The sequence below is a fragment of the Haemaphysalis longicornis genome, unplaced genomic scaffold (assembly GCF_048455015.1).
Source record: "Haemaphysalis longicornis isolate Haplotype H1 unplaced genomic scaffold, Haemaphysalis longicornis Haplotype H1 scaffold_1, whole genome shotgun sequence".
Lineage (NCBI taxonomy): Eukaryota > Metazoa > Arthropoda > Arachnida > Ixodida > Ixodidae > Haemaphysalis > Haemaphysalis longicornis.
Window position 1 is genome coordinate 200,426,113 of NW_027526203.1, and position 144,179 is coordinate 200,570,291.

Below are 144,179 nucleotides of genomic sequence, written 5' to 3' on the forward strand. Positions count from 1 at the left end.
GCGATACTGTTTTTTTTTTTTTAAATTACCGTACCAGCTATTTCTTACGTATATATTCGAAACAAATCCGCATTCGTTGTACACGCTGCAAAACGAAACCAACCTCTCACTGTGCCAGTACCAGGTCTAAACAAGGCGACAAAAGAATTCACTTCCGCCTGACGTATTCGGAGGTGACAGTGGTGACGTGGTGATATGCTGCTGCCGTCGCCGAGAGCGGTGAAGCGCGCACTCCGCAACCCCGGATAGCTCTTGTTGGCGTTCGAGCACTCTATCAGGACGCATCTGTTCTTTGAAGTGCCCTAAACGTACTATTTGCTTACAGACACCACAATAACAAGTTGTTTAGGGCGCCGAAAGGCAAAAGGAAGCGAAAGAGAACCAAGATACTGCATGAGCCGCTACCAGCTGCGCAGTGGCCATCCCGTAAGCGTCGCGTAGAAGTGGTGGCAGGCGGCGCAACGATCGCAAAGCTCGAGGCGTATAGAGGATCAGTATTGTTTCACTGCTATGGCTAATCATCAACAGATTTTGAGGTCCTTCTGGCTTTCGGCATTGACATGCCTAATTATCTACCGCTTGACAAGTGGTGGTGACAGCTTCACAAAATGTTATGTCACGGCCTCTTCTGGCATACCTTCCTCATGCCTTCAACTTCGAGAAGTGTGCAAATAAACTCGCCACTTCCCTTCCCCCGATTTGCCTTCCTCCTGCCCTGCAAGGCATCTGGATTAGCCTCTGTGGCTAGTATTTGTGTTTTAATCATACACATGGAAGGGTGTGGTGCATTGCGGTGTCAACCGGCCAACATGTGCACAAACGCTTTCGAAGCACCTGTTTTTTCCCACGTTTCATAGAAAGGATACAAAGTCAGTTGAAGCATTACTTCATTGGCAAACTTCTTTATGTCATCAACAATTTCAAAATGCTGCGTACATTCTGAGCCTTAAAATTCCACACAAGCTCCCCATATCCAGGCCTTCCTGGATCACCCATCTAAATAGTCAAGTAATTCTAAAAAAAGACCTCTTCTACAACACATCCAGAAACTGTGTGTAACCCCTTCAATTACAACACATACAACAAATAACACAAACAATCATTGGTGATTAGGTATTCAATTATTTATCTATTAGTGATTTGGCAAACCACCATTCACTCCACTCAACCACACTTTAAAAGTAAACCTGAGATTTATCCTGTATTGCAATACAAAATGGCTATTAGCTAAGCCAGGTTGTTCTTTACATTGGCTTAACTCTCTCAATACTTTGTTTTTGTTTTAAGAACCAGCACATATTTCTAGGAAAATTCTTTTTTCCACCTGTAAATAGCTACAAAACAGCTGCAAATAGCCTGCAAATTACAAAACTAGGAATAGCTTTGTGGTTTTCATCCACCTTCATCACAATTCTTAATGACTAGATTGTCCAAACTTTCAACATACCAAAAGCACAGGAATATCACGGATATCTATTTATCATGTGCTCTGCCCTCAGACCCTCATACATGATTACACACCTTCTGTATGCTATGCATTATTTGAGTACAATACCATGCTTAGTGCTACATGTTAGGTCAGACCGTTTGTTATACGCACTGCAACAGGTATTTTTGTAATCATCACCCCAATCAGTGCCATAATATTAAGAATGGCCATCTGAGTCCACTGCACTGCCCTTAAGTTTAATTAAAGATAGTTATAAAAAACACTACAGTACACATAATATGCACATTTTGTAAATGATATACCAGTGCACCGACCACTAGTTAGGAGCGATTTTCATGAATTCACAGCATTATAGATATTATTGTAACTATTAAAATCATCATAAAATTATTGTACCACTGGAACATAGTTCAGATTCTCACTATTCTCTGAGAAGAAGCATACGAAGGAAAATTGCACAAGCTGCATGTGCAGTCTGCCCTACACAACAGTTGCTTATCAGTTCGGTAGGCTGGAGTCATTGCTGCATAACTGTGTTGAGGAAGACGTCTTGCGTATCGCGCTGGAAAGCAGTGGTTGCAGCTTTGGAGGTCATTGGCTGTGTGACTAAGGTTTTTTTTTGCACTGGCTGTGCTCTATGTACGTAGAAACAGGGCACCGTCCTTTTTGCAGGTGTTAGTGAAAAGTGCGCCAGCGTTCCTTCTACAGGAGGTTGGTGACAGTATATCCTATTGGCAAACACTCGCATGACCCCAGCCGAGCTTCGTGTGGCACAGAAAATGTCAGGCATGCCGAGCACAAAGTCCTCAATCGTGTTGTAGCCGAAAGCTTGATAATCAATGCTGCTCCCAAATCTGCGGGTGTAGACTTTGTCCAGCTGAAGCACGTCAATGCCACTCATGTAGTGGTCAGCCATTAGCTGGCGTAGGTTGTCTTTAGTCTCTTTAAGTATGCAGGGTGGCTGCGAATTTGGTGGTTGCTGTAGTACTGCAGGTGTCCGTGGCACGGGCTGTGGCCGGCTGACACTGCGGACTGGCTTGGAGATAGTTGGCGGGTTACTCAAAAGTGGTTTAGATTTTGTCTGGCCACTGCCAAAGTTCTGAACATGCTGGACTTTCTTGAGGCTGTTGGCACGCTTTAAGGTAGTTGGTGGGTGGTTAACTAATGGTTTGGACGTTTTCTGGCCGTTGACAAGGTTCTGGACATGCTGGACTTTGTTGAGGCCGTTGGCGTGCTTGATCCTAGTTGGTGGGCGGCTTACCAGTGGTTTGGGAGCTTTCTGGCCGTTGACAAGATTCTGGATATGCTGGACTTTGTTGAGGCCGTTGACGTGCTTGATCCTAGTTGGTGGGCGACTTACCAGTGGTTTGGGAGCTTTCTGGCCGTTGACAAGATTCTGGATATGCTGGACTTTGTTGAGGCCGTTGACGTGCTTGATCCTAGTTGGTGGGCGACTTACCAGTGGTTTGGGAGCTTTCTGGCCGTTGACAAGATTCTGGATATGCTGGACATCCTTCGTTACGGTTGGCCTGACATAGAACTCGTTTGCATTACTCCCCTGCGTCAAGCACACAGTGTCAGGGAGGCTCCGGAGAAACTCGAGGGGGTCGCCAAAGCCATGCTGTTTGAACGGAAGCTCCTGGCCTTCGCTGCTTTTGAATTCACACAGAAACTGGCGAAGAGTTAGTGGTCGCTTGTCTGCAATCAGCAAGGAACGGATGATGGCTTTGATGGTTTCTAGTTCGTCACAGCCTTCCTTGGAAGCCGCCATGTCTTGCTGCGGGATCTGTTGAAGAAAGACGAAAGTTGTTTATCACCACCAAGCACATTGAGATGACAAATAAGCCACCACTGCATTAGACATCTTCGCTTGCGAGCTGGGGGGTGACAACACCTACCAATTATTTTGATGCCCTGACATGTGCACTATTGCTTGATAAATGATGCAGAATGGCATATGCATAATAAAGGGCACAGCAAATGTTGAGGCCTGCTTGAGTATTGTGAAGGCTGTGCCTCAAGGAACCTGATAACCTGCACCCATGGGCAGTAATAACACTTTTCATATTATTTATGTCAACTTCTGTCATGCATTTTATGTTTTCTTTTGTTGCTTGTGGCCAGCACTATAGCAAGACAACACTGAGGTGAGCTGGTCACAAGTCCCTGCTGCTTCCCCACTGCTCCAAACCCCTTACCCTCACCTCTCGACTGAAACCAACACCCGATATTAGTACAACCAAACCATCACCCTCCTTTCCTACGCAGTCAAACTACAGAATAGACTAAAAAACTCGTGGAGTAAAATGCTGGAATCAGAGTCCAAGCATTGTCACACTAAATACAACTCGCTGCCCAAACTGCAAACATCCAGAGCTGCTCAACCATTCCATACACTCTCCCACAAGAAGGGCCATCCCGCCCTGCCCCGACATCCAATAGAACCCGCACGTCTGCCTTCTGAGCATCTCTCTCATGATGGAGCAACAGATCAACCAAGAACTGACGTATCTCAAAGTGCAGGAAGAACCTTTCACCACAATGCCTATAAAACCCTCGACTAAGGCGTTGCGCTGCTGAGCACGAGGTCGCGGGTTCGATTCCCGGCCGCGGCGGCCACTTTTCTGATGGAGGCGAAAAGCAAAAAAGCCCGTGTGTACGAGATTTCGGAGCACGTTAAAGATCCCCAGGTGGTCAAAATTAATCCGGAGCCCTCCACTACGGCGCGCCTCATCGCCTGCGTTGCGTCAGCGCGTTAAACCCTACAATCAAATCAAAATCAAAATCAATAAAACCCTCGATAACGCTAACCCAAACCATCTTCAAGCAAGGAGAAACATTCAGAGCCTGCATTATCAATCTCGAAGAAGCTCTTAAAGGAGCCATGAAGACAAAATACAAGTTGGGTTTATTAGAAAGACTGCTTAGTCCCGATAACAATGATACCAATATCATCGCAATCTTCGAAGAAATAACGGAGATATTAAAGAAAACGTGTAAAGCTGAGGCGACCCCCTAGCCAATTTCCCGCAACTTTTCTATGACGTCACGGAACCTTGTTTGTGCGATTGACGGCCGCCTAACTGACCTGTCGCGACGACACATGACTGGACATCTGTAATGGGGCCTCTAGTTCTATTTGACCGCATCACTTGAATGCTAACGTGCAGTTAACGCACTGAAAATTATGTTTTATTGTTGGCCCGTATGACGTCATTGTTGCTCATAACACGTCACTGTGGCGCGAAATTTGAAAGTTTTTAATTACTTCTTGCATTTTTTTCGTTAAAAAACAGCTTTTGTGGCTCTAATGGAGCTGAGTGAGATACTGAATCCTAGTTCTTACAAATTAAGCGAAGTTGTATTTTCTCTTCATGGCTCCTTTAACAACAAAATTGACAAGGTGTGCTTGATCCTGAACCACCTGCACAACAGGTGAGGCAGCCTAGTCGATCTGAACGAGGTGCGCAGTGTGATAAGGCTGCTGCTGATTATCGTCAAATGCTGTTATGCAGCAAAACCACCTAGCAACAGTACCCTTTTTTCTGCCACTCACACTCGTTTGCGCAACGACATGGACTCTAAGGCATAATAACTGTAACACCACCTCCTCCTCACAACTTTTCTCCCCCTCCTCTTCTGCAATCCCAGTCTATCTCCACTTAGTCTATACTCAAACAGCCTTAACTCAAAAGAGCTTGAGAGAAATCCCCACGCGAAGAATTCAGTCAGCACAAACGAACTACAGAACAAGTCTTTGCTGCCCCCGAAAGCAAAATAGACCTTATGCTTCCTGGTCTCGCTACTCCAACAAGCAGACTGCACCCCAGCAAATTGGAACCTTAACTGAGGTTATCGATCCCCTCACCCAACAAATAGACACGATCCCTGATCAGCAAGCCAAAGTGGAAGCCCAGACTGCCTCCTTCAAGTGTCAACTCTTTACGCTCCCTACCATACTCAATACCCAGTACTAGTATTGAATAATTCCTGCAATAGAATCTATCCAGCTACCTTCATGTGGAACTTCAGGGGCTTTTTCAAACGCAAGTGCGGACTCTTTATTCAGTATATATAGTATTTATAGAGCCCGATAAACCATAGCTCCAATGAACAGGAACTTCTCAAGTTGTGGGCTACAAAACTTATGAGCCTGAAGGCAATGATAAATACATTGCAACCCTCATTCGCAAAGGCACAGCTGCCACTGTTCGGGCCCAGAACATTCGTTGCCATTAAAAAGCACAATAATTTAATCACCACTACATTGCATGACACTACCTCGCATAATACTGTAACGCTACATAACTTGTTGAATGTTGTGCACAGTAGATGGCATTGACTATGGCACAGGCCAATCCCGCCGGCGAAAATGCCGGGGCGACGAAGAGAAGAACGAGGTGCTTTTCGCGTATCCAGGGCTCGGACTCGACGCTCAGCAACGGCCGCTAGGGATGAAGCTCGCACTATTTGAAAAGGATACCAGAGTACCCCTGGCAACAGTGAGTGACGAAACTTGCGATTTTAAGGGTGACTGCGCTACGCGTGACGAACAGCTTTTGAAGATGATAAACAAAGGTCTTTCTTCTGCCGAGAGGGAGGCGTTAGCCCATGTCCTTTCAAGGCATGCGACAGTATTTGACTTTTCCACCAACCCCGGCAACAAGATCGAAATCCCGCCTTCTCGCACGCGCCACAGCATAGACACCGGAACCGCCCGCCCGCTCCGGCAAAAACCGTATCGGGTTTCTCCTGGCGAGAGGAAGGTCATCGCAGACCAGGTCAACGAGATGCTACAGAAGGGAGTGGTACAGGAATCAGCTAGCCCTTGGGTAGCGCCGGTAATCCTGGTGAAGAAGAAGGATGGTTCCTGGCGATTCTGTGTTGACTACAGACGCCTGAACGCAATTACAAAGAAAGACATGTACCCTCTTCCTCGCATAGATGATGTTATTGACTGTCTGCACTCCGCCTCCTACTTTTCGTCAGTTGACTTAAGATCTGGTTACTGGCAAATTCCGATGGATCCGGCCCACAAAGAGAAGACGGCTTTTGTGACTCCTGACGGGCTATTTGAATTTAACGTCATGCCGTTTGGCCTTTGTAACGCCCCAGCTACATTTGAAAGGTTCATGGACACAATTTTGCGTGGTTTAAAGTGGGAGATTTGTCTGTGCTACCTCGACGACGTAGTAATTTTTGGACGCACTTTTGAAGAGCACAACACCCGCCTTGACATGGTCCTGAACTGCCTAGAAAAAGCCGGCCTTGTGCTAAATTAAAAAAAATGCCGCTTCGGCGAGCGCCAGACCTTAGTGTTGGGGCATCTAGTCGACAAAGATGGCGTTAGACCTGATCCACAAAAGATTGAAGCCGTGAGTCAGTTTAAGCAGCCAAAGTCTGTGCGCGACCTACGAAGTTTCCTGGGGCTATGCTCCTACTTTCGTCGGTTTGTACCAAACTTTGCAGAGCTCGCTTCTTCTTTGTCTTCTCTGTTACGCAAAAATGCTCCTTTCTACTGGACATCTGAGTGCGAAGCCTCCTTTTCTCAACTGAAATTTCTTCTCACGTCGGGGCCAATGCTACGCCATTTCGATCCGGCTGCTCCTACAGAAGTGCATACGGACGCCAGCGGCATCGGAATCGGAGCAGTCCTTGTGCAGAGACTTCGCGGCACTGAGCATGTGATTGCCTACGCCAGCCGCACGCTCAGCAAACCTGAGAAAAATTATACAGTGACTGAGCAAGAATGTTTGGCTGTCATCTTTGCTGTGCATAAGTTTCGCCCTTACATCTATGGACGGCCTTTTACAATTGTTACGGACCACCACTCCTTATGTTGGCTCGTTGGACTACGTGATCCATCTGGGCGGCTCGCCCGCTGGGCCCCCAGACTCCAAGAATATGATTTCGTTGTTTCCTACAAAAGCGGCCGCCGACACACCGACGCTGACTGCCTTTCCCAGCTCCCAGTTTCATGTATCACCTGCGAAGCTGACAATTTCGACGACTATCTTGCAGCAGTCGTTGAGACATTCCCTGACATAGAAACCTTCCGGCGAGAACAGGAAGGTGACCCCAAGCTAGCATCCTTCTTCACCACTGCTCGCGACTCCACCCCTCCCAACCGCTTTTCTATTCGGGATGGTCTGCTCTACAAAGCAAACTACAATGCGACTGGAGCGCGGTTCCTTCTCGTTGTACCCGAGCGGCTGCGCCCTTGCGTGCTTCGTGCTATGCATGATGACATGACGTCTGGGCACCTTGGCTTCGCTCGCACATTAAACCGCATACAAGAACGCTTTTACTGGCCCAACATGCGGCGCACGACTGAAAAATACGTCGCCAGTTGTGTGGAGTGTCGGCGCTACCACACCGCCCGGCCTCCTCCATCCTGTGAATCCACCCACTGCTCCATTTGAGAAAGTCGGGATTGATTTCGTTGGCCCACTTCCACGGACGCCAGCTGGAAACCGCTGGGTTATCGTCTGCGTAGACCACCTGACGCGTTACGCAGAAATTGCGACTGTACCAACAGCTTCAGCAGCCTCGGTTTCTATGTTCCTGCTAAATTTTATGATTCTGAGGCATGGCGCTCCGCGCGTGCTTATAAGTGATCGTGGCCGCCAATTTATTGCGGATGTTGTAGAGGAGCTACTTCGCCTTTGCACCTCACAGTTTCGCCATGCTACACCGTATCATCCGCAGACCAACGGACTTGTTGAACGCACAAATCGAACACTTCTCAACATGATTTCAATGTACGTGGCCTCAGACCACAAAAACTGGGATGAAATATTGCCTTTCATAACTTACGCGTACAACACGGCCAAGCACGAAACAACCGGCTACAGTCCCTTCTACCTCGTCTACGCACGCAATCCTCGCACTCCTCTGGACACCATCCTGCCATTCTCGTTGCACGACGAGGAGTCAGTTGCCAAGACTCTGTGCCTGGCCGAAGAGTCCCGCCAATTAGCTCGCCTGCGCACCCTTGCATCACAGACCCGGTCTAAACAGAGATACGACGTTCGCCACCGCAGTGTATCATTCTGTAAAGGTGATTTGGTGTGGTTATGGACTCCCTTTAGGAAACGTGGACTGTGTAGCAAGTTTTTGTCGCGTTACACTGGCCCATTCGTTATTCTCGATCGTGTAAGCGACGTGACCTACGTCATTTCGTGCCTCACAACACATGGTCGCCGGTCCAGCAAGACCCAACTTGTGCACGTCGCCCGGCTAAAGACTTATCACCCTCGTGCTGCTGAGTGACTCACCCGGCGGGTTTCGTCTGCGGAGGGGGGAAATGTAACGCTACATAACTTGTTGAATGTTGTGCACAGTAGATGGCATTGACTATGGCACAGGCCAATCCCGCCAGCGAAAATGCCGGGGCGACGAAAAGAAGAACGAGGTGCTTTTCGCGTATCCAGGGCTCGGACTCGACGCTCAGCAACGGTCCTCACCCAGGTTTTTTTAAATAAACCCTCAGCTCACCCCTCAACGCCTGAGCGTCACCGTAACAATACTAATGCACACAGCTCCCTTCATAAACACGGGGCAAGTTCACTTCCATGTACTCTGGCCATCCTATGCGTCACTTCATACACCTTGTGGGCACAGAACTTGCACTACTAAAGACTGGAAGATCTACCGCCTCATCCATCACGAATGATTCAATTTCCTCAATGGCCCCCTCACTAAAACATGCAAAGGGAATTTGACAGAATGAAACACTAACCTTGATCTCGCATTAATCCATGAGCACTTGCAAGCACGATAAACTTTCACTGGAGAAATACTCACAAGTGAACACAGCGTCCTACATACTTAACTTTTTATTCCCAAGTAGTGCCGCCTAAACAAAACCGTGCACAAAACTAACTGGCACAAGTTTTGTCTGGACATGGTTGGAATGGTTGAACATAACCTAAAACTGTGGAGTAACCCAGGTCAAAGAAGACCTTCAAGCTCGCATTAAGTGCATTGGAACAACTTTCTTGATGTAGATTTGCACTTACTAGACATGTTGGAGGCACGGCGCAGTCTGGTAAAGCATTGGAAACACGATAAACTCCATAGGAGTCTAAAAACCCACATAACGCAGCTCAACAAGTAGATCCAAGAGTATGCATTTCACCCTACTTGCAGCAACTGGCATAACATTTGCAACAAGCGAAAGGTAAGCTTCGTCTAAAATGATCATTAATTCCGATTACTCTCGAACAGGCCTTGGCAAGCGCTTTGCTAATCTTGCATCTCATTATAATACGTGGATGCACTGCTACAAGAGTTGGCCGACACCTGCCCACCTCAGACTGACCACCCAGCATACAAACACTACGATTGCCCTGCCAATGACACTGACTATCTCAACCATCTGATATACACGACAGAACTTAAACAGGCCATCGCGCCGGTCCCGATAAACTCTTCTACAGGGCCCCCAAAATTTGAACAGTGCTCACTACCACCTGCTGCTAGGCATCACGAACGAAGCTTGGGAATAAGACACATTACCTGTTGTCTCGAAGGACGCCAAAGTCGTATCTATTCCCAAGGCAAACAAACCTGTTGAGGTTCAGTACCTACCTTCGACTCATCTCTCTAGGCTCCTGCCTCGGTAAAGTGATAGGATGAATTTTTGAACACCTCACTAGTACCTTCACAAAATCAACTGGTACGTCCATCAGATAGTCGGCTATATAGAATGTGCATATCCACTCACAATGTCCTTCTGCAGCTGTATAAGAATATCATTGACAACCCAAGTACAACGCAAACTCGAGCCATACTGGCCACAGACCTGTATAAGTGGGGTTGTTCCTTTTCGGGTTATATATTTTTTTCTAAAATAGGGGGGTAAAGATCAGGTGCTATTTTTCGAACTTATAATCAGGGAGACATTGGGTTTTGTTGTTAAACAATAGTGAAATTTGAGTTTTTTAGGGTTTCATCTACAGATGTAAGATGTGATACACACAGTTTATTTGATCAGAAGGTATCACAAGCTTCTTAACTTTAACGCATTAAAATTGGTGCTTGTTCAAGCTGATAATCAGGAAGCATCAGTGTTTCATGGCAAACACTCTCCGAAATTTGGTTTGTTTCTAAATGAACCAGTAATGATGACAGTAAAGAGCCCTGATAACTTCTAAGAAATGATACATTTTATTCACAAAAAGCTGGTCATCCATTCTTTACACAACCTTCTTTAAATACATTATCATCTGCATGTGCAAATCTCCATTCGAGACCTGTCTAATCGTTGAACGTATCTCAGCTTGGAGAAAGTTCTTTCAACATCACAGCTTCCATTAGCTAGGCACAACAATATCAGTGCAGCATTTGCCAGCTCGCGGTAGCAAGTGGTAGGGTTATGGCAACACTCAATGAGTTTGAAAGCTGTGTTTGTGGGGGCTCACTTTCAGCAGGTGCAGGTTGGGAACGGCAGATCGCCAGCGTACAATGGTGTAGAGCGCTACTTTGAAAAGGCCCCTTCGGGGAGAAATCGGGTGAAACTCCTGACACATGTTCGGGGTATAAGAATTGGGCAAAATGGGGCTTTACCCCAAAACAAACAAACCCATGTATAAGGCTTTTGAGAATGTTTGCCACGATGGTACCCTCATAAATATAGAAGCCACAGGCTGTGGTTCTCATATGTACAACACATTTGTAGCTTGCTAAAGGACTGAACTTTCAGGATCACCCTTGGTGCTCACTCCACACTCGGGTCATGGCAAACTACAAGGACCAGTGGTGCCACGTAATCTATTTACTTTACCAATTCCACCTATTAGATGGTGCCCTGAACCCCCAAAACACTGCCTAAAAACTGAAGTCCCCATTCTGGGGCTCAAGTAGCAAAGCAACAGGAAGTCTAGTGCCACCGATGCTCACCTCCACAAACAGGGAGAGCAAATCATACCCACGCTCTGCCACATAAACAACAGAATAACCGACCTAAAAAAAAGTGGAAGTGTGCAGTTCAGGGATGCCCTTCCCACCTTTCGTTTCTGCTATCTTCTTCCCTAACTCAACGTAACAGAAGGTGAAAAGAGATAGCTTGAAGCACTCATGCAAAAAGCCATGAAAGTGGCCTCAAACCTACCTCTGATTTCCAGCACTGATGCCCTTTTGAAGACAGGATCATATAACACGTTAGACGAGGCTATCAAGGAGCACAAAATGATCAACTTCAACACCATCAGACCCCCAAAGATGCCAAATCCTTGATGCTCTGGGATGCAGCACATGAACACCAACAGACCATCAGTCATTGGCCCTCATCTTATGGAGGGCACCAGGAGGCACTTTCGGACAGCCCCCTTCCCAGTCTTATGGACTCTATCAATGACCCTGCACGGTGACGCCAATGTGCTGTCCTCTTTCAAAAACTTGTCGAAAAGGCAGCATTTATCAAGTAGACGATAGCATCAGTGAACGTTGCAGCAGCCTTGTTGCACTTAACGTGCATCTGGATACTATTACCACAGAGAATTGCAATCGATGGGAGCACTATGGCAGCCGATATTGAGCTCCTTGCCATCCCTTGTGCTCTTCAGTGCCAACACAACTCTGCCCCTTCTGATACTAGTCTACCAACCCTTATCCTTCACTGCGAGCCGGCCTAGTTGGAACTGATTCATTTTGAAGGTAACAGCGCACAGAAACGGGGACAAAGAAAGGAACGCTTGTCCGTGTGTTCCTTTCTTTGTCCCCGTTTCTGTGCGCTATTACCTTCAAAATGTACCAACCCTTACCTTCATACTCTCAAGAGTCTTGTCAGCAGCTTACCCAAAACAACCCACAGTGGCTTATTTACTCAACACTTACACCAATCAAAATTATGAAGTCATTTGGATCCCTGGACATGGTGGAATTCTTGGCTATGAATGGGTAAACGTGCTCAACCAATACGGCTCATCTCAGGGTGCCGGACATGCCACGTGCACAGCCCCCCTCCCACCAAAAAAACATACACAACTACAGCTCAACAAACAAGACCTCCCTCTGTCTCATGCAGCTTTATCTTGGGAGCAGGCAGTACTGTTCTGGCAAGCAGATTAGCGCACTCATAATGCGGGCACGTGCGCATTTCCTCTGCTCAAATGCATCTGATCCTCCACCCATTTGTGTACACTGCAGCAGATATTTAAATGGAGAGCATATTCTACGGGAATGGCCAGCTATACATCCTTGGCGCGGCATGGCTGGCCCAGGCTGCTCGTTGTGAGGAACAGCTAATACTGGTCGCTCACATTCAGCGTAGGCAAGACATGAGCTGCCTCATTAAAGGGACCTTGGACTAAGGGACGTGCAGCTCTTCGAACCTTTTTTTTTAAAATATAGGTAGGCATTACACTCACTCAGTTACTCACCAGTGGTTTGGATGTTTTCGGGTCGTTGACCAGGTTCTGGACATGCTGGACTTTCTTGAGGCTGTTGGCATGCTTGATCCTAGTTGGTGGGCGACTTACCAGTGGTTTGGGAGCTTTCTGGCCGTTGACAAGATTCTGGATATGCTGGACATCCTTCGTTACGGTTGGCCTGACATAGAACTCGTTTGCATTACTCCCCTGCGTCAAGCACACAGTGTCAGGGAGGCTCCGGAGAAACTCGAGGGGGTCGCCAAAGCCATGCTGTTTGAACGGAAGCTCCTGGCCTTCGCTGCTTTTGAATTCACACAGAAACTGGCGAAGAGTTAGTGGTCGCTTGTCTGCAATCAGCAAGGAACGGATGATGGCTTTGATGGTTTCTAGTTCGTCACAGCCTTCCTTGGAAGCCGCCATGTCTTGCTGTGGCATCTGTTGAAGAAAGATGAAAGTTGCTTATCACCACCAAGCACATTCAGATGAAAAACCAACACCCCCTGGCATCAGACACCTCCGGTGCTTTGTCTCTCAGCAAGCAAAAAATTTCCAGAAATTGGTATTGAGGGGGTGGGGGGGTTGACACCTGCCAGTTTGGTTGGCTTCAAAGTATACTGTAATTTTCCGACATGCACCTCATGTGAATTACAAAAGATTGAGAATTACATGCCCTAGAATATGCATCATAAAAGATGCAGCAAATGTGAGGGCTTCTGCAGCCTGCAAGGGCATTCTGATGGCCGCATCCTAAAGAATTTGAAGCATACAACCTGAGCCTATGGCCAGATTACGACCCTTTTCACTGTATTTATGTCAACATTGGCCTTTAAAATTCACTTGTATCAAGCTTTGCACTTCGTTCTTGCTTTAGTATTGTTAACTTCTATATGATATGTATTCTACATTTTCTTTAGTTGCCCGTGGCCAACGCTATCACAAGTTGACGAGTGTGGATTGATGGGCCAGTTGGTACTTTAACATCCCTGAAGCACAGTGCACTACAACAGGACCGAGGGAGGTATTCAAAATGCACTTAAAACCAGCTTTGCACTTGGCTCTTGCTTTAGTGCCTCGAACTTCTATCATGTATTCCATTTTCGTTTGTTGCTTGTGGCCTCTGCTACTGCAAGACGACAATGCGGTGAGTTGGCCCCAAGTCCTTGCTGCCTCCGATGCAGCTCCGAGCCCCTGATGCCCCCCCCCCCCCCCCTTCCCGCCCCTTTTGCAACACCAACAGGCAACATTATGAGGACACTGTATCCCTACTTAGTGAAAACACAGCATTGTCTAAACGACTATTTGAGTAAAACGCGCGCAAACCAGAGTACAAGCATTAGAGTACGCTATACAACTTATTGCTCAAATGGAAATCCCCCACAGGCTCACCCATCCCTCGCACTCTCCCACAGGTACCCATTCCCACCCACAACATCCCAAAGAAGCACGCACTCTAACTCTGAAGATGCAACAAAAGATCAACCAGAAACTGAAGCAACTCAATGTGCAGGAAAAGCAATATTTCTCCTCATTTGGAGAAATATTGCTCTTCCTTTATGTGAAAAGAAACCCCCAGTTTGAAGCAATGGGAGGACCAGCAAGCCCACCAGCACCTACTGGAGGACAGGGCCCACCGGGCAGCAAAGGACCATGTCTTCCTGGACCAAGGAGGACTCCTACCAAACGCTTATACCTTCTTTGCTTGATTCATTGAATCTAGTGTACCCACCTTGAACAGATGTCTCGAGAAACTACTACACAACTTACAAATAAAATAAACAAAAGAGCTTATTTATTTCTGGGCATTCGAAAGTAACTGCTGTGCTGCTGCTTTCCTTTTTCAAGCAATAATTACCCCATATAATCACAATAATTATCCACAATATCAATCACGTAATGTATACTATAAGGTGCGGGTATTGTGCTGGAACTTCAGTCCGTAGGGATATTCGGTATTCTATTACAGAACACCGAATAAGTGTGCAAGTCGTGCTCTAGATCACGACGTTAAAAGGGATGTCATGTACGTACCTGCTGCGGGCGTGTCACGAAATATAGTCAAAAGAACCATCATTGCTTCATCGGGACATCACGGTCCAAAGTCTCTTCCCTGTAGTCACATTAGCAACCAGTCACAAATCTTTGCACAGCATGGAGCTCTTCTGCCTCACGAAATCACACTTCGCAAACAAATACCCGCACTGGCGATCAGGAATGCACAGAAGACGCGCACTTTGGGTGGCAGCAACAAGTGCCCGCGCTAAACACATCGCACGCACGTTGACATGTTCGGTATCGAGTAGAGTGAAACCTCGCGCTCCTCCGCTTCTCCTTTCCCCTGACATCGATGTCCCTGAATTCTTGCGACGGTGGCGGAGCCATGCGGCAACTAGCAAAAACTGTCGGGCTTTTCGATGTACAGTTGGTACGGTTGGTACAGTCTGGTACAGTCTCGGACTCACCATAGAATTTATTTCTCTATGGGCTCGCCGCGGACTGCCCGAGAAGCAGGCCGGCATTTTATTTTCCCATGTATCCTCGGGGAATCCTCGAACTATGGACTGTAAATTGAAGAGGCCCGGTGGCAGCATTTTTTTTTTTACGTTGGGTGGAGAGTGCTGGCAAGCTGCATGAAATGCACGGTTATGAGGCGACGAATCGGCGCATGTGCCGCTGTCGCACAGACCAAAAACAGAACATTGCGGTGATATGTTTTCTTTTAAATAAACTGAAAACTACAAATGTGCTTGTGATCGTCTGCTACAATGAAGCACGCATGTAGGATGAAATTTTTTTCCCGAACGAAACACTGCTCTGTTCGCGCTCAAACTACACACGAAGGTCGCATTTTGTGGTCTATTTTGTTTGACACCGGGAACAACACCGTGGGTGGTACCGTAGCCTAAATATTCAGAAAATAAATGAAAAAGATTTTCGCCGCCTATGGGAAAATGGCGCTAGCGGCGTCGCCGAGTTTGGTCGTGGCTGTAAAGCTACAAATAAAATTCTTACAGCTTATGAAAATATTGAGTTCGCAATTCAATACTACAGAGAAATGAAACCACGGACATTGCGCCACGGAACAAGCAAGAAATGCAAGGGACTGGTCGGACAAGCAATACGATGGCAATACGTAACACTCCCTCCCTCCTCCCTGTTCTGTGACTGCCGCGCCTCACCTAGGGTGCCTCGATGCGCGCCCGCTCCGCGGAGGGTGGCGCCACTCTTTGAAGGGGTCGCCGCCGCCAAGACCGGTTCACGGGAGGCGCCGCCGCCATTTTCTTGCATCCCGCCCCCGCCGACTCCCGCGCTAGGCGCGCAAAAAGCGGCGCTTCACAAAATCTCTGTAGAATGCCTGGGTGCTACGTTCCCTTGTGTTCTAGCAGCGCTAAAAATCTCTGTAGCATTTTTCGTTTCCTAGAGACCCAAAAAGGCGGCTTCTGTGGACGGTGAAGATCAAGCGGGACAAGTGGCAGCCGACGAAACACTCCTGCATATGCAGTGCAAGTACCCGGCTTCTCAGCAGTGCCAAATTCATTTGGGGCTATTGTAAGCTTGTCTGTGTGGCTGCTTCTTGATACCAGACGCACGGTTTTACGTGTTTATGTTGGAGGTTTCATCATGCTTTTGTGGCCTTTTTATATTTTGTTTGATGCAAACGGACGTGGCCTCTTAAAGCGGGGGGCCGATATAAAACGTGTGGCGCTTTGCATCTTCAGTCATTTCACTTTGTATCACGAAATAAGGCGCTCATTGTAAAAAGGTGTGCGAACTTTCTCAGTCCCGAAGCGTCACCCCAGCGCATCACGCTTACTTCACCAAAAGCCCATTTTTTGGAAGTGTGAATGATATATCCCAAACCGTAAAACTGCATGCGACGCGTTATGGTCGTGTTTCTCCGTGTTGTCTCAACTTAAGGTCTGTTATAAATCTTGTTGCGCGTAAAAATTATAATATTTAAGGCATTTATTGTCGCTTATCATGCCATAAAAGTAGCGCATGGAGGTGAAAAGAAATGTGTCAATTACGCCTCTATTTTGTGAATCATGTGCGGATGTGAGCCGATACGCGTGGATGCCGGTTTGTTTGATTTGCTTTATTTCACGTCATTTATTCTTATTTCTCGGAAGAAAAAGCACCTATGTTGACAATTTATCGTGCAGGCTCACTTTGAAGGATCCTGTTTTGAACAAAACCGTGCATATGGGTGGAAGGAGTTGATGGCAAACGCTGTGCCAACGCCTTTCCCAATCAGAGGTCGGCATTTACCATTTCATTCACTGCGTGTTTTCGTATAAGTGCGTACATTACTTAAGAAACCGGTCAAAAGCAGCGAAAGCCACCCGGAGACAGAACGCAGCCTGAGACCACATCCAACAATGAAGAGGTGAACAACCCCGCTGAAGAACTTCACGCATCATCAGACAGCGGAAATCCTCCCCGAGTCAACTCACAAGAGACGTCATCGGTACCACAAGAGACGGTATCACAAGAGACGTCACCGGAAAACCTCCAACTCAACAGCCCAGGTGTCGAAGCTTTGAATGTCGGAATTCCAAACTCGGCAAATGAAACTCTCACAACTAGTGAGACACAAAGGGATTGTGCTGAGTTGAAAAAGCAGTTGGCAGACCTGGAAACAAGATACACCGTACTTCAAGAACATCACACACATGCTAAGAACGCAATTCAAAACCTCAAAAAGCAAGTTCGAAAACATTCGAGTGTAATCATCATTACCTGTATTATACCTACAGTGAAGTGTGTTTGTATCATTTTGTACATAATGCATTATGTATCAGCAGTGGAGGATGTCGTTCATCACTTTGTACATAGTGTATTTTTGCTTCAAGGTATTACATGATTATTCCTACATCCGTGTAAGCCTTTATGTTTAGATTGCAGCCCACCCAAGGAAGCTGGTTCGATTCTCGGCCGCGGCGGCCGCTTTTCCGAGGGAGACGAAAATACAAATCGCCCGTTTGTTCGAGATTTCGGCGCATGTTAAAGATTCCTAGGTGGTCAAAATTAATCCGTAGCCCTCCACTACGGCGCCTCATCGCCTATGTAGCGTAGGCGCTTTAAACCTCACCAATCAATCAATCACGTTCAGATTGCACAGTGCATGCATGACACACTTTGCCGCCAGGCAATCCTATATATGAAAGTACCGAATAATAGTTTCAGTGGCTGTAAGCGTGCCGGACATTCGCACTTGAATATGCAGCAGTTCCCTTCCTTCGTGTACTCCGCCTACTTTCTGTTATGTTTATATGTAAACGCAACGACATTAAGTTCACGGCGCCGGAATGACACGACGGCGAGAAGTTTCCCGCCGTGTCACATATCGTAAAAAAAGAAAGGCATTCACCATACCTTCGCTAATCCCCTCAAACTAGAGAATCCTTCACCAAAATTTTACTCTTCTGTTCATCTACCCTAGAAAAAGAATGTATATCAAAAGTAAAGCCAAATCAAGCCCACACTGTTAGCGAGACCAGTACTATCAACGCGCGTCACGCAGCAAACGCGCGCCCGCGCGCCCCGCGCCTAGCGGATGCAAGAAAATGGCGGTCGCGCTAGCAGACGACGCGGTTCAACGTTTATAGATACTTTTTCAGTTTCGGAACTGCGCCTTCCGAAGCGGGCGCGAGTTTACCCTAGGCGCTGAGAGGGCGCTCCGGTCGCGAGTTGCGCTGTGTCGGCGGCTGCGGCGGCGGCTCCGGCGGCAGCGCCGAAGGCGTGCGCGGCCGGTCCGCTGGGCTCAAAGTTGCGGTCGCGGTGTAGTTGCGTGTCTGCTCTACGAGTTTCTTATTTTCGCTTGCGTTCGTCTTCGCCCTTGCGGGTGAAGACATGTGCTGGGTTTGGTGCAATGCCGACTTGCTTAATTCGCAGTCGTCTGTACGAGATTTTACAGCCCACTTTAGCAGTGATGCTTGTGAGGAGGCTGGGCACATGCCTCGTGCACGGGGCACGTGCCCTTTACTAAATGTACAACTGTGAGGAAGAGGACGGAATGTACATAGATCCGCATGCTAAAGAACTATTATAGAAATAAAACAGACTAGTGAACAAAAACAAAAATTCTTAATGCTAATAATTTAACCGGAAAACATGCAATTCAAATATCAATACAAAACTTCCTAATTTATCCAGGATTTTGGGTTAGCTTTAACCAGCGAAACAATTTGATTTCTTCGGAACAACAAAGGGTACACGGATGTCTTTCATAAAGAAAGCATGCAGTTGCTGCGCATGGCTATCAGGAAATATCATTCGTGCTGCAACGAATTTGCGCGATTGGCATGGCAAGCGAAATCGTGTGCCCGCTTGACAGCTGTATACTGCTACGTAAAAATTCATTTAAAATGCTGTCGTTCTTATTGGTATTTTATCCCCCTCTAAAAACCACTGGGCGTACGTACACCTCATTGCATAATAGGCCCGTTTCAAATAAATCACGAACTGGAATAGCGCGGCAACAACGTTGAGCTACTTCCGAGAACAGTTATTTCTTTTCGAGTACCCAGCCAGAGCTAGCTGGTCACAACCCAAGATGCCGGGGCGGAACGTACGTTACGGGACGGCCGGTACTTTTTGCATCAGGGCGAAGGAGTCCAACAGCGAAAAAAATCACCTGACTACCAGCCTAGAGTTCCTGTATATAGGGAGCATATACAGGAACTCTATACCAGCCCTACGTAACGTGTTACACCACGTAGATTTTTTTTTTTTTTGCTTTTTTCCTGAGGGTTCTTGTATTTCTCTGCCATTATTTTCTCTCGCGCGCGCGGGCGCTGCGTTTGCACAGCGTTGACGCGCGCTCCGGCAAGTCGACGTTCTCATGTGGTGCTGATTATTCTTCTCCGTGCCTGTTCTAGGTTCATGCGCACCGAGCTTTTCTTGCGCGCTGACACCCCGGCGCTCACATGCGGTTTCAGTTATGTTTTCCTTCCGAGCGAAGCAGGACGGCGAAAACCACTTTTCCTAGTTAAGCGCTCCGCATGTTTGCGGTGCGTGCGTGGGTGGGCGCACACATGGAAATTGTGTACATTCTTGGAAGCCAACTGCTACAATAAACAAAGTCAATAATTTTTTTTTTGCTCCTTGTAGTGGTTCCTTCCGAGTCCACTCCTCCATAAGAGCATGTACGCGTGCTCCAGTCGGCTGAGCTCAAAGTTTCGGCGTAGTTGCGCGTCTCTACAGGTTTCTTCCTTTCGTTTGCGTTTGTTTTTTACCCCTGTGCGCGAACCTTTCCCTTTCAGTGCGTGCAGTTTGCGACGCTATTGAACAGTGCCGATTTCATCGAGGATTTCGTTGGCTCCGTCAATACATTGTGTGTTTTTTTATAAGCCTGGCTTACCGCAATGCCAACGTGCTCCGCACCTGGCTGTACGAGCAGATGCAGAAGCAACACTCAGAAGCGTCACTTTTTAGCGCCGCGATCAGATCCATATTTCCCCGCGCGGTCAAAGAGCAAAGGAAAACGCGCAAGGCATGCAGACTTCATTTTCTCGAAAAGGACGTTGCGAAGAAGTATAGGTATCATTAGCGTAAAGTCGTCGATACCGGGCTTACACTGAAGGGAGGTGCAGTCTCCGTGAACTCTCCCAACTTTCCTAGCAACTTAATTTGTTGCGAAAGAAGATTCGGCGGCGATCTCCAGAAAAGACAGCGGCAGCGTGTGCGCAAAAGCCAGGTGATTACAAAAGGAGAACACTTGCCCATGGAGCGACAAGAGGAGTTGTCCAACTATGAGGCGCCTGTTCCACTGCAGTGCACCGATTTTGCTCAGATAGTCGAGAATAGTGCGATAATACGGCTCCCAGCCAACTTTATAACGGCCGCACTCGCAAAAGAACTGAGCCAGCTTCGGCAGATTGTTTTTTACGCGGCCGGAATGAAAGCGGGGGCGTTGTTATGAGGCACGATACCACCTATGTTGTCGACAAAACGGAAAGCTCCTCGAACAGTCGTGTGAGGAAATATCATTCATGATGCAATAAATTTGCGCAATTGGCATGGCAAGATAATTTGTGTGCACGCTTGACAGCCACTGCTACGCGAACGTTCATTCAAAACACTGTCGTTCTTGATATTTAAGCCACCGCTTCAAATCCCCGGGCGTACGTACACGACTCCTTGCATAATACCACCCGTTTCAAATTGATCTCGAACTGCAACGGCCGCAAAAAAAATGATGAAACATCTGCGAACAGTTATTTCTGTTGCAGTACGCAGCCACAAGTGAGGACCGGTGATGCCGAGCGGAACGCTCCCCGCTAGCAGACGACGCTCGCTTTCGTAGCGCAACTCGCAACCGCAGCGCCGCGGTGGCGAGAGTCGCGGCCGGCCGCCTTCTCTCCATGGCCGCGGCGGGGAGATACGGAACTGAAAAAGTATCTGTGAACGTTGACGCGGTTGTCCTCACCCTCAGCGGAGCGGGCGCGCATCGAGGCACCCTAGCCTCACCTAGAACCTAGCGACGCCTGTGGCGACGCGGCGCGTGCGACGTTGCGCGCGAGAACAACTCTCTTGCATCTCTTGTTTACAAAACGACGTTTGGCAGCATTCAATAGACCTTTCCAGAAACTGCAGCGCCGCTCCTTCCCCTGGCGGGCCCGCGCAAGGCGTCATGGGAACTGCGTGCGCGGGCGGTGCGAGCGGCGACGGCGGCGACGGGGTGCATGGGCGCCGCGCGCCGCGTGCGCGGGGTGAGCCCGTCAATGAAATGCTGTGCTTTCAAACTTATGTCACGCATCAATTAAAGCATCTTTAAACCACAGAACCCAAAATAAGAAATAAACTCCCCATCCTTCTGAAACTGCTGGCACCGCATGAGAACCTTTCGTCGCCTGCTAGCAACGTCGTCTGCTAGCTTGGAGAGTGGAACCAGCTGCTGCCAGTTGAAAAGCGTCTTCGCGCTTCTGGCTGCCCGCGGGAAAAGAGAAATTCCTCAACACGAGGAAATAGAGAACAAATCTGACACTTGAGCTACCCGAGAAAAATACAAATAACCAGCTCTTGCTTCCGGCAGCCCGCGGTGAGCCGAGTGGGAAAACGAAGAAGCCCATATCATGTGCACACGCTACTCGTTATGCATTTCCGCGTGTGCAAAGCTACACTCGTTTACAACCTGCCTTAGCGTTTGTAGTTTACGCGATACTGACGATATGGCGCCAAGGAAGCTGCAGGAGGCGGACAAACGTCCTGTGTGTTCGGTTGGGACAACAATACGTTACGAGACCGGCATGTTTCATTGCACAAGTTTCCGAAGGGCAAGACAATTAAAAAGGATTAATGGGTTCGCCGGATAAATCGCCAGGGTCGTGATGACCGATTCGCTTTGTGGGAGCCGTCCGAGCATCACAGGATATGTGGAGCCCATTTCAACGCGAGCGGACGCAAATGTTACATGGACCGTATGCGACCACTTTTACACACCAGGTATTAGCCAAGAGGTGTCCTCCGGTAGACAGGCAAGCCCAGCATTATAACGTAAATTATGTTTTTATACGTTTTTTTTTGTTTCCTATGCTGCCGTGAAGTGAACGAAACACCGCCTTCCTAAGCGCCCGTCCCGCTTCCAGGCATCCAAGACAAACTAGTGATATGCAGCACTGTCGAGATACTCCTGTCAGCTCAGAGTAATCAACGCCCGTTTTGAAATGAATTTTAGCACAAAGGGCGTAACAGGGCGATAAAGCAATGCTTTCGCTCCAGCAGACAACGATGCGGTTTATCGAGCGACAGCGACTGCCTGCAGCCTGTCTCCTGCGGCATTGTGAGTTCAGCATTTCGACTATTTCTTTTCGGTCGTTCATTGGGGAATTATTATTTCTCACTTTTAAGGTATGGTGTACTTCCTGAGTGAAAACAAAGGAGACAGCTCGTCATAGCTGACCCAGGATTTTTGATCGAAGATGAGCTCCGTGAACTTGGCGTTAAATTGAACAGACGTACCCCCCATGTTAAATGGTCGGCGTCAACTGACAGTAGCGGAGCAAACACGCACACGGCAGATCGCCACGCTGAGGAGACACGTTGAGCGAGTTATTCGAGAAGTGAATAACTTGAGAATACTACATGTGGTATGTTTTCCCAAATGCGATGGCTGACAAGCCAAACCAGATATGGAAAACTTGTTGCTACCTGAACAACTTAACACATGAACCACTTCTCAATCGATAAGTAAGCGAAATGTTAACTCGTGTTTTGTATTAGCGCCCTCTGAATAGTTTTGCCTTTGAGTCGGTATTGGTTAGTTTTGCTAACCGAATAAAAGTGTACGTGTCTTTTATTGCAATGATACCAACTAGCTGCCTCGTCTTTTTTCGACTGAAATAAACATTTCTATTTTCATATTTACACACAGCCGAAAACAGCAAAAGAGCTCAGGATTGCTCAATGAGACTTGCCACCTCTTAGGCAACAGTACTTGAAGCGAATACAGACATAGTGTAGCATGAATCGATGGGATACACACTGCAACTCCCCAAAATGCAGCAGTTTGTTGAAGAAATGCGGGCTGTGGTAAGAATGCGTAAGTTTGAAAAAGAAGCCAGTTATCAAAACAGCTGTCCAGGATAGCAGATGTTCTGCATGCATCACACAATGTTAAACGCCGAAGCTGCACCGTCAACAAATGCTGCCTCCACAGGCGCTGCCGCGCACGGCACGGTTTGGCACGGTAGAGCTACATGAAGAGCGGCCCGGGCGGCGGCGGCGGCGGCTGCTGCGGCGCTCACAGTTCCCAGGCTGCTTTGCGGCCGCCGTTTGGGGGCGCCACAGAACAGGGAGGATTTTAGAGAAGCAAAGGTCTAGCTTTGCCTGTAGTGCCAGAAAAAGCGTAGTGGCGGCGTCGTGAACTACCCAGTACGCCCGCTTGTCGGCGCTGTAAACACGGCTTTGTAAACATGGGGGATGCTTTTTGCACAGGCCGCTTGAGCTCCTTAATAACATGGCTGCCCTCGCACGGCGGCCGCCGGCTCGCTGCTCCACGGCCGGACTCGACTCTCCTCCTCCCGCGCGCGAAAGGGGCGTCGAGTCCGGCCGTGGCTGCTGCTGCTGGCTCCTGGCTGGCACGCTGGTCGCGTGTTTACTTGCGCCGCGCTAGTGAAGTGATGTTACGCCAGGTGACCAGATGGCCTCGACTGGCACAGACCACAGTGAGCAGCAAGTGAGAACAAATCGTTTATTGACATCCGCAAGTTTACAGAGGCCAGGACATCATTTCATTTCGATCGCTGCAATTGTACGTCGCTGTCGTGACAACATTTTTTTTTTTTTTGCCATAACAACTCGTTCACTTGCGCTAAGATTTCGAACGAAGGGCACAAATGAAGTATTGACGGCGACAACGGTTTCCTTTGCACCGTCTTTCTAGCGGAGTGCATAACACTCACCTTCTGTTGGAAGAATCGAATATTCTGGCCTCGACAGCTGCCTTCCGATGCGGAATTTCCCACATTTGTCATTCCACAAGCACTCAATTCCCGTGTTTTGCCAGTCCTCTCAACAACTGATGGACGCAAAAGCACATAACAGCAATAACAGTCACGAAACCGGTGCTCCGCGCACATTGAAACGGTCGGCCGTTGCAGCGGTTTCAATTTGAATTGGCGGCTTTGTGGTTGCGAATTCAGAAACGAGGTGGTGCACCAGTCGGCTGTTCGTAAAAAGTTGCGTACATTTTTGCTCAACGGATGTTTCATGCGGAACTTGTTAATAGTATTTTTAAATAACACATTGTAAGCGAACTGTGTGGGCTCTTTGAGTCACGGAATGAATGTTTTGTATTCTATACCAAAAGTAACATTTTTTCTGCGCCGTCTGGTGGGCTTGATGGTCGAAAACAGCGCTTTAGGTTGGTCACGTGGGGCGTCGATTTTTACGCCGCCTATAGGGAAGACAGGGAACGTCCAAGCTTGAGAGGCCTGTGGGGCGCGCGCAACTTTCCGGAAAGGTCTATTCAGTAGTGTTTCTGGAGTGTTCCGTTGCGCGTGTTGTAGCGTGCGTGGGGAGTTGTTGCTACCACCAAAAGAGCGCGTCACCTGAAAACTTGTAAGCGAATATGAACCCCTACATCGCAGACATAGGAATCAACTTGGACGCTGTGAACTCCGGTCTCAGGGCAGTTAAAGCCCTGCGATGCACTGTCGGCGAAGTGTTTCGTACGTTGACGGACGGTGTTCCGTCTTCCCAAGGTGACGAAAACAAAGAAAAGAGTTTCATTCTTGAACTTCAAGGGACACTGGCGGCAGTCATATCAAGGATAAGGTAGGCACTTTTTTTGTTTGTTTACTGTCCCGTGTGTACGAGATTTCGGCGCACGTTAAAGATCCCCAGGTGGTCAAAATTAATCCGGAGCCCTCCACTACGGCGCGCCTCATCGCCTGCGTTGCGTCGGCGCGTTAAACCCCCACAATCAATCAATCAATCAATTTGTTTACTGTCACTGCCCGCGCTTCCTTCGTACACATGGAGTACCGTAATGCTGCCGAGGTAGAAATATGAAGGGTAATCTGTGTTGTTGTGTATGCATGAAACGTGAAGGTTACTTGGTAGTACTGCTGCACAGTGACCGGTATGGTTGTGTAGAGCTTTCCACGGAGGCCTCGGGTAGCAGTAGCGTTCAGCTCCATATTCTCCCTTGTGCACAAGCGTTCACTGGCTCTCTTAGATTTTCAGTTCGCAGTGTCTAGAGTGCCGTCCGACGGCTCTGCAAGCGTATGCTCCCGTGCCTTCCGGCCGGTCCGGCGCTTGAGCGGCTCCTGTACGGAGCTTCAGAAGGCGGCCAGCACCGCGCCTTTGAGCTTCAGTCGCCTTAAGATACCTACGCGAAAAAAAAAAAAAAAAAAGTTTCTTACGAAGCATCGTCCAGCTCAAGATGCTCGCGGGTGGTTATATAAGCCGTTGTGTTAATGTATCCCTGTGAGCAAGCGAGCTGAAACAATGGTGCAATGTGCGCTCACCCAGTGACTCGGGTGCTGGGAGTGTCGCGAGATGAGGCGGTGTTCGCACTTGCGACGAAAGATGATGCGACTGCATTTAGCTACAGTGTATTTTAGCGGAGCTACTACCCGACCTGTACGACTTCCTTGGTGCTTCAACCATTCGCAGTAAAAAAAAAAAAAATATATATATGTTACACGAACGCGACGAAAACAGGTAAAAATCACTCTGGCGAAAGCATTGCGGGTTGCGGGAGGAGTCGAAAATAACGATCTCAAACAGACACATTTCAACGTATTATTGCGGGAAGAAACACACACTTTGCTTTCACTCCACAATACTTGTATCCCAGACCGCAAAGTTCGCTTCTTTTCATAGTTGCAGAAGTTCTGGCACCTTCGAACTCCACGATGTTTACTATAGAGTTTCATACAATGAAACTCTGTGGGTGTTCACTACTCGCTGATAGAGGTACCGAAAGGCTGCAAGTCAGCCCAGTACTGAAGTGTTGAACAGTTTCAACTACACTTTCAGTAACATCTGTGGCATATAATTTCTCTGTAGAGGCATGTATCGGGAGAACAGACCAAGTGAGTGACTTGGTGGCATGTGGTGATCGTGGACTTTATGACATGGGTGAAGGAATAGTCCTGGAGGGGAAAATCCAGAATGCGGCAGGATGGAGCATGGGGGCAACAGGGGTACCATTGAGGGTAAGTGACAAGAGTGGATTGACAGATCATTGGCATTTAGTGGCGGAAAGCATAGCAGCTTTAGTTTCTCTGGAGCTGCTTGCAGGCCTGAGCAAGCAAAGAATTGAGAAACGAGGTCAAGGCCAGATTGCAAAGCTCGTTCCACATCCCCCAGAGACCCATGAGTGCACCAGAGGGTAATGTCATCAGAGTATAGAAGGGATTAAAGGTTGGGGATCTCGGACAAGGCTCTGACAAGAGGTGGCAAGCCTGAGGTTGAAGGGCCATGAAGACAAAATACAAGTTTGTTTTATTCAAAAGATTTTATGTTCTATAGTGCCCCCAGCGCTTGTCCGGAAGCAAATGGTGCTATAAATTTAAGCTAAAATTTTGATTCTCGCACCAAAACGTGTGTTTGAACGACGTTTGCAATGACATCATAAGAACAGATCTTTCGGCTAAACTTGGTGTGGAGCAGATACTTGTTTACTGTTAGACAACCTAGATGGCACCACCACACCACGGCAAGCCGTTTTCTGCCTTTGGCTTGTTTTTGACCGTATTTAAACCTGGCTTGTTTTTGTTCATGGAGAAAATAATGATTAAGTGACACATGGTGCTCACTCGACCAATATGGTCACGTAAAACACCATTTATTTTATTTATTTATTTGCATACCTACTTCGCCCGTTGGGCATTATAGTAGGGGGGACAAATAATCGATATAAAATACAACATTGCACACTCTTTGAAAGGTTGAAGAAAGAAAAAAAAAAACAATTGTAAGAAAACATACAAGGTTTGCGTTAGTAAGCCACACACTGCAGACCGTAAGTACAATACTAATCACACATGTGGTACATTCTGAGGGAGCACATGAGACAGCATTAAAAACAAATATCGGCCAGGTAACAAGATACATTCATTTACACAGCACGCTGGCTAACATTGCAAAGCATAAATATCGGCCAGGTAACAAGATACATTCATTTACACAGCACGCTGGCTAACAATGCAAAGCATAAATATCAAAGAAAGTTTCAAGTGGCGAGTACATTTTTTTCCATAAATATATTCTTGAAGGGCAGTGGGGAACGTCACATCAGAAGCAACTTCGATTACCTAGTTCAGGAGGCAGCAGGTTCCAATCGCGTATTGTACGGGGAAAAAAGGAGTTTTGGTATGTGGTTGTGCGCGCGCACATTTTTTTTATCTTGAGTAAGTGGTCGCGGCGCCCGGATATGTATGTTGGTGATTGTAGATAAGTCTCTTTGTTTAGTGGTGTGCGATTGAAGACGGCATCTCGAAGGAAAGAGAGGCGGGAAACAACACGGCGCAGTGAAAGATCTTCCAAACATATGTGCCGTTTTATTTCTGTGACACTGCTTTGGAATGAGTAAATGCCGGTTATGAATCGGGCTGCGCGTTTCTGTATCCTTTCTAAGCTATTGACAAGAATTTGTGTGTGCGGGTCCCACACAACGGACGCGTATTCCAGAATCGGGCGAACGTTGCTTAGGTAAAGTGTTCTTTTGACATCTATTGGCGCGTGCTTAAAGTTCCGTTTAATGAAATTTAGTACTCGTCCTGCTTTTAAAGTGATGCTTTGAACGTGACGATTCCATGTCAGATCGGCGGAAAACGTGACACCTAGGTATTTTGCTTCGCTTGTTTCTGATAATGGGGAGCCGTTCAAGCAGTACTGTGTACCGATTGGTTGACGCTTGCGCGTGAAGCAAATATGCTTGCATTTTGAGATGTTCAGGGACATAAGCCACCTGTCACACCATGAAGAAATTTTATTTAGGTCTGTCTGTAATGCTACTCGGTCAGAGTCGTTATTAATTTCTCTGTAAAGGACACAATCGTCTGCGTACAGCCGGATTTTCGAAGTGATTCCTGTGCCAATGTCATTTATATATATAAGAAATAAAAGTGGACCTAAGACGGAACCCTGCGGAACGCCAGAAGATACGCATGCATATTCTGATTCTGCGCCATTAATTACCACTCTTTGTAAACGTCCTGTGAAATAGTTTTTGAGCCAAAAAAGGATGTTATCTGGTAAACCAAGAAGTGAAAGCTTATGGAGTAAGAGAACATGGGACACTTTGTCAAACGCTTTCTGGAAATCTAATAGTATGCAGTCTGTTCGTAGCAGTCTGTTCGTAAACCTTTATCAAATGATGTAAATATGTCATGGGTAAATTCCACTAACTGAGTTACGCATGAATGACCAGCTCTAAACCCGTGTTGGTACGGAACAAAGAAACTGTTGTTTTGAAGGTGGGTAAAGATGTTAGTGTAAATTATGTGCTCCAGGGTTTTGCAGCACACAGATGTTAAAGATATGGGTCTATAGTTCATGACACTGTCTCGGGGCCCACTTTTATGAATCGGAACAATGTCGCCCATCTTCCAGTCTTCAGGTAATTCTGAGGTTTCAAGAGATTTGTGATACAGTACTTCTAAATACTTTGAGATGGCATGTGCGCAGGATTTCAAAACAAGATTGGGTATCCTATCTGGACCTGGTGCCGAGTGCTTGCATTGCTTGCATCAATCGGCCGGTGTTGTCTGAGACAACCCCATGGCCCCGCAGTGCTGTGCATCTAACCAAAGCATAGTGCGCGCAGTGCCAACAGCAGTACACATCGGTGCTTCTATGTTTGCGTGTGCTTTCATAACTTCCACTGTTTGTCCCACCATTCGTACGGCTTTGAAATGAATGTTCCCTAAATTTAAGCACAAATAGTTCGTTCGGCAAGCTTGTAAGCCCTTTCTAATTTGCGTTTGCTTATGCCGTCCTCCGCCAATTGCAGAGTTGGCTCGTATGACATCATAGGTTCTGTTGCGGGAAATGAGCTGGTGGGTCGCATGGCCATTCCCTTTTTTCCTAATTATGTAGCTTATTTGAGCGAAGTTTACGTTAAAAGTGGTGTCAGTATGACTCTAACGAGGCAATCTTGAATGAACCAAACTTGCATTTTGTCTTCATGGCCCTTTAAAGGAGCCATGAAGAGAAAACACAAGTTTGGTTCATTCGAAAGATTGCCTCGTTAGAACCATAACGACACCACTTATAACGCAAACTTCGCTCAAATAAGCTACATAATTAGGAAAAACGGGAATGGTCATGCGACCCACCAGCTCATTTCCCGCAACAGAACCTATGCCGTCACATGGGCTAAGCTCTGCGATTGGCGGAGGCCGGCAAAAGCAAACGCATGTTAGGCAGGGCTTACAGCTTGCATAGCGAGCTAAATGCCCGTGAAACATACTGCACATTCTTTTTATGACAAAGAACGGTGGAGTAAACGGTTGAAGGTCCGAACGAACTCGCAAGCGTGTGCGCCAATGCGTACGAAACTAGCGCGCCGGCCGAGCTCGACATCTCGCCGTCGCGCAGACGAATTTTCGGGTTCGAGGCTCTTCGGGGCCAACGAACCGTTCCAGCACGCACAGCCGCGACCTTGCTTCGTATCGTAATCCCTTCACAGGAGGTTGGCCGTCATATCGCCAACCAGCAAAGGTAAAAATAGAAACGAGGGGAGTAAGGAACAGCAAGAAGCGACGAGATAGTGCCAGTCGTCGCGTAAGTTTCGAATGGTGTTGGTTTGCTGCTGTCGTTACGAGCTCGTTTCCAGTTTACAACCACTGAAAACTTCAGTTTGTTCAGTTACGGCAGGGACCCTTACGTTAGCTCACTCCTGGAACATGCTGGCGCTCGTTGCCGACTTCGTCAAATCGCTCTGACCTTGGGGAAAAAAATGCCGTAAACACCGCGCATTGACGTTCGTATCTTTCTGGTCGAAGCAGAGAGCTCGCGCGAACGGCTTTCCATACACGACACCGGCCAACTGGCATAAGTGATACTGCTACTGAAATTGAACTATTATTAACCGTAATCAAAATACGGCACATACGTACCAGTCTATATTCGTCCGTCGCGACGGGGCTGACGAGGCAGCGGTGCCGACGGCTGGGCGTTCGTCTGTTGTGGCTATCGCGGAATGGTCGCTTTCCCGTCCACCGCGTATCCCACAACTCTTGCCGCTCGTGCACTTAGAAGCATTGAGCGTTATTGTGGTGTGAGGTTGTTAAATGCAAGCCCGAGCTCCTCGGCGAGAGTTTTGTTCTCCGGATCAGGCGATTCCATGACTAGGGCTGCGGGTGCACTAGGTTTTACTAGTATTTTTAAAATGGCCGCCGTCTCGATCGACTCCCGCGTGTGGGTGCTATATGGAGTCGACATACTAAAGGTGTCTTCGATTTTACTGCACTCGCTGCACTCATTCAGGTAGTGCAGCACTCGTCTCTTCGATTTTCGAGTGCAGCGCGCGGCGCCTGCACTTTTCTCTTCGATTTACCGACGGTGCAGAGAGTGCAGGATGAGTTCACGCTTTCCCTGCACCTCCCAGGGAGGAGGTGCAGAAGCAGACGACAAAAGTGCAGGACCGGTTCTGCAGTGGCGGCGCCTGCGCTGAACTGGCTGAACTCATCCTGAACTCATGCAGAAAGTGCAGGCCAAATCGAAGAGACCTTAAGTATCTGTTTCATGGACCGGCTCTATGACGCCATTGTACACGTCACGGAATGTTCAATTTTAGCGGGAGATTTAAAATTTTGGCTTAAATTGCCTTATTTATCAGTGAATAAAGCATCATTTGCTTCCGGGAAAGCGCTTGGGGTACTATGAAACACCTAATCTTTCGAATAAAACAAACTTTTGTTTTCTCTTCATGGCTCCTTTAAGGGCTACTGCAGGTGGGTGATGGGTGGGAATAGAGTGGTTCCAAGTCGTAATCGAGCTGGTTGGGAGTGGAGGAACGAATGAACATTGGAGTAAAGATGGGAGCCACAATGATTGTCTTATAGGGGGGAAGGGATAGCAGCATGGGAAAGGGTATTGAAGGCCTTGTGTTAGTCCACCGTCACAAGAAGCATGAATTTGATGTACTGAGTGCTGAAAGAAAGTTTGCTGGAGAAGGAGAAATAGGTCTTGAGTAGACATATGGGGGTGGTAACTGATCTGGTTGCCGGGAAGGAAGTTGACACTGTCGAGGACGTCTTTGAGATGAGCGAGATCCATGCATTTTGTCTTTCTGACACAAGAGGTGAGAGAAATGGGGCAAAGGTCTGGGAGGGTGACAGGCTTACCAAATTTGGGAATAGGGATAATTTGCCCATGACAACGAAATAAGGGGGAAGAGGGGTGTACACTGGTGCAAAAATTTCTAACTAAGCTGCCCAAATCAACAGGGACACATGATTTGTCTGCCTATTACTCAGGCGATCACGCCGAGCTTGATCGAAGGAGTGTGTTACTCGCAAGCAGTGCCTGGTTACTTTGTGGTGATGCAAAACTGGCGCAAATCAAATGCGTGTGGAAGCTGGTGTGTGGGTGTTGAGGCACTCAAACTTGTGTTGGCGGCACTTCTTTAGTCTAGAAAACTGGCATAATCGCTGGGTGCTCTTGCTCTTGAACCACGTCACGGTGGTCGGATAAGTCTAAGCTGGTCAGCTGGATCACCCACTGCTCACAGCTGGGGCTGGTGTTTGAGAAGAGGCTAAAGGGTCTCTGAGCACTCCCGTACCATATGCCATAGTGGGCTGAACTGGTTGCAGAAATTGAAGGTTCTCGTACGGTGGTTCTGCAGTACGGCGCATGGAAGCGTAAGTTTGCGAGTGTCATGGGGTTGTGGCTTCATTGCAGTTTATTTCGGGACTGCATGGCAGGGGTTTCCCCAGGCATCGAATCAAGGGGGGGTGTCTCAATGGCTCTGGGGGAAGGGGGGGGGGGGGTCATCAACTAGAAAAGCTGTTTTTTTATCCCACTAGTTAAATAATAGACGTCTGTTAACCAAACGCTCATCCCCGTGACGTACGTTTTTCATTTTCTATATATATATATACACCTGAGAGGCGGTGCTTTCTATTCAATCTAAGAAAAAAACAAATTTAGAGAAATTCATTTTTTACCATGAAAGGTCCGTATTCAGTTTTTTTTTTTTAATTTCTCGCCATTTTTCAACGTATAAGGACATTTTCGAACTTGTTACCAGGGCCAGTGACGAAATTTGAGTTCATGAAACAATGTTTAGGTAGTACACGAATTACCTTATAAATCAGGCACCGATTGTACGCTCCCGATTTATTAAAACGCCAGGATTAGCTTCCGTAGCGCTTCGCCTCGCCAAATTGCCCATTTTAAATATACATGCTGAAAGAGCTTCTGCAAAGATTACGGTTGTAAACAAAGAACGGCATCGAATCAATGGCAGTAAGGCTGTAAAATGGCAGTAAGGCACACCCCCGAAAATATCTGGGTTTCGGAGAACTCGTGCACAAAATGTTTTCGTCCTGCAGTTGCTCCCGCACCCACCCGTCACCCGTACCATTCATATGAATGTCACGGTAGCAGGCGAAAGTTTCCGCGACTAATCTGCGGCCGTTGAAGCTCCCCTTTTCCTTTACTTTTTTTTTTTTTTTTCATTTTCGCTACTCCCTGGCTGGTAGCAATGTGCTCGCAGCGTGGTCAGCCTCAAACCACTTTGCCCCTTTCCTTTGAAAGCCTTTTTTGTGTGCACATACGAACTTGCCACGAGCTGTCGAAAAAAAAGGAAATAAATACGTGCAACGCTAACAGCAATCTCGGGGGGCGCACTTTTGTTTATTTTGCCCGAGGCTTCTGCCAAGAATAGCGGACGAGCAGCCCGCGCATGCGCAGATCGATACTGAAAAAGGTCCATACAAGGACTGACAAGAGTGAAATTTGGGGATTCAAGGGGGGGTGTCCAGAAAAACTAGGGGGGGTCTACACACCCCCTAGGGGGGGTGTAGGGAAATCACTGCTGCATGGTGAAAATCCTCTGCGATTGCGGCGGCATGCAGCTTAGATGTCTGTGCATCTCTTAGTAGCAGTACAAGTCTTGCATTGTTGCCTGCAACAAGTTTGTAAAGGGAAGCTTTATATGGCTAAGCTAAGGGAAAATACCAGTTGTCCCATATATGCAAAAATTCCCCGCATTTCCCCGAGGGGAAGAATGTGAAAGTGCGAATGCACGAGTTGAATTTGCGCGGTTCGGTAATGTTCGCGAAAGAGAGATCACACACACACACACAACTACAAAGAAAAAAAGATGCATTTAAGCGGGTGCATTAGCACTTCGCACGCCCGATTCCGGGCCAATCCCCCACGTGGGTATGTGCCATGTCAGCGGCCAGGCAGCGCGCGCCCATCTCCCCCCGTTGCCAAGGAAGACGAGGAGATTCCTGGCCAATCCCCCACGTGGGTATGTGATGCGGACATCGCCGGTGGACGCAGGTTCAGGGTCGCTTAAGAAGTGCATTGCACTTAAAACTCCCCCAGCACAACCCCATGCACATGCATGAAAAACCCAGATTGGAGAGGGGTTTGAAGTAAGGAGGCAGAGGTTGAGTAGGTTCATAAATGACGGAGCTACTGACACCGCCAAGTAAGAACGGTGCATCAAAGGGAATGAAAAAGTCTCTCGCAGCAGAGTGCACATGCAGCACGCTACTGCACAAAGTACAGCTGAATGAGTAGGCTATGGATTGTACATAAAACAGGGGCTGTACCTCACAGCTTTGCTGGTTAATCATCTGTATGGAGTGTGTGGGTGCATTTTTTTTTTTGGTAATGCACTCAGTGAGAGATGTTGCTGTGCTTTATTTGTGTGGGTGCTGCTGCAACTGCTGCAATTTTTAATGTGAATGTACTGAGTGATAGGCATACACATATGGCTGAAATTTTTATGGTTTGGCATACGCCACCCTTTAGATGCTAGGACACAAGCTTCTGTTTGTGATTATTGCTTTTGATTTTTTGTACTTGTATATCTTTGTGGTGCAAACAAATAAAGTGTGTTGCAAGTCAAGCACTTGTCGTGTTCTCCTACCTTTCAAGCCTGTGGGCACCTGAAATGCCACAAAGTGTAAGATGAGCAGAATGTGACTTATTCATTTCCAGCACTAAGAACTATACTAAACTTTTTCATGTTTTAACACACTTTTCACCTCAAAGATTGCTATACTTAAAAAGAGATAAAGAGGGGATCTATTGAGATCCAAAAACGACATAGTACAGGAGCGTATTTCAGTGCATCTACAATATAGACTCTTAATTAGGGTGACCATAGTCCTGGAGGTACCAGCAGGGGGGAGCGTACGCAAGACAAAATGTTGAGATTGGGAGAAAACATTTAATGCTAGAAGTGCCCATATTTAAAACGTTGCATTTTTAACTGAGTCCTCACTCAGGCCGTGGGAACAATCCCACTTAAAGTTCAATTACCTGCATTCACCTCTAAATTCCCACTCAGTGTCCTTTGTTGGTGTATTTTGCCAGCGATTTATTTTTTAACAGCGAAGCTGTTTAGGAAATCATAATTTTTCATGTCTGCAGTTTAAAATACCGAGAAAATGCTGAGCACATCTGCATAGGGGAATGGCCCAGATTGGCCAAAACACGCACACCAACTTAAAGGGACCCAGAAAAGCCTTCTGTAAAAGTTACAAAAGGCCTGTATTGTCGCGTAGCACCAATATAGCGATGCAATGCCGTTGGAATTATTGATCTACATTCAGTATTAGCTGCGCCAGAAGCAATTAAATGCACCTCTCCCCACTTGCCGATCGACTCCTCCTCCCTCTCTGCTCCCTTCAAAGCAGCTGGAAACACTGGGAATAGCCATGTGACATTGCGACACTCGACTTCCGTTCTGCGCTAGCTACATTCCTGTGCCTAGGCACGCGTCCCCGCCTTCGCCGCCTTTGCCTCGGGATCGCGCAAGAAGGAGGAAGAGCAGCCGGAAGCCAATGGCAGTGACGCCGCCGCCGGCCGACCTCGCCGGCGATTGGGCGAATCAGGGGGCGCCTTCGCCGTTGCGTCAGCCGCGATCGCCGTTGCGTCAGCCGCGGTCGCCGTTGCATCAGCCGCGGTCGGCTCGCTGCGGCGTCGTGCTCATCGGCTGAAAAAGGCGATCTTCAAAAATTGTTTACAAATTATCCGTACAACGTATGGGGCTCACACTTGGCTCAAAAATCTCCCGTTATGTGTTCTACCACCTGAATGCATTTGATTGCCACCTTCACAAAGCTTTTCGGGGTCCCTTTAAGGAGATTGGACAAGTAACCTGCTGCGGTGGCTTAGTTGCTAAGGCATTGCGCTGCTGAGCACAAGGTCACGGGTTCAATTCCCGGCCGCCGCAGGCTGCTTTTCTAATGGAAGCGAAAAGCAAAAACGCCCATGTGTACGAGATTTCGGTGCACGTTAAAGATCCCCAGGTGGTCAAAATTAACCCGGAGCCCTCCACTACGACGCGCCTCATCGCCTGCATTGTGTCGGGCCGCCGCAGGCCGCTTTTCTAATGGAAGCGAAAAGCAAAAACGCCCATGTGTACGAGATTTCGGTGCACGTTAAAGATCCCCAGGTGGTCAAAATTAATCCGGAGCCCTTCACTACGACGCACCTCATCGCCTGCATTGTGTCGGCGTGTTAAACCCCACAATTAATCAATCAGATTGGAGAACGTTGACCCCCCCTCCCCCCATAAAAAAAAGCTCCTGCATTCGCCGTAATTGTGGCAACCCTGTCTCAGAACAAGAAAGATACGTTATAGCGTACGTAATCACCTCCCAGGTGACGTACAATGATTATCACTTCAAAAAAATGAAGGAAGCTCACTTATAGCAACAACGATGGAGTAAAGATTGTTGCGGCAGCGAAGAAGAAAATCGGCTGCAATCGTGGACTTGAACTGTTGTGATGGTCGTGAAGGTTGCAGACAGGGCTGTTAAAGCATTATTACTCCCAAAAAAATGAAGTAAGCTCCCACCAATATTGATTGATTGATTGTAGGGTTTAACACACCGACATAACACTGGCAATGAGGTGCGCCGTAGTGGAGGGCTCCGGATTTTTAATCTTCACCTGGGAATCTTTAACGTGCGCCGAAAGCTCGTACACACGGGCGTTTTTGCTTTTCGCCTCCATCACAGAAGCGGCCGCCGCGGCCGGGAATCGAACCCGCGACCCCGTGCTCAGCAGCGTCCCACCAATAGCAACAATGATGGAGTAAAAGTTGCAGCAGCGAAGAAGAAGCAAATCGGCTACAATCTTGGACTTAAACCGCCGTGATGGTCGTGAAGGTTGTGTACAGCTTTGCTACCTTCAAGTCTTGCGCGTTTGTGTGAGCTTCCTTCATTTTTAAGCAGGACGTTTAAGCAAGACGCGGTTGTAATTCAGCTGCACAAGTAACATTGCACGCAATGTTGACAGCAGGTTGATGTCCACGTCCAGTTCACAATAGAAACAACACGCTCTGCTAGAGCCGTGGTTCCAGGAAAACACAGTGCCAGTCCCGCAACGGGAGAAATCTCAGCGCAGCGTACATCCACTGATGTCTCTTTAAAGACCTGCCCCCATCTCTTGGAAACCAAAGTACCTGGAGACTTCCAATCTCCTAGTTCCTTTTCAGTGCTTTACTTAACGAAAGTCCACAGGTGAAATAATCCCTCTTCAAATTCGTCTTCGCAAGAAACTTCAAAGCGTTCTTCCATAAGAATAGATCTAAATTTTTCTCTCTTGGTAAACATTTTAACATGCTTAACGGTCAATTTTGTTAAGTATACTTGTAGTGAGCTGGCACACTTTTGGTTTGGCCAACTTGCTTGGCACCAATTTTGAAACTGCAGTCCTGCAGAAACGGGACATGATTGTTTACTGGGACAAAGAGATGGGATAGCAGAAGCAGACTTTAAAAACGGGACGTCTAGACACCCCACTTTTAAAGGGACACTTAAGTGTAAAAGCAAGTTGGCCTATATCAGTAATGACAGTGTAGTAAATACAAATATGCCACTCACAGCAGCAGCACTTACTAACGCATCAAATCCCAAAAGCGTGAAAACAGGCATGGCCCCCCCATACATTTTCCTGTATGACAACCTGTGACGTCGCCAGCTGCAAATGGCGAGACAAGGTTGGAACTTGTCAGAGCATTCGTCTCAAGCAAACACTGATGCAGGGATAAGTAAACCACTGTGAAATGCTTTGATAGCATGCGTGAAATTCATGCATTCAAAGCATGCGTTTTCAGCAGTTGCTCCTAGGTGGTATGTAGTACCACCTATGGGCGTTTCTGGGGAAGCTTTGCTCGTGTCATCATGCCGTGGCAATAAAGAGATGGGGCTTGGTGGCCTATTTTGCTGTATGCCGTCGCACCAAGATAGAATTAAATAGATCATTTCTGGCTGACTCTGACGAAAGCGAAAGGCAATAAGTACAAGCTTTCAGGAAGATTGTGACAACTGCATAAAGTCAGCTGTGGCTTCCTCTGGGTGTTTTGTGACAGGCCGAGAAACGTTGCAGAAAAATGAAAGAAACACAGCCAGTTTGAAGAATAAAAAAAATGGCTTCGAAAAATTGTGGCTTTACCAGCATGCCAACTTTTACGGCTGGTTCAGCACCGCAAGGTGGTCCCCAGTAACACATATATGTAGGGTTGCCACCTTTCCCCGAAGAAAAAACCAGCCCTTCAGGGGGTAGAGAGCGAGGTAAGTAGAATGTCGAATTTGTGTTGAAAAAAAGACGCCACGTTTTTTTTTATTGACATGCAATGTCATTTCTTGTAGCGTTTTCCTACAGCGAAAACTACATAACGTTTTCACTGAAGGTGATTGAGATTTTGGCTATTGCTCTGAATGTGCTGCACTGAAAAGTAACCGCATTTGCTGACCGCGCCGGTGGCATTTCGTTGTGTTGTTCCTCTTATTGGTCTCCTTCCATCTCAAGAATTGCGCTCAGCCGCGTATTTCCTCTGCTCTCGTGTGTTTGCACAGCTTGTCGACACATATTTAATGTCGTAGTTGCTGTATTTACGCTTACCAAAGGCCAAAAAGAAATAACCGCGACACGATGGCCAAAAAACCGGCCAATGTCGGCCGGTTTTAGGTACGATCGGCAAACAGCCCGCTGTGTAAAAAAACCGGTAGGGCTGGTCCAAAACCGGTCAGGTGGCAACCCTACTAATATGCATATACACTACACTTTTAAGAGAGTGTCTTGTGTGCAAATTCACTGTACAGCTGACTAATTGCAAAGCATGGGTGTAGCAAGTATGTCACAGGGCCTTTTATGTGGTGACTACAGTGTTCTAATGACCAGTTTCCCAAATACACTTCCAGAATTCAATTCAAAAGCAGGCATGAGGTGTGGCTACAGAAACCGTTGGACACGACAAAAAGAAAAAAAGATCAAAAGGGATTGAAACTGGACCAACACATTCAGCAACGGAAGTGCAACCAGGGTCCATTCAATTCAGCCTGCACCCGCCGCGGTGGCTCAGTGGCTAAGGCGTTGCGCTGGTGCGAGGTCGCGGGTTCGATTCCAGGCCGCGACGGCCGCTTTTCTGACGGAGGCGAAAAGTAAAAACGCTCGTGTACGAGATTTCGGCGCACGATAAAGATCCCCAGGTGGTCGAAATTAATCCGGAGCCCTCCACTACGGCGCGCCTCATTGCCTGTGTTGCATCGGCGCGTTAAACCCTACAATCAATCGATTCAGCCTGCACGCACCTCTTAACCAGTTCACAGCGGTGCAAAGTGGGTTCCGCCATCCTGAATAATCGGCGGAACCAGACCTGCACTTTTTTCGTCTGCTTCTGCACGAGTACATGCAGGCAAAGTCATGAACTCGTCCTCCACCCGTAGGCACCACCGGTGAGACGAACGGCGCAGTTCAGGTGCCGCGACCTGCACCACTGAAACAAACGGCTTTCACAGTGGCGGCGGATGATCCCCGCTTGAGAAACAGCCGTTCCATCTACGCGGCGATTTGCGAACGGTTGCGGCACTTCGAAATCTATACAGCGGCGGACATTACCTGAAAAGGCCAAATCCAACACAGGCACGGTTGAAGCACTTTTAACTGGCGTTTTGTGCAATCCCAGCACAGCAGTCGCAGAAAGCAAAGTACAACACGCCCGATTGAAACACTCGCCGCTTCACGTAAATGCATTAGCAGATGCTATGGTAGAGCGCACACTGCGTATTCAAACACTTGCCACTTCACGTAAGTGCATGAGTATAGGCAATAATAGAGCGCACACTGCGTACCCGCTTGAGAAACAGCCGTTACATCTACACGGCGATTTGCGAACGGTTGAGGCACTTCGAAATCTATACAGCGGCGGACATTACCTGAAAACGCGAAATCCAACACAGGCACAGTTGAAGCACTTTTAATTAACACTTTTAACTGGCGTTTTGTGCAATCCCAGTGCGGCAGTCGCAGAAAGCAAAGTACAACACGCCCGATTGAAACACTCGCCGCTTCACGTAAATGCATGAGCAGATGCTATGGTAGAGCGCACACTGCGTATTCAAACACTTGCCACTTCACGTAAGTGCATGAGTATAGGCAATAATAGAGCGCACACTACTTTCGGCGCCAACGCCATGCCAGCAGGCCGGTCTTAGGTCGCGGGGAGTGTGTACAACAGCGGAACAGCCATGCGCACCTTCGCCTTTCCCTCTCGCACTCCTCCCCTTTTCTCCCTTTCGTGGGTGATGCATCGCCGAAACCCGAATACGCTTCTGGGTTGCGGCCTCCGCGGCCGATGGCGGCAGCGCGCTGCGACGAGTAGGTAGAAGAAACCATTCCTGCAGGGCACTCCACGTTTTTGCAAATGAGTTCCAGTACCAATGCGAGGCCCTTCCGCTTGTTTGCGACCTCAACTACGACGAGTTCGTACTTTCCGCACATTGCACACACGGCGCCGCTCACAAGGTCACTCAGACCGTCGACTTCGGAGACAACTGCGCTTGCACCATTCCCGTTGCCGACTGTCTCCCCGACTTGGAAGGCTGTAACTTCGTCTCCGATGCGCTTACAAAGCTGATAGTGTCACTGATAAAACCAGCCTCGCCTGGTTGAGCTGCGCTCGCAACGCTTGAAGGCGGGTCGCCGTTAGGCCTAGCCGTGCCGGCGTTGGCCGTAATCGTCGCAAGGCCGCGCCGCTTCCGCTTTCCCTTGTATGGGCGTGATGTCCGGGACTTGCGGCGATAAAAGTCATGCTTCTTCTCACCATTCATAATTAACAACACACGATAGAAAAGATTGCGCGAAGTTGCGAACGGAACGACACGGGCGATGGCGGCTCACAAGCGGCGAGAGCCAATGGCGGTCCCGATTTCGCGTCACGTGATTTAAATACCCAGTGGGAGCTCCCAAAACAAGTGGGAAGAAATATTATTTTTTTATTTTTTACACGGAGATACGAAGCTGGCGAGCGGTTTGATTTAGAGAAGAAGGCTTTGTCTACCTCTCTCAAGTGACTGAAATGGCGGCCAGCCGCGCTGCCGTGCAGCAAAAACTCTCCAAGACGGCCGAAATTCGGCTTGATTGCGTGATTTCTAGGCTCACCGCGAGTCATTCAGACACAATTTTCACTAAGTTCTCGTTCGTATTTCGTTTTCATTTTTTTTACCATGAAAGAGGGATAGTCAAAGATGATAATGCAAGTGAAAACAAAAAAACAACATATTTCGAAAAAATGGCGATTTTTCGACCCGCGTGTCCCCTTCAGCTCCAGGTGCAGACAAAATCACATACACCATGATACAACACCTACACCCAGACACTCTTGAAACACTCCTACATCTATACAACAACATATGGCTTTCGGGGCACATTCCTCGCTCTTGGAGGGAGGCCATAGTAGTGGCAGAGTCCTTCAATGCCTTTCTGGTCATGAAACTTTGCCGTCACGCTATGGGAGAGCTTCGTACGCTGCCCAGGGAGGCCGCGCCGCGGCGCTGGTGTAGATCGGAGGACAGCCGGGGGCGTGGTCAGAGCGCGTTTGGCAGGGAACGGACCACGGAGTAAGATAAAACAGACGCTCGCCGCCTTATCTGCAATGCGCTTTCGCTTTACGTGTCGTGGGCCGCTCATATGGAATTATCATTTTGTGAGTGGCGAAAAAATTTGGTGCGAACGGGCATGCTGCTACTGCATTCCTGCCTGCCAGTCTGGCTACAGAGCAGCGGCGGTCGCCCGATGCCCTCCGATCTGCGGTGGCGCCCCTCGCGGTAGCCTTTGTCCCCGTACGAAACTTGGCCGGGAGTTTTATGACCAGAGAAGCATTGAAGGACTCTGGTAGTGGCTTTCCTGAAGGAAGGAAAGGACCCTTCCTCTCCCGCTAGCTATCGGCCCATCGCCCTCACAAGCTGCCTGTGCAAGCTCCTCGAGAAGATGATAAACAGGAGACTCGTGTACTTTCTTGAGTACAATGGTCTTCTCGAGAGCTGCCAGGCAGGCTTCAGGGTGGGGCGGTCCACCAAGGACCTCGTCGCGCTCGAGTCCTATCGCGGAATTAAAGTGTTTTCGCGGAATTAAAAAAAAAACCGTCAGAAGTGTGGTGCTATGTCCCCAAAACGATATATTCGGTGAAATGTGGTGGAAAAGTGGTATTTTCTATTAGTAATAGCAAAATGGTTTCTATTAATTGTCTGCAACGTTTTTACTCTGGAAAATTAAAATTTGCATCTGCGTATTCCTACCTTATCAAATAATAAAAGTGTCTAGTTGGCGCAGCTTGCACCCGAATCAAGGGGCTTAGCCATAGCCACAGAAAGAGAACATTGCACACGACAAGGCCCGTCAGAATATAAAAACAAACGAAGGGTGCAATGAGAAAAGCTGCTAGCAAGGCGCTAGTATACTTGGAGAACTCTTACACTTGGAAGTTCAAGAGTGTGAGGTGCTTGGATCCCCAGCAAGTTGGGTGTCTCTCAGAGTAGAGATCAAATTTTGAGACCGTTCCTGGATTTATAGCCGTAGCTGCTAAATGGCAAGTGTACCTGAAGTCTTCCCAAGACCTCAAGTCTAGTGACAGGGACTTAGCACCATTTCTTTCTAAACAAGAAAAGCCAGGTGGAGATTTTGATGGCCTGGCTTTCTGGGCTAGGATGGAACACCTGAGTCCAACACTTTCTTCCATTGCCCTTAAATACCTGTCGGTGCCAATCAACTTTCTTGACGGAGAAAAGTTGTTCAGTCACTATGGTGACATCGTGCTATTCTCTTGGTGAAGAAAGCACAAAGCATCACCAGATGCTCAGCCACAACAGCTTTCTTGAGTTGTAAATAAAATCTAGCATGTTAGGAATCTGAAATGTCTACGTAATAAATGAACTGTACCTTATGCCGTTTCAATGTTGTCACGGAATTTTGCAGATTCCCCTATCTAAAATCGCAGAATTTGAAATGTTCCACCGCAAAAAGTAAGGGGCTCTAGGTATGGCATCCTAAGCGACCTCAAGTCCTTCGGCATGGCAGGTAACATGATGAACACACTTGCCAGCTACTTGTCTCAAAGAACCTTTCGTGTGCGAGTTGGAACTGCACTCTCTAGAATTCATGTGCAGGAAAATGGAGTGCCGCAAGGTGGAGTTTTAAGTTGCACCCTTTTTATTGTGAAAATGAATTCCCTGAGGAAGGCGCTGCCACCGTCGATTTCGTGTTCAATCTATGTAGACGACGTTCAACTCTCCTTTAAATCCTGTAACTTGTCTGTCTGTGAGCTCCAGGTCCAGCTTGGTGTTAGCAAGCTAGCTGGCTGGCCAGATAGCAATGGTTTTAAATTTAATCCCGGGAAGTGCACTTGTGTTTTGTTTTCCAAGAGGCGTGGCATCCGGCCGGATCCAGACATTCAACTCAATGGTGTCTCGATTCCTGTCAAAAAGGAACACAAGTTTTTAGGTATAATCTTCGACGAAAAGCTCACATTTATCCCACACATAAAACAACTAAAACATAAATGCTTAAAGACAATGACTATCCTGAAGGTTCTCTCGCACATTTCTTTTGGCGCTGACAAACAACTTCTTTTACGTGTTTTCACCAGCTTGATAGGTTCACGAGTAGACTATGGTAGCGTTGTTTATGGGTCAGCAAGTAAAACATTTCTCAAAATGCTGGACCCAGTGCTCCATCTCGGGCTCCGCCTGGCGTGTGGCGCCTTCCGCACTAGCCCGGTCGAAAGCCTCTATGTGGAGTGCAACAAATGGAACCTACAACGTCAGCGAGCATACACAGATCTCCTTTATGCCTTTAAAATTTCATCCATGCCACACCATCCTTTTAACTCAGTTTTTCATGATACATCCATGACTGAACTCCTTTTAAATCGACCATTGTTCTCTGCGCCCTTCTCTTACAGAGTTAGAGAGGAAGTGTCAGAGCTTGCTGTCTCCTTTTTAGATACAATCCAAACTTCTCTAACAGATTTTATAGCACCATGGCATCTCCGCCCTGTATCATGCGACACATCTTTCACACATACATATAGATATAAACCGAGCTCCCACATGTGCAATCCTGCAGCACTTCTTGTATTTGCAGCAGAAGTATCAGTGTTCTGAATTTTATACGGACGCCTCTAGAACTGCCACCTCTGTGTCCTGCGCGGCACATGGGCCTGGCCTTAATGTCACTAGAACTCTGAATAGTCATACTAGTATCTTTACGGCAGAGGCTTACGGTGTACTTCTTGTTGTCAATCATATACTTCAAAGCTACCTCCCACAATCCATTATCTGTACAGATTCCCTTAGTGTTGTGCGGGCATCGTCGTCAACAAAGTCTTCGAAAAATCACATTGTAAATCTGATCGTCAAGGGTATTATGTCTGTGTATGTCCGCAAATTTGAACTGGTCCTTTGCTGGGTCGCTGGCCACTGTGGTATAGCCGGGAACGAAGCCGCGGATGGAATGGTTGCTGCTGCTACACTCTCGAATGCAGTAGACATAACCACATTACCCTACACCGACGTGAAGCCACACAGCAAACAACAACTTCGCAAAACATGGCAAACACATTGGAGTGAACAAACAGACTACAAGTTACATGTAATAAAACCACACTTGGGACCGTACACCTCCGATACATGCAACAGATACATAGAAGTCACCTTGGCTAGATTACGGATAGGCCACACGCAGGCAACGCACTCGCACCTGCTCACTGGATCTCCAAGAGCTCTGTGCAGGAGGTGCGGAGAGGCCCTATCCGTGATTCACATCCTCATTCAATGCAAGGCACTTAACACGACACAAACATTTCCCTGAAGTATACAGACGACACATTCCACAGCACCCTTCATACTTTTTAGCCGATGAATTAATGTTTCCTCGTCAACGTGTTTTTAAGTTTTTAGCTGAGGTAAAATTTCTGCAGCTCCTGTCATATCACGTGTAATCATCCTGGCCCTATACACCAGCCATCTCCATTGTCTTTTGTTTTGCTTCACTTTTACGTTTACTCACACATTTTAGAATTTAGTTTCATCAACCATTAAATAACTTCTTCTTTGGCGCTCTTTGCCCTTAGTCGGCCTTGCGCCATTAAGACCTAACCATCAGACTTTCTGTCCTTGTGATGAAAGTGAGTGCCACAGAGACTAGGTTTTTAAGAAGGTTGCGGCAATAGAGTAAAGTCAAGGGTAGGGCCCTGGCCCTCTCATATTGGTGGGCTCTTTAACATCCTGAAAAAATGGAAGGAGAGCAGGAGAGAGAAATGCCTAAATTATTTATTTCTGCGCCAACAAGGCTTCATTGGCCTTTCAACTAAAGCCTGGAGAGATACGAAATGTTATCTTTCAGTTAAAGGCCAACTACACTGAAATTTCATCTCGGCCAAATTTATTTTGGAGGTACAGTACATACCACCAAACCAACTGAGACATAACTGGTAGACCTGTGAAATGCCTTGTTAGTCAGTTAGAAACGTTTAAAATATCTCTAGCAGACAACGCTGCACCTGCCGGCGGATTGCGCAAACAGCCATGAAGCGGCAGTGACATTCTGGCTGGTTCTGTGCTTGGTCTGCCAGCCAGGCAGCAGAAACGGCCGAGCTCCGCTGGTGCGCTTCTCCTAGGTCTACTCTGCACAGGTTTTCTCCATCCAGCTGGCCGCTCACTTGCAGACTCCAGCGTCAAATTAGCCTGGCCATAATGGTTGCACTCTTCCCAATTTTGGTTTCAAAATCGGCGATTTTTGCTAGTTGTTCATGCCATGCGTGTGTGTATTTCAGCTGTCTTATTTTGTGTCTTGAAGCCTTTATGACATCACAACTCACAGCGTGGTTGAACATATGGGGTTGTGATGCCCATTTGTAATAGTATGTGTAAATGTTGCGGCTACCTTCACCTGTATGCTATGAGTGCATTAGTGTGGTGGCGATGATTTTGATTGGATTGTTCAAATGTCGTCTGTTCTGGAAGCTATGACGACTGTGCTGATACTGAGATATTGATATTTCCAGGCCTTAGTAGTATCTAACCTGTTCCATGGCAACACGTACAAATTGTTTTCCTGTGCAAGAGCTAGCAGATTAGTGGTCTCGAAACATAATTTAGCCAGTCTCACAACCGGGCATTGGTGCCATTTGGAAGGAACCTGGAACGTGCGATGCACACGCGTAGAATCAGTGGACTTTGGCAGCAGCACAGGCAAGGGTATTTTGCAGCAATATCTGACTGATGTAAATAAATAATTCAGTCAATTAGAATCAGTCAGCGAGTTAAACCAGCCAATATTTCTGTCATTGATAGCTTCACTTGACACTGAACTTCAGTGCACCCCAGTATGTTTGACCCCATAACATACCCACGGAGGGGTATTGGCCAAGGCCTGATTAATCAGCTAATAAAATAATTTAAAGTGGCCAGCTAAAATTATTCAACAATTGAGATAATCAGTTTTCATCAACCAGTAATTTCAATGACAACTTCAGCTAATGTGGAAGCCACAGCACTGCTGTGTGGTCATATTTCAATTTTTTTTCCTCATTGTTCTCTTTAACTGTTTCGATATAAAAAAAAAAATCTGAGCAGCTGGTGCGAGTGAGTGAAAAACTTTATTAGACGAGAGGCCATGGGGCCCTGGGGGGGTAAGGATGAGGGGAAAAGGGGAAGGTAACAACTCTCACAATGAACACAGTTGCAGTCTTGGCATCCTAATCACAAAATGAACACATAAAAGTCAGTCAGTGGCACTAAAATGCACAGCTCACACATAATGTACAGTTCACACTGTAGACAACGCGGTTCACACTGAAAACAGTGCACGCTGCAGTCAGTTCACATTGTAGGTAGAACGGGGAAGTCTACCAGGCCGTTACACTAATTTGTAGAGTCCGTTTTCAAGGGCGTACTCGGTGATTGCTTCTAGTGTGGTGGGATCGTCGCGGACCCGACTAACATGTTCCTGTTCAGTCACAGGGGCGGGACCTAGAGTTAAAAGCTGGTGGCGATTACGGTCGAATGATGGACAAAGCCAAATTAAGTGATAAAGATTTGGTGTGCCTTCACGACTACAGTGGGGGCATCGGCGCAATTCGGATCCTGCTGGAGCTGTCCATTTATAAATAATGTGGGGGGTGTACGCTGCATTCGCATACACTTTATTGGCGAATACTTCCCCGGGACGCGAGAAGCGCTTGAGAGGGGCAAGGATGCCAACAGGAGTTTCTGCCTGTAAGCGCTTGCAGCTTTCCTTTTTGAGGTGACGAAGCTGGAGTTGCCAGTCTGCCTGGAGAGGGGGGACGGGCGTGGCGGGCACCGTGGGAGGTGATTGTAGCCTCTCCCTGGCAGCGTCGTGTGCCATACGGTTGCCTTCTGCGCCTGTAGTGTGTCCTGGAGTCCAAACAATTCGAACTTTGAAGCCTTCAATTTGTAGGTCTCTTATCAATGTGAGAATGTTTGTTGCCGTATAGTTCGGTGAAAACGGACGATTTAACTCTCGGACAGCAACATAGGAATCCGTGATGATGCGAAATTTCTTCGTGGATAGATGGCCGGAATGGTTATAAATTTGCTGCGTCGCTCCCAGAATTCCTAGAAGTTCTACCTCTTCTACGAGGCCGAATGTGCTTGAATGGATCCAAGCAGCTGGTGCAGATTTCATAGTAGGGAACATTGCAGAGCAAGTAATGATTAAGGCCATTTGGTGCAGGCTGCAGTTGCCGGTTCTGTGTATTACCTAGATTATAGTGCTGTGGGACCTCAATTGAGCAAAGTCGCCAAGTGAGAGCTTTTGTAAAATCGAGGAAGCATTAAGCCTACAGGCAGCTGCGGGAGGAACCTGAATTTGTTCATTAATTCAGGAAATTTGTAAAATTGGGCTTGGCAAAAGCAAGGTTTAACTGTGTCGTGTTTACGACACAGGCATTGCTCAAAAGGCATTGCTAGTTGCAGTACTGTGTAACATGCTTCCTGTCTTTTCTGCCTATCTCCCTCTCCTTTCCTTTCCTTGCAGGGAGTTGGAGACAGCTGTAACCCTGCTTGGTTCCCCTACTGCTCCGTTGAACCTTGGGAGCACTGGCCACTTGTGTCAAGATCCCACCTTGGACAGAACATCGCTGTACACGGACATGATAAAGGCGTACCGGTGGTTTGACAAGGTATAAGAGATATTGTAAACATTTGTGGCTGGCACATGCCGGGGCTTTTTTTAAGCCAGGTGTTTTTAAATGCTAGAGTTTTCTCCACCCTTTTTTTCGTGGGCTTATCACAGGGGCCTGGTGTTGAGGCTTTTTTGTGCCGAGGGAAGGTGGTGAGCTTGGCTGATAACCGCAGCTGCTGTATTTTGAGTATGGAAAGGTGGAAGTATCTGGGCACGATGTTTGGTGCTCATTACAGGTGGACTTGGTTAATCCCGAGCCTTCCACTATGGCAGGCCTCGTAGCCCAAGTGCTGCCTCAGCGTTTAAAACCCAAATTAATATTTCACGTGCTGTGTCGAGCCCTTTTTAAAGGCAGCACTTTCCAGGCACGCCACACTGGGTTGGTGTGTGATGAGCGTTGTCTTTCCATGCATGCCTCTCCAAGCATATATGCCTCTCCAAACTACTCGGAAAGGGAATAGCACAGAGGAGCAGGGAAGGGGCTTTGCCAAACTTGTCACTGCGCTGTGTAGGCAACTCATAGTCTTTTGTGCCACTGCGTAATGGAAGTGTGCAGCCTTGGTTCATTTCAAAAGCTGCAAAGGAAAACAAGGGCCCCATCGCTGCTGCCTCATTAACCACTGGGAGGACATTGCATGGTTTCGCACTGCGATTTGATGCTAGCTCAGTGTTGTGGATATTGAAACCTATTATGAAACCTGTTATGAAACCTATTTTACGGTTATTGTCGACTTCGTTTTTGTTCTGGTATAATTTGTAAATGTGTGCCGGCAATGGGCTGGATGATGCCGTGTGGACTAGTGCACTGCGCGGGCCCGGGCTGGCCCGAAAGCCCGAGCCCGGCCTGGCCCGCGGGCCGGGCTCTGGCTTAAGTACAACATCTTTCTGGCCCCCGAGCCGGGCCAAGGTGTGCCTGGGGCCCAGCAGTCATGTACCGCAAATTTTGAATTGTTGATAATAAAAAGTTGACTCATTGATCTTTTAGGTTAAGTGAAAACAAAAAGGCAAAGTGCAGTCACCATGGCGCCGTCAAAAAAATAACAAAATGACGTATTGCACTCTTCAAGTCAATAAGAAAACGTATGGGTTCCATCAGCATTGTGGGAGAGAGCAGGTCAGGAAACGAGAGCCCTTTGGTCATAGAGTACATGATTGACTTTTTCCCCTTGCTTTCCGAACTAAAAAAAAAAGAACAAACATGACCTGGACTTTGCACATGGTGCAGACCATGCCACCAAAGATAAGCTAACTTACCCTTGGGTCTTCTTACGCTTTTTATACACTTTCTTTTTTGCCAATACAAGCGACCTTTTCAGTAGGCAACGTTGTGAGCATGGGAAGAACTTGGCTGTACTGTACTTGCATAGGCACCGGGGACAAACCGACAAGGAACCTTCGCGAATTCAATTGAGAAAAGTACAAGTTAAACTAGCTCTTGGCAGAGTGGGCTAGCGTGAAAACAGGTAGGACAGAGAGGTCTTCGTGAAATGAATTGAATGAAACGACGAAGGGTGCAATATTTGTTCAAGAAATGCATAAACAAACAGATTATCCACTTTTCTCAGCGTCATTTACTAATTAACGATCCTCTGTGTGCCTTGAGTTCAAAGACTGTCGCAAATGAAGTGCACATTTCACCGAGATTCTTGAAAAAACTTTTTCTAAGTCAGGATTCTTATGCTCTACATAGATAGGTCAAATTTAAAACAAATTTAAATTCAATATACTCTACCTATGCTTAATTTTTGGCTTAAGACACCAAACTTTTTCAGGCTCATGTTTAGCGTTTGTCGTGCTCGGGCTGTTATTAAAAACAGTCTGGTGGGCTCGGGCTTATTTTATAAAATGCTTTCGGGCTCGGGCTCGGCTCATATTTTAAGTTTATCGGGCTGGGCTCGGGCTTTTGTCTCAAAGTTTTGTCGGCCTCGGGCCGTGCCCGGGCTGTCTCTACTGGGCCGGGTCGGGCCGGGCCTAGAAATTCTGGCCTGTGCAGTCCTTTAGTGTGGACTAAGAGCGTCATCACACCCAGTGTCACAAAATTGGGCGGGGAAGGGGGAAAGGGAAACTGCACTTTTGAATGTGCTTCTATCGTGAAAAAATGCTCTTGAATTGGCCAGAGTTTAGAGCGTGGGTTGTGCCCTCAAACGTTAAAAGGGATAAATTTATTGGGCAATGTTTGCAGCTCCCTCGGGGGCTTTGTATAGGAAACTAGCACTGGCTAGAGTTGGCTGGGATTACATTCTACTTCTAAATTCTTTCCTGGTGTCTGTTTTGCCTTTCAATGAATGGATGGACATTACTTTGAAGGTGATTGTCTGATATGTGACGGGTATAGTAGTCTGAAGAAAGGTGCTGGTGACTTTGATGAAGGCAACACTGTGGGGGAAAAAATACACTCTTTTCACTTTAAAGGAGCCATGAAGAGAAAACACAAGTTTGGTTCATTCAAAAGATTGTCTCGTTAGAATCATACTGACACCACTTTTAACGTAAACTTCGCTCAAATAAGCTACATAATTAGGAAAAACGGGAATGGTCATGCGACCCACCAGCTCATTTCCCGCAACAGAACCTGTGATGTCACATGGGCTAAGCTCTGCGATTGGCGGAGGCTGGCAGAAGCAGACGCAAATTAGGTAGAGCTTACAAACTAGACGAACGAGCGATTTGCGCTTAAATTTAGGGCACATTCTTTACAAAACAATAGGAATGATGGGACAAACAGTGGAAGTTACGAAAGCACATGTAAACATAGAAGTACTGATGCGTTCTGCTGTTCGTACTGCGCACAGCATGCTTTGGTTTAGCTGCACAGCACTATGGGGCTTGGGGTTGTCTCATACGACACTGGCCGATTGACGCAAGCAACGGTGTCTTACGTGACCCCATTTGTCGAGCGAGCACTGTTTCAGGGAACGAATATTTTCTCCCAGAACAAGAACAAGCCAGGTTTAAATGCGGGCAAAAACAAACCAAACGCTTGCCACGGTATGGTGGCGCCATCTAGGTTACGGAACGTAAAGAAACGCGGGAACAAACCAACACCGCTGTACAGGGTGGAGACAACCTTTGAACGGTCCCGTGCCGCCGCAATTGGGCCAACGGGTTCAACGCGTTATTCTTTTCGTTTCCCACGAGACCTAGCAACGCGAAACAGACAATATGATTCAAACTTCTTCAGTAAACCGCGTTGCGGCGATAATTTTAGCGCGGTTTTGACACAATGACTTGCTTCGGCGGCGAGCGAGCAACCGAACATGGCGGCGCCAGCGTTACGTGTCTCTACCCTGTACGGCGGATGCGTGAATGAAGGTACTCTAGGCTGCAGAGCGGTCGGTTCCCGTGATGTCACTTGGGACCACGAAAATGCACGATTGAGCGGGAAAATCAAAATTTTAACCTAAATTGTTTAATTTCTCAGTGAATAAAGCACCGTTTGTATCCGGACAAGCGCTGGGGGCACTATAAAACACGAAATCTTTCGAATAAAACCAACTTGCATTTTCTCTTCATGGCTCCTTTAAGAGGACGAAAAGAAAAGCTAAGAAATAGATAAATTTTAGGCTGAAGTGTGTTATAGAGGGCAGCGCTAGTTGATGATTCTTCCTTTATATCCAGTTTGGCATGCAGTCGGAGAAGTTTGACTAAAATGTGCTTTTTCTCATTCTGGATTAATTATTAATAGACAAACTTTAAAATACGGGAACTGCTTCTCTTTTCACTCCCCTGCTGGCTTTTGGCAGGTAAATTAGTTTGCAGTGGCCCCTTCCCATGATGTACCATAATGATACTGTCCTGATTTGCAAAGATCAGGCACACGTGTTTAACCAGCATGAAGCTGTGGTGTACGGTAACATTTCTGGTAGGCTTCATGTTATGTTCTCACTATCCACCAGTCTTGATTGTGCACCTTCTCACTGTGATCTTCCGTGCGTTTCTTTGTGCAGGTCCATGAGCATACTAGCCACGCTTCAGCCATTCTAAATCAGAACGGGCTGAAAAGGTCCAACAGCTCCCAGTTTTCGGCAAAGCGGCTGCGAAGACCACACAGTAATGGCCACAACTTTTCACCACAGTAAGTAAAGATCCCAGAGTGGCGTAAAATTATCCATAGCCTCGGGCACGCATTGTGGCCCAGGTTTAGCTTGTGTGGAAAACGTCCAGGGAGGCAAGGGAGGAGGCCGTCGTCGGAGAAAAGCACATATATTTACATTATTTACAGAGAAACGTCTATAAAGCGCCCATCTTGTCGCCGTGCCTGGTCGTCTTCTTCATCTCTGGGTCTGTTGTGCGCGCTGCTTGCATCGCCCTCATCGTCGTCGAAAGTTCCAACATCTTCCCGGCCCACAAGGGTTCGTACGAGCGGTGGTGGTGTCCATTCATGTCCAGCCAATGTCTGAGTTTCTTTTTTTTTTTTTTCTTATTTTCGGCCTCCTCTTTCGTCTAGACTTCGCCTTTCTTCTGACTTTTGATCTGTGTTTTTTCATGATAACTACGTCAGGTAACGAGTCAAAAGCATAACATTTCTTGTAGTTCAGAGTTGACGTGTTGTCTTTGTACCCGATGCACCAGTTGAAAGCGTAAACGCTTACAACTTTTCCAGTGTGAACCGCCTCAGTACCACATTCTTCTGGCTTCTTCGATTTGTGAACACATCTAGTAGCCTTCTTAATCATCGTTGTCATGATGCCGGCAGCAGCATTTTTACCTGAGCTCTTCCCTGGAGAAGGGTATGTGCGGTCTTTCCCGGCGTCTCTCGAGCCGAAGTGAAGGTGACCGGTCGTCCAACGGGCCTCGATTTTACGAAGCGCGCATTCACTCATGTCGCCGCCACAACTCTCCAAAATACGGGCAAGCTTGTCTCGTAATGACCAATCGTAATTGTCCGATGAAGGTTTCCTGACTTTCCCGCGGTGTCCAAAGTGTTCTCTCTTGTAAAATTCTTTCTGCACACCGTCTGCAGAAGATCGCATTGCTGCATGCCGACATGCAAATGAGGTTTCGAGCGCTTCAGTCGTGGGTTCCTCGACGATGACACCTGCCGAATCCAGCTCCTCGTCCCGGCTGTTTTGTTCTGATGCAGCTGGATCTGGCATAGATGGCGTAAGCTCCCCAGGGTCTCTGTTCTGTTCCTCATGTGGTGCTTCCGGAATCTTGCCGTTTGGAGGCCTGAGCGAAATATGCACAGTTTCCTGGCATTCCTCAAGCGCTGTCTCAGTCGAGCTGTTATTCATAGAGGCACTTGTCGTCGGGGCTGGTGATGTAGCCAAGCTTGAAGGGTTGGAGGGTTGACAACGGACTATCGGAATTCCCATCGAGGTCGCTGAAGTATTTTGGTTCTTGTGGGTTCCGGTCACTTCCTCGGGTTCATTTCTGTCGCTGGTAGGACTAAGTGCATGTTTTGATAGGTGTAGCCTTCTTTCTTCTTTTATGAGGTAGGGGTCCTCAGGGGTAAGTTCCTTTTGTCCGCAAAGTCTTGGTTTGAGGTAGCGAATGATTCTGTGTGCTTCTTTAACGGACTCTAAAGCTTCATGGTGTTGGCCGTCAATTGTGGTTCCGCAAGCAAGGGCATTCAGCTTCTCACTGATAGCAGCAAGTCGGTCGGCACTGTGCTGGATCCTCGCCATCAAAACAGCGGCCTCAACGTCTTTTGGTTCCTCAAGAGTGGGCGTCAATTCGGCGATAAGCTTTCTATGGAATTCGAGAAGGCTATTCTGGGCAATCCGGAGCCGGTTCCGCTGTCTCGGCGCCTCCTCCTGGCTTCGGGGTGAGCATGGCGGTCGAAGAATTGAATTCCGCTGCATGGCTCACCTCGTCGTGTCGCTTAACGTCCCGGGTTTCGGCACCATGTGGAAAACGTCCTGGGAGGCAAGGGAGGAGGCTGTCGTCGGAGAAAAGCACATATATTTACATTATTTACAGAGAACCGTCTATAAAGCGCCCATCTTGTCGCCGCGCCTGGTCGTCTTCTTCATCTCTGGGTCTGTTGCGCGCGCTGCTTGCATCGTCCTCATCGTCTTTGAAAGTTCCAACAGCTTGGGCACTTGTGTGCGGGTTTCGGAGTGTTCTGAAGCGTAAAAGCTGGGGTGCTGGCAACCTGCTCCCTTCCAGGTTGATGCAGAGACTCAACCACCACGCTGTCATGCTGTCATGCACAACTGTCATAGTCACCCCAGAGCTTCTGCTCGGGGTTCCTTGACTCCTCTCACATTGCCTTCTCTTTCTTCGTGGCTTGTCCTGACTGGCTTAAACTTCTGCCGTTTTTGTTTTCATTGGTTTGCCTTTACTTCTCGTGCAAACTGTATTGGCCCAACTTCAGTGTTCTGGTGTGTCGTTGTTTGATCGGCCTGTTCTTTAATATTTTTTTTGTCCTTTTATTTGTAGCCAGTCTCTCCCTTCTGCTTCTTTCTTGCCTTTTATTTACCGGTGTTGTTTTATTCTTGTCTTTTTTTTCAAGCATACATCGCTTTTAACTGGTGACGAAGTGTTGATGAGGTTGGCATTTCTTGGTACATTTGCTGAGAAAACAGTGCGAAGGGTGAAGGTTGTGGGAGCTTGTGCAGAGCCCAAAGAAATGACCTGCAGCTGGCAAACTGCCATCTCATATTTTGACAGATAATACACAGGTGTGCATGAGTGCGCGGCTGTAAAATAGGACGGCCTTAAAAACAAACAAAAGTGCAAAAGGTGGGCTGCGCTGAGTCACCAAGTGTTTTGTGCTGGCCTTAGCACTTCAGCACACTTGGTGCCATCTGGTGGGGCTCACTACATAAATCCCACCAGATGCAGTGTGTATAAACGTAGTGTGTATGCTTATTTGTGTTTATTTATCGTAAAGTTCCGAGCGAACGCCCACCCCCCTTTAGGGGTGAAATGTTCAATTTACTAAAAGACCCCAAAGAACGCCCACCCCCTAAAATCGGTGGCTTCAGCGCCGATGAGTGAGCAAAATTTACGCAAATCATTTATTCATGTGTTGATGTGGTCACTTATTTGTCCTTCCCGCTTTTGAGCCGAAAGTTCACCCATCTGGTATTTTTGCTTGATATCTCTGCAGTTTTGGTTGATGGTACGGCCACGTTTTTCTAATTTTTCACACCTGACCCGAAAGATCGCCCATTCCTTATTTTTCGTTTGATATCTCCGTACTTTGGGTGGGCGTTCTTTCAGAACTTTACGGTAGGCATGTATAGTTGCTTCTCTTCCTGCCGCTGGCGCTGTCAGGTGCTAGGGACCCAGTCAGGCGACTATTACAGTGGCCGTTTGCCTCAGCACCTTGGCAATTTATGATGGTCAAAAGTTCTATAAATAAGTAAAACAAAAACTACACCATCGTGGGAATTATGGGGAAAGTACAGACTTCCGTTAGCTTCAGCAGTGGCTTGTATTGTAACGTTTGCATGAGTGGGAAAACATGTAAAGGGCAGGGAAAGTGCCAGAAAATTGTTTATGTACATAGATAAAAAAATAAGAACTCTGTAGCAATAAGAAAATGCCATATTGCGCATATCCTTCCTTTTTCTCTCTCTTTTCTTGACAGGAGAACAGTGTGTAACATTTTTCGCCCCGATTCTGACGGACCAAGCCAGCTACAAAGAGCTGATAATTTTGGCTATAGCCTAGAAAAACACATTTTAATCATTTTATCGTTATTTAAAAAGGATACATTATCAGAATGGTCCATAAAAGTTATTTATATATGCGAGAAAATATCCGCACCGCGGTAAACTTAGGCTAATCTAAGCTAATTGACATGCAGTTCGTAATGGCAAACAAACTGTGCATCAGTTGGCTTACATGCAGTTTTTCTGCTATTACAAGTTTCATGTTGGTTAGCTTAGGTTTACCATTGTTTAGCCCATTTATGCAGCTTGTTACACACAGTGTACCTCAGTTTGGAAATTTTTTGCAAATTGAAATTTGTAGCTGTTGCGATTGTATTTCTAAGATTCTTCTGTATAGCAGCTTGAGAATAAAACAGCCTCCACAGGTACTTTGACTGGCCCAGAGTGATGCTTAGATACAACTGGTCTTTCTGTAAAGTTGAATTCTGGCTGTTCTCCTGCACAGAGCTGATGAAGTTTCATTGAAAGGTTCTTCGTTAGCTGCATTGGCCAAAACAACAATTGACTGCAAATTAACATTGCAAGAGAAATGCATGTGTGCATGAAAAGCGTGTCATTTAACGCGGTGTATATTAATATTTGCATTTCATGGCAGTGCAACACACTTATCAGGTTGTATACCTTCGTTATTTTCGTAATTTTATTTGTTTTTGCTATAATGGTGGCTTTTGTGCCATCGCTTGGAGCTTGTTATGAACTGTTGACACTGGCTGTGACAGGAAAAAAAAAAAGTAGCGTCCCTTAATGGTTGCTTGTAACCTTCAAGAACTTCGATTCAATTGATACAGGCACGTACCACACTTGTGCTCAGTGCTTAGACGTGCTACACAAATGCATTGTATGCTTTTTGGTAGTATACAAATGCTTCCAAGTGGACCATGGCAGCTCGTGGGTGTTAAATTTCTGCTTTTGGTTCACAGGAACGTGGATGCCTTCATCAGTGGTGTGCAGAGGCAGTTTGTTGATATGTCCATTGAAATCCTGAGACCATGTGGAAACTCTGCTGTGCTCAAGGTATGCTGCTTGGGTCGCTATAGTAGTTATTGTTCATGCCTTTCCCAGTGTGCTTCAGAACCACAACCGTGCTAATTAGAAACCTGTTTTTAACCAACATTTACTGCAGCAATATTACTTGTCCTCTCGAACTTTAGTCTATTCTTGCTCCAGCTGAGCAACTGGTCGAAAATATTTATCTGATTCTCATGGTTTATTTTTTGGATGAAACGCTTTGATGAATTAGTTGGTATATAACCAACTGCTAACTAACAGGCTTGGTATTATGTTTTTCTGCTTCTTTCAGTCTTGCTGTCTTGAGGCAGTGAGTGAAGACCAGGTAGCAGGAGTGCATAGTACATTCAGCCCGGGCAGAGCGGCAAAATTATGCCAGGCAGAATGTCTCACATCATGGGAAGGAAGATAGAAATACCGAATGCTTTTGAGTAATTCTTTGAGTTTCGTTTGTGTTGTGATTGATAACTTCACAGGAGTGCTGCAATTGGAAACAGAAAGAGGGTGGTGAAGTACTACTGCAGGACAGGGCAAGTAGAAACTGAATGTTGATTGATTGATTGTAGGGTTTAACGCGCTGACGCAACGCAGGCGATGAGGCACGCTGTAGTGGAGGGCTCCGGATTTATTTTGACCACCTCGGGATCTTTAACGTGCGCCGAAATCTCGTACACACAAGCGTTTTTGCTTTTCACCTCCATCAGAAAAGCGGCCGCCGCAGCTGGGAATCAAACCGGCGACCTCGTGCTCAGCAGCACAATGCCTTAGCCACAGAAACTGAAAGTATGGCTGAATGAAGGAAGCTTTTGAAAAAGTATATACAAGCACGTGGTTGTATGGAGCAAGTGTATAGTATTTACTCGATTCTCAGCACCCCTTTTCCCACAATTGCGATGCCCAAAGTCGGGGGTGGAGCTTAGCTTCGAAAAATCTAAAATGCCCCCTTCCTCCCCCCTCCCCCATTTTATTATTTATTATTATTTTTTTTTCCCACCAGCGTATCTCGACAAGGCGGACACGAGGAATGTTTCATTAGGCCAACCATACCGCGGCAAAACTGGGCGTTACTCACGCACACTCACGCGGAAAAATATATTTTTCCTCACACACTCACTCACACTCGTGCTGACCAGTCGCCCTGTCCACCCGTACTCACTCACACTCAGGATCACTACGCAACCTCCACCACTCGCATCCACTCGCGCTCACGCTCACCACTCGCCGTGACCACTCGCACTCATTTGCGCTCCCGCTCATTGCTCGCCGTCACGACTCGCACTCACTCATGCTCACGCTTGCCACTTGCCATCACCACTCGCACTCACTCACTCACGCTGACCATTCACCGCCACAGCTCGCACTCACTCGCGCTCGCACTCACCACTCGTCGTCTCCCCTCGCACGCAAGTGTGTGCAGCAGACAGCATCAGAAGGCCATCCAAATCGTATTCCTAAGTCAACACGCCACCAGAAAGCTAATTCTACGGTGCCCCATAGCAGGAGCTCAGTGACGACATATTTCCCGAGCTAAAAGCAATCCCGCCATTAACAACCATCACAGCGAGTGGCTCCTGTGACGAATAGCCAACAGCCAGTACAAGCGCAACAGTGGTGCTCACCGCGGTAAGCCCCGCAAATGGCGCGAGTAGCGTGAGTGCACTCGCGAGGGGTGAGCGGGGCTTTCCGTGAGTTGCTCTTGCACTCGCGAGTGGTGAGTGGGGCTCGCCACAAGTGGCGCTCGCACTCGTGAGTGGTGAGCGGGGCTCACTGTGCGTGGGACTCGCACTTACTCGCACTCCGACTCGCCAGTTTAAAACGATGGCGAGGCTCACTCACCACTCACTCATGGCTGGTGAGGGGGGGGGGGGGGGGGAGTGAGTGCACTCAAAGTGTGCCTGCCGACCTATGAGGCCAACGTTCAAAACAAAAATACCTTGGTACATACAGCCTAGATCTGATGTTCAGTCACTCTCACTACCACTCGAGTCAGTTGCAGCGCTTTAGCCACAGCTTTCAGTGCCCCACAGAAGGCCGTCTTCGGTTCTGTTGATGTGATTTGTTTTCGAACACTTGTTAAATGGTTTGGCCACAATGTCAACTTGGATGATCTCACTCCCTGAGCTGTCAACCAAGATTTCTTGTATCCTTGCAGCGGCTTCGGCCATCCGGACTGCTGTGAGTTGCTGCTGTGGGGAGGAGCTGACGAGTACAGTTTCCCAATGTTCTGTTGTCTTCATATTGTACTTTTTAAGTGTATCGAAATCTGCATCACTATATCTGTACTTGACATTTTTTTCTCACCCATGAAGAAATTCTGAACAGACATGGGAGCATTGTTTAATCATATGCTCAACTTTGAAGTTAGCAGTTTGCAGTCGAAATTTTGGTGATACGGCCAGCATTTTTGGGAGTGAACAGACTGAGTTCAAAACTGTCATTTTTCTCACACTAATTTCCTCGGTAAAGCGGGATGTACACGACGGAGAAACCCTCTCACGGAGGCGGACGGATATGTGACGTCAACAGCACGTGACCGGATTATCCGGCCTGGCGGCACATCCACACGTGCGGAGCTACGCGGAGTGACTAGCAGACGACAGCGCCGAGGAACGGGTTCCATTCCCCGCCGAGGGCCACCGCCGTCGAGCGAAAACATGCGGAGGCATTTTCTTTTGCGGAGCCACCGCGGGCTATCCCCACCGAGGGGCGGAGCCTAAAACCGGTCACGTGAGCAGGTTCCGCGGGCCAAAAAGAGAGGGTTTCTCCGTCGTGTGAATCCCGCTTAAGGGACGACACACTACTGAGTCTGCGTGGTGGTTCATGTGTCGTCGTAAAACCAGTGCTTTTTCCGCAACACCTCATTAAATATGATAGCAGACTAGGTTTCCACTTTTTCTTTTTTTCTCTTCGGTCACTACCGTATTTACACGATTGTAAGTCGACTCAAATGTACCCCAAAATTGCATCTCTCAAAAAAAAAAAAATGCGAGCGCCGTCTAGAAAATTGTATCACAAAGCGTAGCCTTCGCGATTTGCTGCCGGCGGCAGATCGCGGAGGCCACGCACAAAGAGAAGCTCTTCCGTCAACCCACACGGCGGCTCTAGCATCAATGATTGATGCTCCCGCAAGAGCCGTGCGCTCGTGGTATGCGCGGTAGATGTTAAGAAAGAAAAGCTTTTCTATAAGCACCCGGAATAACCATGCGCTGTGGGTTGAGCGGGAAGAACGCATTCGCTGCGAGATGACAACCACCGAAGCAACCGGCAGCGGCCACTGCCGTGCGATACCAAAACAAACAACATTGCGGCTGACGGAAGCGGCCGCGCGCAATTTACTTTTGAGCGACTAACCTCTCACCATCGCATTCGGAAGTATACTGAACATTGTGATATGATATGGGCTACGTTAGCGCCGCGCATTGAATCAAGGGATTCGCTAATACTCATTTTGTTTATTAGAGACGAATAAAACGCTTCTTGACGCATTTTTGCACGCGATTCGTGCACGTCGGCGTTGCGCAGGCGACTTTTTCACGCCCGCGGCGACGATTCTGAGCGCGCGGCACCTTCTACTGCTTTTAAGTTCTACCAGTTCCACCTCAGTAAAACGCGTGCCAAGCGCGGCAGCGGGAGGAGCCTGACGACGCGCGCTCTTCATGGTGGAAGTTTGATAGCACTCGGGACAGCCGGCTGGCGCTGCCGGAGCTGTTTAGGCTTACCACGGTTACGGATATTTGATTGGCGCTTTGCGTAGCGGTGCGGATAATGCTTTATAGTGCCGTTTTCGACCACATTATCAGCTCCTTTCCTGCACAAACGTCTTCGTTTGTGCCTTCAGTGATATCTTAGAGAGCGGTTAGGAGCGGTCGCTGGAGCTACGTGCATCTCTTCGCGGATGGTGCCGCCATGTTGCCGCCGCCGATTGCGTAGCGCGCAGCATGCGGGTGGTATTCGCGGCAGCATCAGTGCGGCGCATTTTCGCGAGCAGAAGACGCCCCATGCGGTTCACAGTTTAGACCATCATTATGGGAACGAGGGTGCAAAGCTGTCCCCACCTCGGAGCACCCCCGATTTCTCGTTTCTCTTGCCGTTACTAGCAGTAGACGGTTCGACTTCGATTCTAAGTCGACCCCCCAACATTGGATTGTAAAATTTGAAAAAAGGGTTGACCTGCAATCGTAAAAATACGGTACTAAACGCCACTGTTAGTCAATCGAACCCGCGTCTATGCCCCGTGAACTTCACCCCGGCAAAGTGCCGGTTCGAAGTTACGCCTCTTTTCGTCCGTTCAGTGGTAGGCTTAGACGCGGCGTTGAAGGGTGCGGCGGGCCTACAGCGGAAGGGCGCTATGAAACTTTCGAAATACTTTTTTCATGTACAAAGGCTCTGCAGTATGGGCAGTATGGGCGCGTGATGCAACGACGACACTGGACATAAAGGCATGATTGTGATTTGAGCGGAGTACACCCAGAACGCTTCACTGTGTGGTGTAGCGCTTACGTGCTCTCGCTATAGCAGAAAGCTTACATTAAATATCTTCCAGCCAAATTCGATTAAGCAATTACTTTTATGCCCACTGAGCCCTAAAGAAACCGATTTCTCCACATCGCAGTTGTCTAATGAACACAGGTGAAACAAAGATGACCACGTTCAAAGAGCAATTTATTGCCACCAGCACTCGATGTTCAAGCCGTAGTGAAGAAGTCCGTAAGCAGTGCTTGGCGTTTCTTGACCATGGTGGGCTTTACATGACACTTGTATGCTGACAGCGCTAACAAGGCTTGCTTTTAAACATTCACGTGCGCCTGCATGCCTCCGCAGAACGTTGATGGCATCCATCACTTCAATGGCCGTCGGTTTCACCGACACTTCCTCAGGCTCTTGTTGGGAACACTTTTCTTCCCCTTGGAGTGCTCATGCTCCTTACAAGACTCACCTAATGATGCACGAACAAAACATTAATGTGGTTATCAGCGAGCACTACCTAGAGTAGCAGCAGCACTGTGAGCACGGACGCCTAGAAAAAACTTTAGGTAGGCTTCGGCAGCCTAAGCATAGAGGGCACTGGCGTAGGCAATGACGAAGACGTCAAAATGGAGGTGCACTATTAAACCGTCCATGACCGCGAGCGGTTTGAGCAGCTTCTTTCATCGCTTTTAATTGTTGTCAACCGTAGATTTCACCGCTTTTCTTTCATTTTAGCCTTCTAAGAATTAATGCGAGTACTGAATGTTTTCAATGTAGGCTCTGAGAGGCAAAATAAAACATGCCTCGACCGGAATTTCGTTCTTCCTTTTTGCCGTGACTTTGTTAAATCGGAAGCGCCTCACGAAATTACTTCGTAAAATCGAAAAAAAATACATGCATGTGGCAAAATTTTGATAGAAAACAAAATTCGTTATACAGTCGAGTCCACTTATAACAATATTGAGGTGCCATAAAAATATCATTGTTATAACCGGTTATTGTTATAAGCGGGTTATGCCGAAAATAACAAAGAAAACGTGACAAACAAGCGCAAAAACGCGCACAAAAACGCGCGCAACGATGTCTGCGCATGCGGGGACAGGAGGATCGAGGCGACAGTGACCACAGAACAGGAACTGTGACAACAGGCAAGGAAAACGACGCTGGTAAGCACCAGACTCGGAACACGTGCAAACGGCGGAGCTGGAGACGTGGCCAAATTAGCGAAGAATAGGGGAGGTCGGCACAGTGCACACAGCGCTGCTGCTGCGGCGGCTTAGGTGCCCCGGTGCTTTTTCTACAGGCGGCGCACCCTCAGAATGGACTGCCCCACTGCCCGTAGAGGCGCCCATCCGGTCCTCCTCCCCCTCCTCCGCGTCGCCGCGGCAGGCGAAAGCAGCGGTGGCATGCGAGCCTCTTCGGTGCGCACTCGCCGCGTGCGAGGCCAAGTGCGCTATCACCTGGCCGCCACGCGTATGCTCTCATGCCCTTTTGCGCAATAGGCAGGGTTGGGGTGGCATTGTCGCAGCGTTTTTGCATTTTTGTTTCGTTAAGGGTTGGTTCCAGTGCCCACATTTAATTGTTATAACCGATATTGCATCATGACAGCATTGTTATAAGCGGTTTATTTTGCCATAGAATACAATGAAAAGCTGACGGTGCCGCGGCTGTCCATTGTTATATCCGATATATTGTTAAAACCGGTATTGTTATAAGTGGACTCGACTGTATCGTGAATTTCGTTATATCGAGGTTCAACTGTAGTCATTATTTTTATGGGCAACTTGCAATGCAGTTTGCCTGCCCATAAAAATACAAAAAAAGAATGGAAGGCAGTTTACCGTCTCGCTGGTCGTGTTACTATCTGCAAAAATTGCTTCTGTTCATAATGAAACTCTCCGTTGCTGAGTTTGACAAGGCTACGGGTGGTGAACGAAGTGTGTGGCATATAGATTGTCTGGCCAGCAGGAGTGGCAGTGAAGTCATCATTTGGTTCATTAAAAAGACTGCTTTGTACCGATGACAGTGATACCAATTTCGTCGCAAACTTCAAAGAAATAATCCAGACATAAAAGAAAACATGCAGCAATGGTGACTCCTCAACCACGTTTTGACGATTTTTTATGACGTCACAGAACCTTGTTTATGCACTTCTTGACCACCGACCTAAGCTGCGGCTGGTTTATGGTGCGGTGGTTTATGAAGTGGGTGTGAGCGCCATCACGTGGTATTTTTCATATTTTGCGGGGCTTCTTTATCAGTCAGAATAAATGAATTTAGTACCCAATTAGTTTGTCGCTAAAAATACCGCATTTCCCTTGTGCCTCATGGGTAGATGTCCCTCATGTAGATGTCCCTCGTGGGTACCTTCAAGTGCCTTTGGCACTTTAATTATGAGGACAGTACTTGTCTATGGAGATAATTAATTACAATTAATTAATTAAATCTTATTAACTCATAAATTACTGGCCACTACTCCACTGTACTGGACACGTTATTCACTAGGTATTCTTCGAGCAACGTCATTGCTCTTTTTAAAAATCTTGGTGCATGATAGCTGGACACCCTGTATGTTACCAGGCATGCAACATTTGCAGAGCAACCCTAAATGGGCATAAAGTATGGCCAGACTTCAGGCTAAACAGTATTCAGTAATAATGAACGCCACCACTCAACTCTTCATCAATTTACATGCGACGTAACAGAAAAAATAACAAGCAAGACGGTTCTGCAGTAGTGCCATCTCGAACAGAAGGTGTGGAAACTACCATGTGCTAGTTGGCTAGTGGCGTGAGGTGTAAAACTGACATTTGGTTTTGGGTTCCCCAGTTTTTTGTGGTACGGTTCTCGCACTCTTGCGACTTGCTGTTGCAGCATATTCACCAGTGGCTTGCACTTTCGTTGCCTGTGCTTGTACACCGAAGCAGAACACATACCTAGCCAAAATGAAAATTGCAGCAGTGGTGACCAGCTGTGGTGTTTAACGCTTTCATGACCGCAGGCAAATTGTCTGATTTTTAGGGGTTCAAGAAAACATTTTCTTTCTGCTAAAAAAATTGGTTAAGCACTAGTTACAGCAAGACAAAATGCAGATTATTTAATGGCCTTTCCAATAATGCCAGTTTTTAAAATTTTTTCATACATCGACCAGATTTAGGGGAAATCCCCAAGGTGGAGTAAGTTTCTATGAAGGAAAGTTTGACATAATTGTGAGAAAAAATATCAAAATAAAAATTTTTGTCAAGTTGTCGAAGAAAATGATAGAAAAAGGAGTTGTGTATAACAAACCACCGGTAGTAGAAAAAAATTAGAATATACATTTTGTAGGGAAACATCTCAAAAACATGCCCTAGAAAAAACGTCGACTTGCGCGGAACTGTTCGTCAGATATAAAAAAAAAATGTTAGCACGCGTGGTACTCCTGCCATGCGGTGAAGCCCTGCTTCCATTTCAAAATGTGCGATTTCGGGTGGTTCCGTGGAAGAAATCTGGCGGTTTGACATTATCAGAGGCACCAATTTGCCTCCACGTAACATAAAAACATCTTTTCAATGACTGACTTTGCATTTGCGGTCAGCACAGTATTTGGGACAAGCACGCGATGCGGAGAAACATCCATGAAGTTGAAAACGGAACTCCGTGGTTGATGCTTGTTGACGTTCACTGTCAGTTATCTCTCAAAACATAAAGTTGCGCTTTATTATCATCTTCTGACTCGCAGTTGTAGCCTTGCTTGCAGGAATAAGGTGTGGTGCCCTAGAATCGTGCCCTGCAAACTTTGGCCGAGTAGCTGTTGCGCGATAAAAAAAGATCAGCACTACGAGCCTCCTCCAATGCAGCGCCACCTAACATTTTTGAAATGAAACAGTACAAAACTCATTGAAGACTCCATCCGAATAGACAGTTCAACTAGAAGCAACACCAGGCCCCCAAAGATGCCCTCGTTTGGAAACGAAACTGGCAGGAAAACAGCTGGCGGTGTGTAAGGCTGTTTTGAAGCGCTCTCCTCGTCGGAACAGATATCTGGCGACTGGATGTTATCTTTTGACTTGCATCGGAAGTTCTTATCGCAGAAATTGGGTTAGGGTTGGGTGAAACCAGGAGCGGCTCGCTTTTTTTTTGAGGATCAGTCGCGAACGCTCCAGGCGCCATGGCAGGTAGGCTTGAAGTTGGGTAACTGCGTAGTAGCGCCAAATATGAATTTTGCGATGTAGAAACAAAACCGAAACTGTTGTAAACTGTTCGCGAATGGTCCTGTGGTAAGTAGAACTACAACATAACTTAGAACAACGTGCGCAAAGGCAATAAAACTGCCCAAAATCATAAAGTAGCTTTGCAACCAGGCACTGCTTGACATTTTCAGCCGATTTCTGGGAATATTACTATCAGAGTGCAGACCTGGCAATTGAAAATTGTTTGCTGATTCACCATTCATGCCCTGATGACAAAACCTAAACGTTGCTGCAGAGTAATCATGAGTTGCATGCATTCTTCGTTGGTAGCAGTGACGCGCGATGACCACGCCCCTCTTCCACACCCAGGTGATGCAAACGCTTGTCAAAAATCACGTTTTTGTTGCAAAAATGAAAACATAACTGATTTTGAAAGGGCATCTTCTGAGCTAACTCCAAATAGCTTTACTTGTTCCAGCAATGGCTGGAATGCTATGAAAAAGGGCTCCGAAGGTATCATTCAAATTGAGCGATTTTGAATAGGTGCAGTCACGAAAGAGTTAAGCAGAAACAATCTGTTTGGTAATGCTTGCAAGCTGTAGTCCGGGTGTTTGAAGGCGAGTTGTAAGCCTCGTTCCTGGTTAGAAAAACGAGCTCTGCAAGAGTTCTAAGACAAAATATGTTTGCTTTGTATTTGTGATTGCTTATCTCAGGAGAAAATGACTGCTTACTAGGTTTCTCAATCCTCTTTTGGCTTCACAGCTTGTGATGTCATCAGCCATAGCGCAGAAAAATGTATGGGCAACAACTGCTGCTGCCAAAATTTCTATAGTATTTACATTCTCGGCTTATTTATAGTATCTGGCTTTAAAGCCCAACTTGTTTTTATGTGTTAGTGTTTAGTGTCCTTGTAAACATTTTCTTAAAAGAGAGGCAGGGGTTGTAAGAGGAGAGGCACTGCTCAACGTTGCGTTGTGTTCAAAGTCACACTAGTTGCACAGCTGCTTCAGACTGCTCCTGCGTATCACTAGCCCTTTTCAAAACTGTTTTGGTGTTCAACATTGTGACCAAGAATTTATGCTGGTTGTCTTTGGAGTAGCCGAGTGCAACCTGCATTTGTTACGGTGATGTGTGTGTGTAATAATATTTCTTTTTTTTCTTTTGCCGTTTGTGGGCCAATGCAGATCACCCTCAGCCGAACCCTAAGGGCCCTGGTGTGCCTCCGTGGCCTGATCATTGAATGGGTGTTGGTGAAAGCTTTCAATGAAGACTTCTATACAGATGACGATCAGGTATGTTGCCAAGGGCCACAGATGGCTAACTTCATTTCATTTCATTTCATTTTTATTTCCTTAAGGACCCCACTGGGGGGTATTACATAAGGGGTGGATACACAGGAAAAGAAAACATTTGAACACATTAATTTTCGCAGCACAGGTGATTTGTAACATTTGCAATGAAGGATGATGGGCAGGTGGTTGAAACAATGGAGCAGGGAAGGTCGTTCCAATCCTTGACAGCGCGGGGAAAAAAAGAAGCGGAAAAAGTGACAGTTCTGTTGCGATAACGGGACACTTGAAGTGGATGGCTTGTGCGGTGGGAAAAGTATGTCGGGGGGAGGATGTAAGGAGCTGCATTGAGGGAAGAATGAAAAAATTTATGAAAGAGCTAACTCCAAAGTGAGCACTTTGCAGGCATAAAGAATTTGATGCAAAAGCACAGCGCTACCACAATCAGGACCACAATAAGGCAAGAGTGTGAAGTTGGGCTTGCCGGTGATGCATTCTTGTAGGCTAAATGCGAGGCAGACACAAGACGAGACAAGAGGCGGGACGAGGACGAACGCTTGTCCTCGTCCCATCTCTTGTCTCGTCCTGTGTCTGCCTTGCGCTTAGCCTACAAGAACGATAAGGCACTTCTTCGGAAGCACAAGGGGAGCGTGAAGTGTGAACGATACGTGGCTAGGCCACCCTAACACGTTGCAGAAGGAAAGCACGCTCTACTGTTGCGGGGCACAAGCCTGCGCTGTCCCATATGGACTAAAAAAGAACAAAACTGTTTTGGCACTCTTTGCCCCAGTTGGCCTTGTGCCATTAAAGGGGGGACACCGAAGTGATTTGTAAACATTGCGGGATTGGCAAATTGTAGTCCGGAGTTCATAGGCCATGTTTCAACCACTCTGAGTGTGTTTACGCGAACTTATATAGTAGAAAAATCAATTCGAAGATGCTGTCCTCCTCTCTGCCTCCTCGCCCATTTTCTGTGGTGTTTTCGTGTGATGTCAGGAGGAAATGGCTTGGCCTGACTGCGCTACTGCGCGGCTCGCCGACCTTCCCACAGAGTCAGTCGGCCCAGCGTTTAGTCCGCCGGCCGCTGACAAGTCGTCGCAATTTGTTTGTTCAGTTGAAACTAAGCCACGACACATTTGTGAACGGAAGAATGTGCCCTTCTTTACTTTGTTAGTTTGTACACTGTATCAAGCTCCGAGTCCGGGTCGCTCCACGCAAGCGCTGCACAAGTGCACATGCGACGCTTCGCCGACTGGTACGCTAGTAGGAAAATCTAAGGCCACTTGAAGGCGGTAGAAGAGTCAACGAAGTCAATATAGGTACTAAGGAAATAAAATCAACTGAAACCTTTACCGTATAGCGCAAAACTAGGCAGCAGGAAGCACTTTTTTGCGCTGGGTGAACAAGCACAGCGGTCAGCAGCATGACCAAACATCTGCGAACGCTTTTCTGTCTAAGAAATGCAATTGCTAGACGTGAGATATTGTGGGAATTTGGGGGACGCTTACTGCACGAGTGCTACACAACAAATAGTCACCTAAGCTGCTTGAAGTGCTAAAACTAAATAAAAGTGTAAACTGGTTATACATTATATACCTTATATTTCTATTTCCAGCAGCGCTGGCTCGTGGCCGAATGGTCTGGAGTGCTAGACGTTATTTTGCAAGTCGCAAGTTCAAATCCCCGAGGGTACATTCTTTTTCTTTTCTTTTTTTGTTTTTGTAAGTTGAATTTTTTTCGTTTTTAGCTGATGTTTTTTATACTGAGTTCACCATTTTTGGGCCGTAACGTTCACTGCTCCTCGAGCGAGTTCGGAGAACACGCGCAGAGTGACACTGACGCGCTAGCGAGTTCTCGTTGGCGGGCTGTTGCCATGAGCGCCGGCTGCCTGCGGGCAGTGGGCACAGGCCAGAATCAGCAGACCCTTGGCCTGGTGCGAACACGCTTTTTACGATACAGGCATGAGTGAGGAAAGCTCCAAATAAGGGGGAAAAGCGCATGGCATTTGAGCGTCTGCGGTGACGCGGAGGGCGTTCATCCACTACGTAGGCTTCGGCTAGTGATTGCTACGATTCCAAGCCATCCTGGGAAGCTTGTCTTAGGCATTTTACAGCCGACAGCATGGTAGAAACGTGGTATGACGATTATTGAGATATCGAGAATGCCCATCTAGTGATAACGTCGGATGTCAAGCATGTTGCTTTACATAACCGAAACCGAAACTTGTTTGAATGCTAATCTTGGACATCGTCCAATCACGTTGCAGCTCCTCCCAACGTCACAGCCTTTAGTTGGTACGGCCGCCGCAGACCGCACATGGTAGTTTTTCTTCTTTTGGGCTTTATTAAATAATAACCGACTTATCAAGATGAAAAGTGTGTTAATTTGAGCCAGTCTACGCAGTGCAAGCAAAAACGGGAGCTTGACAAATTCACTTCAGTGTCCCTTTAACATCCAACCATCATAAAAAATGCAATAAGCAAACGCAAACTGCATTAAAAAAAGCCAGAACCTCTTTTCATTTAAACTTAACGGAGGCGCTATCAAAAACGCCACAAAAGTGGCGGCGATTGCTTTACTGGAAGCTGCCATAACATGTAAACATCCAGTCGCAGAATTCGAAATGGTGGCCAGAGTAGACTGTGAGGGCATGAGTAGAAGATCTTATCGACGCAATTGCAAATTACTCCGTGCTACAGAATAAAATTTATGGTCTCTGCAAGGCGCGGTCGTTGAAAGCGCGATTTGGATGAAACTTGCCAAGCAGACGGTGTAGCAGCAGTGCGTTAGCGTGCGCTGACATCTCGCTTTCGCAGAGCCGGGCATATGTATTCGGAAAACCCACTCGACTATTCGAAAAAAAATTCCCCGCATTTCCCCGAGGGGAAGAATGTGAAAGTGCGAATGCACGAGTTGAATTTGCGCGGTTCGGTAATGTTCGCGAAAGAGAGATCACACACACACACACAACTACAAAGAAAGAAAGATGCATTTATTCACAGACACCTATTTGTGTTGTCGTTGTACTTGATTGCTAGAGCGGATCTCAGCTTTGAAATTTCGTGTCAGTACTCCTTTAAGCGGGTGCATTAGCCCTTCTCACGCCCGATTCCTGGCCAATCCCCCACGTGGGTATGTGCCATGTCAGCGGCCAGGCAGCGCGCGCCCATCTCCCCCCGTTGCTAGGGAAGACGAGGAGCGCGCGCACCCGCAGCTGTTGCTATGCGGACTACGGCGGCGGACGATTCAGGCTCGCTTAAGAAGTGCATTCGCACTTAAAATAATTGTAGATATTTGATTCGCGAATCGAATCATTCGCAGAGGTAGCATTCGATTCGTATTCAAGTATTCCCACACACCTACTTTGTAGGGAAGATGAGCTTTTTGCTGAATGTAAAAAAATAATTCTAGCCATGTGACAGGGCAGTTGCTTCATTTATGATCCCATTGTGAACATGCAGGGAACTAAAAGTATGGCTCTATTAACCTTCGCAGTCCGGAACTTTTACCCACTTTGAGGCCGTTCCAGTCTGCAGCAATCATGCCAGTTTCTTGTACTGCAAAGAAAAACGCGAACTGTGCAAGAAAAACTCACAGGATATTTACTTTTTCTCTCTCATTCTGCTTGCAACTCTTTTACCAATATTTGAGCAGCATGTGAAACGGCTCGAAGCATTCTCCTGGGTGCAGGCCAGGGTTGTTACTGCAGGTTTGGCAGATTTCCTCCCGCTTCCTTTTGATTTTTTGTCGCTACAAACAGCACAAGAAACATTTTGTATCTTGTAGTCTCTTTGGGCAGACAATATGGTAATAGGGTTTTTCAAGAGGTTGAAATTTTCAGTGCAGTTGGCCTTTAATGGCGTGTTGAAGTTGCAGGGTACAGGCATGGTGGAGGGGCCAACTAGCCAACAAACAGTGCCACCGAGTGATTTCTCAAAATGGCATCACAACACTGTAGGTGGAGCCCATCTGCACCTTAAGTGCCTCCCACCGTTTTTCTGGCACTTGCGAGCACATATGTATGCGTAGGGTAAATGGTGCCCAGCTGCCATATTCTATCGTCACCAATGGTTGGCACCAGAAGATGACTGTTGTGACAACAATTGTAAGGGGGGGGGGGGGGGGAATTCGTGGAGAAACAAAAATTATACAGGGGAAAAAAATCTAATCTTTGAAGTCCTGTGGGGGGGGACATTATGCGAGTAAATATGCTAATGTGAATGGTGGTCTGTAAAACATGTTTCTTAGAAGAACTATATGAACTGGTATCTGGACTGAGGCCCATCAAGAAGGTTAATAATAAGGCCTGCACCCTTCCTTGCTGCCGCTTGTGTGTGTCATCACGGGCCATCACCTGCATTGCTTTTCATCGCTAAGCATGCTAAACAGCACTCTTTGTTCCCTTGGAGACACGCACCATTATTCCCACATATATGCCTTTACTCCCCCAAGAACGCGTAAAGGAAGTTCGCTTGTCCGCTGAACCAAATTGGTTGATCAACGGTTGCAGTGGAGTGCAAAAATATTTATTAAATGGCTCGTGGCTGCGTGGTGGGCGGATTACAAGTTAAAGAGGAAATTAAGGGGAAAAGGAGAAATGAGAAAAGGTTGCTTTTTACATGCAGCACACCTGTAAATAAAAACAGAAAATTGAAGAAAACCGAAGCTCCGTCTATATTCGAGAACATGTCGGGTCTATCCGGCTCAGCCCTGTACGTAGTTAAGGGGGGACACTGGTCTTAAAACAATTTCTTTTAATTTTCAAGCAACCTTTGTGAAACTTGTCAGTCTTGCTGCTTTTCTCCCACTGATTTCAGATATGCCATTATTTTCTCAGTAGGTCAATTAGTTCCCAAGATAATTAGCACTAATTAGCCATTTTTAGTCAAGCAATAGACAAAACAGTGTTGGTCATAAAACTGTAATCTTTATATTTTCCAATACTATGAACCCTGGTGAGTGCAATAATCGAAGCAGTTTTTTGATGCATCGCTTGGAACTAATTTTACAGCTCGTTAAACTTTGGTGTTTGAAATGGGCACTCAAAATGGCTCCTTGCCACTGGTGCTACCAAAGTTTAATGAGCTGTAAAATTAGTTCCAAGTGATGCATCAAAAAACTGCTTCGATTATTGCACTCACCAGGGTTCATAGTATTGGAAAATATAAAGATTACAGTTTTATGACCAACACTGTTTTGTCTATTGCTTGACTAAAAATGGCTAATTAGTGTTAATTATCTTGGGAACTAATTGACCTACTGAGAAAATAATGGCATATCTGAAATCAATGGGAGAAAAGCAGCAAGGCTGACAAGTTTCACAAAGGTTGCTTGAAAATTAAAAGAGGCTGTTTTAAGACCAGTGTCCCCCCTTAACCACTGCTAATGTCTCTTTGGGTGTAGGACAGATGGCTTGGCACTTGTATGCTTCTGCATGAAGCCTGCAATGCTGGTGAACTGAATGGCAAAACTCCGAGATGTTGCTAGCTGGATTACTGAATCCACTGGTGGAGTGCAGATGAATCAGATGACCGCTGGTGTGGTGTTGTCTGCTTTGTTCCCCCATATCGGAGCACACATGTGTGACTCTATGGGTGCTGTGATTGCGAAACTGCTTGGAAGTTTGCTTCCACACGCTGCCTGTGCCCTGGTGGGGTAAACTACAGAAGTTCTGAACAAGCGCACAAACATATGCATCGCATGTGGAACTGCCACCCTCCAACGCTGCAAAACACTGCCGGCAGGCAGTCTATTTTCTGACACAACACCGGCTGACTGGTGCAGTGGAACCCCGATAATACGTCTTTCAAGGGAACGTGCAGAAGAGTCGTATGATCAGGGTATGATAATCCGATGCGACAAGTGAGCTAAAAACTCATTTAAACTACGATATTTCACGATTTCTCACGTAATTTGTGAGCCTTTAGCTAAAATACTGAGTTTCTAAAAAAAAAAAAAAAGAAACTCGTATTTTGTGCCTTTATATCAGCGCTCGGCTGCCAGACATGGGTCGCTCGCCACACGACCCCCATGCCATCCGGCGCTAGCCTTCCAGGGCTGTGCATCGTGCACGTGAGATAAGCTGGAAAGGCCGATGTGGCCGAGCAATTTTAGAGGGGAAAAGGTGAGAGTGTGAAACTGTCAAGGCCAGGCGAAACAAACGATAGTACGAGGCAGTGATGGAAAAAAAAGCGGGAAACAAAGGTACGGAGTAACAACGTGGCTTCAAAAGACATTGATAAGCAGAGAGCAGATAGACAGAAAGCGTCGTGAAAAGAAGAAACGTGGATTGAGCGGGCAAGGAAAGCGGGTGTTCGGTCATCGCTGTGGGGTTGCGTCATATGTGTTTTCATGTTTCTTGGCTCGGTGGGAGCTTCAAATTCGCAGTCTGCCGGCCATGTGGACATTGACTTCTCGCGGTTGGCACATTGGCATTCTGCTGCCGCATAGGGCCGTCGCTTAACTCTGCCTCCAGTGCCCTCCTGCTTGCTTGTGTCTGTTCAGCAAGTGGTCTGGCCCACCTTCGCACCTTTGCACCTCAAGCAGCGTTAAACGGAGGTTGAAAATAAAGAAAAGCCACGGTGAGGTGGCAAAGCAGTGTAAAAGGTGGGAAAAACGCCGTTTTATACCCGCCAGGGTCTATCGTATGGAGCAGACCGCGTGCCCTTGAGCGTTGTATAATCAGGGTTTTTAATGCATTGTTTCTGTGGGGACTTTGCCGAGACCGTGGTAATACGTCGTAAGAAGTGGGTCGTCGTGAGACCAGGGGACGTAGCGTCAGGGTTCCACGGTATAACTGACACCACTACTTCCAGGACCCTACTTGTGGAATCATACCCAATGTCTTATGAAATGATTACTGTGAACCGTAACAATATATGACACAGACAGGTAAACTGTTGCTCAGCGATTGCGGGGCAGCATCACTGCACTATCTGGAAGGCTGACAATGACCAAGTGACTTTTGGCATGGCCACTTGCATGAAGGAAAGCTCAGTTCCAATTCCTGTTCGATTTCAGCATTTGGATGCTACGTGCAGTCAGCATATGAACTCCCCATTTTAAATGCCTTAGTACATCACTGCTGACGTCACAAAACATGCAATCCAGCAGTAGATTTGAAAATTCAGCTTTAATTGTAAAATTTTTTAGGGGATAAAGCATCATTTGCTGCCGGAGAATTGCTAAGAGTACTATAGGATACCAAATCTTTTTAACAATATAAAGTTTTATGTTCTCTTCATGGCCCCTTTAAAGTTTCGATACAACTGTGAAAGATGTCACAGTGGGTGCAATAAACGGGAAAGGGATGGTGGGTACTGTCAAACCCAAATATAACAAACTCGAATTATGCTTTATAGCGAACACTCAAAGTTCTTGTGCCATTATGCATGCAAAATGGGTTTTTTATGACAAACTAAACATTGTATATATTCAACTCTGAGCACGCGCAATCGGTCACCAAACGCCCGCCAACGCGCTTCTACGCCAGCTGCGCCTAGCCTCCGGACAGCCATGCTGCTGCCCGCACTTCCATGAAACACAGCAGCGGGAGCAGTCCATGCCTTTTACCAGCTTCGCTTTGCAGCAGTCTGTTCGGCAGCTGCGTGCCATGTGATCAAGTACGCGGGAGCTGCTCCGGACCTATCGCGCTTTAGAAAAGAGAAAAAAAAAAGGTGGCCAGGACTGCTGTGCTGCCCTTCCGACTGCACCACTCTGACCGTACCTTTGTTGCCCACGTTTCTGTGCACTTGCATTGTTGCACTTCATAGGAAGATGACGACAGAGCAATGGCAAGCCTTGCCTCTTTGCGACAATTTCGAGATAATTCGCCGTGTCGAGCGTGGTGAAGAAAAGTCGGTTGTGGCAGCACATTTCAAGATTCCAAGGAGCACACTAAGTACAATCTTCAAAAAACAAGTAGGCCATCAGAGGCAATGCAACGGAACACCCAAATGCTGACAGCCGTCACGTGTGCAAGCCAGCTGTTTCTTTCGTTATCGCGTTTTCAATGAACTGTTCACATTGTTTATAACAACTTTGATACTGAAATTCATTCTAAACGGGTTTGATTATTTCGAACTACTTCGTATAGCGCACAAATCACTTTGAATTGCGCTGTTCGTTAGAACCGGTTATGACTGTACTTGGTCTGGTTGTTTCTTGTAAAAGGGATGGCTTTGTTTTTTTTTTCCCCTCTCTCATCACACAGTTGAACTGTATTGAATCAGAATCTTGTTGAGCTTGTGTTTTTTGCTATTTTGGTTTAATTGTGTTTTCTTGTGGTGCCAATGTGTATATTTCTTTGTGTTTGCAGCTTGACATGTGGTCGAAGTCGCGTTACCAAGTGTTTCAAAAGGTGAGCCACTTTGTTGCTGAATGCGATGCTCTGTCATTCTGCATCAAAAGTGAGATTGAGCTCACTGTCAGCTTTTGTGCTTATTTGCAGAAATTCAATATCTGAGAGGCACATGCGACAAGCAAACTGACCATGCATAGCCTGTCTTGGCTGGATCAGTGTTCTGTACATTAGTAGTATTGTATCTTTCAGTGTTTGGTTGAGAGAGTGCCTAAGGTAACCCAATTTTTAAAGTAAAATAGGCTCAAATGTGAATTTCATAAAACATATTACAGTATGGAATGCTGTAAGGATGGAAAGATAACCCTAGCACGTTATTTGCGCAGAAGTAGGCTCAGTTGAAGACGATTGTATTTTGGTATCGCACCGACTGTATTTACTTGACTCTAGGCCAGCCCCGACTCTAAGCTGACCGCTGAAATTCTGAAGGTCAGAAAACGGAAAACACATTTCCTCAAATGTAAGCCGGCCCAAATAGGCAAGGATGACAACGGCCACTAAACTAAAACGACATTTATTAGCAATGAACCTGCTTTGGTTCACTCAGTATTGCCATCGTTGCTGTCTTTGTGCTTTTGGTAGCTCTCACCCTCGTAGAGTGTGTGCACAGTATTCAGTGCTGTCAAGTGCATTTGCAATGCTGCATGTTTTCAATGAGCCTGCAGTCAAGCAGTTCGGGGGCACTATCCTGGCTTTGTCTCGAGACCTTCTCCATTCGAGACGCCTCTTTCACGAATACCGAGTTGCCACCTTGCCTGGAGGCAAGGCAACAGCCGAGCACTAGGCAGTTATTGCTCCAGCAGGAAGAAGACACACTGGGCAGTACTATCTAAACGTTCTCTCACGTCGGAAGCTTAACAGGGGCACTTGTTATCCTCCAGAGTATTATGATTGATTGATTGATTCTAGGGTTTACCGCGCCGACGCAACGCAGGCGAAGAGGCGCGTTGTAGTGGAGGGCTTCAGATTAATTTTGACCACCTGGGGATTTTTAGCGTGCGCCGAAATCTTGTACACACGGCCATTTTTGCTTTTCGCCTCCATCAGAGTATAGTATTATGGTCTCTGATTGGTGCAAAGATTACGTGCGCGGTGTTGCGCAGGCCTGCAATCTTTGCATTAGTTTGCTATTGCGGATAACTAGCAGAAAATGAGGAAACTGGAGGCTGCTAAGTTAGTACGATGTAATGGCTGCCTCATCTTGGTGCAAAAATAGCTACATTTCTAGCATTTTTTTTCTCTTTTTCCGGCCTCTGAGTTGGGTGTTTGGCAGAATTTTTGTGTTTTCTTAGGCAGCAGTCTCTGAACAAGAAGGGCCGCTGCGTAGCTTAACTCTATCTACCATTAGCCTAGACCGCAGGTGGCTTTCTGGTGAAGGACTGGGTTTTTTCTCCCACAACTTATGCTGCAGTATTATGATCCACAGCTTCGTATAGTACAAGAAAGACTAACATGCGCAAGCGCTGTGCCGGCAGTGTTTTTCTCTGGTTGTCACCTTTTTCGTGCTGTACGAAGCTACGGGTCACCGACACCAGTGAGCCCAAACCCACGTTCTACTATGAAATGTTGTGCTTGTTCCGAGATGAGAATTTGGGCGTAGTTGTGGATTTACCAACTTCTTGTGCTGTTGCAGCCAGTTTTTACGTGTGTCAGTATAGTGGCGGCCGGCAAAAGCACAACTGTAGAGAACAATGTTGGTTCTGGCGAAGAAGTATTCTTACCCTCACACAGGAAAGTGTTATCCCCTTCACCCCATGTGCACTGTTGCATTTTGCATTGTTACAGTCCCCAGGTGTAGCTTCGGTGCATAAAGCCCCCAAATATCCTTGTTTATTATTTTGCGTTATAGGGCTGCTGAGAGATGGGACTAAAAGTTGAGGAAGACCATTATGATGGTGGTAGAGCAAACTACCTAAAATGTTCTACAGATTTCGAAGGCCGCTGTTCAGAAACAGACCAAGTGTTCTCTGCTTTGAGTGCCTAGTCTCCCGCTGAGCACAATGTGTACAGTGCAGTTCAAGGTGCAGTTCATGTGGGAAAAATCATTTGATGTTCCAACAACTTTGAGCAAATCTTTTCAACCTGTTATTGAAGTGCTGCCCTCAAAAGACTGATGGGTGCAGGAACTGAGATCAACTGTTTTGTTTTGATCGTACCGCACAATATCTCCTTTTTTTTTTTTTTTACCATAAGCGTTGGTTTTGCATGTACCTTCAGCCATACAGAAAAACTTTGCTGTGAAGCATGTTTTACTGCTAACATTGGAAGGGTTGAAACTTGGCACCTTTGCCTTAAATTTCCATGCACCTTTCCTTTCTTATTTTTTGTTTGAAGCTTGTTCTGTTCGTTAGTTGCCTAGGAGTCACAGCAGCACAATTCTCCAGGTGCTGCAATCAAATGCTCTTTTCTTTTGTGTGGCAGGTAACGGACCATGCCAATGCAGCGATGCTTCACTTTTTCTCGCCACAACTGCCTGACCTGGCCGTAAAGTCGTTCTTGGTAAGTGGCTGGTAATTTGAAGCCAGTAGTCAAAGCAACAGCATGAATTTCTCGTAGATATGTCATAAAGAAAAAAATACTAGTAAAGCTTGCAGCCATTGCTATTGCTCATGTCTCTTTTTGATGGAGCGATTGGTGCATGTGACTTGTACAAGAGAAAGTTTTTTTTGTGCCCAACTTTACGAGTAGCATATGCACATGGGGTTTTCTTTGTTTGCCAGTACTAGTTCTGCTTGAAAAAAAAAAATGCCTTCAATGGACCTTTTATATGTTGCTGTTGCTATGACCTTTAAGTCTTGATAGTCTTTTCAACCACCTCTGCCTAAGATGTTCATGGCATTTCATTTAACCTTTACCTTTCTATTTCTCCTTTTTTGCTTTTGTGTGTTACAGTGGTAGTTGGATGAAGTAATGTTACATTGGCGTTTTTACACGTTTGTGATACTACAGCAATTCTTACCGGTTCGCTCAGATCGTTTTGCTTGAGCTGCTTCATTGAACAGAAAACCATGGCAGGCACAGAATATTTAAGGAATGGTTGGAGTGTCAGTGGCTAAAAAAAACCTCCCGATTGAAGGGTTAACATAAGCCCAGTATGGTCTGCACTATTTGTATTCAACCAGCAACCCTGGTAGGATCCAAAGAGAAGAGACCTGTTGTTTTCCTAAGTACTGGGCCATAAGACGACATTTAATGGCTTGGAAGCCCTTAATAAATTGGTCACACTAAAAGGGCTTCTATATCATCATCAGTAGCATCTCCAATGCCCTAATTTTTTTTTTGCTGGAGAGAGAGAGATAAAAGTTTATTTATCTTAAAACTTTTTTTTTTCTATGACAGCTGCCATGGCAGAATGTTGATTGCAACATTCAGTTTGTATGGAGATCGTGCAAAAAAAAAAATTTTCTTGACCTGTGTCCACTTGCAACAGGGTGTGCACACGTCTTTGAAATCCTTGAAAAATCCTTGAAATTGAAAGAGCTTTTAAGGCCTTGAAAGTCTTTGAATTCTTGGGGTTCTCGCGGGGCCCGATTGTGCAAATGCATTTTATGGTGGTTGGGCGTGGTCCCGACAAGCATCATTCCTTACTGCTTTCCGCAACACCAGGACTGCGAAATCAAACTTCCTGCATGAAAAAAGGTGACCGAGCGCACGTGCGTCCACCGTGCAATTTTTTACAGCGTAGCTGCTGCAGGCTAGGTTCTGACCAAAACTGCGTGCATCGACAGGGTGTGCAGAAGAAGTTTCGTGGAGAAACAAATATTACCCGGTTAAAAAATGTCCAGATTTTTCTAGTGCCACTGTCTAGCCAACTTTCTGGTCAATGCTCTGCAGCTCTCAATCTAATGTAGCCATATTGAAAAAATAATAATGCTGAAATAGGCAGCTACGACAACTCTATCATTATGCCGCCTTTCATTTACCTTTCGTAATTGGTTCACTGTGAAGTTGTGAACGCTAAAAGATTCCTGACTGCTGTCAATATGTGGCCGTCTACCAAGGGAGTATGGTTATAGAAAATGGCTGTAACTCTTGTTCTATCGAAACTATCCCAAAAGAGATTATATGGCATTTAGCCACCAAGGCAAGTGTAACATTACGGCAGGTTTCAGCAATATTTCTCTTTTCAATTCATAATTAAGTAGTTCACAGCGAAGTTGTAAATATTGTGGAATTCTTGTCTTCTGTTAGTGCATGGGCTTCTACAGGAGGGAAATGGACATCCCCAGGCTTGTCCACTGGAATAGAACTCTGGTCCGTCAAAGTTTCATTCGGCTAATTAACTAAAAAGTATGCTCATCACAAATTATAAAAAACTCTGCTTGATTCCTCTGTCATAGGAATCGATCAAACACGAAAGTGAAATGTGCAGTGAAATCGGCAGCTGAGCATGATTTGTGGGTCGGCGGCTGTCTTGTGGGTGTGCTTGGCGAGCGACGTCCTGCTGGCAGGTCGCTTTGGCAAAGATGTACTGGAGTCGTTTCCGTGACGGATATGACGTCAGTGAAATTTTGGGGTATCAGGGCATAAAACACTCATGTTCAAATATAAAACCCAAAAACGAACAACCCTAAGTATAATGTACTCTTTAGTACTAAAGGTTGCTTCCCAGCAAGAAGACCCTGTGTGCAGGGGTGCACCCTTTACAGGCCGCTTGCTTCGTTGTACTGGCGTCACTTCCGTGACGGATATAAAGTCAGCGAAATCTTCGTGTATCCGGGAATAAAACACTTTAGTGTTAATATGTTTGTTTCGTGCACTTCTTGGCCTGCACCCAGCTCCGCCGGTCATCCTTGTTTACAAGGTGAAAGGGCACTGATTTTATTATTTTTGTTTCTCATCTGGCTTGCCTTCACTTTAGAGCTGAGTTCACCTTAAGTTGCTGGCCACAATGAGACTACAGCGCCTCAACCTCCTAGGAGAGATGTTGGGACATCATACCTATTTGTAATAAAAATGCAGTACACGAATCTAACATGAATCTTAACAGTTGTATTTAGTAGTATTTGACTTTCTTTTGGCTTTAGCTTTAGCTGAATTCATTGGCAATTCACTAAAAAAAAGTACAGCCTCATAGCCTGAGCGTTGTCTGGTCCGTGTCCAGTTCGGTGCCATCGATGCATTGTTTGCTTTCTTTTTCCCACATGTTGGTTGTGATGCACATAGTGATAAGATGATCCATACGTGTGAAAGAAGCTTCAAGCACTTGTTGCCTATTTAATGGCCTCTGCCGATGGATTTTCAAAAAAAAAAAAAACATCACATCATGCACGTGGTGAAATCAAATTGCCTGAGAAAAACTGCAAATGCTAAGGCAGTGATAGCATTGAGGGTCGAATTTTTTCGCAAAATGTGACCCCCCAAGGTCGATTTTTTGTTATTGCTGATTTCAATTCTTCGGATGAATCTATTTCGAGAAAAAATTATTGTAATTTTTTTAGGGTGACCATAAATTGACAAAAAAATCTTTTTTGTTGTTACATACATGTGGTTTATTCATGAGTAACAGAAGAATTCAAAATAAAAACGAGAGAGTAACAAGCCGGCACCTTTTGAGTGAATCGAAATCAGATAGACATCAGTTTCGCGGGCGCAAAAAGCGGGGAGCGCCCAGAGGACGATACCAAAACCAGTAGCTGCGCGTGCGTAGTTGGATGCACGAGCGATAGACGATGCACTGCTCCTATAAAGTACAAAAAAAAAAAAGGAGAAAAGAGGCTCATCAGTTTCGCAGGCGACCTTGGTCTGTGGCAGGCGCAAGAAGCGAGAGGTGCCCGGGTGCGCGCTGGGTGATACCCAGCGCGCCCGGTGCGCCGCCGAAGTAAATCATAAAAAAATAAATAAAAAGAAGAGCCATCGGCGCAAGAAAATAATTTGACGTATTTCCGCAGTGTGGCAGCACATGCCAAGCAAGAGAAGTTGGCGAAAAAGGCGCGCTTTTTAAACATACAAGCGAGGACGTATATGTAAGTCCGTAACCTTGAAAGGGTTAAGACGCAAATGAAACACAATCTGGAAGACCTGCCCTGAGCTTCAGAATTTTGTCTTGTCGAATGAGACTGTATGTGCAATCTTTAAAGCTTCGTCTAGTTCAACAAAACTGTACATAGCAGTTTTCCTTTCTGCAGCAAAATTTAACTTGTGTGAACTATCGCAGTATTTTTTTAATTTTTGAAAGGTCCTTGAAAAGTCCTTGAATTTTTTTCTTGGAAACTTCTCTGATCCCTGTGAAAGTTCTGTGGCACTGAATGAAGTTGATCAAAAGAAAACTAAATAAATATGACCTTAGACGAAAGTTCTAAACACACTAATAACTGTGTTCTTAGTGCCGGCCTATATTGTTTCACTTTTGCCCATATTGCCTCAGTGCAGCACGAAATCTGAAATTTTTTCAATAGATCTTGCGTTTTTTCATCAGAAAATCATCTTTCGTGGCTGGAATGGAGCTGAGTGAGTTACCAAAGGCTAGTTCTTTTAAATTGAATTACCGTATTTACTCGCGTAATTTGCGCCCTCGCATAATTTGCGCACCCTTAAGTTTTTTTCCAGGTTTACAGAAAGAAAATTTTACTCGCATATTTTGCACTCCCTGTCTCGCCCAAGAGAACCCATTGGCACGTGCGCACAAACAAGCACGCTTTGGACGGCGGCATGGCGCATGAGAGAGCAGTGATACACGATGCTGCGCGCCAATAGTCCCTCCATTCTTTTCTCACTTCCCTTCTGCGTGTCTGGATGCGCCTCCACTCTGCCCCTCCGTGACGGAGCGCAGGCGAGGAGGAACATCAAGGCGCCCTACCCGGCTACATTCCCCTTCTCTGCCCTTCCCGACACATGCACACCCTTCCTCTCGTCCTTTCTGCTGGGAGTCGGAACTGCTCGAGCGTGTGCCTTCCTCCTCCTTTCCTTTCTTTTGCGCCGTGAGAACCCGCACACAACACACACAAAGGCAGACGCGGAGTCGGAAGCACTAATTTCTGCATCGGAGGTGTGAGAAGGCATATCAGCCCTGCCGCGGTGTCGCCTTGCCGGCTCTTCTTTCCTGCGTTCGCGCTGCGAGAGAATCCTCTGCCTCTTTCCTGCATACGCGCTGCGACGGAATCCTCCCTTTGTGTTCACGTTTTGCCGTCGCCGTCAGTCAGTCACCTTTTGCTACAGTAGCGACGGGCTACAATAACTATACGGTGAAATTCAAACTCAGTGTCATTGAGTTTGCCGAGGAAAAAGGGAACCGTGCCGCCGCAAAGCACTTCAACGTGAACGAGAGCCACGTGCGGTATTGGAAGAAGCAGAAGAGTTCCCTCCAAAATACCAAATCTGGAAGGAGGGCGTTTCGGGGACCAAAGCAAGGAAAGTTTCCTGCCGTGGAAGAAGAGCTGTTGAAGTATGTTCGACAGATGAGGTCGTCCTGTCTTGCCGTGTCGTGCGAGATGCTACAGTTTGAAGCAAGGAAGATCGCACACGAGAAAGGGATCCCTGCTGCAGCATTCAAGGCGAGCAGAGGCTGGGTGACGCGCTTCATGAGGCGCCAACAACTGTCTCAGACTGAGAACGACCCTTTGCCAGCGATTACCACAGGACTACGAGGAGGAAATTGTGTTGTTTCACCGCTTCGGGATTGGATTACGCCGAACGGGCAACTTCATCATGTCCCAGATTGGGAATGCTGACGAAACGCCACTGACATTCGACATGCCGCTCAACACCACAGTGAGCGAGAAAGGCGTCTCGTCTATGCCCATCAAGACCACCGGCTGCGAAAAACAACGCTGCACGATGATGCTTGCCGTGACAGCGGATGGCCGCGAACTCCCACCCTTCGTCATCTTCAAGAGGAAGACAGTGCCCAAAATGAAGCTGGGGGCCTGCATTTACATCCGTGCACAAGAAAACAGGTGGATGAACGAGGAGCTGATGCAGGACTGGATCGACACTGTCTGGGGCAAGAGACCGGGGGCTTTGCGGCGACTGCCATCACTGTTGGTGTTCGACAGCTTCAAAGGGCATCTCGGGGAGAGTGTGAAGGAGAAGTTGTGCGACATGCGGAGCGACCTGGCCGTTATTCCAGGTGGTCTAACATCTGTCCTGCAGCCCTTGGATGTGTCGGTCAACAAACCCTTCAAGGACTACGTGCGCAAGATGTACGTCAAGTGGATGGCCAGCGGAGAGCAAGGGCTCACTCCCACTGGGAGGATAAAGCGACCGCCACTGGAGACGGTCTGCAAGTGGATCGTGGCAGCGTGGGACATGGTCTCACCCAGCATCGTGGAGCACAGCTTCAAGAAGACAGGGCTGTCGATTGCGCTCGACGGAACTTAGGACGATGCGCTTTGGGAGGGTAGTGATGGCGGCCGTGACGACGACTCGGAGTCGGACTTCTCGACCAGCGATTCCGACTAGACCACAACCAGACTAGACTTTTGTACTTTTGACTGTGTACTTTCAACTACTTTTCTGTGTACTTTTGACTGTGTACGCGTTTAAATAAACAAGTATCGTTCGCTTGTGCTATCATACTCGATTTTCTCTTATTTGTAACTCCGCGTTAGGACCATTTACACGTTATTTTGGACTTTTCGCAAAATACTTGCATAATTTGCGCACCCCCTTTTTGTGGCCCTAAATTCGTGGAAAAAAGTGTGCAAATTACGCGAGTAAATGTTGCGTTTTGTTTTCATGGCCCCTTTAAGCAGGAGGCACTGCTTGAGTTCACACCACTTAGTGCGGTAGCTGATAAAGAAAAGTTTGGCTCAGAGAATCATCACCTGCAGCCAAATGCAGTGGCTTACTACCTGCCGTGTTTCCACCTGGTAGTGCCTCTGGAGTGCAGCTCGTCCAGCTTTGCCAAAGACCCACAAGTCCGCATAAGTTGTGAAATGTCTGGATCTGGGTGTCTACACCTGCTCCGAGGCATTACCACTGAAAAGGAAAGCAATGCAAGCCACGCTCTCAATTTACACTGCGTGGTCCATTGAAGAAAATTGTCACCATTCTCTTTGCAGGTTTAAAGATCTAAAAGCAGCTTCCACTGCTTTGTCGCCAGTATTATTCTCAGGAGATTACCACCGTAGAGCCTACTGCCATTAAAGTTGGCCCTTGAGCGACTGCAAAACTTGATCAAATCATCTGGAAGGCTGAAGTAACAAATGGCAACAAAGTGAACAAAGTTATATCCCATTTATTGCTAGAAATAGCCTCTTATGCTTAGTTGAGAAGATCAGCTTTAATGTACTTAGGACATTGAGAAAAACACACAGTACGGTGCCATTGTTGTGTTCTTCTTGGTGTCCTTCCTACTGGTTCATTCGAGCTGACGTTACTAATGAACATGAACCACATCACCCAGTCGCAAGCATCTCTTACAGTTATTCATTTCCTGGTTTTGAAGCTTCACTCGCCCTGCGTGCCACGAGCAGCGCCGATTTTGTTAAACCCTGCTCATCGTTTCTATGAAATTAAAACCTTCATGGGTAGAAGGAGCACGGGTCATCAGGAGTTAAAATCAAATGGCTTTAAAAAGCAAAATGGTGAGGCCATCTACTCGATCTCCAAAGTTCTCAAGATCATGCTTTTAATACTACCGTGCTTGTCGCAGGTGACCGACACGGTGTGCTTCCATGTCCAAACGACAGGCTTTTCTAGTATAGTGCCATTGTGTGCGTGTTTGCCAGAAACCTTCATTGTGACCAGAAAACATGAAAAGTTGTGTTTAGTGAGGGCAAATGAACAAGATTGAACTGCACTAGCTTTCCTCGCTGCCATTGTTTTTGTTGTTGACAGTTTCTCTGTTTGAAACCGCCAAAATGAGGGCGGTTGTTCTTGCCCAGCTTTTACCATTTGCTGCTGAAAATTGTCATTTTTAACGAGGTAATTATTAAGGGGGGATTAGGCCTCACAGATTACATGGCAATGATAGTGTCGCCTGCTCTGGAAAAAAAAGGACAGGTACTAAGTTGACACTCTCTGAGCTCACTGGTGGCCACTCAAGGTTTGCTTACAACACAGTATAGAGGTCAAAACTGTTAACAACAGTGGGCGGATGTGTGGCCTTCGGTACATGCAGTGCAGCCTGTTGGAAGCCACTGATGGGATCAGCAAGATTCGGGCACAGCACTGCAGCAGCTAGGCATGGGAAAGCCATTGCAGATACTCCCGTGTTTTGGGGGCAAGGGGGGCGACATAAACAACCCCTCACTGCGACAGCAGCAGCCAGCGCCTATATTAGAAATTATCTTTGGCTAATAACCAGTGAAGTTTTGATCTTGGCTTTGGCGTGGTTCCTTGGCACAGGCATTCATTATCACCGCCGTGAAGTTTTAGCATGCATGCGTACGCAAGCATGTGATCTGGCAAGGACTTGCGTGTGGCCCGACTCTTTGGGCATCATTTTTTAGATAGTCATCGCCTGCAATATGATTTACGCGTTAGTTGCCTTTATTTTCACAACCAGAAACACAACCAAGACACAATTGCCTGGCAAGAAAAAAAAAATCAAGGAGGAAACAATAGCCTCTACATGCCCGGCTGCCACACTGCCGTGCCCTAATCTCTCTGGTCACGCTGTTGGCTATCAGCAGGCTGCACTGCATGTATTGAAGGCCACGTGTTCACGTGTTATTGTTGAAAGTGTTGATCTCTGTGCACAGAATAGGCTGTGGAACTACAATATGGCTGGTCAGGAGGGTAGTCTTGCCACCGATGAAGTTATTTCAACGATGCAACCAGGAAACAAACCTGGTTTGCAATAGGTTTAGCTCGCTTTATTTATTTATTTATTTATTTGCTTGTGCTGCAGTAGGAGTGTACCAACTCCCGCTTTTCTTTCCATTTCTGTCCCACCAGACGTGGCTCCACAGCTACCTGCACCTGTTCTCGGCTCCCTGTCGACGGTGCGGCACACGGCTCCAGCACAACATGCCGCCAACGTGGCGCGACTTGCGCAACTTGGACGTTTACCACGAGACATGCCGGCCATGAGCACCTGGCCAGTTCTTCTGTGTTCACCAAGTGACTGTGAATTGCCAGTTTTAGTCCGGAGTTGGCAGTGACAATTTAGAAACCACCTTCTTGCGTGGGAAGGGAAAATGCTAGGAGGTACAGCAATGCATGACTAAGAAGAGACTGCTATGAGCTGAGACCAAGCAGCAAGGCCTATTAACCCCTTTTAAAGGGGCACTGACACAAAAATTTTGCATCTTGTTTTTTTTGTTGGGATAAGTAGCTAGTGGCCTACTTATAACCTGTAGAAACCTCATTTGCTTCAGCGTGCGACAGTTGTTTAATTAGAGGCATTTTCAATGCGGCCAGTCGCAGTTTCGGTTTCAGTGAGTGCCGCGAAACGATGGATTTTGTGGATTTTGTGTGAACAAAGCTGACCACGTGACCGTCGGAGGGATATCACAGAGCAGAGCCGCCGTAGCACTGTCGAATCCGCATCGACGGCAGTTTCTGCAAATGCCCTCACGTACTGATCTCGTGAGGCGCTTAATTAAAAAGCGACCGTGGATGTGACGCAGGCGCTGCGAGTGCAAATGCTACCGCGGCTAAAGAACGACGCGCGACGCTCGAGACGGTGGGTGGCATGACGCGCGCTGGGAGCAGCCGGCCGGTCTGCCTACAGGTCCGCCTACAGATGTGTTCGGCTTAGCACTGCGGCGGATATTCGAGTGCCGCTCTCGTAAACGGTGCAGATGACAATTTTTAATGCAACCCGCCATCGCATCATTAACTCCTTTCTCATGTAAGCCACCATGGTCGGGACTTGGAGACAATTTCGTGCAGCGGTAACAAGCTATCACTCGAGCTACTTGCGCCGGCCTGGGCCACTTCGCGGCCGTGGCCGCCGCCTGCACAGCGACCGTGCGGCTAGCTCAGTGGGCTTTTCGTGCCTCCGGTGCGTTTTCGCATCCAATGGTAATAAACAGTAATAGAAACAGAGTGCCTGGAATCGCTGTAGAACTTTGGTCGCGGCCAGCTGCCCGATGAGCTGACGAAATCACGGCGCCTCCGCCGCCAACGATCGGGTCGTTCGTTCTCGAGAGCAGAAGCTCCGCCCTCCGGCCCTCCGATTGGAGCGGCGAGCCGGGCAAGCCGGCGAAAAACGCCGGCAGTGCGGAAGCGGCAAACACAAACTCGTGACGTGTTTGGATGTTGTTTATTTACACAATATCCTTGGGATGTCGATTGCGCGTGGTCCTCTGCTGGCTGCTCGGTTGCGTTTCGCACACTTTAAAATTGATTTTAAATATATTCTAGGCTGTATTCGCCGCTGATATTTTGCAGATGATGTATATGTGTTCCCACCAATCTATCTCCGAAGTTATCTCGCCTTCAAAATTTTGTGTCAGTGCCCCTTTAAGCTACATTGTGCGTGCAGTTTGTTGCTTCCTTCCTTAGTTGGTGTTAGTTAATTGTTGACAGCTTAGTTGGTTTTAGTGTAATGACTGCTTTAACAGAATAAGCCTTGCCAGACTGGGTACTCTGGTTATCTTGAGGTAGGGCCTCTTAATTGTTTGTGGTTTAGTAGCTATGATTGCAATGAGGGGTTATTTTTTCTATTCATCTGGAGTGAAATTAGGCTGGCATATATATGTTAGCTATCACTTGTGTCGCCTATTTTGCACCTCTAGTTCATAGTGCGCTGGAGGTTGGGCAGAACTTGGTAGTTGCACAATGTGATCTTCAGTTACAGCATGCCTGCTGATACAGTCGGCTGTAAAAGTTTGCAAGGTCTGCGATGCATGGCAGAGCAACGCAAACCTGCATTGCTGCGACATCTGCCACCCCAAAGTGCCAGGTCGAGGCTCATAGAACTTTCGTGCCAGGCGCGCTTTGTGCATGCTTGTCGTTTATTCGCTATGAGGCATCTCACATCACTCTTTTTTTTTTTTTTTTTTTTTTGCGAGAGTTTGTCTTACGGCACAACAGTTATATATACAACATCACATTTGTGTCACGCAGATACGTAAGTAGAGACCGGTACTGAGGGCCCCAGATCCACCGCTGTAGATCGGGGGGTTTCCCAGGGTGGAGCCCTGTGCCTCGCTTCCTCGTGATGTGCTTTTGATATTCATGGCAGCCACTGTGGGGCTGTGTGACCATCGCCACGGGTCTGCTTTCACTGGTGGAGTAAAATACATAGCTCGCCGGCGCCTTTTGCGTGGCGCACAACATTGTCTGATTATGTGCTACCTTAAATCGAAATTGAATTGAAAATAAGTTTTATTTCAACCAACATGACATGGGTAGTACTTAATATATACAGGAGGAGGTCCCAAGGTCATGAAAACTGCAAGCGGGACCATCCAAGTGATGTGCTGGTTGAGCGTTAGCATTAACTTCCATTTCTTCTCAACTAAGCTCAAGTGTGTGTTCTGCCATTTAGAACCAGTGCACCTTCTCGTTATCACCGTATACCTTGCATACGGGATTTTTGCTATTCTCGTAACAGTTCCGAGTTTCCCTTCGGTTATGCGGAGGCTCGTAAAAGTGGTCTGCGGTGATTTGAGTGCGGAATTCATTTATTGCCATTTTCTCTCGCCGTACGGCACAGGGCTCCTTTTCGCATTCTGCCCTCAGAAAAATGTGCCCGCCTCTGCCGTCGGAATTGATTGTGCCATCATGCTTACCTGCAGAATTCATACGCCACCGAGTCTCCCTGGTGGCGCCGAACGCAAGATGTCAGACATTATGCGTCCAAGTCTGGTTTTGTGGATGAAGCACTACTGAGGCATTTGCAAATGTAAAAAAGAGGCACCTAATAGGTGATGAAGTTATCTACTGACATCGAGGTGCCTTGCTCAGGCAAGCTCAGTATGCTGACAACTTTATGTGCAAAATAATGACCAGTGCAGTTGCCTTTTGAAGAGTTTACATGGCGATTCTCTGCGGCATAGTCTTGTACAGGGCTGTTACAGTTGCAGGCTCAGCGCTCAGTGCATCGTGTGCTTCTTGAGTTACACCCCAAAGAGCATCAGTGTTTGGTACAGGGAAATGTCTGGCAGCGACGCGCCTTTTCATTATGCCCCGCGAATTCTCCATTGGATTCGGGTCAGTGCCGCTCGGAGGCCATGGTAGCCTCGGCACACCGCAAGAGTTCAGAGTGGCTTCAGTAAGGCATGCAGTGTTTACTGGGCTGTGGTCAGGCTGCCGCCAGTAAAAGCCACCGGAAATTGGTCGTCCAGCATGTATGGCACTGAGGTCTCCTTGATTATATTGCAGTTCAGCAGGGCATCGAAGGTTTCATTGGTTCGGACGAGTGGGCCAAGTCCATCTTTGCTGATGACCCCCCGGATAGCAATGCTGCAACGACCACTTGGCAGCACATTTTGTGTGCAGTACTCCGGTTTAAGCACTCTCACTGGTTGGCGTGTGCCAACAAAACTGTAAACACTGTGACTGTTTACGTGTAGTAACTGTTTACTTTATTGAAAAATCAGTGCTACTGAGATTGTCTAAGGTAAGAAAAAAAAATGCACTGTGGCTACAGTGCTGCTAGAGGAGTAAGTCAATGGGCCTCAATAATATTCAGGGAAACAATTCTAGCGGTTGTTTACTGAACACTTACTTGGCCCTTGAGCGGCTCACCGAAGACAGAAGGTAGATTCTTGTTCTTTGGTTTACAGTTCCGTTTTCTATCCAGCATTTAAAAATCATTGTGTTAAAAACGTCAACCTCAGCCATACCTGTAGTTTAGGGGCTGCCAAACATGCTGCTGCTGGTTCCATCATATAGAAAATGTGAATTCATCTTACATGTAAAGATGACTTGGCCCAAGTCTTCAGAAGCCCAGTGCACATATGCTGGAGCGAATTCACCCTCTGTGGACACGTCTTGTCCTTAGATAAGGCTTTTGTGAAAGGCTAGATTAACCCCGCTTCCTTGAGGTGCCTTCTAATGGTGTCACATGATGTGTTAATGCCAATCTCTTTCTCAATTTCTTGGGTGCTCAAGAATGGCTCCACCTTTGCAACGGCAATAATTAGCCGATCTTCATCTTTTTCGGTGACCCTCACCCATCTACTCCTGGGGAAGTCAGCTAGCCTTCCTTGATATTCTCGGAACGCTTTTACACTTGCGTCACTGCCAATTTAGACCTCCCCGTCAGGCAGAATACCGTATTTTTACACCCATAACCCGCCCCTGCATATAACCCACACCCCCGCTTTCAGTCCACGACTAAAAAATATATATATATATCCCCGCATATTGCCTGTACATTTTATACAGGAAAGGCTAGACCAAAGCTACTACTAAAGCAGTGTGGCACATTTATTGAATACATTTTCTGCACGGCCTATGCCACAAATTCATTGTCACTGCTCTCGCTAGAGCTATCGCTTGGACTGCATTCATCACTGTCATACGCAATATCATCTTCAGTTTCGTCCATGCTGTTTGTAACACAGCATTTCTTGAAGCTCTTGCGAATCATCTCGCCTGGAAATACCTTCCGTGCTTCAACGATCCACTTAAAAAACAGCACAACATCAGGCTTACAGACACGGCCTGTTGGCATTAGGTCATAAAGACTTTCAGCCATCCATCCAATGTAAAGATGCTTGACGTTTGCTTTGAATAATCTATTCAATTAAACACCTAGAGGCTGAAGCATCGAAGTCATACCTCCAGGTCTGTGCCGGGGCGTGAAAGGCGATTCTTCGCGTCCTCAGTCGTGTGGCCACTTAGAATGAGCATGAACCTGCATGCGAGCATCACACTAGGCCTTTTCTGCCACACTGTCTTTAACGCTTTTATTACCGCAAGAAAATGGGCGTTTTTCATAGGCTCCAGAAATAATTTATGTGCCGGTACAAATATTACTCCAGCAAACATTGCAGCATACCAAACTGTACATAATGAAATGCTCTTTCGTAAAAATATAAATTGTAAAGGAAAAAAAGAATAATATTTACATATAAAAATGTAAAAGAGCTCCGTTTTAGTTGACTTTTAATAAATACAACAGTAAAAAACACGCAAATAACAAAAACAGTATACAATAAAGAAAACTCAGAATATACAGTTTGAACGTAAATAACCCAGGAATAGTGTAAAAAAAGATTAATAATTCTCTGTACAAAGCCGTCCTCACATAAATAAAAAAAGCTGTAAAGCCAGAACTCTTTCATCGCTTGTGCCAAGCGGTGAAGCAGTTCCTGGATTTTGTGAGGCACAGGTGTACTCCGCAATTTTCACTTGGAACGTTTGTTTTCTGTTCCCCCTTGCGTTGGTCATAGCACATTTTCAGTTCTGCCTTTTTGGCATCTTCTGGGGTGTTGCAGAACATCTTTTCGTGCGGGATCTACTCGAGGAACATGGTCAACATCAGTCTCGAGCAGTTGTGTGAGCTCCGACCAGAAAGACAGTTGGTCAAAGTTAGCGTTCCTGTGCAATTTTGGTGTTGTGGGGTGTGGCTGGTGGTGCTCTTCAAAAATGATGAAACTATTTACAACTGCAATGTCAATGCAATGAAAAAAAAAACGGTGTTTTCCACCACCTTACACATTTCATTCAAACGTTGTTGGATGAAATCAGCTGATCCGATCTATCAACACCCTGCATCCCATAGTTGTAGTCGTCAATCAGCATCAGCTTCTTGACTGGGATCAGACTCCACTCGTGTGCCAGCTCTCTTCTCTGTTCTTGTGGCTATGACATTCTTGTTGGCAGTGGGCACAGTGAACATCATGTTGAAAGCTCTCTTATCTTTCCACTGCTAATAAAGGATGTTGTTCTGTCGTAGCCAATGAACATCACCTCTCTTTGCCTTCTTTCCCCGTGAGGCATCCTTCAGTACAGATGGGAAGCACCGACGATCTTTGCGTGTCGTGCCACAAGCGAGGGCTTTTTGTTCGAGCAGGTGATCAAAGAGAGCCGCAGATGTGTAAAAGTTATCCTAGTTGATAACGTATCCTTGACCAAAGTACTGGCCACACAGCCGTGTCACCGCATCAAATGTTAGTCCAGTGGCACTACCGTAGTCGTTTCTTGTTTGCCTGCGTACACATAAAATTGAACCGTATAGCCAGTCTGTGAATCAGCAAGTACCCACAATTTATAGCCTCGGTTTACAATTTTGTCCCACATGTACTGCAAAATACCTCATGGTCCTTTCGATTTGACCATTCATTTGTCCGTAGAGAAGTTTCGTGCAGGTTGAAAAAGCTTTGCTGATGTGTTGTTCACATGTTGCAAAAGCCACGATACCCGGTGCAGCTTGCTATGTGAAGCTACAGTGGTGGCTTCCAGATCAGTCACACTTAGAAAGTGCAGAAGTGCTGAAAACCGTTCTCTTTGCATAATGTTGCATGAAGCAAGCCCTGTAAAAAAAAAAAAAAAAGTGTTAAAGCCGTTTTACTCAATGTGAAAGCTGTCGGAAGTGCAGAGCAGTGATTCGCCATAATGGGCTGTAGCACCGTTATCCGCTCACTGCTGCCACCCAATGCAATTCAGATTTCCTGCCTTCGCAGTGCTCACGCGCCCCCTGCCTGAAACTGTGCCAGCGGGAGTTCTGTTTTCTTCTTTTTTGTGTGTGTGTGATTGCTTTTCCTCCTGCACGTGCTGGCATTGCACTGACACTTTTTTTTTTCATTTATTATCGTAAAAAGCAACCCAACAAGTGTTCCTAGCTAAACTAACGCGGGCACTGGTGGTAATTATGTATATTTTGCCTCAAATGTACCTGCAGTTTTTTTCGCGCTAAACAACAGGGAGATGTATGACAAGTGCCAGCGGTTCACTAGTTTTGAACGCTTATGACTATATAAACCGCTTGGCTTTCAAAGCCTCTGTGGGACGCCGCGACGACAGAACGCCGTGTTGGTCTACTTAAGTCCTGCGAGCAAGCTACGACGACAAGGCGAGCCCCTAAAGTGCTCTGCACTTAAAAGTCTTCAAGTATAAATGGATGCGCGGGACGTCTCGTTCACAATGCTCATATAAATCAGAAGTCTAATGAACTTCACCAGTTCGTCAGGAGTGACCTCTTGTCATTTTTCAGGAGTGACCTCTTTTGGTCATTTGATCAGGAGTGACCTCTTTTGGTCATTTTAAATGCGAATGCATTTCTTAGTCGGGGGTTGTCGTGCTCCGTCGGCGTGCGCCTGCATTCCTCCAGCGCGAGCGCACGTGAGCGCGCGCCTCGTAGTTCTGCCTTCGTCGTCGTCGTCTCGGCGCGGCGGACCCGCGCCGCTACAGTCGGGGGTTGTCGTGCTCCGTCGGCGTGCGCCAGCAGGTGTTATCTCTCCGCGCTCCTCCTCGCCCCTAGCAACAGCTGTGGCGTGCCTAGCAACCGGAGCAGGTGGTAGCTCGGGCGGGAGTAGCGGAGGGCAAGGGGAGAGGAGGAGCGCGCTCGGGCGTGTTAGGGCGCTCGCATCGCGGAGCTCGGGCGGAGTAGCGGAGAGTGAGTGGAGAGGAGGAGCGCGCTCGGGCGTGTGAGGGCGCTCGCATCGCGGAGCTCGGCGGGAGAGAGAGCTCGCGCGCGGGGCGGGCGTGTTGAGCGGGTCTCTCTCTCCTCTCCGCGTACCCTCTCTCCGCTCGCTGCGCTCGGAAAATGTATATAAATGCAGTGGAGCGCGTGCCTCTCTCCGTTACTGCTTGCCGCAGCGCACTCATCGGTGCACCCAATGCATTCGCATTTCCGCACAATCCCCTTCGGGGAGGTGGGGGGAGTTTTTTTTCATCGATTGTGGCTGCACCAAAATCAATGAAAAATGACCGAAAGCAAAAGGTTTTTGTGTCTTATCGCAAATAGATAGAATGATATTCGCATGAAAGGTTGTAGTTTATTGGAGGGGAACACCAGTTTAGTCACCCATTTTTGACGATCCTAGCTTTGCTGCCCGCAACTTTCCGTAGCTGCATGTATTGAACAAGCAAGCCTGTGTTCGACGCTTTGCTCTCGCTAGTTAATCCGGTTCATTTTTATTGTGAGGTATTTACTCATTTTCGCCTGTGAAGTTTGAGGTTATCTTTGCTTAGTGGAGGATGGTCCAACATTATTCATGCCTTCTAACACGCTCTAGTTGCGTAGTCTATGGCATCATAAGTTCATCGACTCTCACAACCCTGAGACTGGCGAAGACAAAGCCATGTTGAGCTCCACATGCACTGAAACCACTGTTCAATAGAAAAAAGGCAAGCAAACACTGTTTTTCAGAATTCCGCTTTGAGTTCGCTTAAACACTGCTGTTTACAGACACGAAGCAAGGCCTGTTATCTGATCCCCTTTGACTCGGCGCATAAGTTTGACCTTTCAACGGTGATATCACGGCGCGGTCGCTGGGGCCGAAGGGAGATAGCTCCGCATGTTGGAAACCTTCAGATATAGTTCAGGAGCTGCGTTCCTGGTTCGGAGTAGTCTATAGTGCATCGTAGAACACCTGGTATAGTATATCGATAAATCGTAATTAGCAGGGGCTGGCACAGCGACCTGTAATGAGGTTGCACCATAATGCTGTAAAATGGTATTGCATCTGTTCAAAATGGCCTTCTTACACTGTTGATTGAGGCTTTCTTTTATCCGATATATATATACCAGAGATGTGCAACATTAGCCTGGCGCTGTGTGTCATATTTGACATCTATAGTTCTTTGTGATTATGTCGCCGAAAGGGCTTAACACGTGTGGGGAGCGACTCGTTTCCTCACACGTACTTTTTTACCCTTGCTCATTTGCTCCAAGCCTGCAACAGAAGGCACTTTTGCCTGCTCCCAGGGCTGCTCCCAGACCCATGTACCTTGATCCACCCCTGAATCTTCCAAGGTGACAATGGAAGTTTGCTTGCTCCCAGTAGTTATGCAGTTGCTGAACTGCGGTGGCTTTAGCAAGGAATACAAACTTAGCATGTGGTATAGCAGAAGGAACGGGGGAAAGGTAGGGTGTTCATTCTGCACTCCCGCTTGTCTGACGATACCAAAAAAACATTCCAACGGGTCTTGATTCATCTTCACTGTTAGAACATACTTGAAACGGCACTCTTTCAGTAGGTAAACTGAAAGCTCCTGCACCGATTTTAATGTTACGCGTAAGCCTTCAGCGGTTGACTGCGTCAAAAAAACGTCTTTGGAAATTTCTCCTTTCACGACCTCGGCCTCCCAAGAGTCTAGCCACTCGGATGCAGCTTCTAGGACAGAAAAATCCTTGCATCCCAGTTTTAGGCTTTCTGCTGGAAAACGCCGTTTCAGCGCATTAAAGAGGTCGTTTAAAAAACAGGTAAACTGGACTGTCGGTTCGGCATTAGTTATACATGGTGCACCTTCCTATGCGTAGAACATTAGTATTCCTTTAGCCACGGAGTTACTTAAAATCTGTGTCGCGAGCTTGACTCGTCATTTTCAGCATCTTAGATGGGTTGACGTGATTACATATACGTTAGTTTTGGGCATACTCTAAGTTCGCGACAGTGCTTGCTGCCTGCAACGAACAGGGCATCGTAGCATGACCATCTAATGAGCTTGCCATCTTTCATCAATACCTTCTTGTCGTGTAGTCGGTTCCTAATAAAAAGGTGAGGGGTGTCAGAAAGGACATACACCTTCCTTGAAGTGTCCAGTGGATGCTCGAAGGCATTCACCATGCTGCCCAGTGTGCCACTGATCCCAAGCTGCTTCCACATGGAGCGGTTGGTGGATGCTCCATCGCACACAACGCTGTCAGTGAACACTCCGGCCTGCTCAAGTTTAACGATGCACTGAATCAAGAGCTGCGCTAAAAGAGTCCCCTTAGTCGGTCTTTTGGATGCAAACACTGCTACGGGCCGCAAATAGTTCTCACCGAACGGGGCAAAAGCAAGAACCAGGTCGTGATCTGCGAGCTCACTACTCTGATCCTTCGTTTCGCCATGATCAACAGACCAGTATAAGTCATCGTTTTCGAGTTGACGGATATTTTCGTCCTTACTTGAATTTCGTCAAATATCAGAATTCCTGTGCGCTGAAACTGTGTGTTCGAGGAAATTTTAATCTTGAAAGCTTTGAAAAAGTTTTCATCAAAGCCGCACTTGAGGCCAACCATGCTTATGTACTTTTTTATCGTAATGATGCATGGCAAAGGCAAAAAATCATTACTGCATAAAAAAACGAATGTAGCTGGGCTGCGGATGCTCAGGAGAAGACACAACAGGAGCCAGTCATCTGTACACCGTGTTTTTGTTTTTGATGGGCACTTTGCGGCTGATATGCATTCTTGTAGCAGAAGAAGCTGCGCTGGTGGCAAGTAGAGGCCCTTCAATTCTTCAGTGATATCTTCTTCCTGCAGCTTTGCAAGTTCCTTCCTCGAAGCTTGCAACTGCCCCAATAGGAGCTTGTTGCTTTTTGTGAGTCATGCTCGGGATCGTTGGAGTGCATAGTTTGCTCGCCTCAAAGCGTGGAGCTTTTGTTTTTGTGCAGGTGCTACTTCCAACCTGATCCGCTTCAGTGACCGATCCTGTTTGGCTCTTGCAGCTCGATGATTGCCACGAATCCACAATGTATCAGCAAGGCCGCTGCAGAACTGACCGATGGTTACACTAAAAAACTAAAAGGCACCCGTTGTGTCCCCAGTTCCCCTGGCAGTCCACAAAAGCACATTCAGGAGAGACACGAGGAAAATTCTTTAAATTCAGTCCTCCGCAACACGCTTGTGTTGTCGATGACGCTGAGCACAGTATCCAGTTCTGGTAAAGTTGCAATTGACGGATTTAAACGAAAAGTACGTATTTGTTTGCCGAAGATGTAGGCCTGCACGGTCATGTCACTCTTCTCATGCAATGCCTTCCTACTGAACACCAGCAAAGAGCCGTCGCTTGTCCTGTGCGCCACCACAGCGTCTATAAAGAGGATATCCTTCACGCCTTCTGTGTCAGTGTGATGCACAGCCCACAAAGATTGTGGTAGGCTAATGCCAGGCGTTGAGTTAAAAAGCTCTTCAAAAGATGAGTTGTGCTAGGCATTTGCGTAGGGCTCAGTCAGTGCTGCTGTCGCAGGGAATTTCCACGCTTACTCTTGAAGCGATACAGATCTTGCCAGGCGACGTCGACATGGGCTCACTGCTGCGTCCACTGTGAGAAGTACTTGTTGAAGGGGCTACACGATGGGCTTGTCGCTTCACTTGCTTGCAAGGGCTTTTAATCTTCTTGGAGAGGTATCTTGGTGCTCCTGCGAAAATCGACGGTACAGCGTCTTTCGCTAGGCTGGCTATTCTTTTTCCAGACATTAGCACATGGCCGTCTATTTCTGCAGACCAAGTCTTCAGGATGAGATGAGGAGCAAAATGCTTCCTGCAGACTCTGTCTGTCCTTTGAAGCACGCGGTCCTTCCGAGGTATTGCACGTCTCTATGCTTCTGGCCTCACTGGATCATGCGGTGGTGTGAAAAGCGGCTACTTTTCCCTGCACGACTTGTACCCGGTCTTACAAAACGGAACAAAGCACTTTCCCATCACGCATGCTCTTGAATGAGTTCTTAGCTTACAGTGCTTGAGCAGAGCAAGTGAAAATGGCACGAAAAACATCGCACAAACAGCACAAATGCTGCGCAAACAGGGACAGAAAGCGCTGACAAGGAGAGCAGCCAGGCGCAGGCGAGGCACGAGTTACTAGCACCCTGCCCTCTCTTGGCACGTTGCGGAAGAAGAAGAACGTCTCCCCTTGACCCTCGCGGCTCGCCCGTGCCGTTCGCTCACCTGGAATACCTCTTACACTGTAGCTTGAAGTGAAGCTTTTTTTGCAGCCGGTGGCAGCACATCCTGTCCAAGTGATGTACGAACCCTGCAGATAACCATAAAAGCTCTAAGATCCCCCAAAAACACAGGGAGGTAAGCGCGCACGACGGGGAGATCTGCTCAAGGTCGAAAACGAAACTAACCTGGGAATAGCTGCGGATGCTCCGGGCTGACTCACAACATCTTCGTCTTCAGAGCTTGAAGATGACGTGCTGTCATCTTCAGACTCGTAGCTCGAGTTGCTCAAATCAGCTGCAGGCACAGGGTAGTTTCAAGCGTAATATTTTTCCCGCTTGTTGAAACGTTGAAAAATGCGTTTTAAATCATCGATCACCGGTGATCGATTTGAATAGGCGTGGTAACGAAAGAGTTAATCCAGCCCACGACCAAGTCACTGTTCACTCAAAGGTTCCCTTTTGCACGCACCACCGCACTGGCAGGCAACGTTATCTTAGGGAGAGTTTTCCACTTCAGGACAACGTAAGGTGGCAGTTCTGTACCGTCGGCAAGGGCACACAGCATCACTGTGCAGTGCAACTTCGTGTTCCCACCGGTCAACACACTAACTGTACTGGCGCCTGTCTTCTCGATTTTTGTATTCAATGGCATCTCAAAATAGCCAGGTGTTTGACTTGCATTTCCAATCTGTGAAAATAAGTAATCGTGTTGCCTTCTGATGTCGAGTACATAACATTAATAGCTCACAAGCTTTTTTTTCGTAAGCAACTGGTAAGCGTTGGCTTAAGGTCATCCGTTGTCTTATTAAAAGTCCTTGTTATTTCATAAACCGGTGCAACCATCCATGGCTCATATGGCACTCGCGAGGTAGGCCTTGTTATCAAGATAGCCGCCTTGCTTCAACTTGGGCCATTCCGATTGACACGACATGGCCCCGACCTCTCCTTTCTTGAATGCACTTTTGAAGCTGCATCTCCAGTTCAGGATAGGTGCCGGTCTTGGGGCCACGAAACAACCTACGGTCACGGTGCGCAGCTCATAAGCTTTTTTGTTCTTCCTCCACTGCTGCATGTGATTCATCACCATTGTGCAGTCTTCCTGCTTCGCGGTTTCCAACTTCCTTGTCGACGGCTACGATTTTTAGCTTTTGCTGCGCAGTAAACGAGTGCCGCTGAATGGTGCTCAAGGCAACTTTTAGTCCCGTCTGCGTACACTGGGTACGTCTGCCAAGTGAGCAGTCAAAAACGAAAATGGTGCAAGGACGGAGATCGTTCAAGTACTTTTCTGACTTCCCATGTGGCGTCGCCACTTACCATTCCTGTATGAATGCAGAATACAATTATTATACAGCAAAAAGGTAAAAGTTAGAAACAATTGACATTAAAATAATTTTTGCATCTAAACAGTGGACTTTAGTGTGGTGGCGAAAGCCACTGCCTCATTTCAAACAAACTTCAACTCATACGGTATCTACAGGCGGCCACAGAATAAACCGGACCAAGTGAGCGGTGCGCGAAAACTCTCGGCGCGACACCTTCCGGCCCAGCGCCTGTTGTCGAGATAGCGGAGGGTGCATGCGTGTCCCTCCCTATAGTTTGTGCATGTAGTTTCCTTGATTTCGGCTGCAGCACTTCGTTCCTCTCGAATGCGACACGCGGCGGCGCCTGGCGTGCCTACCGAGCGGCGTGATGCTTGGCAGCAGCCGGCAGCATGCGGCATGCGCTGATGCCGCGTAATTGTGCATTCATCTGAGAATGTTTGTTCGGCGCCCTTTCTAACATTTTATTGACTGGAACGCAAACTGGCGTTGAAGAAAGGCTACGATAAAGATTCACATGACTGAACCAGGGCTGGTCGTTATGCAACGAACACACAGTTGATATCAGGAACCGAAAACAGCGATAGTTTATTCGCTTCGGAACAAAAAAACATGGGTGATTGTCCAAGTGGTTCCCCTGATTAATTGTGTGTGAAGTTTCCGTCGTTTTGGATAACTTCACGAATGCGTCGAGGGTTTCCGTCGTTTTGGATAACTTCACGAATGCGTCGGGGGAGCGACTCATAAGGCGACTTGATTTCGGGACGGGAGCGCAGGCGTCCCCATTCATCTTCCACTGCCTGCCACAGCTCGTTCGCCGTGTGACCGCAGTCATTTCGTTTACCATGATTCATTTTCATAATCCCCCACACATTTTCTGTTGGATTTAGGCCTGCCCCGCACGGAGGCCACCGAAGCTGTCGCACCGCGTGGTCCTCGAGCAGTGCGCTCACGGCTCGTGCTGTGTGGACAGGGCTTCGGTCCTGTTGCAGGATGAAGCACCCGTCCATGAACGGGCCGTCCAGGATGTAGGGGAGCAGACTTGTCGTAATGATGCTGCAGTACTGGGTAGCACTAAATGGCCCAGAAATTCTGACGAGGGGTCCCAGGCCGTCTGCACTCATTGCACCCCATACGCTGATGGAGCACCGCCCACTGGAAAGGACGCTTTGGGTGCAGCCGGGCTGGTATCAGAAAAATGAATAAAGCGAATTCGTATTCTAAATACGGAAATACATTCAGGAAAGATGTCTCTGAGAGTTGCCTAAAAGATAATCGGAGGGTATAATAGCTAAATCAGTGAAAGGACATTTGCCGTGATTGATGGTTTATATCGATTTAAATTACTGGCACTTTTGTTTAGCGGAAGGCTGCACCCCCACTGCCACGTAGGCGAACAGTATCTTGTATAAAGCTATGCTTTAATTTCATCCGCTTTCCACTGCGAGAATTACAAAATGCCCCGTTAGACGATGCGGGTTACCTGAAGTGTTTCAAAGAACAGCGACAAGAAACGCTTAACAAACGGTGCTTATAAAACTATGATTAAAATGTTTCAAATGAACCCAGCTGAATAAAATTTACAGGGACATTGCATATCCGTTGCTCCGAAATATAGTTATTAACAGGCAGTTATGCATTGCTAGCCTCAACACTAGCCTCAACAGCTAGCCTCAACAGCTGCAATGCTAGCCTCAACAGCTGAGTGCAACGCTTAGCGTTGCACTCAGGACCCCTGAAGGGATGCTCAGCAATTGTCACATTAAACCGTGCTCCCAATTTGTCCTCTTACGCTATAGTTGTTTATGTATCGTCTAGAATGCACATTACCAGCTACGTTTCACAGTTCAGTTTCGTACCTGCAGCTGCAGAGTGGAGAAAGTCGATTCGTCTGTGAATATAACTTCCTTTTCCAGCCTCTGGCGGTCCGTCAGGTGCGGTTTCTGCGCTGCCACGCAACTCCCGAGTCCCGCCTCCTTCAGTCGTTTTCGAATTGTCTCGCAAGGGACATTCAATGACAGCTCCTGTCAAATATCTTGTGCAGACAGGAAGAGATCTGCCACAGCGACGGCGACAGTCAGTAGTTCCTGCTCCTAACTGGTGATTTTAAGCCGCCCGCTGCACTCTGCGTCAATGAGCCTGCCCTGATCATCGCGGTAAGTTTGGATAAGGCGTCTTACAGAAGTCCTAGACCTCCCGGTGAGGCGGCAAATTTCCCGCTTAGTAGTCCCTTCGATGAAAAGCCGCACGATGTGCCTCTGTTGCTCGATGGGGACGCGGGACGGCATTCTTCACGAATATGGCCATGCAGGACGAGTTACTTGCTTTAACGCTTCATAGCTATCACTGTTCAATGGGTGACATGGAAGGAAATGCCTCATTGCTTTTTGATAGCAATTCACTTACAACGCACAATTGTGTATTTCGGTCTATTTTTCCAAAGCAAATAAACCATAGCTGTTTTCAGTTCTTGATATCAACTGTGTGTTCATTGCATAACGAGCAGCACTGGTTCAGTCATGTGAATCTTTATGGTAGCCTTTCTTCAATGCCAGTTTGCGTTCCAGTCAATAAAATGATAAGAGCACCAAACACCAAAAAGAGCACCAAACAAACATTCTCAGATGAACGCACAGTTACGCGGCAACAGAGCATGCCGCCCACTGCCGGCTGCTGCCAAGCATCACGCTGCTCGGTAGGCGCCCCACGCAAGGCGCCGCTGCGCCTCGCATTCGAGAGGAACAAAGTGCTGCAGCCGAAATCAAGGAAACTGACATGCACAAACTATAGGGAGGGACACGCATGCGCCTTCCTCTATCTTGACAGCAGGCACTGGGCCGGAAGGTGTCGCGCCGACAGTTTTCGCGCACCGCTCACTTGGTCCGGTTTATTCTGTGGCCGTGCGTACATATCGTTGTCAAGGTATGGAGCTGTGTTTTCATTGTGTTTCTGAATACTGGCACTCCCACTCTGTACTCTTGAACGGCGCTTTTTCTTTGCGGAAAACTCAAACTGACTTGCCCAATATTTTTGCTCAGATTGTTATATTGTAGAGCTGTGTGGGCAAAATGAGCACTATCAGTGGGATAAGAGTAGCTTAGTCGCTATTACGGCTGTAGGGGCCTCATGGCACAACACACATTGCCGTGAAGCTGCACCGAAAAAAATACCTCGCATATAATTTGCACCTCTACTTTACCCGCCGCGGTGGCTCAGTGGCTAAGGCGTTGCGCTGCTGAGCACGAGGTCGCGGGTTCGATTCCCGGCCGCGGCGGCCGCTTTTCTGATGGAGGCGAAAAGCAAAAACGCCCGTGTGTACGAGATTTCGGCGCACGATAAAGATCCCCAGGTAGTCAAAATTAATCCGGAGCCCTCCACTACGGCGCGCCTCATCGCCTGTGTTGCGTCGGCGCGTTAAACCCCACAATCAATCAATCTGCACCTCTACTTTACCCCTGAAATGTTCGCATTTTTGGTGCAGCCTGCAGGTCATATGTGCGAAAATACAGTACCTCCTTCTGGGGTGCCCCTTCCACAAAGACCTTCTTTGGTCCTCCAGAATGCAAGATGGCATGTTTGGACAACACGCAACATCAGTTGGGGTCTCAACAGGAATGAGCGGCAAACGGGAATTGTGGGTCAAGTGAGTTTATCGATGCTTGGGTTACCAATTGAAATGTAATTCGAGCTTAACTGGCAGTGCCTTTTCAGAGGTAGCATTTATCTTGAGAATGTTGCGCGCCACGCAGAATGCACCGGCGAGCTATGTCTTTTGTTGCACCAGTGAAAGCAGACCCTGGGGGGATAGTCGCGCAGCACCACAGCAGCTGCCACGAATATCACAAGCATGTTGCATGTAAGCGAGTGACAAGAAGTGCCAGATAACGAAGAAAGGACAGGCATGCACGAAACGCACCTGGTGCGCAGGTTCCTTGAGCCTCAACCTGGTGGTCTGTGGCAGCAGATGGTGCAGCAATGCAGGATTACGTCACTGTGCCACGCATTGTACACTGTACTTGAGGGATAAAAATAGAACACAAACGCTGTTGCTTTGAAGCCGGAAGTGTAGTTTGTTTTATGGTTATGTTCTTACATGAATGTACATTAAAATGCTCTACTGCCACCTGTCGGACTCTGAATAAAGAATTCAATGTTTCTTGTTAGCTGAGTCGATATAAAGCCAGTCTTGTACCAAAACTGAGGCAAACCTGGTCCAAAATTTGGTTCCGCCTCTGTGTGTCGCAGTTAATCACAGTAGTGTAGTCTTTCACCTCAACAAACCTGCTGACATTGAAAAATAAACTATTCTCTGCTGTTCAAACTTGTCTCCCAACAAAAACCAGGGGTGGTGCCATTATTCTACTTTCAGTGCTGATTCAGCAATATACTTGCAGCAAAAAGTATGGATGCACAAATATTCGAAACTTTCAAAAATGTCTAAGTGAATCATGCAATATTCAATGTGGCTTCAAATTGAATACAGCTGAACCTCGTTATAAGAGACACTGATGTAAGAGACAAATGGGTATAAGAGACACTATTCACCCACATGGTTGGCTGCCCTATCTTTCCCATTAAATCGACCTCTTTTATAACAGACATTGGATGTAGAAGATTGGTTATAAGGGACAAGTCATCCTTGAAGTTTAATCAATAATCTCGCTTGCAACAGACATTTTAACTTCAGATGCAGTGCCACCAGTCACTAATTGCAGTTGCTTCCATTGTGGAAACACAGGTGGACGACAGACAGGTGCAGTCGCTATTTATTATAACTCCAGCAAACACAAAGTGGTTCAGTCAGCTATGAAATGACAATGAGAAGCCCTGCCAATGGAAATGCAACTGACAGAAGTAGTTGAAGCTTACTGCCATTCATTGGATGGAGCGCGATCACACATGCGGGCTCTCCTACTCGCGTAGCTCCCAATCAAGAAGCACTGCAGACGTTGAGTCCTGCAAGCGTAATGAATAGCCTGAGCACACAGCGGAAGAAGCTGTGCGCTCTGGCTATTCATCAGGCTTGTGAACTCAACATCTACGATTCATCTTCCACAAACAAGGAAAGGAAAAAAAGCTTGTAGAATCGGTTGTAAAAAACAGTGTAAATACAGTCATGAAGCAAACAAAGTTTCATAAATTCTGGGACCAAACAATAATTAGAATGAATCTTTTGAAACATGCTGTAGCGTTCTTTTGACCTTATTTTAGTCATACAGTGCCCACATTGAACTAGGGTCTGATTAGTAAGTGAAAACATGGTACCCTGCTTATAAGAGACATCTCGTATAGGAGACAGAAACTGCTCCCCGGTACGTGTCTCTTATAAAGGGGTTCAACTGTAGCACTATTTTAAAACTTCAAATATATTTGCGAAATAATTCTAAGTTCTAAGGGACAGATGTTTCACCGAGCTTGGATACATAAAATTATACGTTGTTGAAAATGAGAAATGCTGGACAAATTGCACACTGGGTGTACTGCACTTTGACCTTCTGGAAGTGTTCTGCCTCTGACAGTGACAGGCTTTGCGCAGTGCACCTGTGATGTGCGGCTTGAGGGGAACAAGCTGAAGGATGGGCTCTCACCTCCTTGGCGTTGGGCCAACTCCACCTTCTTTCGTTTGAACATCCTGTTACAGTGGTGTGCACTCCTCAGGGGCCAACACTCGGTGTATTAGAAAACCCAGCTGTTGATCTCAGCTATTTTTATGTGTTCGTATTTACTTCAACTTTTAACCCACATTTAATAATGTGCATGTGGTGCAATGTGTTTTGAAAGTAAAATACATGCGTTGTTAGTACTGGGAAAGGGACCTGCAAACAAGTTCTAAGCAGGGACCCTACCCACCCCACCATGAGGGTATGCTGGCCGGGGCATAGAGGGGCCATGCTGACAAAATACAAGCTTGTTTTATTTGAAATATTTGGTGTTTTATAGTGCCCTCAGGGCTTGTCCGACACTAAATGATGCTTTATTCATTGAGAAATTGACCAATTTAAGCTAAAATTTTTATTCTCCTGCCAAATCGTGTGTTTCGTGACGTATGCGATGATGCGACAAGGACGGGTCTTCAAGCAAACTTTAGTACGCCGTTTAGTCGGCAGCAGACTCCGGAACGTCTTGTTTACCGTCGGTCCTCCTAGATGGTGCCATCATACTGTGCAGGGCCGCTGTCTGCCCTCGCTTTGTTTCTGACCGTATTTGCTCCTAGCTTGTTTTTGTTGTGGTTGTAAGTAATCATTTCATGAAACATTGGGTATGCTCGACAAACAGGATGACATAAGACAATGTCGGTTATGCCAATCAGCCAGTGTCGTGCGAGGCAACCCCGAAGTGCCGGACTGCTGTGCAGCTATAACAAGCATAGTGCGCGCAGTACCAACAGCAGTACGCACTGGGGCTGTTATGTTTACTTCCAGCCGTAACATGTATTTGAAGGGGCCCCTCTCCAAAAAACACCTGGTATTGCCATTGGCACAGCAGCACCCGGCTGGTCAAGCCGTGGTTGCAAAGGGTTTGTGGACGCAGAGCCAAACACTTAGATGCACACTGGAACAAGCCAAAGGTTGACCTGCGATATGCAGAGTGCATTCTTGTCGTTACGTGGGCTGTCAGTAACACAGGATTCCTTGAGATTTTGCAAATAAGTTTAGAAAAAAGGAAAAGAACTTGTTTTCGTGTATCCCTTGATATCTCTTGTCCTGCAAAGTGCTCGCATGATTTTTGCGACCAGATATTACTCGTACAAATGCCCAAAAATCTATTTTAGAATTTTTTGCTGATCAGTCCCGAAAGAGCGGGAACATGCTTGTTTGAGGTTGCTTCTTTTATGGTATTTCTACAGGGCTTTCTCTTAAGAGTGCATACTCTGGAGCCTTGGGGACACAAGCACTGTGAATGTGGTGTGCAGTACTGGTGACTCGCACCCAGTAAAAGTACCGGCATGCTTGTTTGGTTATAATTATTTCTTAACTTTGTATCCTTTCTCTTACATGAGGTGAATTAAACAACTTGCATTCATGCTTCTAATGTGTCTATTTGTAATGGGTACGAGCAAAGGTGAATGGAATTGCTAGTCGGAATCGGTAAGGATTACTGCTTCTTTACACTTGTTTTCTGCAGTCAAATCTGTTGATTCCAAATTCATATAGTCAAATTTATCCACATGCCCTCGGTCAATGGGAGAAGCCTTCGTCCTGCAGTGGACCTGAATAGGCTGGTGATGATCCACATGCCCTCCAAGCTGTGCCTGTTCAAAAGGTCATAATTTTAAGCTACTGTATCCTTGTTTACGAATCCTTATACTATAGCTGCTTCGCTTGTGTGCTAGGTACTAACCTTTAGGGTTGGTACTTATAAACTTGGCATTTTTTGTAAGTGGCGGCAACTATTATGTCCTAAACAGGCATCCTGACGGCATTCTGCAGAGTGGCTGGGTGCAAGAAATAAGGATGCTGGGATTCATGGAGCCCGCCACAACTGCACGAGAAGAATTTATAAAATCCTGGAGGTTGCATTTTTTTTCTCTCCAAGGGCTTTCTCCACCAATCCACAGGCACTAAGCAGATGGCACGATTTCCTGCGTGAAATTAGGAGTGCTGGGATGACCTGCTTTTTCCAGTAGAGGGAATCACTCGGTATAGGCACTCTGGTTCACTTTAACTCTATCCTGGCTCACCAGAAACAACTGCTGGTCACCTGGAAGTGACCTGAGAAACTAAGCAATAGGAGAGGCCTTTAATAATGCACGACACTTCTGGCGTGGGAAATGCGTGACAGGTACTATGTATCTTGGGAAAGCCCATCAATCCTACGGCTCCTCACTTCCACAATATTCGTACAACATGCGCATTGATGAAAGGCAGCTCAGCCACAAGAAGTATTTGCTTCCCCTATGCAAGTTTTGCCACACAGATGTTGTCCAGTGAGTGCAGGAGCTTGCTTGCATCTATTTAATTGAGGATGAGCACCAACCCTGTCGTGCAGAACTGATTTTGGCAGTCCATTGCACACGTTTTTCGAAGACTCGCTGCGCAGAAGGTGTACCACTTGTCATGCAGGTGCACGTGGACACTAGAAAAGCACGCATGTTTAATAAAGGTAATTTTAGTGACAAAAAAAAGCAAAAAACAACGAGGTACAAAGGCACAGTGCTTTTTGCATTTATTTTTTGTCATCGGGGCAGGCATAAAACTGCTAACGAAAACATTGGCAACACTGTCTGTATCACTCGCTTCGCTGCTGTCCCTGTTGCATTCATGTAGCTAATGTAACGAGCGACAGGAATGAGTGTGTGCGGATCACCATTGTGCCGCTTGAAAAAAACCCTCCATGTGGTTACCGCTCTACTGTTTCAGCATTCGGTAGCAACCTTTGTACAGAATAAAGCTTGATTATTGTAATTAATTGCAGATTTAGTTTCCTTAAGTTAGAGCTGACAACACCTAATTTCTTCCAAGTGCATGCGAAAACTGATGTGCACCCTGTGGCAACTTTATCTTCCATGGGGATTCCTGCTTACTGCTATCTCTGCTTGTACAGCAGCCACCATCACAATCAACTCGGCGAGTCACTGATGCTGGAACACTTGCTCCTGGCCACGACTGGTCACTGTTGCTCAGACTGCCACAGAATGCTTAAAACCGGAGCAGTGTGGCCAGTGATGGTCAGAGGAAGTCTGTTCTTTGAATACTAAATATCCTTGCTCCAACTGCCACACAGTTTCTTTAAAAGAAAGATACTTAGCTGGAGAAGTGGGACCAGTGAAGGCCAGAAGAAGCATATTTTCAGGAGGAACTGCTTCGCATATCCATTGTGATTACAACTGGTAGCGATATCGGAGGCTGGCCTTTGTGAAAAAAGCATGAGCAAGAGGTAGGCAGCGCTGAGGAAAGCATTGCAAGATGTATGTAAGAGACAGCTCGGAGCATCGTATTATCACAGTTACACAACTGCTTGCATAAGTTTAAATGGTTTTGTGTAAACACCACTTAGGTTTCTTTAGCGATTTTTTCATTATGTGGCGTTCATCCATCCACTTTAAACTATTGTTTTTCTGACTGCGTGAAACTTGTCTTTCCATTTCTTGTGTCAAGTGCTGACAGTGTGCTTGAAATGTATGTGTGACATTTGTGATGGAGGCAAGAAATGAAAACACCTGTGGGCAAACAAGACTCCAGTGCCGTCTAAATTAACTTGCAGCCTTCCACCACGATGTGCCTTGTAGCCCAGGTGCAGCTTCATCACTTAGACACCGCAATTTTATTTATTGATTAGGCCATCTACTAAACTGGACGAGAGCCCTCTTCTGTGGCAGTCTTATAGAGAAGGCGTAGTGCCGGCGTGCAGACTATTTTTTGTTCTGGATAAGTAATGCTTCGATATGACTGAACTGGGGCTGCACTGCGTTCAATTGTACTTACTCAGTAGGTTGGCCCATCTGGTTACACCGCATCCAGGCTATCCTTTTACAGTAACGATTTGAGAGACTAGTGTCAAGAACAAATCTCTGCTTTTTGCAAATCATTTCTACAAATGCAGTTCTGACAACAACCAATAAAATTTCCTAGAATCTTCTCTGACAATCTTTTAGTATTAGACCAAGGAGAAGCTTCATTTACTACAGGGTTCTGTCTTCCAACAAAGTTAGTGTGAACATAGCAGTAATAATAATGTTGTCGCCCTTCAACTAAAATGGTCAACAACAACAATACCTGGCACGCTGTCTCCGAACATTATGAGCAGTCATGGGCACGTTAACAGAAAGAAGTTGCAGTGTTACAGTTACCGTTACCTAACCCAAAAAAGGAACTCTGTTACAGTTGCAGGTTCTCAAAAAGTAACATCATTACTTTTTCGTTACTGTATAAAGCTGAGTAATAGGTAACAAATTAAATGATAGTGTTTATTTAATAGAAATGTACAGAGGCATGCGGAAAGTCAAAATTGCACGTGGTAAAGCCCCACACGAAGGAAACCTAAAAGGGAACGCACTCAAGCCCAACACCAACAATCGTTGTGTGCACACCATTTTGTACTACGTAGCAACTTTTTGTTGATGCTCCCTTTGTGTCATTATGGGTGCCCAGGGTAGGCCAGCTTCCTGTTCAGTGGAGATCTAATTGGCAGTTTTCATTTTTTTGCCTATTTCTTTTTTTTCCTCGTTTTCACTCGACTCGAAGGGAAGAAAAAAAAAAATTAGCAAATAACCTTAAGCACTGACCTCCAGCCTCAGTTTTCTGCAAGGAAAACAATCATCTTAGTGGCCTTCTCTCCTAAATTGCAAGGGGAGCCGTGTTGTCGAAAGGTGAAAGCTGGAGAGGATATGGGAGATAGGGAAGTCCGAAAATCTCGAAAGCACGAACTGCATGTCGGCCTTTCACGAGTGTTGCTGTTGGATGATTTTTTTATAAAATGGAAGTAACTGTAATGGTATTTCCTGTTACTATTACTGTGTAAAAAGTAGTAGTGTTACAGTTATAAGTTCTACCAACTTAAAAGTACCTAGTTACAGTTCACAAAGTAATTAGTTACCGGTAATGCATTACTAGTAACTAGTTATTGCAGCACTGATCATAAGGGATACTGTGCTCATGGCTGGCAAAGCCTTCAGCTCTGCTTTGGCGATTGTCAGTAAATTGGGCATGCACAGGATGGCATGCATACACGCAATATCACAGTATGCAGTTCCCTGAAGAGGTTCATCCAGAGTGCCACCATAAGGGTGTTGTAGGTCAAGGGGGGTGAGGAATATGGCATGCACTGTAGGCTTGGCACTGCTACTTTCTGAGGCATATAGACCCACCTTTCTGAAACCGGCACTGGTTCACAAGTGTTAAAGGGACCCTGCAACACGGTTTTCAACTTTTTTTGAAATCTTAAATGCTTACAGAATGCAGTCATCCAACACACCCAGTACTTAGATTAGAGGGTCGCAAAGTACCTCAGCCAAAAATTACTGCTCTATGCCCATCAGATAACTTGTAAACTTGCTCAAAGGATTTTTCTCTTTTTCCCGGTCTTGACGTTCTTCGACGGCTTGAATTATGTCACTAAGGCCATGTAGCGGCTGTTAGCCGGTTTTCTTTCAGTTGCAGCAATGAACGCTTTTCGATAGCAACTTTTTAAAAAAAGCCGCACCAAAAAAAAGCAGAAATGGAAGGCGTATCTGGTGCCATGAGCAGATCATGCAGTGTGACTTCGTGCTGGCGATAACTATAGCTTTTGCAGTGGTTCCAGATACGAAGGAAAGAGTGAAAGCGCTTATCGAAAGTGTTGCAGGGTTCCTTTAAAGGTGTTGCTGGCCCGCGTCTGAGAAGTGTGATGGCTGAAGACAAAAAAACGCATTGTTGGCAAGTGTGAGTGAGGACAGCGGAAGATGCCTTCAATAATGCTGTGTGACGACAGGCTTTTCTTATCCAATATTATAAAGTCAAGGTCTGGACCTTTACTTGGTTTAGAGCCTTCGGGCTGAAAGATGACAGAAAAGGAATTGAGGTGCCATCCTACCACACAGTGGAAGCCAGCGAAGCTGTTAGGTGAACGGACAACAGTGAACGATAAATAAAATAACACACACTAATTCAGGTTATAAGAGTTCTATTTTTCATTTGAAACTTTTACACAACGCCTTTACCATCACTATGGTACACTTTGATGGGATCATCCACAACAAGAGCAAGATTTCTAGCAAAAGCCAAATCTATGTGGGTTCTGTTGTCTGTGTGCTAAATTTGGGCCATAACACTTTCGCCACAGTCATTCCCTGACAAACATCATCACCAACAATGGTGGTAGGTGTCTCCACTGCTTGCTGATCTAGCTACTCTCCGACTATCCACTTTTAATATTAGTTGTGCCCAGTGAAAATGGATGCATTTTCTGGATGCTCCGCTCTTCATTGCCCGTCCAGAGCTGTCTTCACGCCTCAACTCTGAGTTTTGCGTGTGATCCTTTTCTGCATTGCACTAGAACCATCGACGTGACACTGGACCCCCGCCACGGTGGCTCAGTGGCTGAGGCGTTGTGCAGCTGAGCCCAAGGGCACGGGTTCGATTTCCGGCCGCGGCGGCCGCTTTTCTGATGGAGGCGAAAAGCGAAAACACCTGTGTGTTTCAGATTTCGGTGCACGTTAAAGATCCCCAAGTGGTCGAAACTAATCCGGAGCCTTCCACTACGGCACGCCTCATTGCCTGTGTAGCGTCAGTGCGTTAAACCTCGTAATCAGTCAAGGTCGACACTCAGCAACATATCCACATTAAAGTCACTGACTTTGGCGCAAGGGTGTCGAGGCCAAGGAGCTCTAGTGCCAGTTCTAGGTGAGCCTTCTTTCAGCGAGTAAAATATAAATGGAATGAATGTGAGACAGCTGAAACATAAATAAATAGCATGCATGTGTAAAGGGTCCTCAGTCTAAAACGTGAAGGTGGTCATGATAAGAGATCAAAATGACGTCGGAGCGTAAGGAGTGCCAGGAGCCCAAAACATGTCCCTTGCATTAGCAAGAAATGTGAAGGTCCTGGCGTATACCAGTCTGGCGTTTCGCTTGGTAGGTAATGAGTTTTGAAATTCCAGTGCCGTGAATTTAAGTTAAAAGGTGGTCTGGGGGAAACATAGGTTTGTCATGCTAAAGATAGTGATGGGTGTAGAGGTATACTATATGTGTAAATCTCAGGAAAGTCAGCGTGTAGCGTCCTGAAATCGTGCACATTCAAGGTATGGAGGGTTGACAGCCGTCCTCCACGTCTGCTGCAGACTGGGGGTTGTGTGCCGTTTATTAGTGTTCCATACGTGTGGCCTATTCTCAGTCTAGACATAGCAAGTTTCAAATTTGTTGAAACATTTCAAATCTGTTTCGCTTTTTCGTAATATATCGACCTAACTGTGGTTTTATTAAATGTCATTTGTAAAGCATTTGTTTGCCCCATTCCTGTTGCAAATGTTGCTGGAGTTTTCTTCGCAGAACTGGCTGGTATGGGAGCTGTGATATGCCTGTGCTACTGCGGAGTGCGGCCTCACCCGCACACCTGACAGCGATTCCATTTCCCAGATTGCCACTGTGTCCAGGCACCCAACGAACTATTATTTGGAGGTTTTCAGAATAGGCCAACACCCAACACTATCGCTTTGATGAGATTATTTATAATCATGTTTCTAGTAGCTTTCCTTGTCTTCAGTGCTGTGACAACACTCAAGAGTCCGTAAAAACAATTGATTGTTGTGTTTTGGTTTTTGTAATGTGGTTTACACAAACGAAATTCCACGTGTTACCGCTGTAAAAATACTCGTGTTAATGTTCATTGTTTTTGTTGTGCTGTTAAAGTGCCATTCATGAGTATGAGACAGCAAAAGCAGTCTTAAGCATCTGTGCAAAAACTATTGCATGGGTACTTGTATCGCAAATACAAAAAAAAAAAAATGTCGTAAAATCACGGGGGGGGGGGGGGGGGCGACCCAAGCACCCTCCGTTGTTTCCCGGGGGGTCTCTGCACCCCCAGGCGATACTGACCCCTGCTCCTACCCCACTCCCTAAAGTGCCATTACCAGTCGAGGTTTTTTTAGGTTGCCTCTGCCTTTTCACCTAAAATTTTATTGTGGGTCAAACCTTACTCCATCATTGTTGAAGCAGACACGCACGGCTTACTTTCATACTTTCCATTTATTCTTTCAAACACTTACCATAAGAGGGAAAGCGCACTAGGAGCACCAGCGGTGGTTGCGCAATTAGTTATTTTTATTTTATTTGTTTTTTTTTTGTTTTTTGTTTTTTACTTTTGACTGTTTACGCCATATACACACAAAATACGTGTGCAAAACATTTTTTTTTAAATGAGGGCATAGACTCCGAACAGCGAAGTTTGATGATGATGATGATGATGATCAAAGGCCTCCCCCTTGAATCGGGGTGACGGCGTGCGTCATCTAGCCTATCTTAGTAGTTTTGAATTTAAATTTAGTCCCTCAACTCGGATTTCTTTTTAATTCTGCCCTGCCGCTACCCCTGGCTGGGATATGTTATTTTATCGACTTCCCTGCTTTTTTTCCACCAATACTCTAGCCGCTGCTTAGTAATACCAGAGTCCTTCAATGCTTTACTGGTCACGAAACTGCTCCGTAACTCAATGGGAGAGCTTCATATGCTGCGTTTGGCCGCCGCGCGGTGGCGCCACCCTCTCACTGAGGTCACTCCTCCGGCGGCGTTGCGCTGGCTCGAACGGCGGAGCCGCGGCGAGTTGGGTTTGTTTTGTGCGGGAAAAAAATGCAATGTGCATGTCGCGCTCTTGTGATACAACTTAAGTAGTGCAACGACGATGCCTAACCTAGTTCGCGTCCCGGGATGTCGTTGCTTGTACAACGATACCACAGAAAATGTTTCCTTGTTCTGTTGAGCGAGCGACGGGGAGCTGCGAGAGAAATGGAGGCGCGCCATTCCAAGGCAAGAAACTGGAGATTTCAGCTTCTATTATAAGTGTGTGACAGTGCGTGGAAATGCACTGTGTGTGAGAATGGAAAAAGCTATGTACCCTTTTGAGAGCATCGTGGACCTAGAATTGTACAAGGCTAACTTAAAGCCGGATTTTTGTCATATCAGTCAGGTTGTAGCGGTGCTTCATTACCTGTTTGCAAACTTGTATTACCTTGCGCTCAGGCTCGCGTGTAAAAAAGCTTTGGGACGTCCTTGTGCTTTTACTTTTCATATTTTCGCGAATTATCCCCTAGGGTTCGTCTTGTTTATTTTTTAACCGCGCGTGGCCGATTCCGGTTTCTTATCTGGCGTTTCAACCGGAGCGCCCGTTTGCTCTTTTTGTCGTACGTCCCGTCGGGCAATATTGTTTGATATGAAAAGGGTGCCACCTTGTCGCCAACTTGATTTTTTGTTTCTTCGACAATGTTCTCGATCCCATTTCCATGGATCTGAAATTAATAACGTTCCGAGAGTAATGCATGCATAGCGAACGCCGCGCAACTCACTTTATTGACGTTCTCTGTGCACGTCACACTGCGGTCTGCTTCTTCGACGTTTGTGTTTCATTCTGGTCTTCTGTAGAACAGGAGCTCGCTAGCTCGCTGCGTTCAGAAAAGCTTTGCGTCGTTCTTGGCTACGTGGCAATATTCTGTTTCGTCCGTGTCCTGCACATCGCAGCGCGAAAAAATAAATTTTCGTACGCTGGGCCACGCTCTTTTGTATCCCTTCGTGACATTGAATTTTTGTTGCGTGTGATAAAACCAGTTTTATTGTTCTTTTTTCGCTTCCTGTTTTTGCAAGAATTGCAAAGCCTGGAAGCGGAAAGACACATGGTGCAACATATATCTCTTCGTGTTTTGATCCTTCGCGTTTCTGCAGCGTTTTTATATGTTCTCAAGTATGCACCCACTCATTCAAAGGACAATACTATTGGGCTATCTCTTTTAGTGTTCTGTGCATTCCAAAGCAATCAACGGATTCATTAAGCGTAGTCTGAACGACGCGTACTTGGTTTCTTTCAGTTTTTTTTTATTGTATTATCGATGGGCCCGCAGCCGTCCGTGACTACGCAGCTACCGTATATGTGGTATTTACCACTTTTGCTTTAAGAAAAGAAGAAATAGAGGTTTAAAAATCTGAAAACACGACGGCGCAGCGCTTGTGCCATAGTACGCAGAAGCCGTTGCCGTTCGCGGCCGAAGTGTACGGTAATTTACTACGAAAAATAAAACCCCATTGAAGGCAGGTGATGACTGGACTATTCATCGTTCTACTACGAAACAAAACACACTTAATCAGCGCGCAGACACCAAAAGCAGCGAGCGTTTGCACGCCAAGAGCAGGCCAATACGCCGCGAAAGCGGCGGCTGGATGACCTTCGTGCGGCGGTGGCGCCTGTAGTGGCGCGCGCGGTCCCTATATGAAACGAGCGCCGAAGTTTCGTGACCAGTAAAGCATTGAAGGACTCTGGTAATACCTACTGCTGACCAGCCAGTGCCTCAGGAAGTAGGACTTTCCCCCCAATTCTATCTGGCTGAATCTTTTGGCATATCCTATTACTATGCGGTCGATTGTTTCTTTATCCCTGCCACATCCAACACATGCCTCATCCTGTAACGAATATTTGCTCTTGTAAGTTCGAGTTCTCAAGCAGCCAGCCCGCGCCTCAAAGAGCAACGCACTACCTTTATTGTTGTCATAAAAGTTCTCTTTCAGATCTCTTTTTTGCTTGCTTTGTAGATTCCCAGTGATCCCTTCTTTTCCATCCTCTCTTTCCACATGAGCGTCTCTGTTTCCTTCACTTCCTTTTTAACTGCTCCCCCCCCCCCCCCCCCCCCTGTTTATTTGCCGCGGTCAAGGTATATTTAGTCGCCAGCTTTCGCGTCCTCTTCCGCCATTGGATGTCCACACTTTTAAGGTACACGTACCTGTGCACTCTGGCGAATTCCCAGTTCTTCTCATCTAAATGTCTAAGCCGCTCCTCAAAACGTATTTTACTTTGCGCTTCCCTCGCCTCAAATGAAGCCCAACCCATATCGCCTTGTACCGTCTCATTTGTAGTCTTACTGTGAGCTCCCAGTGCTAATCTGCCGACTGCCTTTTGGTTAACCTCCAGTCCCGACAGGATATCGGACTTTAAGCATAATACGGCATTAGAGAACGTGAGCGCCGGCACCAATACCCCTTTCCAGATGCCTCGCACTACCTCGTACTTATTGTATCCCCAAAGTGCTCTATGTTTCATTACTGCTGCATTTTGTCTCCCTTTCAGTTTGAGGTGTTCTCCATGGGCATTCTGCAGCCTTTTCATTCATTAAGCCAGATCCCCAAGTATTTGTTGTACTTATTTACTAATTTACTTATTTACTTATTTACTTACTTATTTACTTACTTTTATTTATTTACTTACTTATTTGCTTATTTACTTATTTACTTCCTGTTGAATTCTTATTGGTGCTGTATGAGCTTCCTCGTTGAACACCATGACTCCAGATTTCTGTGGGTTAAAATGTAGGCCTAGGTACGTTGCCTCATCACCCCAAATGTCGGCCAGTTTTTGAAGGTCTTCCGCATTGTCTGCCAACAATACTATATCGTCCACGTACATCAATCCCGGTATCCGTTGCTCCACCAACTCTCCATTGCTTCGGTACGACAAGTCGAAGCCTAATCCACTCTCCTCCAATCGTCTTTCCATTCCTCTAATGTAAAGTGTGAACAGCAATGGCGAAATCGGGCACCCCTGTTTTAAACCTCTTCGAATGTACACGGGCTATGTGCCTGTACGCCCTTCCCATGTAATATGCGCCTTGTTATCCTCATATATTGCCCTTAGCAGCCCTACAAATTCTGACCCAATCCCCTCTTCTTCCAGCATGTGCCACAGCAATCCCCTATCTACGTTGTCATAGGCTCCCTTTATGTCCAAAAACAGTAGCCATGTTTGTCTGCCCTGTGCTGCCGAAATTTCGATGGTCTGGGTTATTACGAAAATATTGTCTTCTAAGCGTCGACCTGGCCTAAATCCATTTTGCAGTTCCCCTAAAATACCGTTACTTTCCACCCACTTCAACAACTCGGCTTTGATGGCTTGTATAGGTAATCTATACTGTAATCGGCCTGTAAGAGCTCGCTTTGTCCTTCTCTCCCTTGCCTTTATAAATCAACCTCATTCTGCTTTCGCGCCATTGCGTGGGAATATTTTATAGCGCGCTCGATGGCTCTATACAAGTGCGCCTTTCCCGCTGGTCCCAAATGGTTGATATCTCTATTGGGATTCCATCCGGTCCTGTTGCCGTACTTTTGGGAACACTGTGTTCTGCCTTTTTCCAGTCCAAAAATTCGATATTAAATTTTTTATCTGTCGCTCTTCTATTGGCCACATGTGTCCGGGTAGCCGATATCTCGCGTGTTTGGTCGAAAGTATTTGCTATGACTCCATGTAGGTATTTTAATGCGCTGTCCCCTAGGACAACGTTACCGTCCCCGCCCTGTATCTGAGTCTGCACCTCTTTAGTCGTCGTTCCCAATGCTTTTAAATGATTCCAGAATTTTTGGGGGGTGCTCTTATTTTTACGTATACTTGATACCCATTTCTCACTCGCAGTTTTAATCTTTGCTTGTACTAGTTTTTGCACCTCAAATTTCTTTTATCGGTACCGGCTCCACCGTAACTGCACCTCTTCATCCTGATATCCCATTTGTTTTGCCTTTCTGTGCAATCTAGAGCGCAGCACCAGCCGCGGCAGACCTGCGCAACTCGGTCGGTCCCACAGTCCCACCGCGCACACCGCCTTAAGCCTTAAGCGCCCGTGAACGCAACTTTGCAAAAACGTGTGTCATAACGTTATTTGCGTGTATATCTACTACACAGTGCTACGAAGTCATGCAGAAATTTATTATAGTAGGGGGAAGACTCCAAATAAAACGGGGTGCCGATCAAATGCTGTCGCCTTGCTGCCGAGCAGTAGGTTGACGCTACTGGGAAGCTAGGTTTTGCATTTTCCCGCAGATTCTTCTTCTCCTCTCTCTTTTTTTTTTTTTTTTTCAGATACGAAGCGTGGTTACTAAATCTTGAAAAGCCCACTAAGCGAGCGGATTACATGCTGCCGTGGTGTACGAGCAGCTTGTTGGTAGGGTGGTAGCAGGTGGTAAATGCACATAAGTGCGCATTAAATTTGGTAACAAAGAGGGCCCCCAAACAAAGTTACAGCAGCGTAGGTTATCACCCAGCGGTTCTACTCTGCCTCATCTAATATTTCACGTGCTTATATCGCCGTATTACATACATATAAACACATATTTCGCGGACACTTCTAGGCGTCAACGTTCTCAAATCTTTGGCAATTTTGGATAGTATAAAATCACCGCCTTTTCTTGCAAAAGAAACAATGAAGTTGTTTCTAAGGCACCGAAAAGCAAAGAAAAATAGAGATAAGACGTTTCGCAATAAAAGTTGTAACTATATGAACGCAGGACAAAATTTTCGCGCTCGGGCAGGAGAAGGAGGAGGAGGACAAACTTTATTTATCCCAGCCGTTGTGACTGCGGTCACTCCGGACAAGTGAGGGGTGTCCTCAGGGAACTAAATTTTTCTCCCGTGACTTCTTCTGTAAATGTGTTGGCGGTAATAAAAGCGCTACTATTTCTTTATAAGAGGTATCCCCGCACGGGGCACCTTGAGCAATCTTGGTGACGGTACTGTCGATACCGCGGACCCCGAGCCCCCAAACATAAGCTGGATCCAACCGTGGCGATGTGTTTATAGGTGGAGGGTTAGAAACCACGAACGGTGGCCGTCGGAGCCCAGGTCAAGCTCCGGCGGATGGGCTCCCTGTCTGTACACCAGGCAGGGAGCTCCGGGACCTCTTTGGCTACCAGGGTAAGGTCAAAGGAGAAAGTACCCCCGTCTCCCTGCTTTTATACTATGCTTTATGGTATTGTCTAAAACCCCCCCCCAACCGTGATCGGTCCCTGAAAAGGGGCCGCACCGAAGTATCCTCTCCTCCATTGCCGTCGTTAACCTTTCCTGAACCGGATCATTTTACTCGATTTCTTATCATGGAATCCCTCAATCCAACCCACCCTCTTGCATCTCAGTCAGTCTTCTTGATCGCCAAGTATCTTGAAGCCATAGTAGGAAAATCGTATAAGTGCAAAAAACAAAGGTCTGGTGAACTCCTAATTGAAATAAATGACAAGCAGCAGTCTGCAAAGCTTCTTGCTCAGACTAGACTGGCTGATCTCGACATCAGGGTCACACCCCATCGGAGCCTCAACAGCTCGCAGGGTGTGATATCCGAGACAGACCTCCTGAACGAAACGGATGCGGATCTCCTTGCCGGCTTGAAGGATCAGGGCGTCACTGCCGTGAGACGCATCACCATCCGTAGAGACGACAGGGAGATTCCCACCAAGCACATCATCTTGACCTTTGACCTCGCAGTTCTCCCACAACATATATATGCAGGTTTTATCCGGTGCTCAATACGTCCGTACATCCCGAACCCGTGGCGAGCGGTTCGGGCATGGTACGAACTCTTGCCGTGGCCGAACGACGTGTGCAAAGTGCGCGGCGCACGATCATCCGAGCGAGAACTGCTCATCCGAAACTCTCACTTGTGTAAACTGCGGGGGGCCGCATGCGGCATACTCCCGCAAGTGCGAAAAATTCCAACTAGAAAAAAAGATCATAAACATTAAGGTAACCGAGAACATCACCTTTCCAGAGGCGAGAAAGAGGTTCGCCTCTTTCCCTCTGGGGAGGTACGCCGACGCAGCTCGCCGGGGGGCGGAGCGGCGTCTGGTGTCCTCAGGGACCCAGTTCAGCGAGTCTGACCTGGTCCCGCCCCTGCCCCCCGCTGGGTTGCCTCACGCAGCCCAACCCGGCACCACGCCGCTTGCTGAGGCAGCAGCGGTTGTGGTGCAAACCACTTCTGTCGGGACCGGTGCCGCTCCCGCCTCTGTCTCCCCGTCCTCAAGTGCGTTGGAGGGTACCGAGGTGATGGACACCATGGGCCCCGCACCGGTTCCCACCGCCACCGCACCGCCCGTGCCACCTCTGGCGCCCCGGACGCCCTCGGCGGTGGCGGCTCACACGAAGGGCTCCCGAGAGGGAGCCAAGTCCGGGGGGCCCGGTCCGTCGGGCACCCCTCGGACATTCGACGACGAAATGGATGTCGGGCCGTTCCTGCCTGCAACGCAGCGCAAGGAGCGGCCTCCGACGGCCAAGCCAGTAGAAAGGCCTAAAAAGCCTAATCCAAGAGTAACAGCCCCGAAAGACGACACATGAACACACACGAACACACACACTCCAGTCATTCTTAAATTTAAATAATGGGAACAGAAAACATCATTCAATGGAACTGCAGAGGCCTCCTTAAAAATCTTGACGATGTGTATGAGATTCTGCATGCCAGTCAGCCAAGTATCATGTGTCTGCAGGAAACCCACCTCAATTCTAAACAAACAAATTTCTTAAATAGGTACATGGTATTCAGAAAGGACAGGGTTGGCTGCACCCACTCTTCAGGAGGTGTGGCCATTATCGCCCGGAAATCATTAGCATGCCACCCTCTCTTTTTAAAGGGACACTGAAGTGATTTGTAAACATTGCGGGATTACTAGCGCAAATTGTAGTTCGGAGTCCGTAGGCATTGTTTCGACCACTCTGGCCGCGTTTACGCGAATTTATTTAGTAGAAAAATCAATTCGAAAATGCTGTCCTCCTCTCTTTACGCTCGCCCATTTTCTGTGGCGTTTTCGTGTGACGTCAGCAGGAGATGAGCTGGAAAATGGCTGCGCTACTGCACGGTTCGCCGACCAGCCGACCTACCGATCGAGTCAGTCGGCCCAGCGTTTCGTCCGCCGGCCGCCGACGGGTCGTCGCTATTCGCTCGCTCAATTGAAACTAAGCCACAACACCTTTGTGAATGAAAGAATGTGCCTTTCCTTACTTTGTTAGTTTGTACACTGTGTCAAACTTAGAGTCCGGGTCGCTCCACACAAGCGCTGCACAAGTGCACATGCGACGCTTCGCTGACTTTACGCTAGTAGGAAAATCTAAGGCCAATTGAAGGCGGGAGAAGAGTCAGCGAAGTCAATATAGGTACTAAGAAAATAAAATCGCCTGAAACGTTTACCGTACAGCGTAAAACTAGGGAGCAGGAAGCACTTTTTGCGCTGGGTAAACAAGCACAGCGGTCAGCAGCACGACCGCACATCTGCGAACGCTTTTCCGTCAAAGAAATGCAATTGCTAGACGTGAGATATTGTGGAAGTTTGGGGGGACACTTACTGCAGGAGTGATATACAACAAATAGTCACATAAAGTACTTAAAATGCTTAAAATAAATAAAAGTCTAAACTGGTCATACATTATAAACCTTATATATCCAACCTGGCCAGCGCCGGCTCGTGGCCTAGCGGTCTGAGGCGTTGGAACTTGTTTTGAAAGTCGCAAGTTCGAGTCCCCGAGGGTGCGTGTTTTTTTTGTTTTTTTTTTTGTAAGTTGATTTTTTCGTATGCGGCCGATGTTTTCTGAACTGAGTTCAACATTTTTGGGCCGTAACGTTCACTGCTCCACGAGCGAGATCGCAGAACGCGCGCATACTGACAATGACGCGCTAGCGAGTTCTCGTTGGCGTGCTGTTGCCACAAGCACCGACTGCTTGCGGGCAGTGGGCCCAGGCCTGAATCAGCACACCCTTGGCCTGGTGCGAACTAGCTTTTTACGAACAGACATGAGTGAGGCAAGCTCCGAATATGCGGGAAAAGCGCATGGCATTTGAGAGTCTGCGGTGACGCGGAGGGCGTTCATCCACTGCGTAGGCCTCGTCTAGTGATTTCTACGATTCCAAGCCGCCCTGGGAGGTTTATCTTAGACATTTGACAGCCGACAACATGGCAGAAGCGCGGTACGGCGATAATTGAGAAATTGAGAATGCCCATCCAACAACGCCATCAGATGTCAAGCATGTTGTTTACAGAACCGAAACCGAAACTTTTGATTGCTAACCTTGGGCATCGTCCAATCACGGTGCCCCCCCCTCCTGACGTCACAGGCTTTAGTTGGTGCGGCCGCCGCAAACCGCGCATAGTAGTTTTTCTTCTTTCGCGCTTTGTAAAATAATTACCGATTTGTCAACCGGATAAACGATGAATAGTGTTAATTTGAGCCAGTCTACACAGTGCAAGCAAAAACGGGAGCTTGACAAATTCACTTCAGTGTCCCTTTAAACAGTGTCCTCGAGGCTGTAGCGATCCGTACCATAATATTTAATAGGTTGATAACGGTATGCTCCATCTACATTCCTCCTGATCATGCACTTCTGAGCTCTGATTTCGAGGCGCTGGTCGACCAGCTGCCCGAACCATACATACTAACAGGCGACCTTAATGCGCACAACTGTCTTTGGGGCTCCTCCAGAACGGATGCCCGAGGTCGCCTGATAGAGAAGTTTCTTACATCCTCCGGAGCATGCCTCTTCAACAAAAACCAGCCTACATACCATAACTTAGGACACAATACATACTCTCATCTTGACTTGGCGATTGGTTCCGCAGTTCTCTTTCCATGTCTTGAGTGGGGTGTGGGCACAGACCCATATGGTGGTGACCATTTCCCCACTTCATTAACGTATATAGGTATAGGCCCGAGCAGTCCATCTTCCCATAAAAGGTTTAATGAATCACAAGCAAACTGGAGCATGCACATTCACACAAACATCTCAACTACACCACACATCCATAAAACACCTACACGTGGAGGAAGCCGCCCAACTCGTCACGGCGCACATCCTCGACGCCGCCGAAAAGTCCATTCCCCAGGCCTCCAGTGGGTCCCGCAGCCCAAGGAGGTCCTGGTGGAACGAGGACTGCAGGCGGGCGCGAGAGGCCCAGAACAAGGCATGGGGTGTCCTTCGCCGGTACCCCACGTCAGATAACCTCATTTCTTTTAAACGGGCCAAGGCTTTTGGGAGGCGAGTGCGCCGTGAGGCGAAAAGGGAGAGTTGGCGCACCTTCCTCACTTCCATCAATTCGTACACAGACACACACAAAGTCTGGACACGTATACGAAAACTAAAAGGACAACAGACACACAGCCTGCCCCTGGTTAGTACAACAGGGGACACACTGGAAGACCAGGCTAACACACTCGCACAACACTTCCAACACGTGTCCAGCTCAGCACACTACACTAATACTTTCATGCAACACAAAACATCTTCAGAAAAGAAGCCCTTACGAGACAAGAACAAGTCGAATTCTGCTTACAACTCTGAATTCACACTTCATGAGCTGAAGGTTGCTCTTGCCACTTGTAAGCCTTCAGCTCCAGGGGCAGACAGCATTACATACACCATGATACAACACCTACACGCAGACACTCTTGAGACACTCCTACACCTCTACAACAGAATATGGCTTTCGGGGCAGCTTCCAAGGTCTTGGAAGGAGGCCATAGTTGTGGCCTTTCTGAAGGAGGGGAAGGACCCTTCCTCTCCCGCAAGTTATCGTCCCATCGCCCTGACAAGCTGCCTGTGTAAGCTCCTCGAGAAGATGATAAACCGTAGGCTCGTGTACTTTCTGGAGTACAACGGTCTTCTCGAGGGCTGCCAGGCAGGCTTCAGGGTGGGGCGATCTACCAATGATCAACTTGTTGCACTGGAATCCTACATAAAAGATGCATTTGTCCATAACCAGTTCTGCCTTACGGTATTTTTCGATATTGAAAAAGCTTATGATACAGCCTGGCGCTATGGCATCCTCAGGGACCTTAAGTCATTTGGTGTCTCCGGCAACATGTTGAACACTCTTTGTAGTTATTTGGCTGAACGAACCTTCCGAGTGAGGGTTGGCAGTGCACTTTCCAATGTATATTTGCAGGAAAATGGTGTGCCGCAAGGTGGAGTTCTAAGCTGCACGTTGTTTATAGTTAAGATGAACTCCCTCCGAAATGCATTGCCGCCGACCATTTCCTGTTCCATCTATGTAGACGATGTGCAAATATCTTTTAAATCCTGTAACCTGTCAATATGCGAACGTCAAGTACAGCTCGGTGTTAAGAAACTTGCTGGCTGGGCGGACCTTAACAGGTTTAAACTAAACCCGGCCAAAAGTACTTGTGTTGTGTTTTCCCGCAAGCGTGGGATTAACGCGGACCCTGAGATTACACTTAACCGTGCACCTATTCCTGTTAAAAGGGAGCACAAGTTTTTAAGTGTCATATTTGATAACAAGCTCACGTTCATACCTCACGTCAAAACACTTAAACATAAATGCCTCAAAACACTAAACATTCTCAAGGTCCTCCCCCACCAATCCTATGGGGCAGACAAAGAACTACTTCTCCGGGTCTTTACCGCCTTAGTCGGGTCTCGATTAGACTACGGCAGTGTCGTGTATGGATCGGCATCGAAAACAACCCTAAAAAGCCTTGATCCAGTACTCCACTTGGGTCTGCGCCTTGCGTCGGGTGCCTTCCGCACTAGCCCGGCCCAGAGTCTATATGTTGAATGTAATAAGTGGTGCCTTGAGTACCAACGAACGTATGTGGACTTTCTCTACGCTTTTAAAATTTCATCTTTGAATAACCATCCTTTTAAACCTGTTTTTAATGATACCTCCACATCGCCACTGTTTGTAAATCGCCCGTCTGTCCCTTTGCCGTTCTCACTTAGAGTGAGACAGGAAGCTTCAAATTTCGACATCTCCTTTTTAGACATTTACACATCTTCTTTTGCTGACGTCTTACCACCCTGGCAGCTTCAACCTGTGTGTTGTGACTTGTCCTTCGTGAAAATTGATAAAAGCAGGGTACCACAAACTGCTATTTTGCAGCACTTCTTGTCTCTGCAGTCTAAGTATGAATGTGCAGAGTTTTACAGTGACGCATCAAAAACTGCCCTTACTGTGTCGTGTGCGGCGCACGGACCCGATTTTAGAGTCTCTAAGACCCTGAACTCGAAGACCAGCATTTTTACGGCGGAAGCCCATGGAGTTTTGCTTGTTTTAAATCACATAGTGCAACATGAAATACCCAAGTCTATCATTTTCACAGATTCACTGAGTGTTGTACATGCATTGTCATCCAACAAGTCTTCTAAAAACCATGTTCTTAATGTAGTGTCTAAAACCATTATGTCAGCGTGTGCATTAAATCTCGAGGTGATCATGTGTTGGGTTCCAGACCACTCTGGGATTGCGGGAAATGAGACCGCTGATCAGATGGCCGCTGCTGCTGCACATACAAATACACCGGACATAGCAGCAGTACCCTACACTGACCTCAAGCCACACATCAGACAACACCTTCGCGAAACATGGCAAGCACTCTGGAATCAACAGACAGACAACAAACTACACATAATAAAGCCACTCTTGGTACCATACACGACTGACACACACAACAGACACACTGAAGTTGCCCTTGCTAGGTTACGGATAGGCCACACTCATATAACACACTCCCACCTGCTCACAGGGTCTCCAAGACCTCTGTGCAGCAGGTGTGGAGAGGCCCTAACCGTGATCCACATCCTCATACAATGTAAGGCACTCGACATTACACGACGCAAACACTTCCCACAACTACACACACGACATATTCCACCACACGCGTCATACTTCTTAGGAGACGATGCCATGTTTCTGTTCAGCGCACCTTTAAGTTCTTATCAGAAGTTCACTTTTTACAACTCATCTCATACCACTCATAGTTTTACCCCTGGTCCTATACACCAGCCAACTTATTTATCTTTTAACCACTCTTGTTTTTCACCCTGGCCCTTTACACCAGCCGTGCTCATAGTCTTTTAACTGATTTTAGTTCGTGTTATCTCCTCATCAAATAACTTTGTGTTTGGCGCTCTTTGCCCATGTCGGCCTTGCGCCAATAAAATCAAACCATCATCATCATCATTTATAAGAGGTATTACGCCGGACCCGTTGGCGTGGAGAGAAAAAAAACCCGAATATGAATATTCCGTAATTATACGCCTTTAGATGTTCTGCCTAGCCCACCCCTCCCCACCCAATGGAATTTTTTGTGATAGCCTTGTCGTGAAGAGTTTCTTTTTTGGGGCATGTTTTTATACAGCCCGCATACTCGGCTACACCTGTAAGCCCAGAAGTTTCTTGGCGGAGCGGGCACTTATTAGCGGCAGAACTTTCGCTGTGCAAAAACAAATGTGAATTTTATACTGTTACATGTATAGAGCATCACATTCGGATCAAAGACCCATATGTAATACCCATGTGGTCCAGTTAGTAGTTCTGCAGTAGCAAATGCACATGGATGGAATACCTCGCGCGAAAACATCGCGCAACGTCTGATATATTTGCAGACAAAGCCTCCTATTTTGTGGATTGAACAATATCAATTACGTTTTCTTTTGAAGGGAAAAATGGTGGTCTCGAGAAAGTTTTACCCGCGGGCAGGCTGTTACAAGCGTTTCTCTTCTGGGCATCACGCCTATTCGGCCTTTATATGCCTTCCCATACGCGAATTCAACCGGATAAATCCTTCTCCATTAACCTGCACTATGTGGCAGGATTACTGTACAATCTCTTACTTATTTTTAAAGCCAAAAGGGGCAACTAATATGCTTCATCCGCGCTTCAAAAAGAGGAGCGCTCCCCAGCCAGGAACGTAACGGCTTGCGGGAACCGACCCAGTGTTGCGCATATCTGCCGAAGGGGGCGCTGGGTGTCGTGGGCTCCATGTCGCCCTCTGGACGCTGTCCGGCGCCTATAGTCCACTAAACATCATTTTCTAAATTTAGGGATAGCCTGTGTCGTATGTTCACCTCATTTTGAATAGCTTTGCGTGCATTTTTAAGCCTGAAAAAAAAAAACTGCAGACTTCGGCAGAGTTTTTTATCAGTGGCTTGTCAAAGGCATGTGCGTGTTCTGTGTCTCAGTCTTGCTACTTTTTCCAGTAGGCAATCCTGACGACTCATGAAAAAAGGAGCTAAAATAATAATTTAAATTTTTTAGGGACGAAGACATCGTCACGTGCATGCAGAGGTCACAAATATATATCATTCATCGAGTAATCAAAATGAGCCAAGCCACATTCACTCAAAATCAGATTAAGATTACGGGGTTTATCGTGCCGAATTCTACTCCCGTTCTTTGGGGCGCGACGTAGTGGAGGGCTCCTGATTAATTTGGAAACCTGGGGATCGTTAACGTGTGCCGAAATCTCGGCATATTATATGGTTGACTCACGATTAAAAATAAAAACAGTGGTTTACTGATATTTCGACTGGAGGACCAGTCTTCATCTGAGTCAGATGAAGACTGGTCCTCCTGTCGAAACGTCAGTAAACCTTGTTTTTTATCGTGAGTCAACCATTTTCTAAAATATTTGGTCTGGCTCCTCGAGAAGTTTCTTCTACTGCTTATATATATATATATATATATATATATATATATATATATATATATATATATATATATATCAGAAATGGGAAATGAGGGGCTCGGTGAATTAAAACAGAATAAGGGTTGGCAGTCAAGAAAACCTCGGAAAGCAAAGAGGATAATGAGGTAGGTCATAGAAACAGATGAAGAATTTTTTGAGTCAGAAAGTGGTGAAAAAATGCCCGCCGGGTGGGATCCGAACCCACGACCTCCACAATACCGGTCTGGTGCGATAACCACTACTCGATAACCATATATATTATATATATATATGTATATATATATATATTGTAACGAAGAGTATGAGCGGAGGCCCCAGAGCAAGTAGAACTAACGCAGCGCTATCCGCCTATGCGGGTATGCGGTGCATCGGTGTAAGAAGACGAAGAAGCAGAAGAACGCTCGGCGTCTGGTCGCGCGGAACACTGCTCTCGGCTCTTGCGTGTGCACGTCTCGACCGTGAATAAACCCCTATATATATATATATATATATATATATATATATATATATATATATATATATATATATATATATATATATAGAAATAAGGGTTGGCAGTCGAGAAAACCTCGGAAAGCAAAGGGGAGGATGTGGTAGATCATTGAAACAGATTAAGAATTTGGAAAGAAAGAAAGAAAGTGAAGAAAAAATGCCCGCCAGGTGGGTTCGGATCCCACCTGGCGGGCATTTTTTCTTCACTTTCTTTCTTTCTTTCCAAATTCTTAATCTGTTTCAATGATCTACCACATCCTCCCCTTTGCTTTCCGAGGTTTTCTCGACTGCCAACCCTTATTTCTGTGTTACTTTCAACGAGCCCCTCATTTCCTATTCTGATTCGCTACATATATATATATATATATATATATATATATATAAGGGCACAGAAATATGCGGGACGAGGGATTCCGTAAGGACACATATCAAAGTTTGAGTCCTTATTGCCACTGCTATTCGTTTTTTTAGCAAGTTTTAGAGTGCTGAATGAGATTGTCATTTTTGTGTTACAAGGATAAAGAAGCTCAATGGAAGTAAAAAAAGATCTGCCGTTTCCGGAAAAAACAGCAGTTGTTTTTTTCGACTAACATTTTTTTCCTTTACAAATGTACAGGGAAAATGTCCTCATTAAAAATATAATTTTTTGCAAAAAAGACTCATTTTCGCAGCCATGCCATCCTGAAGGGGCGATTTCCCATGCAAACTCGCGGGTCAACTTCTCAAGCCAGTCCCGGGCACTGGCCTTTCTTTGATTTTTGAGGAAGGCCAATCCCCAGCATAAACGTTAGAATGAATCATATTTTTCACGGCGACATTCAGCTGGGTGTATATATATATATTCATAGGTCACGGGGGGGGGGGGGGGGGGGGCTGCCCCACCCCCCGGGAAAATGCATACTTTCCGCCTAATGCTCGCACACGTTATGGCAATGTTCGCAGGCAGCGTCCTGAGCCAGCTGGACGGTCCAGAGTTGATCTTCCGGGCGGAAGCTAAGTGGCACAGTCTTCCACGGCTCACTGTTGGTGATTGTGTGGCCATTCGTGATTGCCTGTTGACATTGCCGTAACTTGTGCAAGCGGGCCTAGTGCACATGTTATGGCAAAGTCCGCAAGCGATCATGAATGGCCACACAATCACCAACAGTGAGCCGTGGAAGACTGTGCCACTTAGCTCCCGCCCGGAAGATCAACTCTCGGCCGTCCAGCTGGCTGAGGCCGCTGCCAGAGCCCAAGGACTCACGGCCGACAACTAACCATCACAGTTGGCAAACTGAATAATGTTTATTTGAATAAAGTTTATTCTCTATCTCCTCCTATTATTTGAATAAAGTTTATTCTCTATCTCTGCCTATGCCAACAACTGCACGCAGGTCCCAGGGGCAACGAGATCTCCCGGAGGCAACAGGGTTTTGTTTTAGGTTTTTTGGAAAGAGATAATAAAGCAGGAGAGACATAATAAAGGAAAAGGATAAAGGAAAGAGATAATGAAGTGAATAAAGCATCGTTTGCTGCCGAAGAAGCTCTTAAGGCGCTATAAAACGCTGAATCTTTCGATTAAAACAAACTTCTATTTTGTCTGCATGGCCCCTTTAGTATAGCACTGGCGGTGGCTCAGTGGCTAAGGCGTTGCGCTGCTGAGCACGAGGTCGCGGGTTCGATTCCCGGCCGCGGCGGCCGCTTTTCTGATGGAGGCGAAAAGCAAAAACGCCCGTGTGTACGAGATTTCGGCGCACGATAAAGATCCCCAGGTGGTCAAAATTAATCCGGAGCCCTCCACTACGGCGCGCCTCATCGCCTGCGTTGCGTCGGCGCGTTAAACCCCACAATCAATCAATAGTATAGCACTGGGTCTAACATTTTTAACGAAGTTCTAATGTCGAGCTGTACACCACACTACCGTAGTCTAAATGAGACCTTACTAAACTTAAAAAAAGCCTCAAAAGGCATGGTTTGTTCGATCCAAAGGAATGGTGGGAAATTCCAGAACACAAAAAAATCGGTGTCCTGTTTTCACCGGTATGTCTACTCTTGTGAGCAGAAATGGCCCAAGAATTAATCGAGCTTTCACGCACCATGTCAGATATTCTGTCCTGAACACTAACTGCAACCGCTTTGGGCGGCCAAAACCGACAAAAATTGAGCTCGTGAATTGTTTGAAATATCAATGATTAACATTAACCAACTACGATTCATAGGTCACCTAACTTGCGACGAACATCTTTGTGAAGCAACTGAACCACTCAATGCATACTGCAGTGACGGCGAAGATATATTCACCCAAATTTCAAAAGGAATAAATACACCTGCTGCTTTGGTGCATAGGTGTTCACAGCATCGCTAGCCATATACATTCACACAGCAGAATGGCTCCTCAATTTTTAATGCAGAAACATCACTAAGTTCTGTACATGAAAAATCCAGTGCCGTGGCCACGAGGTTAACCACAAAACAGCCAACGTATTAAAGGGTAAAAACTGGTGAACGAATGCTTGCAGTGAAGCCACATGTTCTAGGGAAGCCCCTACAGGGAAAGTAATTGTTGATATAACTACATTAGCATGTGTACAGAAAAAGCGAAAAGACCACAACAAATTCAATAAAAGGGCTGTTTATATTATTATAAAATAAGGAAAACTATAATTATACCTCTTATATAAAGAACGTGCCGCACACACATTTCGAGGAAGCAGTTCACAGCTGCCTCCATCCAGTCTCAGTTGAGCACATGGAACCTGGTAGCCAGTGGTGTCATTACGGAAAGCCTTAGGTGAGTGTAGGGCAGAGATGAGAAGTCCACAATTTTTTTTATTGCCGTAGTCAGTTAGGACGACCCGGCACTTCCTGGATGACTGGGACTCGGTCTCGAACACCAGGCTGCTGAGGTGGCTCCTGGTGAATGTCAGTAGCCTCTCTTTTGACTCGGTTCCTGAAAACGTTTTCTTTGTGATTTGGAGTATGCGGTTTTCTGGCAGCAACCATACTGAGAGGCTCTGCTGATGTTCTGCCGACAAATATTATCGGGTAAAGGTTATCGGGTGAGTAAACAAAGGCGACTTCAAACCTCCAGCAAATTCTCTTCAGCCAGAGCAGACGAGTAAGCTCCCCTTGAGAACTCAACATTGCCTGACAGCACGAAGCAGCCAACACGGAGTAGCCCGTGTTGGCGGCACATTGTACATGCAACACGCGATCACCTTCTGGGGTACATGCTGTACACTCAATTCAATGGCGCGACGTCAGTGCTGCCACTGTCAGTGTGCAGCTTGTCACGCTCTAACAATGCGACAGTGGAGTCTCTGAGCACGTCAGTCACTAGAGCTCGAAGCGCCAGCCTCCCGCGGCTGTCCTGGCGAACCAAGCATGACATGCCGATGAAGACGTCGTGGACGCGGTTGCGCCCCGAGAAGAAGTCCTGCCGTTGGACACAGGAACTCGCGGATGCAACAAGCAAGCCAGCCTCCCGCTGCTGTCCTGGCGAACCAAGCCGCGCTTGCCGACGAAGGCGTCGCGGACGTGGTTGCTCCCGGAATTTTGTCCTGGCGTTGGGCACAGGGCCTCGCGGGTGCAACAAGCGAGCCGCTATTGGGCATGTTGAACACTGGTTGCCCCGCATGGCAACACCTGTATTGGATCGCCTGCTTCTCTCCTTGACCTGGCGTTCCGACATGAGAACTTTGGCACCAGCCAAGTGCTCGCGTACGCCCTTTTCAAAAGAGTTGACGGGTGGCACTCTAAGCGGAAACATATATGCATGGTGTGGATTCTTTCCAAAACCTATAAGAAGACAGTGGTGATGTCCTACATCACCAAACGGAGAGCTTGCAATTTCTGTCGGGAGGGAAAATGCATCATTAACACGACAAACTGTACCGCCGCAGTCGTGGACACACGAGGAACACAGTAATTCTTACCTTTGAAAACGCCACTTCTCACCTTACCTTACAGACAGGCGCAAGTATTCCTCAAAACTTTACACACACAGCACATCCCACTGCACCCATTACACTCCCTTGCAGGCGGACCCATATTTTCATGTTAAAAAAATCATGAGCTGGATGGCTCAGGATGACCAGCGAAGCAGTTTAGCACAGGACAGAGAATTTAGAAAAATGTTGCGAGCAATAGTGGACTAGCTAATTATGACCTGTAAGTGAAACTCGGCGTAACGATGAGTTAGCGTCCAATTGTGATATAATTTTTGTCGTGAATTATTTTTAATAAAACAATAGTCAGAGCCGGTATCTGTAGCCATACTCCTCCCGTAGGTCCCCATGTATTTGACAGCAGACCGATAATCGGGGACGTTCACAATTTCACTGTGAACTAACTAGTACAAGTGAACAAAACTCGGACAAATGATAGAGTCGTGTGAACAGCCGATTGTCGTCTAATTGTTTTTGGCAACGTTTTGACAAGAGTTACAGCCGTTTTCTGCTTAAAGGAGTACTGACACGAAATTTCAAAGCTGTGATAACTATGTAAAACGCTTCCTTTTTATCAGGAGATATCTCCCAGCAAGTTTCAACAGCAACAGTTCAGCGAAACATATTTAAAATCCATTTTAATCGACGCCCGCACGAGAAAGCCCAGAGCGGGCCGACATGACATCATGTGCTACTTGCCCCAAACTGCCGACGTCGGGGCTCCCGTGACAAAGCCGACGCGCTGGCTGTGGTTGGCGCGCGCTGCTCGGGCGTGTGTACACGTCATGGTTTTGGGGCTGACGTCATGCTGCCCGGGCCTGTGGGGACGGCGAAGACCTCGGCCGGTCTTGGCGCGCGCGTGCACTCGCTCGCGCGCGCTTCCAGAGAGGCAGCGATGCGGCAAGAATGGTGACGTCATGTGATACATCCTGTTATGGTGGCCGCTCGGCGTTTTTCAGTCGAAACCGAAACTTGCACGAATAAACGACGCCGTAAATTAATGTTTACGCTCGCTCGACCGTCTAATCTGTCATTCTATGATTAGTGGACTGGTAGGCACGCATAGCAGCGAAAAAAACGTAACACGAAAATTTAGTGTCAGTACTCCTTTAACACACACGATAAAGTTGGCTTTACCGCAAGGTTGCTTGCGCACATGAAAAATGCACGGAGTCGTAGCCGCATAAAGCTCCTTTGAAATAATTTTTTTAGATACGAATTTATCTTTTGATTTTCACAGACCATTTCATTTTACAAATTACCGCAAATTGGCTTTCTGTGACGAGGGCTCCCCAGAGTGTTTAGTCCCATCAAAATCCTCGTATTTCTTGCGTTCACAAGAAATCTAGAAGCTCTTATCTTAACTGAAGAAGCCTAGAGAAAACCGCTCATTTGCACCTTATTCACCTGCGTTGGCTATATGAACTGAACTTTGGTTGGCTTTTAGAAAAATTTTCCTATACACATTGAAAAGAAAACCACGCACAACTTCATATGGTTAAACTAATGCGGAGGGGCTATAAAACTATGTTCTTTAGCTTTGCGTGGCCAAGCAGCCCTTCGCCCATAAATACACAACAGCAAACACGTTCTTTCGGCTAAAACAATTCAGGGAAGCGGCAGCGGTTAGTGTAAAATTAGATGTTCGCCGAACCGCGTAGACTACACGCTAGGTCAAAATAATACACATATCTAGAAACATTTCGCTAAAATGTGCCATTATCAGACGAGCTTTGAGCGATGGCGGCTGCACCATGTGAATTATTTGAAGCCAGGTGCGAGGAGTGCAGCGAACCCGAGTGAAACGGGGAAACATATTCGTTGAGTTTGCAACCAGTATTTACTATACAGCCCAGGAACTAGGACATATAAGGCAAGGAACATCAGCCCTGTTAATAAGGGCAGATATATTTTCATTTAGGCCACAGTGTCAATGTATCCGCCGTTCTTTTGGTCTTTGCAGATCATGCAGAACTTGCTGTTTTGACCAACTAGCTGGACCAATTTTTCTACAGCTGTATGGCAGAACACGACTAAACGTATGCGAGTACACTGTGCCCAGAAAGAAAAAAAAGCAATAAATAAGATAAAATATAGCCAGAAACATTATCTTCGAGGAAGCGGCGAAGTGCACCCGCACGGAGTCTTAATTACTGAGCGATTTGCATTATTTTGTTTCGAAAGGTCGCAATAAAGCCAAACTTCCGCGTGCACCTGTTTCCTCAGTGCCCCTAGAAGGGTCCACGCGTGCATATCCTTATATCGTTCAAGGCTAGCTCCGTCAGGGATAAATGGTATCCGTACTGCTGCATTATTATGCGCCATTGCATCATTCGGGCGGCGGCGCGTCACAAACGGGTGGCCTCCGTCGAATTCCAGTTTACCTCACGCCTTTCCAGGAATGCCTGCTTTAGATCAGTCAAACCCGGCGATAACGAACCCGGTTAGAGCGAATTATGCTATACATCGAACAAAAATAATTCAGTTACGGAAATACATGGGAAACATATTCCTTATAACGAAGTTCACATCCGATATATCGAACTCTGAGCGCCTAGAATGGCCGCCGAAATTCATGGTCTCGGAGCGGCGATTGAGATGTGGATTGGCCGCGACCACGGATCAAGAGTTGCGACTTAGATATTGCGCCTAGCACGGAGCGACATGACGCCCGACACTTTCCGTAACTGTTTCCGACGCGCGGGACTCACGACGGAACCCGCGCAGTCAGCGAGTCCGGACCAAGACAGCAGCATCGGTGAACTGTGGGAAGAGCTCCCCCACATTCCCGATGATGTCGCCAGTGAAAGCCGTCCGACGCTTATAATGAAGCGCTTTCGGCAGTCAATGTGCTCCGCCAATGCTTCTTAGATTTTGAAGGACGCGGACTCGAACTGGTGCAAATAATGTTTCGTGCAGAGAATGCTATTCTAGTTGAAGCCGCCAGAACAAAAGTGAAAACAAAAATCACCGCTTTTTTCTTTGCAAAGTAGGAAGTTCAGGCGGAAAGTAGCTTTATAAATGGATTATTTTGGGTATGGTAACGGCTACTTTACTGTGTTCGTTTTTGCATGCGGGGATAGTGGAGTTGAGGAGGGGAGGGGGGCTCCCGCGGATTGCGAACTTGTAACAATAAGTTCGGCTATATCGAACTATTAGCGGGTTCGGCTATATCGGTGGGCTAGGCAGCTGTGCCACGTCGCAGCGCACTTACCGCTTCGCCCTGGTCATGCAGGTATTCCCAGCAATGGTCCTGCACCTACTGCTTCCCGCCCTGGTGAATCCTTCGTTGGATTTTGCTTGGAACGGGACGCTGCCACCTTGTGAAAGCGAGGCAGGTGCTGGCCAATACGCTATCACCGCGGCTGCACCACTGCTGGCAACAACGCTACCGGACCCCCCCCCACCCTCACTTCAACCTGGACAGCACCATCGCAGCCAACATCATCGCTCCCCCCAGCTATAAAAGAGCAACGCCCGTCGGCAGCACTTCGTGGGCTAGGCAGCTGTGCCACGTCGCAGCGCACTTATCGCTTCGCCCTGGTCATGCAGGTTAGTAGGTACAATAGCCTATTTGCTAAAAAGACAAGTAACTACTACTTGGTGCAGCTGCCGAGCCCACAGTGCCTTTGTGAAATCATCCTTGAGTGCGCCCATACCACCTCCTCTCTACTGTTGTTATTGTCCGGTGATGTCGAGACTAACCCTGGCCCAGAAATGCAAGAAATCCTCACCGAACTACAAAGAATTTCCGCTGGGCAAGCTACACTTCTCACTGAGGTGCAAGAACTTAAAAACCAGCTATCAACAACCAACCAAACCATAACTGACCTAAGTAAACGCATGACTGAAGTAGAAAACCATTACCAGAACCTGTCGCCTCTACAAGCAGATCTTGAAGTGATCCGTACGTACACAACCGAAACGAACCGTTTGGTCTCCGAGCTTAAGGCTAAATTAGACGACGCAGAAACCCGCTCACGGCGTAATAACTTAATATTCTACAACCTTCCAGATCCTAACCCAGCTGAAACAAATGCAGAATCAGAAGGGCTAATTATCAGGCACTGCCTTGAACACCTCCAGGTAGCCATCGACCCAAAAGAAATAGATCGCGCACATCGCCTCGGACGCCATGCCGCTAATCGCCACCGCCCTATAATAGCAAAGTTCACCTTTCATAAAACCAAAGAGACCGTACTTACAAATGCACCCAAGCTGAAAGAAACAGACTTCAGCATTGGCGAAGACTTCTCCCAGTCTGTCCGAACCGCCCGCAGACACTTAGTTAATTTCGCGAAAACAAAATCAACAAAGTTTCAGATACGTTATAAAACCCTTCATATGGGCTCAAAACGTTACATTTTTGACAATGCTTCACAGACTGTTAAAGAAATCGCATAGCAAACCCCTCGAACGAAGAAAGTAACAAACCGCCCCCCAAATCCAGCACAAAACAATCTTTCGTTATCTGTAGTCTTTACTAACATACGCAGCTTTTACCGAAACGAGAAAAAATATCAAGCCTTGTGACGTCATCCAATGCCAATCTTGTTGTACTAACAGAAACGTGGCTTACCGATGACGTGACGGACACTGAAATTCTTGCAGATCTACCTGACTTCCGCATATACCGAAAAGATCGCGAATGCACTCGCGGAGGAGGCGTACTAATCGCCGTCGGCCCGGAATTATCATGTTCCGCCATCAACATAGCATCTGACATAGAAATCATATGGCTTCATTGCCGGGCTTCACCCCAAACGATACTGCTTGGTGTCTGCTACAGACCACCAAATGCAAATCCAGACTTCGCAAAAAAACTTAATGACATGCTAAATGCGCTCACCACAGCCCACCCGAATGCCCATATTTTGCTGTTTGGTGACTTTAACCTTCCTAATATTAACTGGAAAACCGGAACAACCACACAAGGAAACCAGAAAGACTCGAGAGAATTTATAGATGCCTGTTTCAACTTTAACTTATCACAACTTGTATCAGAGCCAACACGTGTTGCCGCCAATTCCGCAAACATCCTTGATCTCATTCTAACCACCCATCCTTCTAGCTTATCGTCGATTACCTATCTCGAAGAAATTAGCGACCATAAAGTTATTCATGCAGATTTCTTATTTTCCCCAGAACGACGTGAAATGCTAAACAAAACAATATGTTTATATGATAAAGGTAACTATGAAGAAATTAATAACTAACTCAGTAGCTTCTTCCCAGATTTTGAAGCCAACTTCCGTAACCGATCCGTTAATGAAAATTGGGTAGTTTTTAAACAAAAGCTTAGTGAACTGAAAAATAAGTTTATTCCGAAGACCACACTTCGTGCCACGCAGCAAAAGCCCTGGTATACTAAAACGTTAAACCGACTAAGCAACAAGAAAAAAAAAATCGCGCCAATCCACCCCGTGAATGTGGTTGGAAAGCAAAGCTGTAAACGGCACCCATAACGAATACCCATGCGACGTCACTTAAATTCACTCACATGGCTCTACAAATAGGAAAACCAGATTGAAGTGAAAAGCACTTAACCACACCATTTATTTCTTCAAATAGATATTCTTGTTAAGGTTAAATCAATGAATGAAGCATGAATGGTGCTTGGTTGAGTTGTATTGGTGTAGCACAAGAGTGGAAACTTTTTTTATAAAATTAAAGTAAGCTCCAACCCGGTGTTAGATGATCTGTTTTCTCCGTCTCTGCGCCGCGGACGGAGGCGACGAGATTTGCGGCAGAGAAGGAGGAGGAGGAAGAAATACTTCTGTTCAGATTTCTGAACGGCCCAGAGTGCAGCTCTGGGGAGTGATTCCTTCTTCTGTGGGGCCCATATGCAGTCCGCGCGGCCTGTGTTCTGTCCACCCGCTAAAGCTGGGTAGGTAGAGAGGGCCTGGACAGCAGTATCTCCCATTGCTCTTGTTGGATAGTTGACCGAAAGAGAGGAGGGTGCTCAGGGGTAAAGTCGAACACCCCGATTACAGGGCGGAGTGTTCCTACTTCTGAGCAAAATTTACATTCAGCGTCGTAGCGATTCGGATACATTAAGGTAAGACGCGTAGGCTGTGGGAAGGAGCCCGAATTGTATGCGCCGTAGGGTAGTTTGTTCTCTCGAAAGGTCAGGGTAAGGCGAAGGTACGGTCTGTCTCAGGAGGCGATACTCCTGGGTTATCTCCCTGAATGTGACAAGCGGGTGACTGTCCTCGTGCAGCTCCATAGCACGGGAGGTAAAAGCGCTGGCTTGTTGGTTGGGCGTATTTGTTGCCCTCCATTGAAGCGTGAGGGGATGTCTAGATGAGCTGGATGGAACCGTTTGGGGAGTGGTTTTTATAAAAAGCACGCGTTTTGCAGGTCAGGACACCCAACCCTACTGGTAATTCCAGTAGGCTTGCTGGGAATCGATGACTACCCTCCGAACCCCTGGTTGAACGATAGCCAAGGTGATGGCTGTCTCTTCTGCTGCCGTCATTTCTTGGGTCCTAAGCGAGATACACGCAAGGATGTTGGTTCCGGAGGTAGCCACAGTGATGGCGAATTGCTGCCCTCGATGTTTGGAGGCCTCTGTGTAGAAAACTGCATGATCCCCACTGAGGGTGGTGTTTAGCGTTCGAGCCCGTGCTTTTCGGTGACCCTCGTCATGTGGGGGGTTCATATTTCTAAGCAAAGGGATCATCTTTAGTTTTAGTCACCAAGAGTCTGGGAGTACGTCAAGCGGAGTGATATTCTGGGCTGCCCAAACAATCTGGTGAAGCATGGGGTTACCCACCGAAGTTCTGAGTCTGAGTCGGACCTTCTGGTTAGAAAGATGGCCGTCTATCAGCTCTTCCACCGTGCATGTTGTGGAGCCCCGTGCTAAGCAGCCTCTGTGTGGACGCACTCATGAGAAGACCAATTGGCCTGCTTGACCGCCTTTCTAATCATTATATAAAGCATCTCTATGTCTTCCTTGTCGAGAAGACAGGGGGTTGACGTGAGTAACTCTCGAGAGTACAAAAGCTTCGATTAATCGAAAGGTTCGGGATTCCTTTAGGCCTCGCTTCTTGGTGGCAACTCGCCTGATCATGTGTATGGATTTGATTAATGCTGTTTTTGAGGCTCCGCAAGGAGACGTCACTTTTGGTGTTAGCTTCGAGATGTAGGCCCAGGATCTTGATGCTGGGGCTTGGAGTGATGGCCTGGCCATCAAGGAGTATTTGAATGTATTCCTTGGTTTGGCGTGAGGGTGGACGACAAGGAGCTGTGATTGTTTACGGCAACACTGGAGGCCACAGGCTTTAGCACATTGCCTTACTAAAAGTGAGATGCCATGCATTGGTGTGAGCTTCCTTTAATTTTTGTAACTCTTAGCACATGAACAAGGTGCGTACAGGGCCGCTAGACGGGCGTGAGTGGTAGCGTGACGCTTTCACGTGGTATTCAGCGAGAACGCAGGGGGTACACCCGTAGATGGGCTTGGTGAGTACACCACCTGTCTTCCCAGTGTTCGCGTGGGCTCGTAGCTAAATCGGTAAGACAACGGGCTCTCGCTTTGTTAGTCTATTAGTTCCAGGTTCGATTCCCGGTGGTGCCAGTAAATTCTTTTATTTGTTCGCTGGAGTTTTCTGGTGACACCAACGGTCGCGAAAGCACCCTTGGGGGGTAGAGGTAAAAAGCTTTGCTTTAAAAACGCCTTTTCCACCAGGCAAAATCTAAAGGAACGCCATGCGCATGGGATAAATACTACTCCGCCGAAAATGACTATCTTACAGCAATTCGCAACGCCAAGCACGCATTTTTTAACACAGACCTACCCAAAATGCTGAGTGATAACGTAAAAAAATTTTGGCAGAGCGTCAATCCAAAACCATCCCGCACTATCACCCTCACTAACGAATCGGGTGAAGTTACCACAAATGCCAAGTGTGCTAATATTTTTAACATTGCATTTCCGTCGGTGTTCACCAAAGAGCCTAGTATGCCTTGCGTTCCCACAACCACTCTGATTGCTTCCAGCATGCCTGCGCTAGCATTTTCCACAGACGGCATTTCTTCTCTAATAAAAAACATTAAACTTTCCTCGTCATGTGGCATTGACGAAATTAATTCAAAACTTTTAAAGAACATCACCAACACAATTGTACCATACTTGTACATCATATTCTCACAGTCGCTCACCACAGGCGACCTTCCGGATGACTGGCAAATTGGTAAGGTCGTTCCAGTCTACAAAGCAGGTGACAGTAACTCCCCACTCAATTATCGTCCCATTTCACTAACAAGCATCCCATGCAAAATCATGGAACACGTCATATATTCTCATGTTATCAACTTTCTCGATTCCAATAGTTTCTTTCACCCCGGTCAGCATGGCTTCCGCAAAGGCTTTTCCTGTGAAACACAATTAGCACTCTTTCTTCACGACATACATACAAATCTTGACACAAACTTTCAGACTGACGCCATTTTCCTTGACTACGCAAAAGCATTTGATACAGTTCCACACAACAAACTAATACAGAAGTTATCCGGGCTAAATCTCGACCCTAACGTGTTAAGATGGATTAAATCTTTTTTAGCTAATCGTTCTCAATTCGTGCACGTAAATAGTGATTCCTCTGAACCTCTCGAAGTAACGTCAGGAGTACCGCAAGGGTGCGTCCTTGGCCCCCTGCTATTTCTCTACTACATAAATGACCTACCCCTAACTGTGTCTTGCAAAATGCGCATGTTCGCCGACGATTGCGTGATTTACCATACGATAACTAATGCTTCCGATCAACTAACCCTACAACACGATCTGAACAACATTCAAGAATGGTGTGACAATTGGCTTCTCAAACTTAACCCCAGCAAGTGTAAGGTCGTCTCATTCACTCGCCGCAAAAACCCATTTCTATTTCCATACCAAATCACTAACGCCCCTCTAGAAATAGTACAGAGTTTCAAATATCTAGGTGTCACACTGTCCGCCGATCTAACTTGGAATGCGCATGTCACAAACATTATCGCATCTACAAACAAAATATTGGGATTCGTGAAACGTCATCTGCGTTGCGCACCTCAGCACGTAAAACTGCTCGCATACACATCCCTCATCAGGCCGAAACTGGAATACGCCTCAGCTATATGGAGTCCGCCTCAAAATTACCTAATCAATGACCTTGAATCAATCCAAAATCGCTCAGCCCGATTCATACATTCGTCATATTCTTATGACATTAGTGTTTCATCCTTAAAAGCCCAATCTGGATTACAGCCACTTTCCCTTCGACGCCGCATAGCCACTCTTTCCCTGTTTCACAAGCTGTTTCATTCGCCCCTCAACCATCCTCCATACGTCATCCCCCCGACGTACACTTCGCACCGCACCAGCCACCTCCTCCAAGTTTCCCGTTACCGCACTAGGACTGCTACCTTCTCCGCGTCCTTCTTTCCGCGTGCAGTGAAGGACTGGAACGACCTCCCAAACCACGTCGTCACAATCACCTGCCCTTCAACTTTCACTAAAAATGTAACGACTCATCTTTGTCAGTGAGTCCTTATGGCAATGTATATATCCACCCCTATGTAACAATGTTTTATACCTTGTATACGCCCCTTGTGTAGCAAAAGTTTGTTATATCCTGTATACCAACCCCTTATGTGGCAAATGTTTTTTTTTACTCTGTATATCCACCCCTTATGTAATACCCCCTTGTGGGGTCTTTAAGGAAATAAAATATGATGATGATGATTGGATATATCGAACTAATCGCGGTGCATATTGCAATTCGCTATAAAAGGGTTTGACTGTATATAAAAAAACGGACAAGAAGTTGGCGCCATCGCCACGGCATTTATGCTTTCGCTATGATGATGATGAACACGACGATTATGATTATGAGGATGGTGATGGCGACGGTTACAACGACGAATGTAGGGGTTTCACCGCGCCAGGGTTGATCACGCGTGGACACATCCAGCGAGCCAGTGCATCAACCGAGCCATTACATCCATCAGTGGATGTGTTGGCTCGTTGGATGTCAGGCTCGTTAAAATGTGTTTGGATGTAAGTGCTCGATGGATGTAGCCTCTGGTTGGGTGTAGCCACTCGTTGGATGCAGTTGCTCACCGTATAGCTTGTCCTAGCGTGTTACAGTAGATGACGCTAGCACGTCATCGAATGGGCTAGCGAGCAGCATGGGGGCTGCGGCTATTTTTGGGCTTAAACCTTCCAGAATGAAGTGAATTTGTTACGTTCCTCACTCTGCTGGGTATCCTTCTGTGCTTTTCGCGCATACCGGAAATGGCAGTAAAATAAAAAGAGCCTCTGCTTAGCTCCACACCGAGCTACAACTCACAGCAGTGCGGATGGCGGAAACCGCCGCAAGGATACAAGAAATCCTGGCTGGCGGCTAAGGGTCAGGGAGATAATTCAAAACCCATACCTTCAAAAGTCATCTCTCCCTCTCTCCCTCTCACGGGCCCTAAGGCCCGTGAGAGGGAGATGATTATCGTCTATGATGATTATCGTGGTTACCTCAACCTGACCTGCATTCTAAAAGGGCCCTTTGCTTGGCTGATGGTTTTCTGCATTGTCGAAAGTATATAAATGGCTTTAAGAACGGGACATACACGAACAGGACAAGCGCTTGTCCTTTTCGTACATGTTCCACCTTTCGTCCTGTCGTAATGCGCATTTTATCCTTTTGATTCGCTCTGTTCGCATGCTGGCTTTACTTGAACCCAATCAACGCTGCTCTAATAAAATTTGTTAACAGTGCAAAATGCCGAGCGGGTATTTATTTTGGTCTTATTCTCCGAAATTCCGCGAGAAAATTGCTGTACTTGAACTGCGCTTAGCCAATTATTTCTGGAAACAAAAAGGGCCGCCGCACAAAACTCAACACTTAGTTTTAAAACCACGAAGAAAAAGATGGGCGTTACGCAAGCTATAACTATGTGTTACGCGACATAATTATGAGCCCGTCAAAAGGAGCACGTGGCAGCTGATGCAACTTCACCGTTATAAGCTGGGACTCCATAGGAAGTGCCTTCTACGTCAGCAAACGTCACAGCAAAAATCGCCTTTGCTACGCTTGACGGCAGGGAATAGCGGTTAGCAGTTTCTTTCCTACAGATGAGGCGCTTTGTTGCTGGGCGCGTGTGCCGAGTGCGGTGATCGTCGTGCGCAACAGCCGCCTTGGCGCTTCTTTGGCTTCAGCACCAGAAGCACATTATGCGCCTACAACTTCTCATTTTGGCGGCTACACGGGGGTGCACTCACCACATTCATCCACGGGGGCTCATGAGCAGGAAAAAAAAAAGACATCAAAGGAAGCTTTGATTACAATGATGCTGTTTGACGAGCTTGCTTTGGCTATGCGCTACGCTTGCGTAAGTCCCAGCGGAACACCGAAATAGCTGGTGTAAAAAATCTATCCCCCTAAAGTGCCATTATATTCTGGACAAAATGGCGCCAATTCAATTCCCTTTGCATTCCTGGGTCACGAAAGACAGGAATGATTCTAGAATCATTCTAACTACGGTGCGTAACTATACAGTAAGACGTGTTTAAGTTGTATTACCTGTGCGTTGCACACAAAAAGTCGGTGCATGAAACGGGTGGCAATCGAGAATTTGACTGCTGAGATAGCATGAAACGACATTGAAAACCCAGATAGTTTGGAAAGCGTTTTGTAGAATTGTAATTGTAGTTGCTGTAATTATTAGCCGAGTTGAGTTTGGTTGTGGTGAGTTAGGTTTAAAATTGTAGTTATTAGGGGAGTTAAGTCGGCTGGGCAACAAGGAATTTCACCAACGGACGAGGCTGCTCTTTGATGTAATATCGTACCGGATGAGATGGTGCGTTATATGGGTAGCAGGATGGACGTAATGGCACATTTTTGAACTAAGTTGCTCGACGGATGTGTTGACGTGGTCGATACACTCATACGTTGGATCTGGTGGTACATTGTGTGCACTGGCATAAATTGGATATATTTTAGAGCGCAGCTCTTATGTGGTCACTCCTTTTGTTTCGTCGCGTCCCTCACCGTCGTACCTCGCCGTCGTCCTTCACCGTCGCCCCTCGATGTAACCGAAAGAGCGTGGAGGACGCCGAAGAGAGAGCGAGGAGGAAAGCGGAGGAGGAGAGTATGGAGCAGTTGTGCCGCGCGAGACGTGCTCTGCGGCGGCGACCCGCTATACGAGATGACCCCAGAGTAGCGTGCGCCGTCGTGTATTCGCCGATGACGCGATCACTAAGACATGCTGCGAGCGCGTCCACCGAAACCATATATGGAAACAAAGCACTGCATGAGAGAAGTAATATTTTATTGAATAACATTCATTGAGATTGGGAAGGCCACATGGCCGTAGTTGGAGAAGTAGAAGGGAAGAGAAGGAGGAGGGGATGGCGATCATTCAATCATCATGGACCTCGTTGGAGATGATCAGTGATATCTTGGGAGGAAGAGTGTAGATCCCATCTCACACTACCCCTTTCAGGCCACTCTTAATTAAAAAAAAACACCTATGTAGAAAATTAGAGTCTTCGTAAAATGGTCATCAGGAGAAGAATAAAAGTAGTCTGTAACCATACATATATGTCTGTCTGAAATTCTTTGCTTCAACGTATTTTGATAAGTAGAAACACCTAAACAGCTGCACTCAAATTCCGCATTAGAGAGTATAGTAATCGTCAGCAAATCTTTTATGTAGATATGAAGAAGAGCCCCTCTTTCTGCCAAAAATCCCGGGCCATCTCCACTAACGTGAAACATGGGGAGAGGCGAAGCATGCAGCGTATAAGTGTATTCAAAGATTGTAAGCCTCTCTGTTGCCACACGGCGCGCGCTGATTGGGCTCCAGAGAAGCGTTGGTGGGAGGAGTAATTGTACGCTTGCTGAGGTGGTGGCGTCCTCCCTTCCCTAGCAAAAATTCTGATAGAAACTTGTATTAGTCTTATACATTTTGTATTAGGTGTATAAGACATGTATTAGTCTTATACAAACTTGTATCAGTTTTATAAGTTTCATAT

General features: G+C 46.9%; 3 protein-coding genes across 3 annotated transcripts; 2 read left to right on the plus strand and 1 right to left on the minus strand.

The window, feature by feature from the left end:
• Window positions 1-886: 886 nt before the first annotated feature.
• On the minus strand, window positions 887-15,143 carry LOC144141193 (uncharacterized). Its single transcript, XM_077672757.1, has 3 exons — window positions 14,854-15,143; window positions 12,835-13,260; window positions 887-3,236 (listed from the first exon to the last, which is right to left on the minus strand). Exons 2-3 carry the CDS (start codon window positions 13,258-13,260, stop codon window positions 1,968-1,970), a joined length of 1,695 nt encoding a protein of 564 aa, XP_077528883.1. The 5' UTR covers window positions 14,854-15,143; the 3' UTR covers window positions 887-1,967.
• Window positions 15,144-24,796: 9,653 nt separating this feature from the next.
• Window positions 24,797-99,013, plus strand: LOC144141201 (mediator of RNA polymerase II transcription subunit 27-like). The gene is made up of 8 exons (XM_077672769.1): window positions 24,797-25,101; window positions 47,812-47,956; window positions 51,906-52,033; window positions 56,504-56,597; window positions 66,415-66,522; window positions 74,837-74,878; window positions 77,300-77,377; window positions 85,721-99,013. The coding sequence occupies exons 1-8, from the start codon at window positions 24,896-24,898 to the stop codon at window positions 85,853-85,855; spliced, it is 936 nt and encodes a 311-aa protein (XP_077528895.1). The 5' UTR covers window positions 24,797-24,895; the 3' UTR covers window positions 85,856-99,013.
• A 35,703-nt stretch (window positions 99,014-134,716) lies between these two features.
• On the plus strand, window positions 134,717-135,634 carry LOC144141207 (uncharacterized). The gene has a single exon (XM_077672773.1). The coding sequence runs from the start codon at window positions 134,717-134,719 to the stop codon at window positions 135,572-135,574; it is 858 nt and encodes a 285-aa protein (XP_077528899.1). The 3' UTR covers window positions 135,575-135,634.
• Window positions 135,635-144,179: the final 8,545 nt, after the last annotated feature.

Excerpts from the sequence above, each read along its gene's own strand:
- LOC144141201 (XM_077672769.1), top strand. The coding sequence starts at position 24,896 with ATGAACCCCTACATCGCAGACATAGGAATCAACTTGGACGCTGTGAAC. Across the intron at positions 47,957-51,905 it reads CGTACCGGTGGTTTGACAAG|GTCCATGAGCATACTAGCCA; the intron begins GTATAAGAGATA and ends TTCTTTGTGCAG. Across the intron at positions 52,034-56,503 it reads GGCCACAACTTTTCACCACA|GAACGTGGATGCCTTCATCA; the intron begins GTAAGTAAAGAT and ends TTTGGTTCACAG.
- LOC144141193 (XM_077672757.1), bottom strand. The coding sequence starts at position 13,260 with ATGCCACAGCAAGACATGGCGGCTTCCAAGGAAGGCTGTGACGAACTA. Across the intron at positions 3,237-12,834 it reads CGAAAACATCCAAACCACTG|ATCCCGCAGCAAGACATGGC; the intron begins GTGAGTAACTGA and ends TTTCTTCAACAG.
- LOC144141207 (XM_077672773.1), top strand. The coding sequence starts at position 134,717 with ATGCAGGTTAGTAGGTACAATAGCCTATTTGCTAAAAAGACAAGTAAC.